The sequence below is a fragment of the Epinephelus lanceolatus genome, chromosome 7 (genome assembly GCF_041903045.1).
Source record: "Epinephelus lanceolatus isolate andai-2023 chromosome 7, ASM4190304v1, whole genome shotgun sequence".
NCBI classification, from domain to species: Eukaryota; Metazoa; Chordata; class Actinopteri; order Perciformes; family Serranidae; genus Epinephelus; species Epinephelus lanceolatus.
Window position 1 is genome coordinate 8905563 of NC_135740.1, and position 144179 is coordinate 9049741.

Genomic DNA, 144179 nt, shown 5'->3' on the forward strand with positions numbered 1-144179 from the left:
TCTGAACAAAAAAGAAGACTGTTGATTCCTTTCCCACTCTTTTTCCTAAACCAAACAAAGATGGCAGCCAGAAAAGACTGCTTGTTTATGATTCAAGACAATGTGAATGTGTTATGGGAAAATATCAAATAATGTGTTGAGAAGGAATAATTATATGCACATCATGTAGGTGTGAGGTGATGAAAAAACAGCATAGGCTACATGAGGACAATTGACAAACAATTGACGATAAATTTTGATTGTCAGTTGTTTTACCATCTTGAATTGTTTTACCACCGAAAGTGCTTTTGGTGTTTGTTTTTTTAAATTATTATACTATAGATGATGTTAGCATTCCACATTGTGCGGACGTTAAAATTATGACTTGTTGCAAACATTGGGTTTTGATCTTGTTCTCTCACCTGAATGTTGCTATTCTATGCCAAGATGATGTGACCATGAAACATTTGAAAGACTTTTGATTTTAGTTATTTAACTTTAAACAACTTAAAATTCACAAACCTTGAAAGACATTTCATGCCTTTGTTTGTAGCTTCACATGCTTTGCACAGTGCACAGCTGCCAAAAAAGGCTGTTCTAAATCAAGTTTCCTGACAGAGACTTCGGTCCAAATCATGTTTATTGATTCCACATCTGTCCCTCTTGGACAAGGTATAGCTGTGACAGGGTAATTCTACAGGAGTGCACTGCTCCTGGTACTGCAATCAAATAAATCTAATTTAGATGTCTGATCTTTTGTCACTGTCCAATTTGAAACAGTAGCTTGAAACTACCACGGATTCTCTTGCACACTTAAATTCAACAGTTGAACTCAACTGTCTTGAAATCTGCTCAGACATGCAGTCTATGACTCATTTTTAAATGCTCCAATCTGACACTTTGAATAAATTGTAAATGATCTCCAATTATGAAGATTTCCAGACATGCATGTAAGCAGTCCTGCGAGACACCTCACATCCATCAGTATTGATTTCTGTCAGGCTGCAGCCTTTGAGTGGATGAACAGGGTCGGCTGTGGATTGAGGCGATGGAGCTCAGAGAAAAGGAGACCTCACACTGGGGTCTGTGCAGCGCAGCGCTTGAGTGGTGGAAAGATCAGGCCAGAAAATGAAACTTCAGCGAGCTTTGCATTACAGCTCAGTGCCACAGGGCTTTCTGTGGGTTTTACGGACACACTCATAATGATAGTCCCTGGCAGCGTTAAAGCATTGCTTGACAGCATCCTCTCCTGCTGAAGAGGGGCTGAGCTGCCTCACTCACGGTCCCATGATCTGACTGGGCTGTTGCGAATTCATGGGGTTATTTGTATTTTAAAGCTGGAACTTTTTGAACACTGTAAGTTTCATTACACTCGTGTTTTCTTAAATATTTTTTCACAACTGATTTATTGTTACCAACATATGAGTCAGCTGATAAGTAACGCCAAAAAAGTTTGTTTAGCCAAACTGATATGTTTAAGGGTCCCATATTATCCTCATTTTCAGTTTCATACTTTTATATTGGGTTTCTACTAAAACATGTATACATGCTTTAATGTTCAAAGTAGAATTACTGCCCTAATTGTATGTCAAGTTGCAGTTACAGTTTACATCCATGTCTTTTAAAAACCTGAATGCTTCACACACATCAATTCAGTATCTGAAAAAAATGTCTCCTCTCCTGTTCCTGAGTTATTACATCGAATAATGGCCCGAAAAGTGTTTTTGCAAGGACATTATGATGTCACAGTGAGGTTGATCTTTGAACTTTGGATATGATATGTCATTACTTCATCATTTTATCCTATTAGACATATGTGTGAAATCTTGTCATAATTAGTGTTGGAATTCGGCCAAAAACATGTTTTGTGAGGTCACAATGACTTGAGTCCAAGTGGACGTTTGTCCTACATTTGAGGACACTCCTTCAAAGCCTTCTTGAGTTATTGCTTTCACAAAATTGAGATGAATGCAAGGTCACAGTGACCTTGACATTTGACTTTAAAAATTCAATTAGTTCATTGTTAAATCCAAGTGGATGTTTGTGTCAAATTTGAAAAAATCCCTCAAATTGCTCTTGAGATATCACATTAATAAGAATGAGGCAGATGAGGTTACAGTGACTTTGACCTTTGGTCATCAAAACCTGATCAGTTCATAGCTGAGTCCAATTAAACATTTGTCTCTAATTAGATAAAAATTTCTTCAAGGTGTTCTTAAGATATCACATTTGGGAGAATGACAGACAAGTCCACAGTGACCTTGACCTTTGACTTACAATCACTAAAATCTAATCAGTTCAGCCTTGAATCCGAGTGGACATTTGTGCAAAATGTGAAGAAACTCCCTCAAGGCGTTCTTGAGATATCACGTACAGATAACCCAAAAACATAATGCTTCCTCCTCTTTAAGCCCCTCTCCCCTCTGCTCTGATTGGTCAGTGTTTCTGGGTCTTCCACCTATGTGCTCTTAGCATGTCTGCATTGTCATTGCAGCTGGGGAATGACTGTAACGGCAATGTAGCAGCAGTTTCTAACTTTACACAGTATAGTTGTGACATCACAACTTTACGGAAGGCCTGACAGCTAATTCAAAGGCAACGATTTCTTTACATGGTCTGTGAGCATTTCTCTGTTGATTCGGTGTTTCAGTACTATCACAGTGTTAATATTGCACGTATACCTGCTTTATAATTCAAAAAGACAAACCTGAGTTTTTAAAACGTGGGACAATAACTGCCAATATATCATTAGTGTATTTCAAATACTCTCAAATATCAGCTTCAAAAATCACAAGTCAGGCTCTAAGTCAAAAGCATGGCACAAACTAGATATAAAGAATTGAAATGATATGTGTTTTATTAGAAACTGTGCATCGAATCAAGCATCCACCTCGTGAACAATCATTTTATCTGGAATGTTTAAGATTTTATCAGGATGTTGGAGAAATTTTGAATTAAAAATAGTTTATATCCGACAACGTAGTTAATCAAAAAAGAAAATAAAAAGGTAGATTTCATCTTCATGCAAAGTTTGATTCAACAATCAAATAAAGTGAAATAAACTTCAAATGTGGATGTGAAGCAAAATCATATCACTTCATGAAAAATAGTAACACAGTAGAGTACCATATATGGCTACTGATATGGGGCTGATAATGATTGGTCTTTTTGATAAACAACGTCATGACAGTGATATGTTAGAGCATCCCTATCTCCTTCAAAATAGGTTTATACAGCACTTTATCTTTTCTCTTTTTTCTAAGCACAGAGCCACATGCTCTTAAAATACAATCATTGGTTGTCCCTGTTATTTTGTTGCGGATGTTACTGGATTACATGATGACTGTATATGGCTTCTGAGTTAGTCCAAAGTGTAAACCACAATCAATCTGCATACAAATATGACATGAAACTGCAAATCAAACCTTGGCTGTATCCTCTCACTTTAGGCCCATTACACAAAAGAATTGCTGGCAGAGGACTGTTACTATCATCCACACATGATTCACTGGAGTTCATATTGGCACAAAGCAGTCGTGTGTTTGCAGTCCTATCCCTTTCATATCTGTAATGAGTTCAAAATAGCTTATGGGATCATGAAATGTGTTGTGGATAGCCAGACACTGGATATGAATAATCACCTAAAACTGTTTGTGGCAGACGTGCTGATTAGTCCTGCCACATGATGCTCTAGCCTACGCCAAACAAATCCACACTATCCTCCAGAGTTACTACCTCCACAGGTAAGCCAATTAAAAGCTGTAATATACACATTTTTAACAAGGTTGCACATTTTCAAATGATTTTTATCTGAGGATTGAGTTTGTGAGCATTTAAACCATGCAGTAATAATTAACGTATGAATTTATTTGGATTTTGACCCTGCTAAATTAAATAAATATACAGTTTAAATAAAACTGTACAAAATAATTTGATAATTTTTTAAAATCCCTTATCAATATGTGTACACTAAGGTGAGAGGGGGTCACCGATAATTGCACACCTACAAAAATTGATCACCCAGCTCTGCACCTCAAAGTTGTTTTTTAGCCTCTTGTAGCTCATTGTTTTGGATTTAAATACCTACATTTACTGTATGCTTCAAACTGACTTACTCTTCTCAGTGCTACATGGCAGAAAGATAATATATTAGCTTAGCTGGCTTGTGAATAAAGTCAAACATCTAAAAGGCTAAAGTCCCACATGTTTACCTCAGGAGTTGATGGAAACCAAGAAGTGAGAGAATGCTGGACCTTCCAATGAAACGATAATGTGTTTGCTAATACATTAGTCAAAAACTTTCTGAGACAATACTTGGGCAGGGCTGTGTGTCTGTCAGCTTTGTATGGTGTTTTTCTGGCCTCTAGATGTCAAAAACAGATTATTGTTAGTGATGTTCACGTGACATTTCATAAACCATTGGTTGTATTTATTGACCCCCCGAGATGACACTCTTGGTGTAGAAAAAAAGGCTCAAGGAATGGCAATTCACTGTTCTTTCAATGCTTTGAACTGATAGTGCCATCTAGGGGGCTCAGAAAATAAAGAAAATGGTTCACATAGCTAAATTAACCCTTTGCTAAGCCCCTCCCCTTTGTGATAATCTGCTGTTGGAGCTAGCATGGAGCCCACACTGTAACTAACTGCACTTCCTGAAGAAATATCAAATTTTTGGAAAAATGTAAAAGCGATTTCAGAGAGAAGGAGACAGAGGCGTCTACAACATGCGCTTGAAGGATATATCCAGGATGACAAACTCACTAGGCAGCAAAAACAGGTTAAAAAGATAAAAATAGTTAGAAGCTAAAGCCGAACTATAGGCTACAGATCACAGTGTAAAAGTGAACCACCACATCACTCGCGATTGAGGCAGAAGACAATGAATATAAAGGGAAAATTCACTGATGTTAAACCAGCTATGTGTCATCACAGTGTGTGAAGATGAACGCTGTTTGGCCAAGACCTCTGCCGCCGGATGGGTGGGGAGCTCCAGGGGAAGCCAAACACCGTTCATCTGCACACACTGCGATGACGCACAGCTGGTTCAATACTGGCAAAGTTTCCCTGCTTCCCTTCACCAGTTCCTGTACAGCAGGGTAGGTCTTTATTCAGTGTTATAATCATTAAAAAGCAGAAGTGGCATGTGTATACATTCAGTAGGCTATACCTGTAGTACTTAGCTAGCTGGCTAACCCTACACTTTTCAGGGTTGGATTTTGGTTTTGGAACAGGGAAGAAATATATATCTCCATCCGATCTCTTCAGGCAAAGAGTTTCATTAATAAACGTGCCCCAGGCACAACATTTAGCTCAAAATCAATAAAACCAGCCTGAAAATGAAGGAAATCTGAAATGATTACATGTGAGTCAATGGAGCACAGCTGTGTTGTTGTTGGACCCTGGTCAGAGCTGGCCCGATGCTACGCTATGACTGGCCAGTCTGCGTAGGGGGCAGGACTTAGCGAAGGGTCAATTTGGCCATCAATGATAAATGCATTTGCAAACATATTAAATTGTGCATTATTTTAATTTCTATTGACTATCAAATCCCTCATACATCTATTACCTTCATAGATTTCCATTCTGTTATTAAGACAGATACTGCCAATAGTATTAAGATTAAGATAAAGATAGTATTAATCAAATTAAATACATTTACAAGCTTATTTTTTTTCAATCAACGTTTAAGTATTACAAATAGATATTTTTTTTGTAAACTGTCCACGCTAACAAAACATGACAGCATACATGTTTAAATATACCTTTCAAAGCTTTGTCTAATTCAGTAAGTTAACCATTCATTATTTAAGTGCTTATCATTTAACACCTAAACACAAACTTTGTGCCTCTTTTGTAATTCTTTTTCTTGTTTCTTTCTCTACTTCTCAATGTACGTAAAATGTATTCGCATTAGTTTTTCAAAAAATATTTGACCCTTAATTGACCCTTCCTAAGTCCCGCCCTTTTTTCCACTCTGCGCTCCAACAACAGTTGAGCAAGCTGGGTACCCCGCAAAGCCGTGGTCAACTTTCCCATTTCCTGTTACTCTTCAATGTGCTATGTGTTAGTTAAAAATGTTGAAAAGAAAACCAAATCTGATGTGGTTGCAGAATCTGCACAATCTTCCTTACAATCAGTCTAGTTTACGAATAGCTACCACCATAGCTCTCCATAGCCAGCTGCAGTGGTCTCTCTACAGTAAAGAGAGACCAATGTTAGGTCAACGCCATGGTCCATATTCAGTAATAAATACATTGAGTACTTTACTGATCCCCAGAAGGGGAAGAAGGGACACATAACCGGCAGTGCAGGAGCAATGTTGGCTGATAGTCTTGTCATTCTCGGTCTTTACTTCTCCTTTTTTCAGTGAGACTAGAAGCCTCAGTTTTACCTTGTTTTGCTTTGTTTGTAAAAGTTAACATCATAAATATGTTATTCCATTGCATACTGTAGTCTTTGCTGTCAGCTTCTAGAAGCTGTATTGCCTGACTCCCAGAAAGCATCTAATAAACATTGCAGTACCTGGCTAAACAAAAAGGCTGTCACCATGTTTCTTTTTGTCAAGCTTGCCCAACCTAGCAACAGTAACTGCGGGGGGTGGGACTTAGGAATGGTGAATTCCAAATTATAGCAGTGCAGACTTGAAAGTGGCAGCAATAAACGGTAGGCTATTCCATGCACAAGAACACTAATGTTGCAGCTTTCTCTGTATTTTTGACCACCTTTTTGGCATGGTGTTTTTCAGTAACTTTGGAGGTCAGTGTTTGATTGCAGCCCCATACCTGCAGTCACAGATAATAAAACAACTTTTACACTGTAACAATATTATACAAGTGTGTTTTTGCATTGGCTTGGACAGAAAACAAAAAAGAGTCAGGCCACTCTTAGATGGCAAAAAAGTAGGAAATATGGTAAAATCAGTCCCTTTCACTCAAAACAAAAATATTTACTGTAATATCAAGAGAGTGGGCATTACCAGCAAAATTCAACACATTTAGAAGAAATCTTAAATAAAATGTATGTGTTCATGTGTTTACTCTTCATTTGATTTGTATGTACAGTGGCCACATACTGTAACTGGAAACATACTTTCAAGGAAATATGCACTCTAATTGAAGTAATCACACAATATGTCACCATGAAACCATGAATATAAATATACATACACATTTACAAAAGCCGGGCTTTTCAAAAGTGCTGCAGACGGTGTAGAAAACAGGCGGAGATAGAGGATCACACTGCAATCCAGGACTTCACTCTGCAAAGGTATGTGTACACAGTTGCTGGAGGTATTTGGTTCGTCTCTTAGTCCCCAGACCAGAACCCATTAAAAACTGGCCTCTAATTAGAGTGGACCATGTCTTTTATAATGGGTTCTCTGTTTAAGTAGGTGGCCCAGTAGACGAGGTTGAAGGTCCCAAAGAGAACTGGAAACAAAATCCTTGACATCCTGTCAATTTTGCTGACGCTGTTGAATGTCTTCTTGCTGTCCGGGGCTTTGCCATCTGCTTTGGGCTTGTTAGGATCCGAAGCTCCACCTTTGGCAATAGTTGGAAGTGTGCTGGAGTCCTTGGTGATGTTCGGTGCGTAATTGGCCACTGCTACAGCGTAGGCATTATTCTTCTTGACGACAGATGCCCTCTCTTTTTTCTGTTGAAAGAACACAAAAATTAGACATAAACACTCTAAGAGACAGAAGCAAGTCTGAAACCCGTCACTTGTCACCATCTCCGAGTTGATTTGAAACATGTAAATGAGGGAGGTGGCAATGGATATCTTGCAGGAATGGATCTGCACAAAGGCCAAATATGTCAACAATTTGACAAGCAGGCACCGTAACTGTCATAGTTTTGTGTAGTGAAGTGTTTGGGGCTACATTATCTGCTCAGATTCAACCAAATGCTTCAAAACTCATTGGACGATGCTTCACAGTGCAGTTGGACATTGACCTGAAGCATATTGCAAAAGCAACCAAAGACATTTTTAAGGCAAAGAAGTGGAATGTTCTGCAATGGCCAAGTCATATCATCTGACCTGAATCCAATTGAGCATGCGTTTCTCTTGCTGAAGCCAAAACTGAGGGCAAAACACCCAAAACACAAGCAGGAAGTGCAGACGGCTACAGTAAAGGGCTGGCAGAGCATCACCAGGGAAGAAGCCCAGCATCTGATGATGCCTATGTGTCCAACACTTCAGGCAGTCATTGACTGTAAAGGATTTGCAACCAAGTATTAAAACTGACTGTTTAATTGATGATTATGTTAGTTTGTCCAAATACTTATGAGCCCTTAAAGTTGGGGGACTGTGTGAAGAAATGGTTGTCATTCCTACACGGTTCATACTACATTTTTGAAAAAAGCCTTAAATGAAAGCTGAGAGTCTGCACTTTAAGCAGGTATTCATTGTTTCATTTAAAACCCATTGTGGTGGTGTACAGAGCCAAAATGACGACAACTGTATCAATGTCCAAATAATTATGGACCTGACTGCATTTGTATGAACTTTTCACAACGACACTGGTTCATTTAGGTTAGATATAACTATTCTCTTTGATTGGAGAAATACAAAGATTTCAAGTGTGGCCTCAGTTGCTGAAGGTCATCACAAAAAAAGATGATACGTGATTAATGATTATTCTTCATTGATACTTATAGAGGTATGGCTTTCACAAAATTTAAATTAGTTTTTCTTCGATCCAAGCAGAGTTGGACATTAGCACCAGCCACCAGCCAACTGCTGGTAATAAATACAAGTGGCTGCTTGATTTTCTTCACTCACGAGCAGTGACGTCGTTAGGCCTGGATGTCCGAGGCTTCAGCCCTGAAAGTTTTATGAACAGCCCTGGATCTAAATAGGTTGTATATTTATTTAAAAAATAAGAATAGGCCTAATAATATTAATTATTATGATGATAATATAATTAGACATCATCATTTATTAGCTAATTGTAACTTGCATCATTAATCTTAGTTTCCAAAATAACTAAAGCAGACAAAGCAATGGCAATATAATAAGTAGCTGACAGACTTTGGAATCCACCAGCCATTGTAGCAGGTGGACAAAAAAGTTCATTTCCAACCCTGGCTCCAAGCCGCTTATATTGCTTTAACTTAGCATTCAAAAGGAAATGTTGATTGCACAATGTAATGACTATGGAATAATGACACCATCTGCATTTAGATTGATTCCCTATAAAGCCTTGATTTCACTGAGCAATTCTGTCCGCCACTGTGTGCGATCTCCCGGGAAAATGATGGCTCAATTTAACAGCACAAAGGAAGTGCAACCATTGCGCAACCAAAACACAAGGAGGACAGTGCTTTCATTTTCCCCAGTAGCTGGTGGTATGAGTATCAGTGTAAGTTCTTTGGCCATTGTTGCCCCCCTGTCTGGCCTCAATGCCCTTCTGAAAATCGCATGCCCATCAGCCACTGTGGCCTCGGTGCCCCCTCTCTGCCTGTCTTCTTTTTTCCCTGCCCTGCCTCTCTGCCTCCTCCTGTCAAGTCCGCCCCAGCAATGAAATGTTAGCAGGCTACATGTACTTGATTGGTCAACAGTAACTCCTGTCACTCCTAGTGCCAGAGTGCACTCAGGGTTTCCACACATTTTCATGGACAAAATTTCAATTTTTTTCCATGACTTTTCAAGGACCTATGATACATTTTCCAGTACCATACACAGTGTATAACATTAACAGCTCTAAACACTATGCCTGTACACCAAGTGTAAATTACTGCATTGTGGAGCAGTCCAGGCACTGGAGGTCTGAGGTGGTCTGTGGATTCTGAGCAGTAGAGCTCCCACAGTAGGGGAGTGGCAGCTGAAAGCTTGGTTGGCCAATTGGATCAAACAAAGAAAGCTCTGCACCTTCGAACTATCACACTCTACTTTCAGACAAACCAGTTACAACAAACCAAAATGACCATGGGCGCTCTGAGTGACAGTAGAATGACCTAGGCTGGCCATACTACTTGCTCCATCTCAAAATGCAGTACAATCTTAAAATAGTAGTGGGGTACAGTTATGGAAACGTTAAGTCATACTGTGCATTATTTTTCATGCCCCACTTGCCTGGTGTTATTCAAATATTTGAGATCCAAACTATATTCAAACATAATTGCAGCAAGCTGGCATACATGGAGGGACAGACATAGGGAGAAAATGAAATGTACATGATGTGAACAAAATGTCGCCACACATTGACGCATATGAGCTAGCCTACAGAAAATACATTAGCTGTTATGTTACATGACATGGAAGGTAAACCATGTAAGAATAATGCAACAAGTAACTGAATTACACACAACAAAATTCCATGACTTTTCCAAAACTTTCAATGATTTTTACTATTTCCATGACTTCTCCACGCCTGGAAAAGTGTATTGTGAAATGTGCTTTGGATGTGGATGTGCATGCAATATTTTTCAAAATAAATGTACAATGTTGGTAAAATACCATGAATTTACATGTCGGTGAGGATTCTCAGTCATCCAGGTCATGGTAATCATGAAGGCTGTATCGTAGGGCGACTGGACTTGCTTGTGTTTCTTGAAGACGTTTTGCCTCTCTAGAAGCCTCTTGGATGAGAGGCTGAATGTCTTCAAGAAACTCAATTTCCCTGTGCCTCAAAAGCAGGCGGTTAGGTTGTGAAATAAACATCATGGTTTGGCTCTACAGTCATATGGGAAGCAAACACCGGGCTCCTGGGTGAAAGTCTGGTGTTTGTTGCACCCATCCACAACCATTCCCTCCCACCCTATAAGGACTTTCCAGCTCCTTGAATTCCATCGTTGTCCAGCAGCATTTCAAACTGACCCCTTCTGATGGCGTTACAAACTGATGCCACTCACTGTGAAAGAATATTTCATCAGTGTCTGACTTGGAAATCACTGACCAAGCAGTGGTATTTGACAACTTTGGAATGGTTGTAAAAAAAAATTATGTTTTTATTTCTCTAGAAGAAGAAGTGAAATCAAAATGGTGTTTTCCAACTTATGGCCTTGAAGGCATGTGGCCTTTTGTGCCCCCAAAAAACTGCCCTGCTGCAGGCCAAATGTGGGCCTGGTTGCTAGGCTCAGAGTAAAACAGAGAGCGGTCTGGTTGTCTTTACAACAGCAACACCAACAATAATACCACTTGGAAACGCATGTGGATAAATGTTTAGATCTTTGTTTTCTGCTTGGTTTCAACATTTGCATATATGCATGTCTTGTCTATATCAAGTCATTTAATTTTTATTCTTCATTGATATCTTAACCAGACTTTGTCATTTGTCAGCTAATTAGCTGTAACAAACAGTCACAACACGTTAGCTCCCCTTGTGGAGGCTTAACACAGCCATTGATGCTGCCTCCCTCTGCCTCTGACAAATGTTTTCGAAGCTCCAATCTTCTGTGTGTGCAATGACTTCTTCAACATACAGTTACACTGCTAATGAATTCTCTTTGAAAATGGAGCCTGTCAAAAAAACACTCTTCTCCTCATTACCTTGTCAGTCACAACACTCTTTCCATCCCAAGCCCAGCCACGCTTTGTGAAGTAATTGACGGTGGCAAACTCAATCAAAGCGGAGAAGACAAAAGCGTAGCAGACAGCAATGAACCAGTCCATGGCAGTGGCGTAGGCAACCTTGGGAAGGGAGTTCCTCGCACTGATACTCAGTGTTGTCATAGTGAGAACAGTGGTTACACCTGGAAATACACAAAAAGAAAATTTCTTTTGATGGTCTGTTTCTTTGAAGAATTGTTTTATATAACACACACATATATATAACACTGTAACTACTGTTTTACCCTTTTCAGAGTAAGTATTAGTCACTACTGTCCTCTGTACCTTTACAGTATAAGGTCACTATTACCCTACTCTTCCCTCAAAACCACTGACCTTCAGTAATGCTTTAACTGCTCAGCAGGTTTGCTATCTTTGGCCAAAGGACACAGTTTATTCTCGACTTCTGTATCTTGTTTCTCTTTCTTTGAGCCAACCAGTCTTAGGTCACTGTTATTAGTTCCACTTGGCTTACAAACACCAACAGTAGCCTGTCCAACTGTATTGAAAAAAACACTGAAGCCTCTCAGCAATGTCTCCTCTTTGCTCTTTATCCTGTTTTCTCCTGTTCCCACCATTTGTCAGCAACTTTCAATCATTTTCTGTATTCAGTCCCTGGTGCTGACAAAGGTGGTTTTGACAAAACTAGAGAGAAAGCCTTATGCCATCATGTGCGTAAGATCCAGAATTGACAAAGCTTAATCACAATAATGCCAGGTTGGACCGCAGCAGCAGGGCAAAAGTCTGTGACTGAGTGAATGTTGGCGCTTCCTGTTTCAAATTAAAAGCTCTAGTGTTTATGCACGATCCAGCCTTAAACTCGGTTTGACTTTTTTTTTTAGATTCTTTATGAATCACTGGGAGAGCATTTTGAGTTTTTTGAAAATCCAATATTACTCCACTATAAAGCATCTTGTTTTGGGCTGTACCTGACTCAGACTTATATCAGTGGAATCAGATTTGGTTATTATGAACGAATATTTGACTATCCGTTCCTTGTTTTTTCCAGAAAGAGTTTGAATGTGGTTTGGTGGGAGTTTTAGGCTGACAGTGATATTCATATGCTGTGGTAAACAAGTTAGCCCACCAAGCTACTGTAGGCTAACTACACTAGCCATGAATCAGAAATGTGCAACATTTTTTGCAGACACTAGATATAAAACCAAAGCCAGAGACTACATAATAAGTTGCTGTGGGCTGTAAATTCACCACCTCTAAGCAGAAGGCAGAGAATAATGTCATCCCAGAGCCTGACCAGGCAAAGCCTCTTCTCCTCAGGACAGCTCTCCATCTGTTCTGGAGAACAGAGTGAAAGTGAGGAGCGCTCACTCTGCAGCTAAATCTGTTAAACCAAACCATCACCAGAGGCTTGCTCCACATGAAGAATGTTGGCCGACCAGGGAGTCTCCAACTGATTCAAATCTTTGGCTTTACGGGGGCAGCTCTAATCTTGTTACAAAGTAACTTAAATACATACTTCAAATACAAGTAGGCTAACAGAAATATCAGCCGAATTATTGGCTACCAGCTTTTTTTTTAACCTTTAATAATCAATCATTCTCTAGTATCTTTGTTTGAAAATGATATGGTCACTGACAAAAGCAGACACTTACCAAACACAGTCCTGGCCGGCACTGATTCTCTGTTCAACCAGAATGACACTTGGGAAAGAATGACTGTCATGATGCATGGGAGGTACGTCTGGATGACAAAGTAGCCAATCTTCCTCTTCAGATGGAAATGAGCTGTCATCACCGTGTATTCACCTGTGGAGACAAGAATCAGAGTCCCTTTAAAGCACCTCCACTGCAGCTACATTTACTTTCATTTATAATATAATATTTGAGTACTTTTAATTAACCAATGAATTAAATTACTGCACTCATATACACAGCAATCTCTGCTTGTGTAGGTATCAGATGACTGAAATTCATTTTGCTTGCAATCGACACCGAGGTTACTGATGTTCATTGAGATTTTTTAATAATTGTGCGTTCCACAAGAAGCCTTCTTTTGGCCACACTTTTACATTAACACTGGTTTGTAACCTGTTCATAACACCTGAGGTGGAGGTTATCAGACCTTGTTACAGCAAATCTGCTTTTATCTTTCAAAGCTAAAAGGTCATGGCATTGGTTTAATTTGACTGGAAATATAACATTATCATGAAAATACTGTATTATGGTCCTATACTAGAGTACTAAATTAAAAAGAATAGATACAGAAAACAAAGTATTTGCTACCATGCTGAAGAGTTGCTGTGTGGCGTTCTGCACCTCAAATAAACATAAAATACAGAGTTAAAGGGTAATTTTTAACCTTGACCCCATTTTCTCATGTTTTTGTTTCTAAGTGACTAATAGGAACAACATTTTTTGAAATTGGTCCAGTATTAAGCAAGAGCAGTGGCCAGGATGCAATTTAAGCACTCAGGGCATGTTTGTACCATCACTTTACATCCATTAATAATGCTTGTTTTGCAATTGACAGGCTCAAATATTTATTTTAAATGTCCAACAAGATAATGATAATGATCCCTACAGAGACAGACCTTCTTTTTTAAGAGTAAGATCGTTTTTGTTCAACCAGAAACAGACCCAGAATTGCAATTGTCAAACCCACCAGACTCCGTTTAAATAAACAGTGATTTTATCACTGTGAAACAGACTTCAACATCAATGGAAACAAAATAAAACTCACAGAAACCATCTTAATTCATCTTTCCATTGTTGTACTAACACAATACTACAGTACTAACTCTAGTTTTGTTGAAATAAACCCCTAATTCACTCACTGAGATGTAAAAATATTCTGGCTCTATACACACTAAAGTAAGTGTTTATTTAAATGGAGTCTGGTGAGTTTGGTAATGGCTGTTTCTGGTTAAACAAAAAAGATCTCATGCTTTATCCAAACAACGTTAGACTTTTTTAGCACTGGTAAAAAAAAAAAGTTGACCTGTAGTTCATGAGGTTGCAAATCCCTGAGCGATAACATTATAGCACACTGTCAAAAATTAAGGATGCTGGCTTCAAGTACTATTAGCACAGCTAAAGGCTTGTCTCAAAACATGCATGGAATTCAAACAAGCTAATCTATTACATCATAGCATTAATCGCTGTAGGGTACTTATACTAGAGTAAGTTTGATTAAACATATCTATAGTGAATGTAAGAGTATTTCTTATGTAAGTTTGTATGTGAACATTTACAGGCCCCACCGCCGACATCCACCCTCACCATATACCCTGACTATGACTAGTAGACACCCACTGTATTTATGCACAAACATTACTTTTCCTTGGACAAGAAATTAAGCTACACACACACACACACACACACACACACACACACACACACACATATTTACTGCTCCACTGCTGTAACAAATTGTATTTCATGAGAAGAAGAGTAAAAAAACACTTTGTTAATCTAGTATTCATAAACTTAATGAGATGTTGCAAAGTGCTTATCAACCTCACTGTTGTTAAATTAACCTGAACCACACTGATTTGTTAAAATTAAAACCGAAATTATTGTACACATAATTCAGGATCCCTGTCATTTAAAACTGATCCATTGCAATAAATAAGAAATTAAAGGTAACTCCCTCTTCACAGTCAGGAAAAAAAAGTTGGCTATCAGTGATAGCTGAGTGCATGAGTAAAGTGTTGGAAATTGACATATTAAACAACACAAGTGCAACCCCACACCTCTCTCTGTGCTTCACACTGTGTGCAGAACATTATATTTTTATGTGAAGCTTGCAGAGAATGCAGCTTTAAGATGCCAAAGCAGTCTTAGACATAGATTATACAGCCTACTTTAGCTGTTAACAGTTCATATTTGATCAAATAATCCATACATACATAGAAAAGTAGGCAGTATGATTTCCTCTCCGCCAAGCAAAGCCTAATAGCTGACAAGGCCATGAAACAGTGCCAATGCTGCAGTAGCAGGCAGACCTTCCAAAAAGAAGATATCTCAAAGAGAAGCCAAGATTAGACATGAGAAGAAAAAGATGTGTTACCCATGGCAACAGAACAGAGAAACATAGCTCATTTGCTGCTATGAAGGCCTTGATACACACTGCCACTTGGCAAGAGGAAAGTCCTTTTCAGCAGTGGGAAGGGGGGAGGGGGTGTCAATTCCAAGGACTAATCCCAAAAGATTTTTTATTCCCTCTTTTTTTTTTATAGCTCTGTAGTTGTATCGCCTGCGTTTCCAGCAGTTATGGGAGGACTAATTCTCTCTCTTTCACCATACACACAAACACACACATTAAACCAGGCACTGGAATTTAGTGGAATTGAGTGCACTCTCAGTACCCTATGGAGCTCCATATCTTCCGTAATTTAATTTGCATGCCAGCCCCGATGCCTGTGTTGTGGATGGGGGAGAAGGAGGAGGAGGAGGAGGAGGATGTACAAGCAAGGAATGTGGCTGAATTTTCTCCAGAGATGCCTGTGATCGCTTCACTCAGAGGGAAGACTGTAATTATAGCATGGAGATGATAATCGCGTCATGTTTCCTACAGATGTGGAAAACATGGCTCCTGCTGACACCACGGGAATATCTCGCTCACTAAGGACACAATGCACAGTGGCAACTGTCCGACAGAGGGCACTTGACTCTCACACTGTGGAACATAAGCTTTGCAAATGGAGACTTCATGGAAATTTATCACAGAGATACCTCGAAATGTTTTAAGAGGCCTTTAAAAACTGAACTGCTATCTATATAATATAAATAACAGTGAACTAAATGGCGAGGGTTAACTTGTAAATACAGGCCTTCTTGCAAAGGCTAGATTAAAGGTGCACTACAAGCAATTTAGTATGGCACTTCCATAAAGTTGGAGACTCACAAGATACAGATCTTTTTTTTAACATGGTCAAAATCATCACAGCAGAGGCCAAGATATCCTGACTTTTAATCACAAGTATGGGTCAAGCCACTAGATCACTTCCCATAATGCAGCTCACTCACGTCTTACCTCGGACCCACCATGGTTGGTAAAAACAATGTTTTGAAACTCTCTTCCCCCATTCTCTAACTTTCTGTTACAAATGATTACTTTAATGACATTGTCAGGCTCATTTCTCAATATTTTTTTGTTTTTTAAAAGATGAAGTGCCCCTTTTACAGCCCAAAAGTTAAAGCTGCATTGATGAATTTCTGGCCACTAGAGGGCAAAATCTTAAAAACAAGCTGACAGATTTGCAGCCACCATCACATACAGGAGCAGTGTTGGGTAAGGGTTACTTTAAAAGTAATCAAAGTACGTTACTGTGTTACTTTCTAAAAAAAGTAACCAGTTACTTTACTGCGTTACTCCCTGAGTAAAGTAACTCAAGCAAGTACTTTTGAGTATTCTACATTTCCTATTGGGCAATGGACCACAGGGCGCTAAGCCTACATTTTTTGTCTCCAAAATTAAAGTTATGGACCACTTGCCCTTCACTGAGATCCAATTCTCTCATCACAGCCGTCACTCTGACCAGTAGAAACACAGAATGATCTGTTGCCTAGACAACTGTATGACAACAACACCCCAGCGTTTTTAATATTTCCTCTGGGGATGTTACCACACAGTAAAAGGGGGAAATGATGGTGTGAAACAGCAGAGGCACTTTGTCAACCCGCTGAGTTAACGTTACTGTCATTAGCATCAAGCTAGCAAACAATGTTACATCCTCACGGTCGCACATAAAGTAATAACATTAACAAATAGCGGCGGGGCTTTTACTCACCACAACTGCAGAGGCTCCCAGCTTCATTTGAAACAAACTACATTATAGATGGTCCGTTATTTATTAATCCCTCTGTGTGTTTATATATTTACTTTTTATCCGCTCCGTTGTCTTTGTAAAGTTAACATATCGCACCATCATTTCAAACTCAACACTTGTTTCAAATTAAAAGCCCCTTATAACCTCGGCTGAGAGAATCGCTCCATTTTCTAAATAGGCTTTTATTCTGAAACATTTGTCAGCACTTCCTGTGGAAGATACAGTAGCTTGACAGTTTACATATGGCACTTCAAATGTAGCTCCTGCCATCTGCTGACGCTTTTAGGTGACTACAACAACATGTCGGCTGGCACATGAACAGACACAGTGACTCAAATAATAGTGAAAGTAATAAAAATAGGACAAGAATAACCCGATGACATCACACACGCCGTGAAAGACGACCGGGATAATTGGTGAGTACCAGCGTGTAGCGTGTACCAGGCATAATGCAAGTCCTGAGTCTGAAATATGTCTGTCAGCGAGTCCTCCTCCACCTATTTAGACTCCACCATAGACAACGGCAGCATTTCTCTGACCACGTAGGGAGCCACAAGCTCAGTGGCTTCTTTCAGACTGATAGGTTTAACATTATCTCTGTTATTAGAACCAAACGACAGCCGTTGCTGTTTCGGAGCTGAAGGACCAGCGTTCTAAAAGTAACGGAAGTAACTGATGTCTTGTTTGAAAATGTACTTAAGTATTTGATTACTCAAACAGCAAACTAACGCGTTAGGTTGCTCGTTACTGCAAAAAGTAATCAAAGTACTCTAACGCGTTATACCCAACTCTGGAGTGGGCTTATTAAGGTGTAAAGTCAGACACTTTTATCAGATGCACAGCAACACTGCCATCCCAAAGTCATTAGAGCTGCAGGTAATCATTTTGTGTCACTTTGGTATTATGAGTGACTCTTTTCACATCACACAGTCATTTATATTTAATTTTAATATATCAAAATATTGGGTAATGCAGGCTGATTTAATTGGTAAGGTAGAACTTAATGGGACACTCTAACACTAATTTCTTTTGAAACAGCTATAATCTATATTTTATATTAACAATAGATAACTGGTCATTCGTATTTGAAAGCGGTCACTAGTAGTAATAAACCTATATGAATTATCGAACAACTTTAGAGTTCCCCTCAGATCTAGCGAGATTTTCAGCATCTTTCAACATGTCGTTTTGGTTTTCTACCTTAACTTTTACCGTTTTAGTTCCCTCTTTGGTTTTTGTCCACAGCAGGCAGCTGTTTTCAGCAACAAGGAAAAAAAAAGAGGTCTGAGGTCCCTGACATACAGGCTCTGTGGACAGCTTTTCGGCCAATTCAGCATGTTGAATTGGTGCCAGAGCCCGCCAGAAGTGAGGAAAGCAAAAAAATTAATTAAGTCAAGAGGGCGTCAGACTGAAACAAACTTATTATTTTAGGTACAATTATTTTTATTTAATTATTTAGTTATTTTATTTTATTTTATTTATTTAAATTTTTATTTATTTTAATTTATTTTTTATTGAGCTCTTTAGCAGAAATGGTTTGTAATTGTTTGAGTTATTGATCACTAGCACACTGTGAATATTATTTGTTCTTTCTACACTGGGTTGTTAATGTATTGAGTGGCTAACTCACATCTTGAATCTGTCCTGTCAGTCTGCTGGTTTCCTTTTTTTGAATGACAAATACAGACTACCGCCACCTGCTGGTATGGAGAGATATTTGCTCTTACCCAGGTGCAGAATGTTCGTGCTGGCTGGCCATTGGCGGTAGTCTTTGCAGTGTGTTCAAGTGCAACTTTTTGGCCAAGGCACAGACAACATTTAGCGGCCTAACAGTCTGCCTTCATTGCCTCTAGTTCCTTGATGTAGGTTTAATGTGTGTCTGGGCCCGTTAAACGCTACCTGCCCATCACCTGCTGCCCCAACATGGACAAAAAAAAATCATCAGTTGCTGCATATTAAAAAAATATATATGCTCAGTTCTTAGAGTACATTTATATTAAAGCCCCTATGACATTACTGGAACATCATACATTATACACTGTGTATGATGTTAAACATTCAGTTCAGTTCACTCATGAATTTCTATGTATAATTAATGCAGTAACACGAAACACTGTTTTTAACAGCAAACAAAACAAGTGTTTTTCATGAACACTGAAACAGTGAGTGCTTTAAAGTAACAAGTCGAACATGACTGTGCAACACATAGATGTATGGCTGAATAGCAAGACTTTTGTAACAGTGTGTTGATGTGTTCACAGGCTTATGCAAGATGTCCGTCCCTGCGAAGCCTGAGAGCACATTCGTTCGTGCCAAATGACCTAGTTTGCAAGTACGCTACACCAAACACTGACACACTAGTAATGAATGATTAATTTAAAGTCAGCCAATCAGATAATGTGGAGTGACTAGTTAAACAGGAGAAACAGGCACTGGCAGGCATTCTGCCTTCTACCGAGGCATCATACACCACTTAACCTAGATAGGAGCATTTAGTGCATGAAAGGATATTCTTACTCAATGAAAGTGAAGCAGGGATTCCCTTGAAAGTGGAATGCAGTCACTGGGGAAATACTCTATACTGGTAATTGATACCTATAGGGAACAGTGGTGGAGCACCTGATGTAGGGACACAGTTATGAAGTCTGTGGTAGAAGCATTTTCTGCAAGTATTAGTAAAAATTGGTAAACCTCTTGAATAAATCTAATATCAGGATAAATATCCCAATAATGCTACAGGGATATCTCACGCCTTGATTCTGATCTAAGAAAGCACGTCTAGCTTTTGACATGATTCCGAAGCTTTCACCCACACCGCCCTGAAATCCCTACTTCAGCATTAAAAAAGGTTCCCACAATGAAAATTGGAGCAGCTTGTGAGAAAGAGGACTCACTGTGCATGCTCAGGCACAAAAAGACGTCTAACTCCTCAGCCATGCTTTGCACACCGCCCACTCCTCCCTCGACTTTACAGCTCAAGTCTGGAGGCGCTAACCCCAAGGTCAGTATCCTCCACCAGGAACAAACTTCTCAAACTCTTTCACCATCATCACATGTAACTCATTCTTTACGTTCTCCTGAATCATGATACGCGTTATTCACATTTCCACCACAGACCCGACTCCCTTCACTCTTCTTAAAGGTCCATACCAGTGGTTTCGATGTTAACCTAACCATAACCACCATAACTTGTTTGCTACAAAAAATACATCCTTTGCATAGATGCTGGCCATTTTCCAAAACAGATTTTAAATTTCTGCATGCTGATTTTCATACATAAAATTAGTTGCAATAAAGTAGAAAAAACACATTCAGCAATCTAATAAAGATGGTTTCATTTGAAAGATGGTTTGCAGTGATGTCACGCATACACCATTTAGACACAATGGACAAAAAATGCAAAATACCCTGGTCTCCCAGTAATTATAGCACACCTACACATTTCTCACCAGTATTATGATCACTGCTGTCATCGTCCTGCAAGAACTGTATTTCAAAAGCTTCTTCCATCATGTTTTCCTCAACTAAGTAGTAATGCTAAAATTAGATCTGTTCTGTCACTCAGTGAAATAGAGGATTGTACAGATCGTCTCATCACCTTCACCCACCCATCAACACCTTTTTTTTACTTGACTTAAATGGTGGCATTGTTCCAAGCTGTGTAAGATGCTGCAGCAAGGACTTTTACCAATAATGTTTTTATTTTTTGGGTATGATTACTCAGGCCTCCTTAGCCTGGCTGGCTACCAATCAGTTTTGGAAATTATTTCTTGATTCAACTGGTCTAAAGGCTTAGCAAGGTCTTGCTCCTTGCTACAACCCAGACCTTTTTATCCATTAAAAGGCCATGTCAGACATGTTGGTTAAGGTTCACAGTCATCCAGGTCATGGTAATCTTAAGTGCTGTATTGTAGGCAACTGGATTTGCTTGAGTTTCTTGAATATGTTTCACATCTCATCCACAAGGCCTCTTCAGTTCTGAAGAGGCCTTGTGGATGAGAGGTGAAACGTCTTCAACAAATTCTTTAGAACTGAAGAAGCCTCTTGGATGAGAGGTGAAACATCTTTGAGAAACTGAAGCAAGTCAAGTTGCCTATGATACTGTTGGAGATATCGGCTGTAGAGATGTCTGCCTCCTCTCCAATATAATGGAACTAGATGGCACTCAGCTTGTGGTGCTGAAAGCGCCAAAAATACATTTGAAAAACTTAACAGCAATGTCTTTTTCTAGAAATCAAGACACTCAAGATTATCCACAAACCTTGTTGTGAGGGGTTTCTATAGGAACTATTTTCTTTCTACTGAATTACACCCACAAACCGTATTACTGTGCAGAAAGCAGCTTGAATCTACCGTTAGCTCACCCAGTACCACGGAGCTAACTAATGTTTCAGCTTAGGCGAGGAGAACGGAATGTTTACATCTCGCGCTGTCACAAAGACAAGCCTTTTGTCCTTTTGCCTTTTGTGAACTGTCCCTTTAAGTACTTTCTGACAGGTTTATGTTACCATGGCAACATGCACTGTGATACACTGTGTGTAAAGATAAATTGTCTGTTGAATTTAGCAAATATATCAGGTGTATTTTAAGGTCCTTCTGGTTCACTCACAAGTCTTCAGTTGTTCTTACTCCTTACACTCACATCATTATTATTATGATTATTATTATCCACTTTATAATGACGTAACATTTATTTTGCTGTGACCTCAGCGATGAAGCATTACATAGATTAACTACTCTCAACATGACATAGTCAGGCGTCATCCTCTGTTGTGTCAACTGACAGTTAACCAACCACAACCGCAGCAATCACATCTCGCTGCACTGCTCTGGCGGCCTATTTAAAGACCCTCACATTCACATTCACTCTGCATGCTGACGTGTGCTTGCTGCTGTTACTGCTGCTCCACTCCACCCAGTCTCCACCTGCTTTGGTTCTGCTCTGTTTGTGCGCACCCTGGAGGGTGTTTATTTCTAAGTTAATAACCACTGGGGGATTATTTGCAATGGTCCCTGCATGTTATTTATCACTGTGCTAAGTATTTCATTCTGCTACAATGTATTGCCACAGCAGGGAGCCTTACTTAGAGGAGAACCATGTTGTAGAGTCATTTCCATTTTTATTTGCTGTGTGACATGATGGTTGCTGACAGAATTAAGCTAAAAACATGAGACATGAACACAAGGTAGATGACAAATTTATTCTCCAAAGCAGTAAAAATCTAATCTAATCATGTCTAAGAATATTAGACATGTCTTTTTTAAATGCTCTAGAGACACCTCAAAGGCTCTTAACATATATCTTTAATCTAGGCTTGTTTTCCGATCTCTTTAATAATCACTATTTCCTTTTCTTTACATACAGAAAACCAGAACACATCACTCTGCAGCCTGGCCTCGTTCTCTCTCCAGTGGCTCCCTGTAAATGCATGAATTTATTTCTAACTCACAATGTATTACACAGCCTTCACCAGTGATTTGCTTCCTGTCATCATATAATCTCCAGCCACTGGGTGTCACATTCCTTGTCACTCCCAGCATGTAAAGAAAACAGCTGCCAACCATCTCTCAGCGCTCAAGAGGAAGCCTCACTGACTCAAGTCTAGACTCAATGCCCATTTATTCACCACGACTTCCATTCAATTCCTGATCTCATCTTTCAAGCTAGTCCTCCTCACTGTCTGCTGTCTACTCCCTGGACAGTGATGGCGTCCCTCTCATCTTCACACACACAGACGTGCATATAGACTCATGTGTGCACACTGAAGTTCTGGCCCTGTTTCTTGGCATCTGTGTTAGTGTGTTTGCATGAAATGTGTTAGATCTATTTTTAGCCATCATTATCTCTTTCTGTCATACTATAGGCTGCTTTTCTCTGTATATGTGCTCTTTGTCTTCACTTTGTGAACAATATGCTTTTTGAAAGTGTTTTATAAATAAATTAAACGTGACAACTTACTATCTTGGATAGTGCATATTTCCATTTCTGTACAGGGCTTTGACAGACCTAGCAAAGCTTCAAGACAACATGCTTGTGGATTTGGTTACTGCGTGTGCATTTAAAACTAGCCTAAACATCTTTTTTTCACACAACCTCTAAGAATAACTGTAACAAGGAGACTTAAGAGAGGAAGTACTGTTTGCTAAGCCCTTTCCCTTTGTGACTGTTGCTATGCCTGTCATGCTTGGACAAATGCAATATTCACTGATAATGGGGGCAGGTAATTTTATCAGTTGTAGCCACCTGGCATTAGCAGGTTAGCTCCAAGAGCTGGTTGGGTCAAAAGGCCTTATAAATGCTCTTGATGGCTTCATGCATGATATTATGCCAGACAAAAAACTCTGCATCCTCACCCAAGGGCATGGAGACATGGAAATAACAAACATCATTATTATTGTTTTGCAGTGTAGGGCTAATTAGTTTGACATAACTCTGTCTAAGGACCTACACTTCACCATAAAATATGTTGATTAAAATCCTTCAGATATCTATTATTTGTATCATTGTATGACTCCAATTCCAATTTAAACATAAAATACATGTTCTCATTAGAAATTCAAATGTGTTAGCTCAATACAACCCTTCAGTCCTCCACTCAGTCCTGAGACTTTCAAAGTTGGAAGAGTTTTGTTGACAGAACTGAGAAAAATCCAATCTTCTTCCATTTAGAAACCTTATAAAAAAAAATAAAAAAAAATAAAAAATGGCCTGAGATATTACTACATATTTTGAATAGCTAAATGTGTATTTTTAGATACAGGACTGAGAAAAGATAAGAGTTCAATTTAAGTTACAACATGCCAAATTGAATGGCCCTTATCTGCTCATCTACTCGGACCATGGACATATAAAGAGAACTGGATACAGTGTTGAAGGCAGGGCCCTGTTATTCTTATGGAAGTTGCTCAGTGGTGCATAAGGCATGAAGTTCGAAATCAGTGCTTAAAATTACCTCGATCTTTGGGCACATGGAGGATATATATGAGAAACTTTCACCAGATGAAAGGCTTATTTCCAGTTTAACTTCAGTAGGGATAAAATGGTTTAATCGTGTGGCTCATCTAGGCTTTAGAAATGTTACTGGACTGAATGGATTGTCTCCTTCCCAATGTAAGTCTATGGCATTGTGTTATCCATTTTATTAAAGAGGATGACACAAACAGCAAGCACGAATTGTTTTATTTGCGCCTGAAATATTTGAATTACATGTAAAGTCAATGTATAGATGCGATAAGTTGCTAATCCCCACTGGATGGTGCAATGGACACGATATGAATGACACAAAATATGCAAAAAAAAGTAGCACAATTTCGTGTCATACACTCATTTGCGAGACTTGAAAAGTCTGAAATTCAGTAACCAATTTGTGCAGCAACAGCCAATGAGCACTGAGATCCTCCGGAGACGTATGTTGCCAAGGACATACCCACAGAAGTTCATTCATCGATTCAGCAATTTCACATATGTATAATGAGAGTTCATTCACGCATATGAAGTGAGTCAACACAAAATATTAGAGAGAGTTCAAAAATTGAATGATTCTGCAAACCACAGATATATCACATTTGTATGTTTCTTATGTATCAGTGTTTCTGAAGTAGTATATGAGCTGACTTTATCATTGGAAGTTGGAAGGGATGGTGGATAGTGACACTATAGGCGAGGCAGCTGCCAAGCTGCAGACACTGTAGGCCACTGTTTGAGAACAACATACAACGAAATTGGCTGGTTTTAGCATTTTAGCCACCAAGCTTGGGTGCTTTTTAGTGACCCGTTACTGTTTTTATAGCGGGGGACAGTGCCATGAAAAGTAGTTGTTTTTTTACCAAAATATCCTTGCATTTACTGCAGGTAAAATACCACAAAAACAGGCATTTTATGCCAAAACACAATCCTTTCCGAACCATAACCAAATGCTTTTTGTGCCTAAACCAAACCACGTTAACCATTGCATTGTTGAAACACAAAGAAATATAAAGTTTCAAAGTATCCACCACATAAATATAATGTATCCATGGTTTGCAGGAACATACAATGCCAACATTCAGCTTTTTCTGGCGACTGAGTTGGCTGCAGCATGTTATAAAATCCAAAGCTGATCAGGTCTGCTGTGCCAACTGTAGTTCAGTTACAGTGATATAACTAGACAATCGCTGTTTGGGGGACTTATATGAAATATTTTAAAGTCTTCAGAAGGCTTTACCAGCTTTTAAACTTACCTCTTGCATTTTTCTTCATGTTTTAAAACTCTAGACTTAATTATCCTGTCTACTAATGGGTTTGTCACTGCTGGATTCACTTGCCAATGTCTCCTGCAGGTTCATTTGAGTGAAATGCCACATTTTCAATGCACACCGACTTATTCACATTCTGGGCCTAGAACATAGATTTCCTTTGTCATTTCACGCATCACTGCACTTTTGTGAGACATTCCTGTGTCTTTGGGCACCAACATAAGACACTTAAATCACTGAAGAACACAGCAGCTATTCTTTTCTCCTGGAGCTCCTCTGTTAGTGTCTCTGACAGCTACAACAGACAGGTGCACTCCCTTATGTGAAGCACTGCATCTGTCATCTATTTTTTATTTTTCATTATCCATTTAAAATCCATTCAAACACTGCACTGCATTCTAATGTCTCCACACCTTTAACCTCTAAAGGGTGGGGTGTGGTGTTGGGGTTATAAGGTGGAAAGGCTTGTCACAGCAGCAGCTCACCTGTCATGTTGCTTTCTGGACCTGCAGGCCATGCTAAATGCAGATCAACAAAATACAGAACAAGGTAGGAAATTCGAGATGCATGACTGCCAAATCCCTGTTTTGTTGAATCTTTGTCATGCAGAGGAAGCCAGAACAAATGTTTCCCTGCATTTTTCAAGCCAAATGAAGTGAGTAACAAAAAGACAAAACTTAGCGAGCGTTTCACAGCAAGCTACGGCCGCCTCCTGCAACATGTAGGAGGTGGACAAGTTCAACATCCACCCAAACAAGCACAAAATTTTCACAGCTTGATTTTCACACTCACACACGTTGGAGCTGAGGTAATAAAGATATCTGGGTTCATGGTGCCACAAAATTAAGCAGATCGAAGCTATAGATGTGATCACAGTTTTCAGATTGTGCACAGGTTTTGTTGCTAAAGGGTGTATTAGAATCTAAATTAAATACCTACATTTAGCTGCATGCCAGCTGGCAGTTATCGAGGAAAACCTGGTCTATTTCAGTAGAGTGGCCTCAAAACTTCTTAGGTATTTGAAAACAACAATTCTGGGGTTTCTTTACCATTTCTGAGACATTTTCTAAGGTAGAGGAACATTATCTGCAGAAGATGGAGGTCAGTAGGAGTCATGAGTTGAACTTCAGGGTCCCAGATTGTAAGAAAACAGATTATCATGTCTTTTTTAAATATATATATCAAGCAGGAACAGGTGCTATATAAATACAGTTTAACACACATTAGAATGCTTGTTTTGTGTCTCCACTGTGAAAAGCTATGGATGGTATAGAACCGTTCCATACAGTCACTATTTTTGGTCACCCCTCTGTTGGGGTACTGATACTAAAAGGCGGAGTTAGAAACACTGCAGTTTGTTAACTGGTCAGTGGTGAACTGCCCTTGCTCAGAGGTGATTTGTGGCTAGTTTTGAAGGCGAAGCACGATTTATACCTCTGTGTCGAATCAACGCCGTAACCTACACCATAGTCTGATGTGCACCTCCTCAGAAATATAACTACACGTCACAGTGACGCAGACCTCCTGACTATTTTTGTAAGCTACAACCATTTCCCTCAGTGGAAACAAAGCTGTAATTTACTTCTTTTTTTCACAGATAGCAAAGAATAATTTGTGAAGACAATAAAGCCTCCACAAAATAATATTTTAAGTCTTGTGAGTGATTTTTGGCTTCATCTAAGTAGAGAAAATCTCTGCTAGTCACTAGGCTAACTTATACAATGTAAAATGCCATAGGCTTGTGCTAAAAATGTTAGCATGTTGTATTTTTTTGGAAAACGTGTTTAGTATAAGACAGTTGTTTCGTGGGTGAACCTTGTGAGTTGTAATGGAGCCTGATTTTGTAACGTTATCTTTGTTAAATGTTGCTGTGGTCACTGGATTCACACGAGTAAAGGAAAAGTCCACTAGCCGCCAGGCTAATTTATACAATGTAAATTGCCATAGGCTTGTGCTAATAACGTTAGCATGTTGTATTTGTGGGGAAAATGTATCCAGTAAAAGACAAGTGTTTTGTCTATGAATCTTATTAGTTATGATGACACTGATTTTGTTCTTGTAATTGAAATTGTCATTAATGTGTGTTTAAGGTGTGTTTTATATTCAGTAAACTTTATAGCACTTCACAGAAACTTCGCCACCGACTAGTGTTTTGTAGGTGTACTGTAGCTGGAGGTGCAGAGTGACACAGACACACCATCGCACATGTATGAATGCTCACAACTTGCATAGACTGAGGTGTAGGCTCTGCATAGAGCTGACGCATAAGTATAAATCCACCTTAATGTAATCACTGTTCATACAGCGGCAAGTTTCACACAAAGGACATAAGTAAATTATAACTTTAAAGTGACAGGATGTTTTGCTTCCTCTTAATTTTTACTAGTTAGCTGCAGTTAACAGTTAAACGCTTTAACACAAACAGTTAGCAGCTATGGACTAAGAGGAAATAATTTAATTCACTGTGCCGTTTAAAGGCTACTGCCAGCAGCTACTAGCAACTTTTAAGGTGGAAAGTTTTCTTGCATTTTACTCAATGCATGACTTGACCATATGAATACGTTATAACACCTTAAATGTCAATATGACAACTTTGACAGTTACATTAGTTTTTATTGTCTCTCTTGGATGACTTACACTTAATTGATGATTGGATCTTCAAGCACTTAAAAAAATGTACATAAATTTCACCCAGATTATGCAAAGTTCATGTATTCTATTTCCTCACCAGAAGAAAAAACATAACGGTGCGTCAAGCCAGTGTGCTCCAGCAGCACTAAACCCCTGCTCTTTCTCGACAAGGACTCAATGCACAAAACTGCTATTTTTAAATATCCCATTGAGAGAGAAAGTCTCATTCCAGGCTGCTCTTTTTTGTTCTGAAAATGTCAGCGTGCAATCCCATTCCATGGATGATTAACAGGGTGCAGACGCCCCTCTGCATCAGCAGTGAAGAGGACATACAGAGAGAGCTGGACAGAGCAGTGAGTAACAATAATCCCAACTACATTTAAGTTTACTTCTACAGCGGATACACTCAACAGATCCATAGTTAAGGTACACATCCGTACGGTTCTAAAGGTACTATACCTACAGATTTTGGTGGAAACACAGCTTAAATGGGTCCCATTCCTGATTAAATTGTTTGTCATTGTCTGTGAATTACATCAGCTGACAGGAACATGGAAAGTCAACATGGACTCAAGCTGTTTCCTAGCAATGCAATCCCAGAGAAGCAGTCCATAACAGAAGAAGGTGCCGCTACACTCATTCATCATGATGGTGCAAAGATGCCAAGAGCGCAGATATGGAAAGCTCTAATACACTGACCAATCAGAGCAGGATGTACTTAAGTGGATCTTAAAGAGACAGACACTAAAACAGAATGTTTCAGGCAGAGGGCGAACACAAATATATTTAGGCAAACAGTATGAGAGAAATAATGTGTTTTTGACAATTAAATCATGTAAACATGTTATAGTAGAAACCCCCAATTCAAGTATGAACCTGAGAATGAGAATAATATGGGCCCTTTAATCCCTTTTAGACTTCTAAAAGACCTCCACAGAAGCTTACCTGTACTTGATTTGATAGTTTCTTGTCCGACTGTTTGTCCAAGCAGGTCATACTGGTTCAGGCGGGAGCTTTCTCCTTCCACCACCACAGAGTCAGAAGCATTTCGAGTCCAAGCATAAGTCACTTCGGAGATTGTGTAGGCATCTAACAAAAAAAAAAAAAAAGAGGAGAGGAGAGGAGAGGATAAACCCATAGGGGATAAATCTGGGGCAGCCACAGCTATTGATGATTTTTTGAGAAATTATTTCAGTGACCCAAATGAAAAGCCCCCTCTACATTGTGTTTGAAGCTGGGTTTCTAGAAAAATAGAGTGAATACTGTAGAGAGAAAAAAATCTCTCAGTGGCTGAAGATGGAATTCATAAAACGCCAACAAGCAATTGATGCACAGTGACATTTGCCCTTTTCAATCAGTCACAGCATACACTGAATATGAAATTTGAAAGCGAACCTGATGAAATAGAAAAACAGATTTTTTCCCTCAGTATACAGTTATTGAAATGTTCTGCCAATCATGTTATGCTACAGATTTTTGCAACAAATGAGCTTCGTGTGAAATACTGTAGGTCACAACATAAATGCATTCAAAGTAGTTAATTAATGTGAGCAGTCAAGGCATTTCAGACATGACCCACCATGTACTGATGCACTGATACTTAATAATCCCTTATTTTTAAATCAATATCTTAAGAACAGCTTAAAGCAAAAAATCTTCATCCAAATGTAAAGAAGCCATGGCAATAAAATAGTGATTAAAACAGATCTAAAACTTATAAAATAAAACATTTGGATGAGTTTAAAGTCCTTTTCACCATACTTCCCAGTGACATTTCCACTCAGTCCTTTACCTCAGTCAGTTAATCTGTTTAATTGCTGCATATTTTTGTTCATATTTGAAGGGCTACTGCCAGAGAAGTGAGCCATGCATTCCAGCTTCACTCAGTTCTTAGGCTGCTCTCTTGCCAAAGAACCAGCGAGGAGAAAAAAAGAAAAAGAAAATAGCATTTTACTTAAAGGTCCCTGAGGCGCTATCATCATCAGAGTTACTCACAGCTGCCAAATTTTAGCGGACAGGAATGAAAGTCCATGGGGAAATCCTCCAGATGCATTGGGCACTCTGCATGCACAGTTAACCTGCATCCAATTCACAGAAAATTAAGGAGACTTTGCAAATGCATGAAAAGTAAACAGCACAGATTAGGCACGGTCTCAAAAAGAAGAAAAAAAAAAAACTCACAAGCCTCATGCACTATTCAAGACACATCCCATCTGTAATGCCTTGAAACAAAAATAATTCATCTTAACTGTAATCAGCAGAGCAAAGTAAACAAGGTGCTGCAGAGACCAGCAGAAATCCAAACACTAATGTGTGTCTACATGAGATTGTAGGTTAGCTCTTTGATAAGAAACTGTATTGTTTGCAGCTTCACTATTGTACAACCACTGTGGAAACAATCTACAACTGTTTATCATTTAAATTGATTTTGTTGACAGGCACGTTGACAAAAAGTTGCTACATTGCATAAAATTGGATGCACAAAGAATACATTTGAACATGGAGTCTGTATAGCTTCTGGACATACTTCTGTCCGCACCACACATGCTTTAGTACAATATGTGTTCTGTCCAAGTTAGAGAGAATTAGCTGAGACTAAATATGAATATGAATAAATATGAGTCTACAGCCAGCAGCCTGTTAGCTTAGCTTAGCACAAAAACAAGGGGAAACAGCCAACTTTCTTTGTTTAATCTGCCAAAAACCCAAAGTGTAAAATGCCAAGTTGTGGTTTCATGTGCCAGACTACTAAAGAGATAGTTCTGATCTTTTAAAGTAGGGTTGTATGAGGTACTTATCCATAATCAGTATATTACCTACAATAGATGGCGGTTGGCACGCCCCCAGTTTGGAGAAGCAGGCAGGAGTAATGCCACAGAAGGTAAGCAATGTACTGTTGTGGATGAGAGCAGCAGCAAAACATATTTTAGCCACCTAAAAAATCCAAAATCAGTTGACATGTATGCTACATTGAGAATATTTTCACCACTTTACCTTGCCAAAGCCAGTCCCTTACAACTGGGAACGTGTTAACAGCCTAAGTTCTCCGTCTATGCTCTCATCAAAGCCACCAGACTCCATTGAGAACAACTGTAATTTTAGCTCACTGAATACGGGAGGTGTTGGTCTACATCTGCCTCAATCACTTAGTTAGTATGTGTTATTGTCGGACTTCCGTGAATCCATACTAATCCATTAAAACACCAAATTCACACAAAAACTAGAGGAGAATAGACTGAGGCAACTGACCAGCAGCTCCTGTGTTCAGCGATGTTAAATTACTGTTGGTCTGGCTTTGAAAAGAGCAATGTAACCACTTCAATTCCCCGTTGGAAAGGGTTGTCCGTAGCAAAGTAATGCTGTGAAAATATTTTAAATATAGCATACATTTAAACTGCATCTGGCTTTTTTTATGTACATTGCTAGCTTGTGGTGGTACTCCAGCCTGCCTTCTCAAACTGGGGGCGTGTCACCCACCATCTACTGCAGGTAATACACTAACTATGGATAAGTACTTCATACAACCCCACTTAAAAAAACACAAACTATCCCTTTAAAATCATGGGCTGCCAGCAGTGACTTCATATGTAGTGTACAAACATAAGAGTGGTGTCTTCTCATCTAACTTGGCAAAAAAGCAATGAAGTGTATTACCTACAATGATAAACTATTCCTATAAATCTATCTCAGCACATTAAACATGAATATAGTGAATACTTTGTGACTTTCTCTTCATACATGCTCATTGGACTTGAATTACCTCATGGTGTACAGCAGCGTCCCGTCATCTTTGATCCTCAACAGTTTATTAGGCATGGTCATGTTATGAGCCACAGACTTTTTCCCATTGTGGAAGAAGGTGTCCGGAGTCCAGATTTTACTCGCCATCAGGTTGTTGAGAGGCAGAATATTCATTGGTCCGTGAAATTTCAACCTCTCATCCTTCCAGCTTTGCCGGAAGAAAACATCTATGGTGTACTCCTGTGGGCAGAGGAGTTAAATAAGTAAATAATCAAACTGTGTTTTGACTCTTTTTTTATGCTTCAGCTTCCCGATATGAAAATGAGTCCCATATCTGCTAAAAAAAAAAATCAAATAAAACACAGGGTACTCTTCGCTACCCTGTTTCTTCGGAGCCTACAAGCAGGAGTTCTTCACGACTGACTTCACCTGCCACTTTAAAACCTGGGCATTGAATGGCTTTCTCTATTTGTCAAAGCTCCATCAAGGTGAGTCTCACGCTCTCCGTGTTCCTCTCAGCCCTCTGAGCCGGTGTTTTCCTAAGCTGGTTCTGAGGCCAAGACAACCCCTTGACCTACAATCCTCCGTTGTCAGAAGAAACTGCACACAAGGAAGGATTTAGGGCAGAAAGCCCTGCACTGCGAAATGTGTGTATGTGTGAGTGAGTGTGTGTTTGTGTGATTCACACACACACAGCAAGTTAAAGTGAGAAGGAGATAAATTCCTCCAGAGTGTTTTTTGCTGTCACAGTTGAAAGGCCTCTGACATTTAGATCACAGGGCACTGAAACTGAAAACAAAAGTAGAGACTCTCTTTTGTGGTGCAGCAGCTCTTACAGTAAATTACAGTAAAGGTTTAGTGCAATATGGGTATCAGGGTTTTTTTGTTTTGTTTTTTACCGTGTTGGGTATTGGTTACAGTAACATTTTACCCACTAAAGTACTAATCCAGCCCGAGGAGAAAATGTTGGCATTGTATGTTTCTACATACCATAAATATGTTACATTTGTTCGTTTGATATGTATGTGTCAGCCTTTCTAAAGTGACGTAGTAAATGAGCTGACTTTGTCTTCAGTAGGTGGAGGTGATGGTGGATGGCTTGTCACCTAGGCAAGATGCCTGCCAAGCCGCAGATCACTGTTCAACACCAACAAACAACAAGACTAGTTGTTCTGTAAGTCATCTCTGCCTTTCCAGCAGCTTTTTAGGCACCAAACATGCAAGTTTGTAGTGACCTGACGCTGTTTTTCAGACAGGACAGTGTCACAAAAAGCAGTTGTTTTTTACAGAGCAGTCAACAGCTTCTCCAACTGTACTGCTGAAACTGGATCTTTTCAGTTACATGTTTTTTTTCCTAATCATAACCAAGTGGTTTTTGGTTCTAAACTTAACCACATAGTAACCACAGCACTATTAAAATGTAAATTTTCAACCATCTGCTACATAATACCATACAACGCATCTATGGTTTGTGGAAACGTGCAATGCCAACATTGTTTTCTGGTGACTGGGCTGAAAGTACTTGAGATCTGGGAACACAACAATATTTCTCCAACAAATCTATTTCTAGTTCAAGTCTTGTCTGAGAAGCTAAAGTCTGATGTTGGTTATTATTCTTATTTGGTCCAGAAATGATTAAAAACACATTAATTAGCAACATAATGTTATCTATTATGAGTAAATCCTACATAACACATCGTGCTCCCATAAATAATCACTGGCCAAATGTGTATTGATCCGCAACTGAAAATAGTCCCTGAACAAATGTACCATTTCCTCCTTGTTTCCACCATATTTGCTAAAAACTACAGTGCCCAGCTCTTTTAGGGAAATTACTGAGCCTTTTTCAAAATGAAACTGTATATCTGTGACATGTTTTTAAAGATATACGTCTTCAATATTAACAAATGGGCCTCAGGCTGAGTGCCACAGGCAGGGTAGGAAAGTCATGAAGTACTTAAAGACACATTTCTATTTTTTCCCCATGTGGTTTTTTGACAAGAAGAAAAACATGGAACACCTCCAGACTTACTGTCACCTATAAAACCTTTCTGATCACCTCACTGCTTGTGATTCTTGTCCCGTTCGAATTGTTGTAAAACAGAATTATCCTTTCAGACATGGTGTTACTACACAGACCACACCTACAGTTCCAACTCATAAAGCTGCAGCCAAAGAATATGCAGCTGTTTTGCCTCTATTTTTAAAGATTACACTACGTTTTCCTCCTTTTCTTCTTCTACTTAAGATTTTCCTTTCATTTTCCAGCTTTGGCTGTCAGTAGACCTCTCATAAATCCTCTAAAGCAGACCGCCTCAGCAATCGGCTGTATTGCTCGACAGTATCTGAATAAATCAGTCAGGTCAGAGGGGAATACATTTCAGGTTGTGCAAGACTACAACCTGCAATAAATCACATATGTTCAGCCTTAGGCTTTATTCTGCTATACTGTTTTACTCATGAATGAATAATAATATATATAATTTTCAAACCTGAAAATATATTGATGTGATATTACCCCATGTTTTCTTTTTATTCTGACATATTAGTGGCTTACTTCTTGGGCTGTAAGCTCTAATGGCTGTGACTACAGTATTCAGTGATGACCTCTGCCAGTGAAATTGGAGGAGATGATGTTTTCAGCCCTGTCAGCTGTTTGTCTGTCTGTCCATCTGTTTGATTGCAAAATAAAAATTAAAAAAAAGAGAGACATGAGGGATGACTTAGCTGAAATTTAGTGGACGGATCACCCTCACATGTGGGTGGTGTCTGGGATCTGGGATTTCAACCATGAGATAATTTTTATTTTTTAGTCCAAACGACTTATTATTCTGTGTCCGAGACCTGCTTCGCCTAAGTGGTGTTTTATGTTCAGCTGAGTGCCTTCTAGTTTACATATCTTTCAGAGGCTACTGCATTGAACTCCAACATCATAACTGCTAAATCAATAGATCAATCACTTGGAAAATGGGTCTTCAACAATAGGAGGGACGCTGATGACATGATGTGAGGGTGGGCACGTGTTTCAGAATGATAAACAGGAAAGCCCAGGATAAACAAAGGAGTGACTTGAATAATAAGAGGACTTTCAATAATTTATAAGATGAAAATTGTCAGATGAATAGACATCGTGCTGTAGTGTGGAAAAAAACTCATCCCACTTCAGTATTGTGGCGTGTGTGGGGAGAAAGAGAGGGACATGCTGCAATTATAAAAGGAGGGGAAGCCGTAATGATTCTACAAATACAGCAAATGAAGCATCTTTTCCTCCTTAAAGTTATGAAGTTTGGTATGAACAGAGAGTACTCCTCCGAGTGATGTTGTTCTCTAAGTGTTTATACACCAGCAAAGATGTGGGTGGATAATTAAACTCAATAAATAAATGTCCAATATCTGCTCTCACCATGTCTGTGTCTGAAACTGGTCCAAAGCTGGTGACGTAGATGTTTGTCTTCACCTCAGTTATCCTGTCTGGATAAGAGACAACAATCAAAACAAAGTTAAAATGCTGCAAAAAAAGGTTAAAAGGTATAGAGGTGGTGAATGTTACGTTACAAGCTTTTGATTGTATTGTTTAAAGGAGAGAACAGAGGCAGTTAAGGAGTCTTTTTATGGGCTTTGAAAAAACAATTAGTTTAAAGTTTACGTAAAGCAAAAATAAATATGCGTGAAATGAGTTTGTCACAGGGCAGCATGGTGGTGCGGTGGTTAGCACTCTGGCCCCAAAGCAAGAGGCTCCTGGGTTTGAATCCACCGGCCGGCCAGGGCCCTTCTGTGTGGAGTTTGCATGTTCTCCCCGTGTCAGCATGGGTTTTCTCCGGGTACTCTGGCTTCCTGCCACAATCCAAACACATGCAGGTTGACTGGTGACTCTAAATGGCCTGTAGGTGTGAATGTGAGCGTGAATGGTTGTCTGTCTCCCACCTCTCACCCAACGACACCCAGATGGGCTCCAGCACACCTGCAACGCTTTACCAGGATAAGCAGTTACAGAAAAATGAATGAATGACTTGTCCATCCATTTTCATAACTGTTTATCCTGAGGGTCGCAGGGGGGCTGGAGCCTATCCCAGCTGGCACTGGGTGAGAGGCAGGGTACACCCTGGACAGATCGCCAGACTATCACAGGGCTGACACATAGAGACAGACAACCATTCATGCTCATATTCACAGCTATGGACAATTTAGAGTCACCAATTAACCTGCATGTCTTTGGACTGTGGGAGGAAGCCGGAGCGCCCGGAGAAAACCCACACTGACACAGGGAGAACATGCAAACTCCACACCGTGTCGCTCATGTTATGAATCACTCAGCCAAATTTGAATGATTAAAAAAATCACCATGTATACTGAATTAGAATTCAATAGCAGCTAACCCGGTACTACACATACCCTGAGCCAAAGAAAAGAAGCCTCTCTGCAGCAATAGACAACTTTTAGCAGCTAACAGCAGCTAAAGTTAGCACAAAGCACACACCAACAGCAGTGAGTAGTAACTGCCAGGCTGGGTAGCTGATTCGGGCTGAAAGACTAAAAGTTACATTAGTGACGGCTATTTTGCTTGTGTTTAAATGACTGTGGCATTTAACAGGGATGTTATTCATACTTGTATTTCACCGACAGAGCTAAGAGAGCTTGCGGAATGTAGTGAACTCACTGCACAAGCAGAGGGGGCAAACAAAATGACACTGATGGTGTGCGCTCTGACATTAATAGTAACATAGTTTTCATATAGTAGGGGAGGGGTTATGTTCTCCACCTTCAAGAAAACCCTAAAAACGCATCTCTTCAAAACTGCCTACAACCTCTGAATTCAGTTTACTTCAACCGCCCTTTTTGGACTATTTCCCTAGAGACATAGAGATGCCAGATACCCATAATGTGAATGGAGTGGTGTATAGCCATACTATCGAATGTTTTAGCGGCATCTCAGCACACTGAACTGCCAACTCTGTAAAATACACTGTGCTCAATTTTGCCACACCCAAGACTGTATGGGTTGTAGCTGCTGCTGCGGGAGTGTGAGGTCTGTGCTGCGGGCAATCGAAAGAGTCTGTTTGACTGCACATACACAGTGACAGGGCTAACTCTTAGCACAACATGACTGACGTTACCTAACAGTTATTAACGGTTTAAAGACAGAGTTGAGCTATTTCAGTGTCATTGTTGGTTAGTTGGTGCTTTTTACTGGCTCGGTGTCACGTGTTAGCTGCCGTTGCTGTGTTAGCATACACTAGGCTGACTAAACGTCCTCTTTTGCCCGGACATGTCCACTTTTCACGTCCCGTCCGGGGCGTCCAGGGGGTTTTTATAAACTGATGATAATGTCCGGTTTTCCGTGTGTTTGTGTGTGTGTGTGTGTGTGTGTTAGACTGCGGCACAGGCAGCATATTTCTGTCCGAACCTGAACCAAGCCCGACATTATTTAATGACCAAAGCACTGAGTTTGTGTCACACAGTGGTTACAGGCTATTTAACAGGCCAGGCGTGTGCCGTGGGTGCTCAGCTGCGGAGAGGGAGACCTCCGTGTTTGAGACGGGAGCGGGCGGCGGGAGCGGGCGGCGGGAGTGGGCGGCGGGAGGTCCGACGTTTCTAGCCAGAGGGAGAAATAAAACAAAATAAGATAAAAAAGGAAAAACCTGTCTCCCTCTTTTATTTTATTTTCAGCGTTTAATCAAGGCGGAGGCTGGCGGCTGGAGGTCCGAGACTTCCAGCGAGGGGAGAGGTAGAAACAAACAGCCAATGTGTGTCTGTGTGTGTTATGTTCAGGTGTTGTCACGTAAATAACAGTGCCCAAGCAGTAAACAGGACAGACAATAGGATTTTATTTGTTTTTACACTACATTTTCACTGAAAGCTGACCGAATCCGACCGGATCGCCACACTCTAGTGTGTGTATGTGTCCCCTGTAGGAGCCTATCTGAGTTTCTGTCTTTGAGAGATATTATTTTGTAATATAACTGAATTTTCTATCCGTACATATAAATTTTATATATATAAAAATTATAAGGCATCTTTGAGTAAACTGCGAGTATCATTTAAGTAGGCTTTGTCGTGGCCGGCCGAGTGTCCTCTTTTTTGGAAATCAAAAAATGGTCACCCTAGCATGCACGTACTGGGCAGATATTGACTGACCATTTGCCGGAGGAGAGGCGCTCATGCGACAGCAGCAACAGAAAGTTTACTGATCCAGCAGGTATCAGGATCAGGATTCAGGATCAGACCCCCAGTGTAAAAAGGATCAAATTCAGGTACTGTTTGACTGTAGACGTTCCGATACTGGGTCATTTCAGTCAATATTATAAAAGCACCAACACCCAGCCCTTCTCCTTAGTGAGGTAACCAACTTTACTGTGTCCTGCTGTGTGGAAAATGATTTGCTCTGTTTGATTTGTTTGGCTGCACTGTAAACAAAGATAACAGCTGATCCTGTGTTGTATTTCTGACAACGTGGCTGCTTAGTGATTGTTTGCTGTAGAATTAAATCACACTTGCTGCTACCAGCAGTGACCACAGGTGGCACCAAATCAATGTAGGTATGACATTATAAGGATCACGACTTTCAACACACACAGAAAGAAACGTTATACACCTTCCAACAACACAGGAAGAATGTCAGATTTTACTGTTGCTGATTGTCACTATAAATCAATCTTATTTATTTCTAGGGTCATTTGTATGCTAATCAAGTGGAACTATTTTCTTTTCATACTCAGTTCAGCTATACGTGCCCTGTGCGAAGTCAATTCATGGGCAACTCTTGTAAGATTATATTTAGTGAGGCACAGCGACACATAAGCTATGATTTTAAGCGTATAAAATTTGTCCTAAATGTTCACACTGATGTGACAGATAGGAAGAGCAAAGCTCTCATATGCTCCCTATTCAAGTGATAATGTGCTACTGCACCAGGGCTGCTGCATCAGGTCCATTTGCTTTCTCTACACTCTGTCTCTTTCAATAATTACTGAAGCTCCATCTCTCATGCTCGAACAATTCAAAAAGCTTTCACGTTTTACTCTACACTCTGTACTACACAGCAAACAGCATCTCACATACAATCTAAAGAGATCATTACCCCTCAGTAAAGTGCTCTCATGCATGGCAAGGCAAGCCGCCATTCAAGTCCCTCTAACAGGACATATTATGAAAATGCTGTCTTATTTATACGGTAATGTAAATCAAGGGGAAGTGGCAGGTTGCCAGGTAATAGGTGCAATCCATTTAGCAAGACATACGGTGGGGTGCATTTATTTATGTGAACCCGGCCTTTTTATGTGAATCAGGCTGATCTAAAATGATCAGGTTTTTACTGTGGCTCGTAGAGGCCTCCATTAGTTTGATTTATTTAAAGAGAACTGCTCTTCTTGGGGTCTCACATGAAACACCATCTCGGTAAAAACCATGTTTGACACTAAACGTGGTCATACTCCACTGCTTCTTCTTACATCTTATCATTGGTGTGTACTGTACCTTAAAGCTGGGGTAGGCAGTTTTATTTTGATTTCATTAGGAAAAAATCCCATGATGAACTCTGAGCAAAGTGGACTTTGAAAACTGGACTTCTGCATCTCCTCTTGGCTCTGTATTTAGGCTTTAGAAAATCTAGCCTGTGATGGGAGACTCTGGCCAATCACAGGTCACCTTTGAGAGAGGGCGTTCTTATTGGCTGTTCTACAAATGAAGATGTGAGAAAGTTGCTATTCTAGCATTGGCAACAATTGCCTACACTGCAAAGCAGCCTAAGAAGAAAGAAGATGGACTCATCAAAATGAGAGTCTAAAACAGAGTCTGACAACAAACGAAACAAAACGTGTCAATATCAGCGAAGCATGTCAGACATGGAGAGAAAATGTTGCTAATAGTTTAGCCTTCTGCTAACCAGAGCTAAAGACTCACAGCTGCATCTTCAACTTCAGGTTCATGTAACTTCTGTATTTTGTATTTCCAAAAAGTTATTGACATGTTATTATGAGCAGTTACTTTTGATTAAAGATATTTTGTGTGTTCCAGGGCACTGCTTCACTGTTTTCTATTGTTAATATAATTCTTGTATAATTATTGTTCTCTATTTATTCTGCATATTCAAATGAGAATTGACATCTTTTACTTTTATGAAGCGCTGCTTCCTCTTTCTGAATATGTATTGTTTATGTTGTTGATCATATTTTGTTCTTGTTTGAGGTTTTTGACATACCAAGATAATTATTTATACATTTTATTGGGTGTGTTACAGAGAATCCACTTGAATGATCCTTACTTGGACTCATGGATTGGTTGTTGTTCTTTGTTAAGTGTGTACATACAGTAAATGTGTATGTACCATATATATGCAGGCTTGTTGTCATTTATTAGGTTGAACACATAACTATGCCAGAAGTGTACCAGTGTGCGAGGGATGATTTTTGTTTTATTGTAGCATAAAAAATTACAACCCTGCTACAAAAGCCCACAAGAATAAACAATGAAAAGAGGTCTGTAGGGAACCAAAATCCACCACCAAATGATAGCTCCAGTCCATTTGCATTGCATTAGCGGAGCAAATTTACAGGCAAAACTAACCATATTTGACCAAATGATGCATCCTTGCAGTAGCAAACCTGGAAAAGCACAGCCCTCCGGGTAAATACGTGTCTGCTATTTAAAAATATCCAGAGTGCATTTAATGCCGGAGGACATCAGGACACTTATTTATAGGCACAAGGACAATACCTAAAGTTCATTTATTCAGCAAGAGCAGTCAGAAACATGCGCTTTTCATATAATCTGAATCATGTGGTGCAGATGGGCCTGCTGAACCATGTTTAATCGGTCAGACAAAACCTGTCTGTGTTAGGGGACAGTGCATCCCGCCGTGCAACTATCCAAATGTCAACTTAACTCTTGCCAGTTTGGACAGAGATAAATAGCATCAGCAAAAACCCAGTGTTGTACAGCTTAGAATGACATCAGTCCAGATTAAATGTATTAAACACCTGATATCTTGTAATGTAGGTGAAGGGCTGTGTTTTATGCTTCTGTTTTGTTAGCATTGCATTTTAAGCTGAGTGAGCAGATACTGTGGTTTTAATAGTTGCATGAGCAGCAGTAGACATCTTGACACCAAAATTATTACCCAAAGTATCACCCAGTCAAACCAGAATACATCACCCACAGTTCAAAAAACACAAATGTTCAACAACATCCATTTAGGCTCTGTCTATGACGATACAGATATTTTTTAGAACACACATTTTTTCCACTCTGTAAATTTGAAACAATCTGTCCACACAACTTTTGTTTTACAAAATATCTCCAGCCACAAATAAAACACAAAAATAAATACCAGTGCTCACCAGGTCAGTCTGTGGCGATAAAGGCTACCTCAACAATATGTCAAATATCTGCTTATGTGTCATGAGCTTCATTTCCTTCAGCAGTGTTAACAAATCACACAACTGTAAACAGGAAGCTAATTATTTCTTTATTTATATACCATCAATACTAATTTATCCAACATCTTTTTGGTAAGCAGTCGAAAGTGCTAAATGTGTGGACAAGGTACTGAAAACAAACTGGTAGTTCACCATTGTCTGCCATTGAATTTGCCTAAAGGGCTTCAAAACTGTTAGAACTGGTCCTGCTTTTTACAGTGATAGATGTTTGCATGGTTACATTTATGTTGTGATTTTATTTTTTACACTCCCAGGAAAACAGTGTACTTTGAAGCTGCATTAATTGGTTAGCAGCCCAAAGTGTTAAGTGTTAGCAGACTTTTGTCTTGAGACATAAAGCAACATCAGCATTCATTTGGACTTATTGACTTAGGTCTGCTTTGTGAGAAAACAGGTCTGATGAGAGCAGAGAGACTGAATCAAAAGCTGAAAGATGATGAAATGCCACGTGTAACTGCTGAGTTGAGTGATAACTACAATGAGTTCACACTATAAATGGTCATACATAATCATATTAGATCAAATGTTCATAAGCAAATACTGATCAGTGCAAATTCAAAGAATCCTTGTTTTGATTTTAACTTCTACCTCTCCTTTAAACAGATGCACAAATTGATGTTTACTAACCAAGATAGCGTGGGATGTCTCATACTGTAACCTTAGTTGCTAAACACATTATATTTTTGGGTTATTTTAGTTACTTCAGTCACCATACTAATTTATGTGTTACAAAATACTGTGGAAAGGTGATCACTATAGCAGGAATAATTCCACATTGTTATTTTGGATTTTTAGAATTATTTTGCATTATTACATACAGTAATTACTCCTTTATCATTAATAGCACTTGAACTGTTATTTTATTAGGGCCCGTCCCAATACCCCCCTTAGCCCTACCCCTTGGCCCCACCCCTAGATTTGCGCGTTCCGACGAGTAGTGGGTATGAAACTAGCCCTTCTGAGCGAGGGATTTCAGATGCTGACTTGCCAGCGAGAGGTAGACGTCGCCATGGCTACCACTGAGCAAGAGAGGGGGGAAAAAGTTCATACATGTACGTATAATTTCACAAATAAACATGAAACTTTTGTAAAAACATTTTCAAATAACTGTGTATTTGTGTAGAGAACGGTATAACAATTTTTTTTATTGCTATTCACAATGTCTAGATTGGAGTTGACAGAAAGCTAGCCAGCTAGCTAACGTTACCGTCGTCAGGTTTTTGTCGATTTTTCACATTCCGATAACAAGCCAGCGAGTATAACTATGCTGCCTTGTAATGTTAGAAGTCCCCTGTTGTACATATCTTATTACTCTAATGGCACATTAGAAGCAAGCATAATCGTAGCTCCATTGTAGATGTCAGTTGGAAATGTATGTATGAGGGCGGAAGTGGTTCAGTCCATAGGGACTTGGGTTGGGAACCAGAGGGAAGCCTGTTCGAGTCCCCGTCCGGACCAAAATATGGAGCGTGGACTGGTGGCTGGAGAGGTGCCAGTTCACCTCCTGGGCACTGCCGAGGTGCCCTTGAGCAAGGCACCGAACCCCCCAACCGCTCGGGGCGCCTCACCAAGGGCAGCCCCCTCACTCTGACATCTCTCCACTTTGTGCATGTATAGGTCCTGTTTGTGCATGTGTGTGTCTTTCGGACCTGTGTGTAATTGACAAGCAAGAGTGAAAACACTGAATTTCCCCTCAGGGGGATTAATAAAGTAAATAAACTTAAACTTAACTTAGATGGCTCGCGGCTTCCTGTTTAAAATAGTTACGTATGCGTGAATGTAACCGGCACGGTAACGTAGTGAGTGGTGTCCCAATTCCTAGGGAAAGATTTCAACCCTTCATCTTTCAACCCCCAAGGGCTAAGGGGTAGTGGACAAGGGGAGGTATTGGGATTGGGCCTAACTATAGTTCCTACCAGACATTGCTTTGCAAGGGACAGGTGTTGGTGTAACAGACTCCAGGTAACGTGCTGCAGTTAACAGTGAAGCTGGATGTACGCTGCCCTACTGTATTTTCATGTGAATTAAAGAAGATAAAACAAGAGAAACTGTAGCCTGCTTATTGCCCACAGGCCAAAAGGACTGGGGAATGCTTCTGAACAAGAAAGTAGGGTTACAATACCAAAGACATGTGAGAGGCTAACTTGTGTTTGAAAGTTGGGAGCATTTTTGTCTTAACTTTCTCCTGCTGGATAAGTAACCCAACAACATTATTTACTTCAGTTCTCATGTCAAATCGACAGATCAGCTGGAATTTGACATCAAAATCTTGCTTTTAAGCCAGAACATAATGCATAGCTCTGAGTGTGAAGTTCTAGTTAGCTGACAAATTTTTGGGGTGGAAAACAAATTAGTAGCAGAAGTGTGAATATGAACAGAAGTGAGCTGCCTCGCAGTCACACTAATGATGATGTGGGAGCAACTGTGCTTTCTGCATTCGCTCTCTGCAGCCTGGCTTGATTTCAGTGAAAGTGACAGAAACCAATTGCTGCATTTTAAAAGAGCTTGGTATTGCTTCAACACTCGAAACAGAGGACAAGTATCAAAAATAAATGCTGGATTAAACCAGTTAGGGTTACAATTTAGTCCACAGTAGCTACATTACAGTCTCTGTATTGGAGAAAAATGTTTTTGCTTGTGAAAGCAATAGGTCTGTTTAGACATCAAATGGCTGTGATTATGTTGTATTTGCTACAAATAAAGTCAAGAGAAATGTGCAGCCTAAGACCACACAGTAATTCATTCATTGTTGAAACGATTACAGTTGTTTTTTGTTCTCTCCCCTGAAACCCTCTAGTGGCCCCAAGGGGACACATGGGTTCATCTTGAAAACCTCTGCCCTAGATTAATCTTTTCCATCTTTATCATTTGATTATCAGCAGGAGCTGTAAAATGTTTCAACCTACATCTCTTGTTCACGGCAATAAGACACAGCAGCGAGCTGGGATAGAGTTAAATGTAACACACCTTAAGAAAAACAACTAAACAGTAAGTCATCATTACACCTTGATATAGGAGCATACCATTTTGTGCACAATTTAATGCAATCCATGGTAACAGCCCTGCAACTAATTTAACCTGGCTGAAACTGTGTCTGAGCAGGCTGTTCTCATGCACTGTTCGTATATATACCTGCAAAAGGTAATGTACCATAATTCATGTATAACCCACATAATCATGAGCCAGTAATTCATGTATAACCCACACAATCAGAAAGGCTGCGATCACCTGAACAATGTTCTGATGGAAGTAAAGAAAGTGGTACAAAGACTGAATATCCATGTAAGGAGGCAGGTGTGGGTGGTGGATGGGTCAAACAAACACAGGACTTTCCTTTTGGTGTGAAACCAAGTGAACTTTGAGTTATTTTGAGGTACATTGTCACCATGTTTCTATTCCTTGACCTAACCTACATAATTTTACATTAAGTACGCAAAATTACATTACACACGTGACGTGACAGTGGGTCACTAATTCATTAGATATCATACCAACCACTGCATGAGAATATATTTGTCTGAAAGGTGCTGCAGTTATTTATTTGTTTTTTTTTTAAGCTGTAGGTTGTGGTCTTATTATGGGTATAGGTTTTGGGGGGGGGGGGGGGGGGGGGGCGTGCAGAGGAAACACGCCCCTCAGTGAAACATAGCAATTAGCGGAGGATTTTATTCTGATGAAATGGAAATAAAAGACATTATTACGTTAAATTGATGCAGAAAAGGCACACATTTGTCCATAAAAATTCACAAGAATGCAGAAGATTGTTAGACTGTTAGCTGGTCAATATGCTGTCATCAGCTGAAAACAGCAGTTGGTGTTATTTGGCACTTGTCAATGTCCTATGTGACGGTTGGTCCTTGTGGTATTTGTCCTGCTCCTTCTCCACTCTTTTACCCAAAATTTGTAAATCTCATTTTTAATTGGAAAAAACAATAAATAATCACAGAAGACATTCAGATGTGTCGGATTTATCATTATGGATTATTTTAGTTAGTCTTCAAAAAGACACAGCACTTCAAGGCTGCATTATAAAGCTTCTGAAATGAAAAGGATCACACAAGAGCCCTTGTTGGAGCTGCGGAATGGCTAACATTAGCTTCTGGGCTAATAACAGTAATCTCTCGCATGCAGCATTACAGATACTATATTTATTGTTAGTACCATTATTTTGTATATGACATAGTCACATCGAGAGTAACCTTCTACAGTGTCCAGTATGTAAGAATTTTCTAATCAGTCCAACGCTTGATGGTGAGACAGACTCGTGTATGCAGCTCAGCTTGATGCTCCCAGTGATACACTGCACAGTTTATTTTCAGATAATGCATTGTATTCAGTGGACATCATATTTATTTTTCACTCGAGGCATTCCACTTGCCTGAGCACAGAGTTAACTTGCCCTGGGCAAGTGTTAATGTCGAGCCCTGTGACAGGAAAAAAGAAATGCTTTGGTGGACATAGAGCACTACTAGGTAGAGTGCACTGTGGCCGATTTACTTAACTTAGAGATAACCTGCAGAATTTTTTTCCCCATCGACCAATTGATTGGTTGAAGAGTAAGTATATTTTCAATCAACCAAGATTTTCTTTTGTCAGTGACAACCCTGCCTATTTCATATGTGTGTCCCCCAGTGATGACACAAAACCTACACCCCTAGGTCTTGTAATTTTGAATTTATTGTATTATCTCATTCAGGTGTTCCTGTTATTTTGACCACACATCTTAGCTGTCTTTGAATTATCATGTATTAAAGTAAAATACAGAGATGAGGCACAATATAGCCACAAAGTCAAATGACTATGGAGAAAAATACAGTTTGTAATGCTCTGTGTGTATTAAGGTACCTGATGTGTAATGATGCTGTAAATAAAAACCTGTATACTTGAATATTCATACTGAGAGAGATTGCATTCAGTATATTGATGCAATGGGATTCGGGCTCCTTTTTTGTGGGTGTACACCACTTAAACATGAAAACTGTCTGACTCTGTATCCCAGAATATACTGTATGTCTAAGTGAACACACTCATGCAGCTGTGATGAGGCTCTTTTTCAGCCATTAAGAACGTGTTACAAACTAAAGCTCAGTGAAGCGTTAACATGTTTTTCCACAGATGAGACATAAAGACCTAATGTGTCTACAATGTGGAAAACTCCATCTGAGGTCATTTCTCTGTTCCTAGACTGAATTCTGCTCCATGAATGTAGCCTGTGTACATTAATGGCTACAGTATAGTGCTGCATCTTGAGTGTTGGGAGTTTTACTCCCACCGGACATGAACCTGATAAAAATGTATGTTCTCATGGTACTGTGCGACTGTTTTATTTATATGTTTTATTTCAGATTGCTGTTCTCTCCTAAGACTGCCTTTAATGTGATTACTTCTCCAGAGCTGTCAGATGGAGGAAAGTCATTAGTTAATGTCGTCAAAATCAATAGCTTCATTGATTCAGTCCTATACATTTACAATGGACAACAAAAATCTTGTCAAACGTACCAGGGCCAAATATATTTTTATTATATTTAGAGATGCATTAGGTTTGGTGCATAAACCATTTTTGATGGAAGGTTTCCATGACATATGATAATTAAGTGCTTAAAAGTAAAATATTAAGCAATAGTGTTGTAATAGGCTAACATGTATGCCTTTCCTACACAGTAAATAAGCTAGCAGCACCATTACTGTAGGTCCAGTTGCACAGGCTGAGCACTGCCAAGCTAAAGGAGGTCTGTTCCCCATATGGCAGCTCCTGGACTGGGCTGATGGCCCCAGGAATTTGAATTTCAAATGGAACCAAATCCTGAGGGAGGAGCTCAGCTTTGGGGTGAGGGGCCAGCTGGAAATGAGATGCCAAACATGGAGGATGATGGGAGAGGTGAGGATGGAGAGGGAAGCACTGTGGCGCACTGAGGCCACAGACGTGACTCTCATCCACACAAAACACAGAGTGTGTCTTCTGCAGAGAGTGGAAAATACTGAAGCCTATCATACTTTTGTGGCTTGAAATTTACTGTATCAAACCTCACAGGCACCAAGGAAAATCATTTTTTAATAGCTACATTTCACTAAAACATAAAAAATATATTATATTGTATATTATACAACATATTATTATTATTATATTCTATTATTTAATTTTTCATTTTGAGATCTTTTGTTGAGCTCTTCCAACATGTAGATTTACTTGTATTGCAAAATGACATTAATCACATCACACAACCCATGTGATTATACACAAATCTGGCAACCTCTTTGTGTGTTAGCTGCCATCTTGCAGCAAGATGTCGCATGATGTGGCAAGTCGCAGTGTCCGCTGCTGCTTGCAGCAAAGGTTATCAATTTTCTAAATTAACTCAGATAACTGATGACAGATTTTAGCATAAAATGTAGTTTTCTATGTTTAAAAAAAATCCCTTCTACTAAACATAGGCCAGTGTTTGGGTTTAATGAGCATGTTAACTAGTGACTTTAAGCCAAATAACATCCATGCTTTCTCATAGTAATATACATAAATGGTTGGTGTAAATAATAAACAAATTAGTTTGTATTCAAAATTGATTAACATAGAACTGAAGGCTTAAATGAGGACACATATATGTCCTGTTTGTGTTCTCAACAGCTGCTGTAGCGACAAGCAACCACGATGCATTTGGCTTAGAGTCACAAGTTAACACTCACTCGTTAAACTGAAACACAGAACAACATCGTCCTACATGTTCTGTTTCTGATGCCAACTAAATTATGTTTACTTTGTGGTGTTACTTTAAGGCAACTAACTAAATACAATAACGCCACATAGTTGATTAACTGGTTAATTGATTGGTCTGTTGGACCAAGACAGCTCCTAGATAGTGTGACGTTAGTCAACTAATGTAAGCTACGTTAGCAAAGCCGCGTTGACTTAGCTGATGTTTCTGTTTCACAATCAGTTTTTCCCTAAAGTTGCAGTTTGCCACTACTGTTTGATCAGCTAAGAACTACATATGTTCTGATGTTGTCAGAAGTAATGTTACATAGAAAGTAAAGATAAAAGTAGAAAAACACTTTTTTAGGACAGCCTGCACCCAAGCATGCACATATTATAAGGGGATGCCACCATAGTAATGACAACTTGTTTGCCTCTGGTACTTACCCAGATTCATCAATACCCAATATATGTACATAAACACACACAATTTAGTTAACTGTAAGTACCGTAACTACCTAAATACTTAATTAGTATTTAAGTTTTTCAAGCTTGAGATATACCATAACATTCTCTGACCATTCATAGTGAAGCAGCTTGACAGATTTCCATTGAATCAACACTAACCATTGTGCCAATAATGGCAGACATGTTGTGCTTTCTGTGCACTTAAAAGTGCAAACATATCCAGGAACTACTTTAAATGTTGCAATGTCTAGGTCTAGTCATACCCGATCATAACAAAACTAACCTTTAATGCTACATTTTAGTCAAACTGCTCCTTAAAGATGACATAATCCAAGACGGAATGGATAGATTGATGTTACATCCAAATCCATACAGATTTCCAAAGTTCCAACATTTTACTTTGACATTAATTCAACCATGTCCCTACAGTAAAACTAGCATTCCAACCATGCAGCACAGCCAAACTGACGCAGCACCCACACTTAATTTCCTCCAGTATCTTAGAGATTCAGCGGGCATTTTCTGGAAAAACTCAAGCGAGAATACAGCCCTCCATGGGGTCAAATGTGGTCAGTTTGGCTGCTGTGACTTTCCAGGAAGTGGAGTGAGTGTTATATAACCTAAATGTTTTGTGCACAGAGTGTGCTTGTCAGTTTATTCTTGAGGGGATTATTGCCAAAGGTTATCAGCACTACAAATCTGATGTTAAATGCAGTGTTCGCACTCCAAATGAGCCATCAACCATTTAAAAAAGACACGTGTTGTGTCATAATAAAGGGAAGCACAAAAAATCTAATGAGAAAGTTAAATAGTACCATCTAAAAGGTACAGATATTAAATTATAAAGTTCCCTCCATCTACGGATAATAGATCATTTCCTTACCCCCGAGACCTGGCCGTAGACGGTTGTCATATCCATCCAGCAGGCTATCCAGGATCCGTGTGAACAGCGTGATGTTGGTTTTAAAGGCATCAGATGCAGCATCGGCATTCACTGACCTAGTCGACAGAAACACAATAACAACATGACCAGCTAAGGGACACTTCAACAAACAGGAATTTGTTTGATTAAATTTTAATTGTACTTAGACTCATAACTGTGTTTTCCACAGAGGCCTGATTTATGAAAAAAGGGGTCGTTATGATCTGGCAGAGACTTCATACATGCCCACACAGACACACACATACACATTGTTTCTCATCCACACGGATGACCCAGTTCAAGGCAGAACATTTGTGAGCCATCTGATCTTGGAGCCAAAACACAACTGAATATGCAAATGTAATCAGAGCTAGAGATTCATGGTAAATAAATTCAGATAAGGTCCTACATTAAAGCTTGACATATTCACCACTGTCGGCAGCTCTGGTGTAACAGCCACAGGTTATGGGCATATTTTAGGCTACTTAAAGCAGATAATATCTATACAATATTAATTATGTTTCACATCTGGTTATTATCTGTTTGGACTATGCTTCTTTAATTACCATCATTTTGATGTTTTTATTTTCAAGTGCAAAATGTTCTCTAGTGTAGCAATAGCGTGCTGCAGGAATAAGTCCTAAAACCCAGAAATAAGTGTTAGCATTTAAGCGCTCCCACTTTCCTCATGTCAAAGTCAGCTTGAATGGGTTTATGGTTAGGTTCCCTAAAATAAGGTTTGTAGTCAGCACAAGCTGAGGAGGCTTTCACGTCACATAAAATATGACAGTTAATACCCCAGTTGTGAATTTTGATACCTTTACGTGTCTTAAAAAAGATGGATGCTAACAAGCGAGAGTACAGAGCGTCACCACACCAAACATGGCTTTACAGACTTGTTATGGTGGTGAGGTTGAAGTCGTGATCATGGTGTAGTTCATTTATAGCCTAACATTAGCTTTTTTCTTCTAGCAGTTGCATTTATGGTTAAAAAAAATCCTAAAATCTTGCTGACCAAAACGTGTAGGTATCATAAACTTTTATTTGCCACTGAACTTATTTGCTGCAATAATCTAAAATTAATGGAAAAGTCCTATTGGCTTTTTGTCAGGGAACCAGGGCAATGCTAACGTCTGTGTTGGCCTACAGATAATCATCATCCCTGCAGCACTCTACAGCGCTTTGCCACAGTTTAAGTATCAGAGCAGCCAGCATTGTTAGCATTGCAGTAGAAAGAGCATCAAATCAAATCGTCATCAAACCTGCATTAGCATGTGTAAGAAAAATTAGGTGGAGGAAGTAATGAACTCTCACATGTATCCCTTAAGCAAAGTTCATTCACAACTGTTTCACTTATTTTTATTGTTTTGTGCTAATATTAGCTTCTTACGTTAGCTATCTAACCAGCTAGCTAATTTTCGAGGCTTGCTTGTTAGCTAGCAAGTAGTGTTAACTTAGTGTTAGTGGTAAAGTTGAAAATATTGGGAATTTCTAAAACATTCTAACCTTCTCACCCTTGGAGACAACAACTACAGAAGTTGAAATAAATGAGTGGCAAAATGGTGACAAGCCACAATTGCTGGCAAAAAAAATAAAAAATAAAATAAATCTAATCTTTACCAAAACAGTCAATTCAGCTTCAATAACAGCAACATACTGTATTGGTAATGTTAGGGTATTTTGTTCAACTTAATCATCCTGGCTCCTTCAACAAAAAGCCCATCTTCCAATTTATCAATTGGATTTTGGATTATTGCAGAAAATAAGCTCTGTGGCAAACACAAGTTTATAATACTTAATGTTACACATTTTGTTCACCAAGATCATCTTCAGAAATCAACACAATTTTTTCATGATTTTTGAAGCTTAGCCTAAATGTAATCATTAAAAGTGAAAGCTAATGTTAACGTTTAACGCTATTAAACAAACACCACACTGCTATTAGCCAAACACCCACACAGACAATGAAATGACAGAAAAACTGCTGCTAGAACTAGGCTATCTGTTGATTTTTAAAATTTTATATATATTATTACAGATTTGTTAACTGTATGTACACAAAGCACTTTTTATGTTTGACAGTTGTATTTTTAACTGCTATTCTGAGAGTCAGTGCAACAAAATTTCGTTCTAGTGCACTGTTATCTATTCTATTCTACTCAGCCGCGCCACAACAACAAGGCTGTAAAGCCATGTTCAGCTTGATGACGTTCTGTAGTTCTGTATTGTCATTGGAATTCCTAGCTTTGAATATTATTATATAATATTCAATACCATTTTCAATACGACAGGGGGAAATTGGCATTGGGGTATACGGGTTAAATAGCCATTAGAATATTAAAATAAACATAACAATGCCATAGCATGACAATGATCACTCTCCTTTATTCGTTGTTGAGAACAGCAGATGACTGTAGTAAACATTAACAATAAGAGAGAGTGTAAAAGTGCAGCTGGTAGCCTACTTGCATATTGATGCTGCGTAAAAAAAATAATTCAGAATCGATATTTATCGATAAATCGATAAATTGGACAGCACTAATGAGACCTTCCGCTTCCCATTATTTCACAGCAGACATTTTGACTTATCATGGTAGGAAAAGCATGTGTTAATTAATAATAGCAATGGCTCTACTCTATCAGGGGATTCCAGTTTGACAGCAAGCCAGCATTTAGGCCTATAACACCAAGACCCAAAAACCATAGCAGAATTCTGCCAAAATATTTTTTTTATTTACACCTGTGCTTTTATCACTATGACAAAAAAAGGTCTTCTTTGAAAAAGGCCTTCAGCCACTAGGCAATGGACTACTTGGCCACAGACGAGTTCTTATTGCACATTGGTGGGGGCATGGTGGATAACGGATTCAGTGGCCTTATTTAAATCGCCTCTCATGCCTCTGACATCGTCTGTTTCTTTCTTTTGCCAACTGTCCTCTAGTGTGAGCACTCAAACGACCTAAACTGTCACTCCCAATATTATAAGACACCTTTACACCTGATGTGATAATGTGAGATGTCTTGTGATAAAACAGTGGGTGCCTTGGGTGCACAGCAGGTTAGAATCATCAGGCATATCAATTTTAAGTAATAAGGGCTATAAATATACAGTATATCTAGGCTAAATACTATTTGTTGGTAGCTGTATTCTAATTGAAAAAGAGGCTAGTTGGCCACAAAATTACATTTCAAGGTTAATATTGGACATAGCTATTATCCTAATTTAGAACAGGCTGTTAAAACAAGGATTAATGTCCTGTTATATAGATTGGCTAATAAAACCCAAGCTGATCTATGGAATCTGTAATACCAAATAACCTTGGAAATCAGTATGGGTTATAAAGGCCTGCATTAGAAATTGTAGTACAGCTGCGAAAGGAGATAATTGCCCCCACACATGGCCTCTGGGTTATTTTTACGGTCAGACTGAGGATACTGAAGGCGGTGAAATGCCTCTCCTCCTGCGCACTGACTGTCCACTGATAATGACTCCAGCGTGATAAAAACTTGACAAATGGAGACCTCCATCACGTCCCCAGAGACACGGTGAGTGATCCCCGGCCTGCACCTTGTACACTATCACCGCTTCGAGGCGTCTCCCATTCAAAAAACACTCACCTGGTTTTCCAGAGAGCTGTGAGCGCCAGCAGGCAGATGAGAAGTAGAGGAGCGCTCTCTCTGCTCCACATGGCTGCTTCAACACCTACACACAGCAGGACAGCCGCTGGAATGAATGGAGGCTCAATTTAACCGGCTTGACATGCCTGTGGATTCATATGTGACCCATACAGTCATTATGTCCATCACTTATTTTTGGGGATTCCCCTCAGCACGCGAATATAAAGGGAAAAAATAGACGAAGAAGCAGCAGAGACAGCAACTGACAGCAATTAGTATTCACTGACACGTCCCACGCCTCCACTCACTGAACATTACTGTTACCAAAAATATTGGATCAAGTCAGTACACCGAGCTCTATCACCAATTCAGACGACAAAACAGCAATTACATGCAGAAAATAAGCGATAATATGAGAGAAAATGTGAGATCCAGCTCCTCTCCCACGCTTTCCACCATCTCTCCACATAATAAATAATAATACAATAAACCTTTGTGTCTAGGGTTGGGGGTTAAAAAAAAACAGACTCACCTCAAGTGCAGAAAGTACCTGCTGCAGCTGGAATCGTCGAAGATGCAAGAAAGTTAAAGACAAATCACCGCTCGCTCCTGTTTGGATGAGACTGAATGAGTGCAACTGTGTCATGAGAACAAAGCTGCGAGCATTGATAAATCATAGTCCCAGCCAGCAGCACGAATGCACCCGAAATGCATTGGCTTTCATTGTGTCCCCAATTTTTTTTTTTCCTTCAAATAAATTTATAAAAATGAGACGCAAAGAAATGAAATGAACGCGTAAAAAAAATACGTATTAAAAAACAGCAGCTGCTAGAGCTGATCCTGGCTTCCAATTGCCCTGTTCAGCACCCCCCCTCAGCTGGTTAAAAAAAAAAAAGCTCGATGTGAATCGTGATAAGCAAGAAGCACATCTCAGTCTCCCTCATCTCCACACAAAAACTACAAAGGCTGAGGAGGAGAAGCCCTGGGTCCTAGAGGTAGTTTGCTATGCACTGAGCCTCCTTCCTGCAGCCTGCAGCTCAGACCTTGGAATGTCAGCATCTTAATGAATGTTGTTTCCACTCACAGCCAATATATAGGCTGCACCGTATCGATTATGCAAAACATCCAGTCGTCTTGCATCGTTGTGATGGAAATGGCATGATTAGAAATGGAGTTCAACCATTTTGGGCGAGACAGATGTGTTTGATATGTGTGTGTGTGTGTGTGTGTGTGTGTGTGTGTGTGTGTGTGTGTGAACACTCGACATAGACTTGATTTTCTTTTAATTTTCAGGCTTACACACTAAAAAATAATCTGTTAATTTGGACCTGGATATTTACTGGACACAGCAAATAGACCATGGGACACCCCACTAAAGGGCTGATTAATGACTGTGTGTAGTGGATAAGCAGCAACCTTACAGCAGCAACATTTTTAATAATTTAAGGTGAAGTCAAACTCTGGGATACACGCCTGACTTGAAATTAAGGATTCATTAACTGATTACAAGAGGAAAAAAAGCATATGCATGGTAAACTTATGTATGTGTGGTCACTCTTGACACTGCTATACAAATATGTAAAATGTAAAAAATGTACAGTATCACGAAAGGTAAATATCAGTCTGAACATAAATTGGTTTTAATAAAAGATGTTTTTCTTTGTTGTGTGTGTGTGTGTGTGTGTGTGTGTGTGTGTGTGTGCGTGTGTGGGGGGGAGACAGAGAAAATGGATGGCCCTCTTGACACTTTGCTGTTGCTAGGACTGTGTATTGTGGTAGAAATACTCAGCCTTTTCAAACATTTATTGCGGTTGCAGTGTTTACAGCATGTAGGCTCATTTCTCTGGATTGCCTCAAATCAGAAACTGACAAATAAATCAAAACTCAAAACCACTACTATAACTCAAAATAGTTTCATATTATTGCTTTGCTTCCAAATTGTGTCCCATCCTCTGTGCAGAGCGTTGGGAGCTGTTCTTTCATCACCACATGCTGTAGACACAAGAGCATGTCTTTAGTTGGGGAAATATAACTCCATCTGACATGTCACTACTTTTGTGCAACGATACTTCTGAATGCAACACCAGTGTGCAAATCAGTGGTTGCACACATGTGGGCCCTGAAATAAGGTGCATGTTTATTTGTATTTCAAAAGGTATGTTTTCACATCCTTATGAGACACACTGGGCCTTTTAAACTCCAACTCTGTAAACATGTCTGTTGGTGGGAAGGAAGGGAGGTGAATGGGTCAAACAGAATTGGACTTTGACGTAGGAGACTGCAGTTTGCGTCCCATGTGAGATCAAAAGTGTTTGTTTTAACATAATGTTACGTCACTGACATATCCCTGTGTGACACCCGAAGTCACCATTGTTTTAACGTAATCTTACATAATTTGCAAACAGTCGTTGCACATACTGTGACATGTTTATGTCAAGTTACATAAGACACTGACTTATTTTAACCAAAAATATGATCTTTTTTCTAAACCTAGAAGTTTGCCATTGATTTGGGGAGGGCCCATTCATGAGACCTTTGCAGGGGGCCCAGACGATTTTTGGGGGGGTCTATTTGAATTAACCAATACACAGCAAACCAGTGAAGAGAGACAAAAAACATTACAAAAATCTGATTGTTGGAGACTTTATTTCCTAAATTCCATGAAACATTATTTCAGTGCCAAGTGTAAGTCTGTAGCAATTAAGAGCAAAACTGAACAGAACACACGTGAGTTCATTCTTGCAGAGAAAGTAAATAAACATCAGAATGTCTTTTGTCCAAAGATTTGAGAAAATGAAGTTGATTGTGACTTGTTTCATGACTAGATTACCAACTGGCCTGGGCCCCAGCCCCCAGGGGACCCCAGAAGAACACCAGAAGAAAATGTTGGAATTGTTCATCACAGATAACTTACATTTGTATGTTTCATATCAATGTTTATAGAGTTATGTAGGGCATAAGCTGACTTTGTTGTCAGAAGGTGGAAAGGATGATGGATGTGTAACACCTAGGTGAGACGCCTGCCCAGCTGCAGACCACTGTTTGAGACCACCAAACCACAGCGAGTCATGGCTGTTTCCAGCAGCTTTTTAGCCACCAATCCAGGCTGTCTTTTAGTAACACATCACAGTGTTCCTATTTGGGATAGTGCCACAAAAAACAGTTGATTTTAACCGAGACATCGCTGCATTTCCTGCTGGGGAAAAAAAAGTCCTTTTCCTTTTTTTTTATGACCAAAGTTTTTTATTTTCCATGTTTCAGGACATTACAGTACAGTAACAAACAAAACAATACAGACACCTAAACAGGATATCCACCTACAGTGTACAACACAGGTACCACATAACCAAATTAAAAAAAAAAAAAGAAAAAAAAAACACATAATAAAACAAAACACGTTCAAAGGCATTCAGTTGTCTAATAGTTATAGTCTTCAATGGTGGTTTTAGACAGCAGGAGTAAAGGTTACTTCACCACATCACACTAGATCTAACTTGGTAGGTGCACAGTCTAGTCAAGGGGGTTGTATCGTGGTCCTATAAAAGGCAGCTTTCTTAAAGATCATGGCCCTTTAATAAAATCAATATATTTTCCCCATTTGGCATGGTATGTGTCAAGCCGTTGTATCATCCTGTATGATAACTCTTCATATGCTGCTACTGTACCTAAATAAGTGAACCACAGGCTAGATGGCTGGAATATCTTCTGATTTCCATTCCCTAATAAGTAGCTTACGACCCAGCATCATGGCTGCATGGATCCATTTTGTATGTGATTCAGGAATGCCCTTTAAAGGGGCAGGGTTCCCCAGAACATACAAACTAGGTCGGGATGGAATGTCTTGACCCATGATTAGTTTAATGTTTTCATGAATTGCTGTCCACCACATCTGAACCTTGGGGCAGGACCATAGCAAACGCATAAGGGTGCCTGAGGCCTGCTTACATCTCCAGCATGTTGGTTCCTCCCTTAACCCCGACCTATGTAATTTTGTAGGGGACCAATAAGCCCTATTTAGGATTTTAAATTGTATTAATCTAGTCCTGATCTCTCGAGAGGATTTTTTTAAGATTTTGCAAAATGGAGCTCCACTCTTTATCACTAAATGACTGACTTAGGTCTGCCTCCCATGTCCGTCTGCTCACCTAGCCTATCCAACAGAGCAGAGTAGAATAATGAGGCCTCTTTACCCTTACCAAAGGCACCAAGTATTTCCTTAAGGATATCTGGACTTGAGAGAGTCACTTGAGGATCTGGAACAGCATGGTTACTGTAAGTAAGTGTCTAATTTGCAGGTATCTCCAAAATTGATTCTGAGGTATACCATATTCCTCTTTCAACATAGTAAAAGATTTAAGTACAGACCCATTATATATATATATATATAAAAAAAGTCCTTTTCCTAACCATAGACATGTTTTTGTGCCAAAATCTAACCACAGGGGACCTGTGTGGAAATACTGTTTTATAACATGCACTATTTTTAGTTTACATTATGCTCAGATGGTGCATATTTCTAAATATTTTTTTGTCGGTTGGAACTGGAAGAGAATCAGTAGGGGCCCAAGAGCCAATTCTTGCCCCAGAGCCTCCTATTTTAAGTTTAATCTGGTCATGGATCCTTTGAGCTTACAGCTGTGCTAAATATATATTTTTAAAAACGTGCTGTATTTCAGGTAACTGTGGCAGATGCTGAGGCAGGTTATAAAAAGGACAAGAGAGCATTAGGGAGACCTGGTGCTTGGTAACCCAGCATATACTCTGATTTAAGAGACAGCAAAGAAGGTGAGTACTTACTCTCACACACACACTCACACACGCACACAGATCAAAACAGACCACTGGACCTCAGGGGTCGGACCATTATCAAGCAGTCGCTGCCTTCCTTTGCTATACTTCAGACTAGAAGGCTGTCCCATTGATCTCTACTCTAATCCATACCTGTGACAGGTGATCGATGAGGCAGGTCATCTCAATAACAGCAACCCTCGGGCCCGTCATCAGCTCCAACAAAGCAGGCAGGTAGGAAACGGCCAGCTGGGGGAACGCAAGGGCATCGAGGACAAAAAAAAACAAAACCTCCTCCTTTGGTCTATTAAACTGTGTTTGCATGTTTAGTTTTCCTCTAAACTTGGGTTTTCCTTGCGCTCCTAGCCTCTGTTACACACTCTTACAGCACATTGTTTATTGCAAGATGTTGCATCATACTCAGCCTACTGCCAGGCCTGAGTGTGTCCCAGTTGGGCACAATGAGTGACAATGCATATTGATCAGGTCCAAGTAGTGGAAGGTAAGCAAATGACTCCAGGTTGAAAGGTAGCTGTACATATGTTATTAAAATGAACCCTTTTATCTGTCTGCCACGTTTTTAGGATCAGCAGCATCGTGAAATGATGTGCAGAAGGGAAAGATCTTAAAATCCTCCTGAGTTAACATGTTAAAACACACAATACAGAGATTTATGTCACCTTGATTAAAGTCACACACTAAATGTGAATATTGCAGTCCAAATATGCAAAGTTATTCATCATTAGTGTGATTAATGAAGGGCTGAGTAACTCCAATCTGTCCTTTTTGTTGGTAACAGACTTGTCAGTTAACCATTTGTTTGTTTTTGCAGTCATTTAGGTTCCAACAGATGGATTACCTGTAAACAGCGAGAATACCAGGGGAGCAATACAAATGCAGATTCAGACAGGCAGGGATTGACTGATGTGCTTTGAGTCAGTGGGGGAGCAGCTCAGTAATGATCTGGTCGATCAAATAAGAAAACAGGTAGCAGAAAAGTGTGTAGCTGCCTCGGTGCATTTAAACAAGCTGATTGTTTTCCTTGTCAGAATAACTATAAAATGAAAAGGTGCATCTAAATATAATCTGTGATTGCTGTCTGAACAAAAGCATCTTCTTGTTATAGAATGGAATACAACTGAATAAAATACTTAATAGACATGGGGGATGATATGATGCACATGCATGCACACATTTGTACACATAGACACACATGCATGCACATACACAGTGTCCTCTGCTGGAGACACACAGTAACTCACTCCACATAGATTTGGAAACAGATGTGGGAAAAGTGACCGCATCAGCACACAAGGACGTTTCCATGACTGGGTTCCATGATTTTCAGCTCTACGACTCGAAGCAGTGTTATCACACCCAGCTCAGTTTGCTGTATTTGTCATCATGCTGAGCAGCTAAACATAACATCAAATCTGGTGCCTTTGTTATGGTCCTGATATAAGCTTAGAGCACCAGGTGGTTTTTGACTCTGCTGACATTTTTTAGGGGGAGAAAATACCTGAGCCAGTCATGCAGCATGTTGTTGTCAGTTGCATGTCAGCATGAGTTGATTCACCAGGCAATGCTGGAAATGCTAAACCAGTCTCAGGCCTGTTACCTCGGCAACAAGCCATGCATGGCAGAAGAACGATGTTGTGAGAGAAAAAAGATGAGGAGCCCATCGAGGAGCTCTGACACTCTTAAAGTGATAGGTCACCCTCAAAAATCCTTTTGCTATATACACAGCACGCACACACACACACACACACACACACACACACACACACGTGCACAAACATGTACACAAAATATTTATATTCTGACTGTAATGTTACTTTATCTATCTCTAAAAATGTTAACCAAGTCAGTTAATATATAAATATAAAGGCTCTGTCACATTTAAATGTGCATATAAGTCAACATGCCCGAACACTCATGGATGCTATGTTCATTCTACATTCAGAGTGTTAAAGCAGGGGTAGGCAGTTTTTACTGTGGTGTCACTGGCCAAAAATCCCATAATAAACTTTGAGCATATTGTAATTCAAGTGGTCTGAGAGAACACCAGACCTCTGCACCTCCTCTTGGCTCTGTTTACAGGCTTTAGAAAATCTAGCCTGTGATGGGAGACTTTGGCAAATCACAGGTCATTTCAGAGAGGAAGCTGTTCTAAAAAATGCATGTGTACATCCCTTTAGTGAAAGCTTGATTCAATGGTGGAGAATCCTGTGGAGAAAGTTGCTATTCCAGTGTTTGCAACAACTGGCTACACTGCAAAGCAACGCAAAAAGGAAAAGGGACTTATAAAAAGAAAGACTACAAAAATAAGAACAATATGTTGCTAACAGTTTAGCCTTCTGTGCATGGCTCACATTAGTGCATGTGAGTCCCTGTGTGTGTATCCCACTGGCTGGCATATCATTGCTGCTCTGCACTTATACGGTGGTCACCGACAACGCTGTCTCAATTATGGTGACACAATGGTGTTGTTTGTACCCCTCCCAGGTTAACACTGTTAGCTCTGTCAGCACTGTTGATGCTGCTAACACTGTCCACGCTGTTAGCACCATTAGCTGCTAGCACCATTAGCTGCTAGCACTATTAGCTGTTAGCACCGTTAGCCGCTAGCCACTGGCTCAGCCACCTCCATGTTGAGAGCCATGTGCAGGTATTCCCGGCCCAGGCTCTGAATCATAGCTATGCTCTGAATGTCACACAGCTCCTTTAAGAGAAGTGGATAACATGTTTCAAGATGGCGCCATATTTATTCCAGTAGAATTTACTCACAAGTTTTAAAGGTCTCTGCAGGTTTCTGTGGCGTGTGTCTTGGCCTTTTTAGATTTCGTTAGACTGAATGGATCAATTTCTGGTAATACAAAAGTTATGTTTTTTAAGTCTTTTTTGGGTAGTTGTGACAAATGTATTTATTTATTAATTGGTTTATTGTATTACAGTCATTTCCTTTGTAATGACTGTGTATGAGAAAACGTTTTTTGGATGGGTGTGTGTCATGTGGTTTTGCAATTGTAAGCACCATGCCATGAGGGCCTGGAGGGCTGATCCTGGGAACTTGCACTGACACAACTTAAAAGGACTGTAGCCATTAAAAATAGGGTTCACATTTTTTCAAGTTTATTCAAAAATAATAGTCAGATGCCCAAAACAGATTTTGCTAGTTGTGACAATACTTCCTGTTTATACGGGCTATTAAAAGATCCCTCTTTAATGCACTTTAATGTAACCTGAGAACCAGACGAATATGTAAGTTTATGTTTTATCTGCTCTAGCAGATTTGCATTTGCAAGTAGAAATAAAAATAACTTTCAAGGTTAAATAAAGTAAAAATCTAAAAAAAAAGTTCATAAATTGCTTGATGACTTCACATTTTTTAGTTGTTTTTTTTTTGTTCCTTGACCTCTTAAGGACCACGATATAGAAACTGACAAAATGTCAGATAAATTATACAAGCATCAACACAGAAACGTAAAACATCTCAAGTGTATGGGTGCACCAAAACCGGAATATAATAAATCATTTGAGTATGTTCAAACAAAGTGTGTACTGTACACTGGAGTAAATGGGTAAAACAAAGAACATGCACGCACGGTGTATTTGTTTACCCAAAACAAATTCAGGGAAAAAAAGAAGAAAAAGAATAGCCTTGTACAGAAACTTGAAATTCATCAGGAGGAATTAAAAGGCCTGAGTGTTTGATTGACAGGTGTGGAGCAGAAACACCTCAGAGCTCAGAGCCCTGAGCACCACAGATGGAGACAGATAAAAGTTCACTTAGAGTTCATGCCATTGGCTGCCAGATGATCTCACTGTTACACAGTGGTAAGGCTACAACTCTTATTTTTGACCTCTTGTTGTATCTAATATAACTCAATAGATGAATCACAGGCACATTTAGCTTCTAAAAATTAAAAGGTCACTTTCATGACCTTGCCAATGCTATTTATGTGGCGGGAGTATCCTGCACTCACTGTTGCTAATTTCCCTCAGGTTACCAAGGAAACTAAACCAAGTGCAATTCGACAGTCCTCTGTGTTTTGCTGGTCATATTGCGTCTGCCATCTTCAGCTCCAGAGTTTCTACAATAATTCCCTTTTTATCCACGGCTAAATTTAACTGCCGAGCCAGTGTACAAACAGCAGAGAGCTAAACTGTGGGCTCTCACACCTGGTTCCTGCTGCACGCGGTCACATGCTGAACAACAGCTCAGTATCAGTCACGATACAGAAGAGCGAGACAAACACAGAAATTACAGGGATTTTAGATCTGGGACCTGTAGTGGGCAGTTTTATATTGTGCCATTAAAACAGTACAAAGCTGGTGAAGCATGATTGTTTGGCATGTTTACAAGAATAGGTGTGCACAGTTTTTTTCCTTTATGAATGGTGTTAAAAGATGAGTGCCAGCACATCTTTCAGTTGACCAAAATGACAGAACTATATTCCTGTTGTAAGACGTAACACAGTGCATAAGGATTCATCCTTCAACAGAAATATACTGTGGAATAAGCCTGAAATTGTGGCAGTTTAAAAATGTACTCTCTGTGTGTCCCTTCCTGATCAGACGTTTGCATGAGTAAAATTCATGTAAACTTAAGAATTTAGAAAATCTAATGTTATGAACAGGACTGTAGTTCAGATGATGCGTAACAATGAGGACACTGAAGTAATATCCCCTTTATTATTTATGAAAAGTGTAGTTTTCTATTACACTTTTCTATCAAAATTAGCGGGTATATGTGGGTTTTCTTAAACACAGGAAAAAGTGTGCCAAAATCAATGTCACAAACATGATGAAAAACAGCGTAGTAAACAGTAGAAAGTAACAGTCCAATTTGGAATGATGTTCTTGAGCTGCTAGTGGAGATGGACAGAATCTTTTGCTGAGATGACAAAGAGCCTGTTTACACCTGGTACTAACATGCGTTGTGGTGATCTTAACACAAGCGGACAGCAGAGACACATCACCGTTCACACCTGTGTCTATCATGCATATCTAGCTGACCACTTGTGTTCTGTCAAAGGGTGTTATGCAGTCCACATTCTCACTACCATGCTCACTAGTCACGTTAGCAGCTGATATTGCTTTCAGCAGCTTTCAACACATTTGCTTCCATAGGGCAAAACAATGGATGGTCATGTAACACTTCATTCAACTCATCATAAAATGGGTAAGTTATACAGCATTAACATGCTGTTACTGAAACAACCACCATAGTCCCTGCCAGGTTTGCATTAGGATGCATTAGAGTTTGAACTAACAAAGATATGTGGTCAAATGTTCCCCAGACCACCTCGGCCAATGGTGTAAATGATCAGATCACAATGCGTCTTGGTGGTTGTTTACAACTGTGTTTAGCACTGTATGATTCTGATTAGATCACTCAAACTGCAGGTCAATACTGGTTATAAGAAGGCTCAAAGAGTTGGGGAAGCTATCGACAGAGTTGACATAGCATTGCGCCAGAAACGGGGGAAAAATGAGCGTGTCCATCCAGGTGTCATGTTTCCATCAATGCCGATCGGAGCTGAAGCCGATAAATACCCGTGACTACTGCAGAGTCATTTGTCCTGGAAATGAGTACTGATTGTAATCTTTCCCACAAAGACAAAAGCCAGATGTTAGTGGGTGTTCTGTCCTGTGGGAAAGTAGTGTAGAGGCAAAAATCGGCGCCTGGAAGTGGGCCTGTAGGCTCCCGACCTTGTCCTCCACTTGACTTTTCTGTTTCCCTTTGATGTCAATCTGGCACCTTGGATTCAACTAAGTAATACTCAAAGAAACACTGGAGACAGGCAGAGTCCGATGCAATCGAGTTTAATGTGTTCACAAGCTTCAACACATACAACTCTTCGAGTCACGCTCCGGAGCAGGACTAAAATCTCACTTTCTGAGGTGCTCCTTTTATGCTGGTGGAGGTTCAGAAGAATCTCCACCTTTTTTCTTTAGCCCTTCCTACCTGAGTCCAAACCTATTGGTGGTCGGCCTTTTTGCCTTTGTCCAGACTTGCCCGAACATGCCCAGGCATGTTTTAATGGTGTATCATTTTTCCATTGGCCTGTGAATCCCCAGATTCTCCCACCATTAGGTTAGAACTCAGGTTTACACTATTTTTAAAAAACATATGGAACTCAGGGACTATTTCTATAAGTCCCTTGTGCCTTTATGTAATATAATCTTTTAATGTGCATCAGGTAATACAAACACTTGGGTGTATGTGTGATAGGTTATGTGTGTTCTTTTTAGCATGGATACAATGTGAACTTATATTATGAATACTTTGTTATGTATGACAATGTTTTAACACATATGTATATATATATGCATCTATATGTGTTTTAACACATATAGATGCATTTCACTCAGTGTTATAAGAACTTATGCATAAAACATAGTTATATCATGGTGATATGACTTTTTCTTGATCAATTTATGCAGTCTATCACTTTTACTGGATTAGGGATTAATTCTTACACTACAGTAGCTTTACAGTTAAAAACTTGCACACACTGGGAAATTCACAGGTTTTTTCCAGTGTTTTAACATGTACTCAATAAACCAAATTTGTCTACCTTTAGTCCTATAAAAAAAAAATTAATAAAGAACTAGGCCTGGGTGTCAATATTATTGCGTACATGAAACCTTACCTTGTGAATATAAATAAATATTTTGACCTTTTTCTTTATAAAATATTCAAAGAATAATTTGGGTGTGAACTGGGGGACTCATGACTTTGATGATGTTGACGAATGATGATTAGTAATAGGAGAAATAGCAGCAGTAGTAATAGTATGCAAGGTGAAGTTGTCTGCTGTGTGGTTCAGTCCATCAGTACAGAGGTGCACTGTGGATACTTCTAGTTGCTGCTGGAAAATCCAAACAGCCACTAGATGGCACAGAAGGTTTAATACTCTTTCATTTTATTCTGCACTTCTATACCAGTGAGTAAATTCCCAGGATAAGTGTATTTTAATCAAGAAAATCTTAATGTTTTGTGTGTGTGGTCTTCATCATCCATCTCTGATTTCATTCTGGGGGGATCAGTTCTTCATTATATGCCACCTGTGACATCCTTATTGATGTCTTTTCGCTCTTTGCAGCTTCTCACATTTCTATCTGTCAGCTGTATAATTGTTTTTCTCTCTCTAATGCAATAAAAAAGAATGATTAGTGTCTTATGAATATTAATTTGTATTTGTACATCCCTTATCATCATTAAATGGTTAAAATTAAAACAAGCAAATACTGTGTGTATAAAACTTTTAATATAAAATGCTGAAAAGGAAAAAAAACCTATCAGTGTTTTACACTGTAATTATGCTATGTGCTATTTATCAGTGAGCGATATTTCCATTATTTAAGAATCCCAACTTATGGGGCATGATTATTATTTACCAGATTTTAATCACTGCTTTCACGGGTCCGCTTCAATTTCTCTCAACAAGAAAACACATATGTATTTGCATACAGATGTTATGTTTTGTAGTAAATAGTATGAAAGGCGATCAGACAGACAAGGACAGTCAGTTTCTAACTGTTTAGTTTCCACATCTGTGCTGGTAGAGAAACCATCTGCATCTGCATATCCTTATGTATATGAGCTCCTGTGAAAATCACTTGACTGTATTATTTCAAAATACAAACATATTCATACGTGATTCATACTTTAACAAAAAAGCTAAATGCTCCAGCTATAAGGTTCAAATAAAAGCATCTAAGACTGCATCAATTTTAAACAAATTATTCAAACTCACTGCCATTTAAATTGGACAGACTAGGACATTAAAGATGCAAAGGGTAACATTTTCACCTGTTTTGGGCTGTGTCGTACTCATTCATCAACATTGTGAAAAGTTCACTTGAAGCAACCAAAATAGATTTATTTGCCTCTTGGGGTGGACGAACAAGCTGTAAACACAAAAAATGTAGGCTACATATTATCACTCTGTAAAGTTTTATTGTTGCTAATGTGTTAGCAACAACAACAACTAATGAATGCCGATGAAGACATTTATTAACGTTCACTTAGCTGTATTTCTGTCCGCCTGATGAATGTGAGTCAAACATTCACTCCCCCTTAGCTCTGTTTTGGTTTTCATCTTCTCCTGATGGAAATATCTGACTCTGTAGCCGCTAAATGCTCCTCTCCATTTACCATGTGCACGACAATCTTTGTCAAAGAGCCTATAGGATTTTTTTCACTGGATTTTGGATTACTGCAGAAAAAAGCTATGTGGATAATAAAGGTTTATGATACTAACATGTTTTGTTCATCAAGATAATTCTCACAAATGAACATCACTCTCGTGATTATTGAAGACTAATGCAGATGCCAGAAGTTAAAGGCTAGTTAGGCTATAAATGAACTACACCATGGATGCATGACTTAACATCTCCATCACAACAAGACTGTACAGCCACGTTCGGCCCAATTCTTCAGCCCGTTCTTATTAGCATTTTTACGATGCAGAAAAAGGCTTTAAAATTCATGTTTGTTGTAGAACAAAACATGAAAGTCTCTTAAGTTTGTGTTCAGCACAAGCTTTTTATCAAGCATCTAGCCAAAATCCCATTCAAAAAACAACACGTTCTCACTCCGAACTTGTCACATATGGACGTTTGGTCATGGACATTCCACGTCGACATATGACATTCAAGGTACCCTGGGTGAGTTGGTTGTTAACGTTCTGGGACGCAATGTCAACTCCAGCCTGTTACACGCATTGTCTGTTTTCAAAATACACTTGTGTACTGTGTCTTTCAAAATAATCACACCACATTGGTACAACACTGCAAATTGAGGTTTTTTTCCTTCAACAACAAACGCTTGTGGTTACATTTAGCAACACACACACACGTTCTTGGGTTAAGGCAGCAAATGCATGTGATTGGGTTTAGGAAATAAGAAGTGGGTTTGGCTTTATATTCAAACGGGAAGCAAACATTGGTCTACCAGGTGAAAGTTGGTGGTTGTTGGAGCCATCCACATCCTCCAGCCTATTTGGACTTTTCGCTCCCTTAACTATGGTTGTTGTCCCATAAACACCAGCCACGTATCATGCCGACATGAAAGGATGGCTTTTTTTGTCAGTGTCTGACGCCGGAAATCACTGCCCAAGTGCCAGTATTCGTTGACTGTGGAGTGAAATGTTGCAAAAACTCAGTGACTTTTAGATGAGGGAATCGGGAGTGCTAAAATGGTAACTCATTCCCAGGTTTTAAGTATCATTTTTAAGAGCACTCCAGAGATTTATTTTTTTCCACTTGGGGGCAGCAGAACAACCTAAACACAATATTATTATACTATACTATAACCTTATAAAGATGACATGGCTAACGTGCTAGGCTACACATTCAGCAGACAAGGAGCAACATTAACATTTGTGTGTCTGTTGAACTGGCAAATGTACGTCCAGTATTCATTCTCCTTTTATCTCTGTTTTGGTCTCTTCCAATGCTAAATGCTAAATGCTCCACTATATTCTCCAGCTAGTCACTAACTGTGTCTGTCTGCTGTTTGGTGTGTAGCAGGTAAAGACCAGTGGGTTTAGAGATTTTGCACTAAGAACTGCTGCCATAAGTTATTTAGAGGAGTCAGAGTGAACCAAAACAGTAAAGTTGTGTGCCAAAACAATAGGCTGAAGGAAGCTAAAATGCTGTGAGCTGAGGGAGACTGCAGTCTTAACAATTCTCCTCTTCAGTACATTACATACATACATTTGCAGAGTAAAAGGAAATAAGGACCTCACTTTTCCATCTTTTTACCTGTCAGGACAAGTGCTCCCTACTTGCTCTAAAACTAAATATCTGGGACACATCATCACTGATGATATGACGGATGATGATCATATGAACAGACAGCGTCGTATTTTATATATGCAGGCAAATTTGTTGACCAGAAGATTTTCCTGGTGTTCAGAGAAGGTTAAAGTGAGTCTTTTCAGGGCTTACTGCACCCCTTTTTATATTGCGCTCTCGAGGTTAAGTTTAAAAAGGCCAGCATCCGCAAACTTCAGTTTGCGTATAATGATTGTCTGCGAATTTTGCTTGGAAAACCAAGATGGTATAGTGCAAGTGAACTTTTTTGTAAAGTTCAAGTTATCACATTTCATGCTCTTTTGAGACGACTGATATTCAAATTTATATGTCGACTTAACAGTTCTTGTAATGCCATTATAATGATGTTGACTAACCCTGTCCTCAGTACAGTACGATACCAGTCTGCTATGTGGAAACACTGGTATGTTTGTCTGTCTTTTTTAATGGACCTGGAGTCTAAATAAAAAGGTTGATTGATTGATTGATTGACATAGTTGTCAATTTTATATATATTAATTAGTGCAGCTTTAATGGTCTGAATCAAACAGTGGAGAAAGTGATGGAACTGCATTTTGAGTCTAGTATTTATTGCCCCTGTAAGTAGATCTATAATTAACATAACCATTTGTCAAGAGACAGATATTAAAGCATGGTTTCTCATTATGCAGTTTTCTTTTTTCCCTCAGTTTTTACCGGCGGGATGCCAACAGTAGTCACCAGCCTCACATGTGATGAGCAGTGACACAAAACTGGCAGGCTAACCTACCAGCTGCTCTTGTCCATGGACACAGGGAAGGGATGGGGAAGGAGAGGCTTTCAGCTTTGTCTCATCTGCTGATCTTGTTATCCACTTTAGAGGTTTGTAGTGACATTTTTTTTACCTCCATTTTGAACATCTTGATACTAAAGGAAACTGTTATTGTTTAGACCACAGCTGATAAACTCTAACACTGAAGAACAGTAAAAAGGCCTCTAAATTGTTAGTGGCCATGTTGGTTGTGTAAAATGATATTTTACATACATAGCCCCTTTAATGTCCAACCTTTCAGAATATATCTTGCTTGCGGGCTCAAGCCCAGTGCTACCTCCCATGTTAACATTAACAAGACCTGAGTCAGGCAATCAATTTTTTAAAATGTATTTCCTGTTAACTCAGTAAACATCTGCACTTGGTCTTCTCAGTGCACACTTATCAGATTAGCCCTCTATCTTGCTGGCATGCTTTTAGCTAAATGTACCAAGCAGCTTATCCGACGTTCTTGGCCAGCAAATAGTTTAATGTAATCACTATATCATAACACGGAGCTTCCAGCTGTTTCAGTTATATTGCTGGCACATTAACATACAGCATTGCTTCTTCTCTGCTGACAAACTTGTGAAAGCAGCAGAGGAGAGATTTACATGGTGAATATTTGGTGCTGTATTTCTGTCAAGCTAACTGAAAAAGAGTTTTTCAGAGATGATATGATGTGACACTAGCTCAAGTGTCAATTTTAAAAACAAATCAATAAATGTATAGAAACAATTTGTCACATCACTATGCAGGCCTAGTAATGAAACCTCAGAGAAGAAGGCTGCCCTCAAATGCGGTTGTGTTTACTGTATTCGTGAAAGTGTGTTTCATTGTGTTTAGAAAGGGTTAATCAGTTATGAAAAGTCATAGAATTTTGTAGTGTGTAATGAAATTGTTGCAGATAACCTTCTACCCAATGTAACATAACCACAAATTAATTTTCTGTAGCAGCTGACATAGCTTAGCTCTAATATGCATCGATCACATTTCTTCACACATTTTTAGAAATGACTGAGGCCATGAAACTTCATCTCTTCAGTGATATATTTTGATGTTGGTCATACAGAGTTTTTCTTCGTAATTATATAGTTTTAGGAAAATACTGTACTGTACTGTCATTATAACTTTGCTTTTCCTGCGGTAGCCTATGTTATCCATTGGCTAGCTTGCTAAATTGTTAGCTTCAGTGTCTTCTAGATGTCTACAGTGGCGTCCATGTTGCTATTGCCCTTCCAGCGGTGTTCTCATAATACACAAATTGAACTGTCATTTTCACTTATTGTTCACAAGTTCAATCAATGAACAAACCATAAATGTTAGCACTGACATTGACTTTTGACAACAAGCTTACTGTGGGCTAGATGCTTTGCACCAAAAACCAGATAGACAAAGTTAGTGACTGGCTGGTAGAGCATTTAGCATTGGTGGAGACCAAAACAGAGGTTAAAAGATGAATGAATATTGGACATACATTTACCAGTTCAACAAACACATGAATGCTTATGTCGCTCCATGTTTGCCATTTAACATTATAAGGTGAGGTTGTGTTTAGGTTGTTCTGCTGCCCCCAAGTGGCAAAAAAATGAACACTGCTTGTCTAAGATTGTCATACACATGGTAAATGTCCACCAGTGCAATTGTGATCTTAACTAATCCATCAACAGACTGACACAACAGCAATTTGACATAGACTACACACAAATGGTCTATGTCTCCTGGTTGTGTCATATAGTCGGCTGTTCAGCAGTATATTTCTTACCAAATGAATTTACAACGTAAGGCAAGGATTTGTCTAACATGTTTAATCATGTTTCCTCAAAACAGAGCATTGGATAAGGACTAATAAATGAAACATTAGTTCAAAAAATACTTTTATCAGCATATTGACTTCAACAACTTGAGAGGACAAACAATTCAAGTTGGAACGATGTACAGTTAGTACCATAGTTTGTTGTCACCCTTTAGATAAATTCAACGTGGCATCAATACGAAGTTACACAATACACAATTTTAATTGTCACAAGTCTGTTTCATTCAGGCAACGTTGCAGAAAATCACCAGCAAACCTGTGCATTCAAAGTTCTGCACTTCTTTTCAAATATTATTACAGCTCGAGGGTCTGTTAGTGTTTGATTATGAGTTGAATCAATTAAAGTGTTTATCTTAAATCCTTACATATTGAAAAAGCATTGTAATGAGTCCTTTGGTGCAGTTTAGTTTATGTAAGGAAGCAAGTTAAGGTTGTGTACATACTGTATGTTGTGTTCTATGCACTTGTTTACATTATTGCTGTCTTTGTGTGGCTTATCTAATACTCTACATATTGCTGTAATTGGTGCTCCTACTATTGAGTAATATTGTTGAGGGATTCATAAAAATCACAATGCCACAAATCATTGTTCTGTGTCACCAGTGCAAACATGCACCTGCAGGTTATGTAAGTAAATATTGTGACACTACGACAAACAATGGGAATCATGTCGTCCTGCTTCACTGGTAAGGTCATTAACCCCCAAAATGATTTGCACATGTGCTAGAGAGTGTAATACAAATTAGAATGTATTATCCCATTAACTACCAAGGGCCTACACATTAATTATCTTGGCCTATGGCATTCCAGAAACTGGGTTAAGTGAGGTCTTATTACACGTCAAACCATTCAGATACACAAGCTGCATGAAAAGTGTGTCAAAAAGAATGTTAAAAAAAGATTAATGGGAACTTTAGAAAATGCCTCCAAATATTTTTTTACATGTAACGCATAAAGTATCAGACACAACAAGTAACAGTAGGATTGGGATGAATCCTTAATTGCAAAATTGTAGTCAAAACATAACCAAAATACACCCTGGTATGTCTCTTAGCTGGAGCCCAAATAGGTTATAAGACACTGGACTGAGCCCAAAACACCAAAATACAGTACATAAAAAATATGATCAAATTTGGGAATAAAGTTGAGGCCTTTTCCTGTCTAAAGCTTCTGTGTTTACATCATGAAATCCCAGATACTCACCCTACATTAGTGACCCCCTCTCTCTAACAGGCGAAATTTAGCCTGAAGGATTCTCATCTCTGAAGACAGATGAGTGATGAGAATAATAATATGGAGGGGAGACCTACATTGTTACTGTGCTAATCTCTTGAGAGTGGCTGGTGAAATGAAATCATTCCTCATGTTGCTTGAGCCCGTGAATCCCCCACTCTCAGAGCACAAGCCTAAAACAATAAAATACCATCTATAGATCTTTCACCCTAAAACAAGGAAATTACACATTAACCTATGTGCAAAATCAGCCTGTATTAACACATTGTGCTGAGAGCCATCTGATTGTGATCATCTGAAGTCATTTGGATAAGGAAATTACAGTATGTTGCGCCCTCTAGTGGTTCATGCCACTCAGGATGTTAGAACTGAAATGCTCTGCGCAGTGTGATCACACAATTTTGCCAAATTTCTTGTTTCTACCATTAAGAGTGTGAACAGATCTCATCTCTGACATCAAGGACTTAATTTTACACTCAGTTTGACTCTGTACATAATGTTTCAGGTTGATACCTTCCTCTGTGGCCATGCTTGACTAAGACAAAGATTTAAAAAGAGAGGCCGGGAGAGGAAGACACCTCTGCAGATAATTGAGCTCCCACAAAAAAACCCTCCTCAGCAATGAACACTGAAGGCATTCTAACCAGGAGAAGTTTCAGATGGTTGCAATCAGCAATCCTCACTGCTAGATGCCACTAAATCCCCCTTAAATCTCACACACTGCTTCTTAATGATCATTTTTTTCCCACTTTGAACAAGTACTGTATTGACTGGCTATGGGCACATTATTACACTATATCACTGTCTTGATCACACTTACATTATTTCATGATATTTAAAATGCTTTCTTGCCACTGTGCATAACAATATACAAGTTTCAAAGTCACTCTGTTATGAGGATAAACTGTATATTTTTATATAAAACAAGGTGAGTGCGATCACCCTTACAGCCAGTACGTTTTGTGTTTTTAAGTCCCATATGAATTAAAGACATAACATAAAGGTAGCCTTGCTTTGTCAGCACAAAACACTGGACTTAAACAAAGTGAAACACACTTTTGGGCCTCAAATAAAAGAAGCAAAAAAAAGGTTAGTTTAGGGGTCTGTTTCAAAATTCTGAACACACTTCTGCCAGTTTCACTAGCTCATGTGAAGTCAATAGGGTCAGTGATCAGTGACGTTAATGAAAGACTCCCATTCTGTGCTTTACTGTCGGTTCACTGTTATAATTTGGAGCCAGTCATGACCAGTAGAATCCCAAATGTAATAGTGTCCTGAGCCTGTAATGTTCTTTTTTCAGTGCCTCAGTCTTCAGTGAAAATCAGTTGTGTGACCAGTCATCCATACAAGACAAGCAGATGCTGAATTACACTCTCGTCGTCATGTTAATTAATAAACCTGACTGGCAATAAGCTGGATTGCTTTCTCCACTGTGCCATTCAACTCCTGCCTGCTCAAAATGAATAGAAGAGCACGTCCTCAAATAGGATTGTGTTGGAAATAAAAAAGGGGTCAGTTGAGCCACTAGAGGGAGCGTTACGCCACAATTTACTTCCAAAGTGCTCTAAAACTACAATGAATGCCCCATTTTACCCAGCCATCTGCACTCTGTAGCTTGTGAAAAAGCTATTTTGATGCCATTGAACTATTTAAACAGCTGAGATGACAATGATTAATTGAGAGCTTGATCCCAGGATGCCGTTGAACTTTTCCACAAACGTGCAACTTGTCAGCTTTCAAAATGGCAGCGTGAGCGTGTGGAGCATCTTTAACTATCTGTCTGTCATCTAGAACAGCATGTTTGTCAAGAAAAAAAGAAAACCCACAACCTGGCGTTGGCAGCTCCATCAATCATGCGCACATTTAGAGGCGCAGAATCGCGCCACATAAACACTGAACATCAATCTGTTGTTGACAGGGTCCTCATTAGCACATGGATGTTCTGTGTTTTTTATGATGAGATGTATTTTGTACACTGTTGTGAGAGACAGAGGGAGAGAGCGAGGGGGAGTGAGGCCAACAGGGAGGTAATAACGGCAAAATCAATTTCACACATGACTGCGTTTAGGAGAGGTGAGTGGCGGTGGGCATCTTGATCTGTCCATCAGCCTGCGTGTTTATCGCCACTGTGGCTGCATCATAACTCCTGTTAGACTAACCGATCGACGAGGGCCAACAACCATGACTGCATGGATGATGTGGCTATTAGAGCAAGGAACCAGGCACCCGCTGCATCATGAATCCCCACACGCGCCCTGTCCATATGACATCTCTGTCTGCAGAGGTGTACAGTAGAGCTGAGCTCATCCACTGACTCTTTAACCTTCAACTTTTACACAACCTCCGGTGAATAATAAATTAGGCCATGAGGAAAAATACTCTATCAGTCAAGCAAGACTTTTGTGATTCCTTTATCAAAACATACTGAGGACAATATCATGTTAATTATCTTCTAACCAGATGTTTCAGGACCTCTGTTCCTGATTAATGTACAAAGAACTTTATATGTAACATACATCTGTTGAAGTCGTCTTTGCACTTACACACAGCAGGTAATCACTGAATATGTCACTTTGTCCAGAGGACGGACACAATGACAATAAATCCCCTGCTTCACCTCTACCAGTCAGTGACACAGAACAAGAGACAGCAGAGAGGACGGTGTCCTGACGTCATGTTTGTGATATTTAGATAATGATGCCCTTCACACATTCAAAGATTCAATTATCAGCAGTCTCTTTCATTACCCCTGAGGGTCACCCAAGTGCGAAACTGCACACGGCCCTGATCACACAGGAGGCTATTTTCAGTGACTTTTTGGCCATTTTCAATACGATTCTAGGTTTTCTGGGCTATTTCTACATTACCTGGAGGACAAGTAGAAATGTGACTTATTTTGTGTCCACAGAGATCAATAGGATTTTTAAAAAGCACAAATTTCCAACACCTGTAACCACATACGCACATACATCCACGCATTACCCCTTTTTGCCAGTTGGCACAAACAATTAATCAGCTGTGCTTTGGCTCATGACGACCAGTCTTTCCACAACATCTTGGGCAAGTCTGCAAACCATATACAAATTATTTTTGCTGTAGACCACTCCCACCATGCAAACACACTTGAACTCAATGCTAAATTTCAGCCTCTTAGGGCAAAACCCTTGGGTGCCAAAGGGTGGGGAAATGTTCATGGACTGACCAACTAACCAACAGAGTGAGCTATAGAGCTAGCCAAAAATGTTGTTAAACAAAAAAGTTTGACATGTTGGGGAAATATGCTGATTCGCTTTCCTGCCAAGTGTTAGATGAAAAGATTGATACCACTCTCATGTCTGTACCCTGAAGATGAAGCTACAGCAAGAAGCCAGTTAGCTTAGCTTAGCATACAGACTGGAAACAGGCCTGCTAGCTGGCTTCCTGGAGTCTACTTATTGAAGTTAGTGAGCTTTAAGATGCTGGTAGACAGATTTTGCAACCAGATTTCACAGAAATACGTGAAATGACCACAACCTCTTAACACCACATTATACGGTGGCAGCAAGTAATGTTTTAAATTACAAGTTGGCAGGAGCGTAAAAATAGACATAAAATTGAAAAATAATTAAAACTATTCAGTTAAGTGATTGATTTCTTACTTACAGTGCTATTTTTGTCAGATATGCAATGATGAATGCTGGGTAATATGTATGTTGATGTTGTCTAATGTCAAGCCTCTATTTGTTCCAAGACAATACGTGCACGATAGCGCACACTAGGGTCCGTCATAACGTCCTTACACCACTGCAAGGTGGTGGTCAGAGTTGGGTATAATGCGTTACAAAGTAACGCGTTAGAGTATTTTGATTACTTTTTGCAGTAACGAGTAACCTAAAGCGTTAGTTTGCTGTTTGAGTAATCAAATACTTAAATACATTTTCAAACAAGACATCAGTTACTTCCGTTACTTTTAGAACGCTGGTCCTTCAGCTCCGAAACAGCAAAGGCTGTCGTTTGGTTCTAATAACGGAGATAACGTTAAACCTATCAGTCTGAAAGAAGCCACGGAGCTTGTGGCTCGCTAAGTGGTCGGAGAAATGCTGCCATTGTCTATGGTGGAGTCTAAATAGGTGGAGGAGGACTCGCTGACAGACATATTTCAGACTCAGGACTTGCATTATGCCTGGTACACGCTACACGCTGGTACTCACCAATTATCCCGGTCGTCTTTCACGGCGTGTGTGATGTCATCGGGTTATTCTTGTCCTATTTTTATTACTTTCACTATTATTTGAGTCACTGTGTCTGTTCATGTGCCAGCCGACATGTTGTTGTAGTCACCTAAAAGCGTCAGCAGATGGCAGGAGCTACATTTGAAGCGCCATATGTAAACTATCAAGCTACTGTATCTTCCACAGGAAGTTCTGACAAATGTTTCAGAATAAAAGTTTATTTAGAAAATGGAGGGATTCTCTAGCCGAGGTTATAAGGGGCTTTTAATTTGAAACAAGTGTTGAGTTTGAAATGACGGTGCAAAATGTTAACTTTACAAAGACAACAGAGCGGATAAAAAGTAAATATATAAACACACAGAGGGATTAATAAATAACGGACCATCTATAATGTAGTTTGTTTCAAATGAAGCTGGGAGCCTCTGCAGTTGTGGTGAGTAAAAGCCCCGCCGCTATTTGTTAATGTTATTACTTTATGTCCGACCGTGAGGATGTACCATTGTTTGCTAGCTTGATGCTAATGACAGTAACGTTAACTCAGCGGGTTGACAAAGTGCCTCTGCTGTTTCACACCATCATTTCCCCCTTTTACTCTGTGTGGTAACATCCCCAGAGGAAATATTAAAAACGCTGGGGTGTTGTTGTCATACAGTTGTCTACTGCAGCAGATCGTTCTGTGTTTCTACTGGTCAAAGTGACGGCTGTGATGGGAGAATTGGATCTCAGTGAAGGGCAAGTGGTCCATAACTTTAATTTTGGAGACAAAAAAATGTAGGCTTAGCGCCCTGTGGTCCATTGCCCAAAAGGAAATGTAGAATACTCAAAAGTACTTTAAAAGTGCTTGAGTTACTTTTCTCAGGGAGTAATGTTGGAAGTACTTTTAAAGTGATTGAGTTACTTTACTCAGGGAGTAAGGCAGTAAAGTAACTGGTTACTTTTTTAAAAGTAACGCAGTTAATGTACTTTGATTACTTTTAAAGTAACCCTTACCCAACACCGGTGGTGGTACAGTTGGGTTAGGCACCAAAGCTGCTTGGTGAGGTTTCGAAAAAGGTTGTGGATTCCATTAAAAGAAGTACATTTGTTAGCTACGTATGGGACGTTACATAATTATGTAAAGTGCCTAAGTCCGTTAAGTTGAAATAACTCATTTGCTTGATTTGACATTGACTTTTGGTTTCACACAGGACACAATCCTCCTGGGTGAAAGTCCCTTGTTTGTTTAACCCATCAACCACCCGACCGCTTCCAGATTTTTTTGTTCTTTACAGTACGTATGGGGTTGTAACATCAACCACCGCCCATTGCATGATGTTGGGAATTGGTGTGTCTACCAGAACCACGCGTTGTTAAGAGGATGTGGTCATTTCACATATGTCTGTGTGACCAGGTTGGGATTTTGTTACCTTTAAACCCATTAAGGCTACCACTTTCCCCCATTTCCAGTCTTATTGCTAAGCTAAGCCAATACAAGTGGTATCAACCTTCTCATCTAACACTCAGCAAAAATGAAAAAAATGAAAAAAAAAAAAAAAATCAAAAATGACATGCTAAACAACCCTACCCCTACCCCTAAACAGAAAGACTGCACTTAGACTTCTATTAGGGGTTTTTCTTGCTGGTAATGTAGTGTGACTACAGTAAATCCCATTACCCTGACTGGAACTGCCACAATTAACAGTAGCTGAATGAATAATTGAAAAATTCTTCTACTTTACTGTCCTTTCCTTTTTTTTCAACCTTGAAAATGTGGCGTGTTTCAGCTCCACTGCAGCTTTGATAACAACACTGTTTAGGCTCTGCTCCACAGACCTTATCCACTTACATGAAACATTTCCCAAGATTAACACCGTGAAATGCGGTGAAATAATGTAATACGTGTTCAAACTGAAAGGGTATAGAAACACCTAAAGCAGGTCACATCTGTTAGACACAATTTAAGAAGGCGGATGACAGCAGTGAGCTCCTGAGTCTCTCCCCTGGAGCAGTTGTTGAACCATTCGGTCACATTCCTCTTTGTACATGCCAAAATGTCCCTAAACAAACAACCAACTCACTGTTTTTTATTGCTGCAGTTACCTGCTGGCGAATAGCTTTCGTTTCTGTTCCCTCATGCTAGGACTGTATTTTAATCACTTGCACAATCTTTGTCTACTATTTGGCAACCCATTGTGGCTGGAAAGAAGCTTAAATCCTACTGTTACATGAATTAATAACTTGTCTTTACTACTTTCTGCTCGACTGATCCCCAAATTTCATCTTCAGTATTTCAGTATTTCCAGATTAGTGAATCCATCTTGTATAAGAAAGATGCTTTGCAAGTAGGTACTATACAAGAGAGGCTTTTCAGGGCTGATGTAGTCCCAGCCAAAGCTCCACTCAGCCTGGCTTGAGGACTTTGATTCTGATCAAAACCTATCTATGTTGTTTAGTTATCTGGCCTGTATTCAGGAAATAATGTTTTTTTGTCTAAAGTGAAAATCCAAGAACATCACTACTGCCAGAGTCCATTTGTTTTCTCAGGTAATTCAACTTTGCATCATCTAGCCTGCTGGCACCAAAGCAACAAGTCTTATTATTCAAATGAAAGTACACTGTATTCATTAAATATAAATCAGTTTATCCTATTAAATTCATATATTTACATAGCGTAGGTGTAGTTCATTTGAGGACGGTGGTGTATACATCTGAACTTCTTGCCAGGTGCAGGGTACAAAAATAGGAAAATGAAAAAATCCCAATGCTTTATCTTGACTGCAGGCCAAAAGGGATCATGAGGCAGTTGAAGCCAATGATGCAGACCTTTACAGTCAGACGTAGCACGATATAAAGAGGACAGTAGCATATTCCAGTGTGCAGGTGTTCTTTCTTATGTTGAGTCAGATATTTCTAATTTGGTTGATTTGTTCCCATGCTTGCTCTTCGAGGACCTTAGGAAGAAACGAATAAATATGCTCTCCAGGATACGGAAGTGCTTGGCGAGCACATTTTGTTTATCTGTTTGGCAAGAACGATAGTTTCCTCTTATTGTTTGCAAACTCCCATAATCCTTATTTGATTTCCATCTGTTGAAAGAAATAGATCTTTGCTCTCATTGCCAGAGCAAAGTCTAGCCACCTTTAGCCACCATCGTGTCCTTTGATAAGTAAACCACCCAGTAGACCATATTAAAAGCCCCGAAAGACACTGGGAACAGGATCCGTGCATACTTGTCAATTTTGCTGGTTCCACCCATACCAGCAGTGGTGGGCTGGGAGCATGGCGTCTGCTTTAGCTCCAGTTTGTTCCCCATCATCTGGATGCGCTCCAGCTTAGGCCCCAGCAGATGCTGCAGAGACGAGGAGCTGGCGTTCTGCTTGCACGGCGTCCCCGCCATCACGTCTGGTGTGGAAGCAGCAGCCTGGGGCATACTCTTCACCAGCTGGGCAGAAGATGAGGCCACACTGAGGAGGCTCTCAGACTTGGGGCTGGAGCGGGACAGGGTGGACGAGCTGCCGTTGGCTCCGCTGGCTAAAGGTCGCAGCGGTCTCGCTCTCCCCACTCCTGAGATGTTGGTGGTGGACTGAGCTCTCTGGTGACTGCTGGACTCTTGGTGGGAGATATAATTCATCCGTTTTCTCAGGTTACCGTTGCTATCAGGATTCTGCAGAGACAGAGGAAAAAAACAACAATAAATTATCTGTGTATTGGAGGTGCACTGATGTAGAAGTTTACAGATATTGGTATTTAAAAAGTGTTCCTTGTGTTTAAGCTCATTAACAACTGGGGTGTGAATGTTCAACAGTAGAACCTGATCAGTAAACCTCCAGCCAATATTATCGGCCATTTCAGCTAATCACGGCTGTATTGGTATTGGAACATATGTTGGCCAATAAGTAAGAAACTGACTGCTCAGCTTGGCAACTGTAACTAGGCACAGCAGATCTGTAAAGCTTTGGAATGAACACAACATGTAATTGGTGTGCATGCATAGGGCTGCAGTAATCAGTATAGAGTGAATCACCATGACGTTGCACCATTAACAACAGTCACTTCTGGGTAGACAACTGGCAATTGATTTCAACTGCAGACATAAGTCAAATGAGCAAATTTGTTAATTTCTGTTGCCATTTTCAGCTGTAACTGTAATGTTTAAAGATATTTATTAGAACATGGTGCTCCAACCTATCTGATGTTTCTGTTGTGGTTATTTTATGTATTGTGTTGCTTTGCTAGCATCTTTGACAATCCAAATCTATGAACATGAAAGCTAAGCAATGTACTGCAGTGGATGGGTGCACTGAATAAATATCAGTTTAAATGTACATTATATTTGGAATATTTTCTCTACTTCACCTTACACGCTAACCAGTCGAGGCAGCAGGAAGACCTGCAACTCCTGTGTTCTGCAAAGTAAAATTACTGTTTTTGTTAGTGGAGTCTGGTGGCTTTGAGATAACGGTTTCAGTTCCCTGTTGGACAAGGTGACAGCAACAGTGGCAGGAAGTTACGATGAGCCCCAGTGTACACTATTTTGATGGGTCCTAATGCATGCTATTGTGCATGTGTTGTCAAAGTAAGTAGGAAAAGAATCATTTAATTGAATAGTTTTTTATGGTACATAAATAGATTTTATAGTTCACTTCACTTGCATAATTTTGTTTTAGATAACTACTGACTATTTAAAAAGAATAAAAAAGGAAGAGAAAAAAGAAAACCATGATGCAGTTGGGTTTGCCCTTTTGGGGGCATACATAAAATAAACATGGCACCCTTTTCATATATGTATACAGTATATATACATATATGAAAAGGGTGCCTATGTGTGTGTGTGTGTGTGTCTTGCTCTGTATGTTATTTTATGCTCTGTACAGTGACCTTGGGTGTTTTGAAAGCCACCTTTTTAAATAAAATGTATTATTATTATTATTATTATTATTATTATCATTATTATTATATTTATGCCCCTGGACAGTGAGGTAAAGTGGTTAGAATATCCTTAATTGAGCATACCCTTAAACTGATAGTGAATTTTTAGGTGGGACTTTTTTTGGTGGCTATAAACTAACCAGTCTGGGCAGCGTTTACTCAGAACCATTTCCTTTTATGCACGTGATGCAGGGAATTTCTACCTGGAAGTTATTATAAACTAGGGATGAGCAAGTACATGATTATCTGTACCTGTGTCTGTATCTGTTTAATTTACAAAATTATCGGGATCTGTACTCAGATGTGTGAAGTTGTTATTTTAAGCCTGAAATTGATATGGGTTGATTATAAGTTGCTGCATACTTATTAGAAAACTATTTGTAGAACAGTCTCAGAATTAAGCTTCATATCGATTTGATCACTAGGGAAAGAGATTAAACACAGTTACCCAAATGAGTGTTTCCCTTTATCACAAGTACTGATATTCATACATTTTATTTGTTTGGTACTCACATTTGTAAGAAGGACATTATCTGTACTTGTTTAATCCGAGTATTCTGCTCAACCTTATTATAAACAAACACTATGATTCAGTTTATGTCTAGCTTATTAGCTTTATTACCTATAGTACCCTGTATCAAGGGTTAGCACATCATTAACAAACTACATTTAGTAAGTTAACAGTTTGAATGTGAGGGAGTTGGGGGTTCATGATAGCAGTAATATTTCCCCACAATGTGGAGACTAGTCATGAATGCTGCTATTTCAGAGTTGAAGCCAATGTTAACAGCTTTCTCTTTGATGAACGCATTGTTTTATAAAATTACTATGAATGGTATGTCATAGATGTGCCAGAGCTGCATATGTGCTCTGTGGGAATGCAGCCCAGTCACTAGAAGAAAATGTTGGCATCGTATGTTTCTGCAATTCAAGGATATGTTACATTTGTACGTTTCATACTTATGACATAGTTCAGATTACATGCATATGAGATTTAATTCACATCAGGGGGAGGATGGGAGATTGGGTGGCATGACACCAAGGCAAGACAGCTGCCAACCAGCAGACAACAGCAAACCCCTGTTCAAGACCAACAAAAGTGAGTTCGGGGACATTTCCAGCTGTGTTACTAGTGACAAAAGTGGGTATTTTAGGCCATAACAAGACCTATTTTTCTAATCCTAACCAGGTGTTATGTTTAAACATAATCACAGCACAGTATTGTCACAACATAAAATTGAAAATTGAAATGTAAAGAAACGCAAAGCTTCAACATTTCTGCAACATATGAGATGTACAAAATTAACATATCTGTGGCTTACAGTGACGTACAATGACAACATTTACTCCGGCATTCAGGTTGGACAATGAAAAGCTTGACAGGCATAGCAACAGTAACTAAGCGGAGTAGAGCTGAGTGAACAGTCAGCTGCATTACAGAACTGACACTGTTACAAAAGTTTGCCAACAAAAGAGCACTGGCAGGTTTATTTTTCTATTGTAAAGTGTCCTGTTCAGTATCTTGTTAACACACTTTATTTAGCAAATTTAAAGTATCCTTTTTATAAATGATTGTTTATGTTGTGTTACATGTTATGTGTATAAAATGAATGTTGGTCAATACAGAGTTATCAGATATTTAACATGTCAAATATTAATATCGTTATCAGTCTCAAAATCCAGTATCAGCCAGGCTCTATATTATAGTCCACCTAATTCAAAATAAGCTGTCGACTTGACTAAGTTTGGAGTGTGACATCATGGTCTGAAGGATGTTTCAGAGGCATTTATCTCTTGTTTAATTAAAAATCAAAGATACTAAAATATCTGCCAAGAATATGTAACAAACTGATAAATATGCCTATTTAATACGTGATAATAATGTGTGTATCAAGTTGAAGTTCTGTTCTGAGTGAGTTATAAAATAAATAAAGCTGTTTTGTTAAAATGTGGACCCACATATGGGGGGAAACAGTATGAGGATTTGTAGTGTGAATAATCACATTCCTCCTGTCTGCCTCACGTTTGAAGTAGTTTGCAGGCAAGGTAAAGCTCACATGCTTTTTCCTCTCTGGGAAGCGGGCTGGGCATCGTAAACCTCATCATATTGATCTGATTACATCCCCCTGACACAGATGGCCTTCATCTGGAAACAGACGATAGAGTGTGTGCAATACAGATGTCACTTACCACGGATTTCACTCATTTCACACAAGCTTAAGACAGAAAGTAGGTAGCACTTCATCGGGGCGGTAATGCAGTGTAGCGTCAAAGGAGCTTATCCTTTGAGAGTTGATGTTTTCAAGCAGGGAGAGTGTGATGCTGGTACTAAGGCATTTGCAGCAGTAATCCACCCCCCCGAAACTGAATGGATCCAGTGTTATTGTGTCCTGCGTGCAGCAGAGGAAGTGTGTGTGTGGATAGCGGAGTTTGCTTTTCATCATGGAGGAGGTCAAGGGCTTAGGAGCTGGAACCATCAACACACCCTGCCCCTCGTGCCAAGCCCTTTGCCTGGCGCCAACAGGACCCGCTCTCGAGGAAAAGAGTATTAATTCTTTCCCCCAGTGCCAGAGCCTTTCTGAAACCTATACAGATGTACCCGGGCTGCGTTGCCGTGGCAACCTACTAATCCACTGAAGTGCCGTTGTCACTATACTGCATTCAGGCATGATTACGCCACACTGGGATTTGGACTGGAGGGGGCAACTTAAAGTAGTTAGTGTAAAACTGACATATGCATTGCTGAGTTGTGTCAGCTTCAGTGATCAGTTAACAGTAGGTCTATATATTCACTGTTATCTCTTTAGAAGAACATGAAGTCTAAGAAATATGCACTTCCTTCCTTCTTTTCCCATCCCATCTTTAATACAGTGTTTAAACAGCACCATAAATACATTGCTATACTTACATGGACACTGATTTGTAACACATTCATCATATCTGACTCTGAGCTCTAAAATAGCTTCATGGCATATTCATGAATTCTGATTCAATCCATATGTCAGCTGCCATGGTGTCAATGTAATTTGTTTCAACTAGTGAGACAGAAATAGGAGATTATGCCAATTTATTCATGTAAGATTTCAAAATAAAGGTTCCGCAGCAAACACCGTGATTGAGAAACACCTCACATTTGGCCATAAAAATCTGTGCTGTGAAAATGCTTCAGATCCTGCTTTTTTTTCTCACACATTTTTCTGTCTTCTCTAAATCAGTCGGCAAATCAATTGCTAAATTTAAGGCTGAATAAAAGCTTAATCAGTCCAGGCTGATCTTTGGGGAAACACGTGTATGGGATATTTTAAGTGTGCCATTTTATTGTCCACCTCATTTACCACATTTAACAAGCAGTTGTTTCAACATGGCGAGCCGTGGTTGACAGAGCAATTATCTGTGTAATCGGGTGAAAGAAGCAGGTTGAATTCATGTTCTGACCTTTTCAGGAACAGTGACAGTCCCAGAGAAACTTAAATAACCTTCCACATAATCGAACATAATTAGTGGGCGATATGAGAAACACTGTGAATGAACATAAAGATAGTGGTTGTGTGTGTCACCACCAGTTTATTAAACAAATACTTCATCCCCTAACTCATCGTTTGTATGTTATTTCCTCACCCTGTGTTATGTTGGATTCTTAAATATTTTTTTACATGCCTCCACAGTGAACAAAGAATTCTAAGGCAGAGAAAATTCTTGATGACTTGATGAAGTCATAGGGGTCCGCATTTAACAACAGCAAAACTATATCAAAACACCTGTTTATCCAATCATATGCTTAGTACTTCACAAACAGACAGCCTTTTCTGACTGGGGACTGAACTGAAAGTGAGACTTATCTATGCCCTCCTCAAAGCCAGACTCCACTGAAAAAAACTAATTTTACCTCACTGAACACGGGTCCTGTTGGTCTACCTCTGCCTCAACTGGTGGTATATTTGTTATTGTGTGACTTTAGTGAATCCAAAATAACCCTTTAAAACATTAAAGTCAAACAAAAAAAAATACAAACTGACTGAGGCAGAGGTAGACCAGCATCGCCCATGTTCAGCAACATAAAATTACTGTTTTTGTCAATGAAGTCTGGCTTGGAAGAGCATACAACTGGGTAAAATTGGATTACACTGCATGAGTTTTGTGAGAGTTTGTTAACAGTTGTTTTGATTAAGTTTTGCTGTTGTTTAATGCGGACCCCTATGACTTAAATTCATTAAGAAATCTCTCAATTTTCATTTATTCTTTGTTCACTTGAAGCATGCAAGAAAAAATGTTTTCCCCTCAAATTCAGTGTAACATGGGATGAGCATTTGATATACAAATGCATGTTGATGGGGGTGAGGTATTCCTTTAAAGTCTAGTGCTCTTTTTGTTGATTGACGTGGAACCACCTGAGCTACATTTTCAGTTATAAAACAGAAACCTAGGATTCATTATGTTCAGATTTGTGGAGTGAAAAGTGATAAAACTTTCATAATCTTTTATCTCAGTTCAATTTAACAGCCAGATACAGACTGGTTCTGGTGATATATGGGAGTCTAAACTCATATCCTGGGATCAGATTTCTCCTGTTTTCTCTACAGTTCAGCTCCTCTCAGCTCTTATGAGCAGGAGCACAGCTGACGATCCTCAGGCAGGCCCACTCCTGGCCGTTCAACAGTCTAGGCTAAAGGCCAGATACAGTAAGCACATAATAAGGGACATGCTGTGTAAGTACTCCTTCAAGTTAAGTGCTATCAGACTATTTACCACGGCCACTTTGAGGGAAAGAAAAAATCACCTGCAGCACTTCCTCTGTGTCCTTGACCTTGACAGGCGTGGTTTGGGGCACCGGGGGACATTTGGCCGGCTTCTTTTTGGCCCGCTCGATCTGCGCGTTGGTGAAGTAGTTTACGGCGGCAAACTCAATGAGGGCAGAGAAGACGAAGGCGAAACAGACAGCGATGAACCAGTCCATCGCAGTGGCGTACGACACCTTGGGAAGGGAGTGGCGAGCGCTGATGCTGAGTGTTGTCATGGTCAGGACGGTGGTGATGCCTTTAAGGGTAACAAAAACAGAACAATTTCAAACATATGACCTCGAAACCCAAATGAGAGTTTGAGGTCACTGCAGTTCAACTTAATTAAAAAAAATAAAATAAAAAAAAGATTTACATGTAAGACTAAATATCTTTCTGCCTATGAAACTGCTGTTTCCCCCACAGATCAGTATGTTTAGCTGAGGCTGTGCATCAGTACTCGAAAGCTTTAAGGTAACAACCAAAACAAAGCAGTGCCACGTAATATTGAAACTTTTACAGTAAAACAATTACTGCATTTGATTCTTCTTGTACCCAGATCCAGAAAAAAAGTATGATTGTATGGTTTTGCTCGCAGCCAATCACAGCAAGCATTCTTGGATTTAAAGGGAAACTTCAGTATTTTTCAACTTGGATCCTTTCTTCCCATGTTTTCGTGCCTAAGTGAATATTGAAGACAACATTTTTTGAAATTGGTCCTGTACTGAGAGAGGCTGCTCTAGCTGCAGCAACAAAACAGGCTATCAATCATCAATCAATCAATCAATTTTATTTATAAAGCCCAATATCACAAATCACAATTTGCCTCACAGGGCTTTACAGCATACGACATCCCTCTGTCCTTATGACCCTCACAGCGGATAAGGAAAAACTCCCCCCAAAAAAAACCCCTTTAACGGGGAAAAAAAATGGTAGAAACCTCAGGAAGAGCAACTGAGGAGGGATCCCTCTTCCAGGACGGACAGACGTGCAATAGATGTCGTACAGAACAGATCAGCATAATAAATTAACAGTAATCCATATGACACAATGAGACAGAGAGAGAGAGAGAGAGAGAGAGAGAGAGAGAGAGAGAGAGATGCAGGTAATGACAGTAGCTTACAACAACATTAATGAAAGTAATAATATTATAGTTATAGTTCTGGCTACTGTGGTACAATATGTTGAAAGTATGTATTAATATCTGACAGTATACTTGTGTGACAATAGTCATATGTGTATAATAACAGTAGAAGTATGACTAATGACTAATGATGGCAGCAGCAGCAGGAGGCATCTGGCAGGACCACGGCAGCAGCACAACCACACACGTCACGCTGTCCAGGCACCGCTGCAATATGAGTTAATCTGAGAGACAGTGGAGCACAAAGGCTCCGGAGAAGAAGCCGAATTAGTGACATCCATACAATGTAATCCCTATGGGCAATCGTGCACTGTCAATGTACATCCACTAAAAGTGCTTGTTCATGTTCAGGCTCAGATTATTATTAGAAGTGTCTGACAACATCAGGAAAAGGATCCTGCAGCGAAATGAAACATTTTTCCTTACTCTTAGTGTGTCTGTTTGTTATTTTGACCAAGTCTCACTTAAGGAGAGGTCTCGTTCTGAAATCTCAGGTAAGGTAATTTGTTGCAGGAAGAGAGTAGTGGAAATGGTTGTAAGAACTGGGGGAAGAAGTGTCAGGAAGAGTTTGTTGTGTTATCTAAAAGTTGAGCATGGAATCTTTTAGAAACCACGCTAAATACTTTGCCGATTTCGACAATGTGGAAAAGTTTAAGAGATATCAGAACAAGACTTCTCCTTGAGTGAGACCTGGTTGCACACACTTACAAGCAGACCAGATCCGTGAAATCAAACAGCGAAATCGGTTTAATTTCTCTGTAGCACTTTTAATGGATGTAAATTGACGGTGAGCAATTGTCGGTAGGGATCACATTGGAGCCTGTTTCGCCACTGCAGTGGTAGTGGTCTCACAACTGAACCAGTTTCAAAAACTGTTGTCTCCAATAGTCACTTGGACACAAAACGTGTGAAAATAGGGTCCAGGTTCAAAAATACACAAGTTTCCCTTTAATGCCATGTGTGATTGGCCCAATGCCGCAGCAACTAAAACTAAGTCTGGGGTGTGGTGAAGTCAAGCTCAGTGTATTTGTCAGAGTTGGCAGTTAAGCATGCTGAGATGCCATGAAAACGCAAGAATGTATGGCTGTACTACACACCTGTGGCATCTAGCGGCATTTTACACAACTGAATGCTTCTATTTACATGATGGGCATCATATGAAGTAGAAAAAACAAATGAAATGAAGTATTCTATTGGTATCAGTATCACTTTAAAGGTACTGGTATTGTATAATTTCTTTAAACAATAGCCAGGCCCAGCACTATGTTCAGCATCAAACACAATGGGTACCAATTTCCAATTTCCACTATTATTCAGAATATGAAGTGAATTTGATGTGGGTCATGTAAACAGCATCTTCCCTTTAAATATTCTGAATTAGGCCTTTTTACAAACACAGCATTTTCCGATTAAGACGTGGGATATGCCAGTGTTATTTGGGTTTTAATAGCATTATTTGGACATGTATACAGCTCATTCAGAATATGTGTCTCAGTTGGGGTATTTACCGCAGTTTGCAACACACAGCCTCTTGCCTGTTTACAGTCGGCTCTGTGCGTTTGTCATGGATACATTGTCCACAGACTAACTTGCCAACAGTTTCTAAGGCTGAGTAGAAATGTGGTGCCCACATTTCTGGTCAGAGGAAGAAACACACCTACTTTTAAACATTGTGAAAGACTTGTATATCAACAAGTATTTATATATCTGCAAATGTCACAACGCTAACATTTTCAAGAAGGTGGTTGAAGGAATGAAAGAGACAGGCTGTGCTCACACGGTCCAACAAGTCAACTACCCATATTAAACTTTGAAAAAAAATATTTTTTGATGCAAAGAAGCAAAATGAGATGCGGCTCCAGTTGTTTCACTTCTCTACATTTTGATATACAATAAACAACATGTTGGGGCATGTTAATCAGAGTATGCATGGCTGCCTGTAAACAGGAGTATTAGTGGAGCACTCATTTTCATTAGCCATTACACAGCTTAGTTGGTATATTGTCTTTTTTGGATTAAGGGCAAAAAAATGAATATTTTGTGCATGTGAACCGAGTCATTCTCATTGTAGAACAGAATGAAGCACCCTAAAAGAGATTTTTTTCATATCATTGCCAAATAAATGGTTAAGATCATTTGCACAGTGTTCAATAACCCATGTATATTATGCTGCTCTCCATCTGCATATTTCATTAACTGAATGCAGAGGATAATGAACCAAAATTGGCTCTCTGAAATGGGAGCCATGTATCGAAAGAAGGAACCACAGTATTTACACCTGCATGAATTGATTTTTTTCGGTTACTTAGGAGCAGCGCAACCAGCTGTAAACACAACCTGAACATATTGTCACTTTATAACTACCTCCTTTCTCCGTTTTTTTCCCGTTCTCACTGGGATTTAGCCAAATGTACTTCATGGAGAGAGAAAAAAATATCTCCACCCAGTGAGGTTTAACTTGACCAATAGGATTATCTCTCCCTTCAGACAAGCTCCAAATAATGTTTGTACAACTACAAGTCTGATGTGTATCAAAAGATATTACACCACCGAGAGCTTACAGTTGCTTAAACTATATCCTATCCCACAGCAGCAGCTGCAGACTCTCTCACTTCACCCTTTGCGGTACCAAAAGATATAACATGAAAAAAAAAACGGACGCCAATCTGGCCAGCACGCAAGGTCACACGTGGCTCCCACAATAACAGAAGGTTACAGTATAAGCCTGTAGCTCATAGCTCGTCCTTGGTGTTATTAACCAATAGCAATAATGTGATTTGGAGAAAATCCCCTTTACGTTGGAGACCTGGAACAATCTGTGCTGCAGAGTCCTTGCCCAACATAAATTCATCCCCTGCGCCCGGACGTGACCGCCATATAATTACCTGTCAATCAAAACCAGCTGGATGACATTGATAGGTGAACTGCAGCTTGAGGCCACAGACTGAGGATATTAACCTCTAATATAAAGCTGTTCTCAACAAAAGCAAGAACTGAGATGGTTGATAGATATTCTGGATATGTAACAGCTTTCATGTCTTTTTTTTTCTTGTTCCCAACCATCTAAACATAGACTGTAAAAAAGAACTGGAAGTAGACACTGTGACGTCAGCCACTGGTTTGTGATTGTGAAGCCTCAAGTTTTGTGTTTTGGCCATCTTGGTTTTTTGGAGCCAAAAGTGACAATATTTGGATGAGAGGGAGGAGCTGTGGAGGAGTGAGGGGTGTGTCTGAAAACCTGAGGACACTACTGATAACTCACCATGGTAGCGACTTGTCAGTCACAAGCTAGCCACACCCTAAAGCATATCCTGTTTCATCATCTATTTTTCAATAAACAGAACCATAATTTACTAAATGAACATCATGCTACATCAAAGAAGACTTAAAACTAGAAAATGACACCATAAACTCACAAAGTAAATGTTTACTGAGGTAAAAAATAAAGTTAGAAGTAGGGTAATTTTCTCATAGACTAAAACTTCTTTTTGCAACCAGTGGAGTCGCCCCTGCTGGCCATTAGACAGAATGCAGATTTAAAGGGAAATTTCGGTTTATTTCAACCCGTCTCCTATCGTCCTAAATTTGTTTCAAGTGACTAGTGACATAGAAATAATTAGTAGTTAGCATGTTAGCCGTTAGCCTAGATACAGCCAGGGCGCATAGTAGCATCAGACCTGGTAAAACGTAAGTGAATGGGCATACCTTCAAGTGCAAAGTTAGTCCACTAAACAAGCTTTTTTCCACAAAGACCGCCTCATATCGTTAGGATAAATGTCAGAGAACATATAGAAAACGACATGTAAACGTGTTGTCTTACTTTACGGGTGTGCTGCCATGTTTGTTTACCATCTAGCTCTGCTTTCCAAAGCGCTGCCGAAATATCGCGAGAACAAGCAGCGATCTCATAGCGTGCCTGAACAAGCAGCAACAGCTGGAAGGCAGAACCGGACAGTAGCCTGAAAAGTTCATTTGTTTATTTTATGAAAGATTTATAGAATAATGGCTGACTTTTTGCCAGACTTTGACTTTGTGGAGGAGGAATTTGATTTTGCAGAGTTTGATGGCCGCCCTTATTTATTTGAGCCAGAATACACTGACGAAGAGCTTCGTGAAATTGAAGAACAGAGGAGGAGAGAGAGAGAGAGGGAGGGAGAGGAGGAGGAATGGCTGCTGCAAGGCTGCGTAGCTCTGGAGATTGGTGGTGTAGAACTTAGATCGGGCCCAAAAAATCCAGCCCGACCTGGCCCGAGCCTGTACACGTTATGTCCGGGACCAGCCCGGCCCATCCAATTAACTGTAATTATGGGCCCAAGCCCGATTTAAACCCGACATTTTTCAATAAGTTGGCTGTTATAATTAAGAGTATTAAACCACAAGTCTTGTTATTTGAAACATAGGATCTTAATGAATGGCGCAACACGGAAGCATGATTATGTAATAAAACAGGTGTTTATTTTAGGATCCAGGTGGTGAAGGGCTTTGCGTGCACAATGTTGCAACATTGTAACTGAGGGCCGAATTCACAAAAGGATTGCGTGGCTTTTGCGGCCAAGCACGCGCAGAGGGTGAAATTCTTCACTAACTGCGCTGCCAAGCAGATTTCTATGCAAATGAGCCTCATTGATAAACAACGTCTAATTCACTAACACCAGCACTAATAGCCACACGCAGTTTGAGTGAAGTAAATAACATCTTTAGAACGCTGGTGCAAACTGGGCGCTCCTCTGTGGAAGCCTCTCGCCCAGACTTTCCAGTGATCGTGGCAGCAGTGATTGTCTGTTAAATCAGTCTGTAAATAATATTTTGACATTATTATTATAATCATTATTACTTTAATGACATCTGAAGATATTGATGCGTTGAACAGGTGACAGTGTGCGGTCGTTCTCAAAACGCACTTCTGTCACGCACTTCAAAAGCAACTTTCAGTTATTTATTTTACGAAACGGGGGAAACAAACGTGAACAAAAACGTTTCCATAATTCATATTAAATTCAAAAGATAACGAAAAAACAGAGAGGGAGTAGTGATAAAGTGTGGTCAAATCCACAGCCTCAACCCATCTGACACTATTAGACTGACTCACCAGCAGACATCACTACATGAGGGTATACAGTATTCAGTACTTTGCCAAACAAAGTCTGCCATTGTTCTGCCACGGTGTTCTTGGTGCAAAGCCAGCATTTATACTTTGCCATGTGGCTAATTGCAATCAGGGGCAAATCAGGGGCAAACTGCACTCAGCTGCCAAACTTTGTGGGCGTGTTTGCGCTGGTATATCATTAGCGCAATATCCTTTGTGAATAGGACGTTAAGACAGAGCAAACTTAGGGTGCAAGTGAAGTGCAATTCAAGGTGCTATCAGCGACCACAGTTCATTCTTTGTGAATTCGGCCCAAAGTTTGTTGTAACTGTAGGCTATGTGTCATACAAAGTGTGGGTTAATTTTATTTTTTATAATACTGTAGGTGGACGTGTGGAAAGGATATTCTGCAATTAAACCACGGTTTATTACTGAACAGTACAGGTTACTGTTGGCCGTAACCACGCCAAGACAACCAACAAACAATAACTTAGCTGTAACTCCATCTGTGCACTCCTGCTCTCTCCTCCAGCTCGCTCATACACACACCAGCACGCGCACTCACACAGCCCTCCTCATCCCCGTCACACTCGCACCCCGCACCTCATTCAATCCCAAATATGCCATTAACTCACAGAACATTGAGATTATAACAGAACATTTACTGCAGGGTCGCTACAATACATAGCCTATAACATTATCAAATCATAGCTTAAAAAAAATAAAAACGTCATATCTGACCAGGCCCGGCCTGGGCCCGTCAGAGGGAGGGGGGCTGAAGAATTGGGCAGAGAATCTAAGCTCTATGGTGGTGTACCTGTGAATGCTGTGCCCCAGTGCCCACAGAAGAGGAATGCCTCTGTTGCAAGGAATGGGACCGGTTGCAGCCTTATTTTCAAGGTCTGGATGTGACCGAGGACGAGACACCTCCACCTGGAGTAGTATCCAGCTGGGCTTTATCTAGAGCTGGCGAGATATATTTCGGCTGCGCTTTGGAAAGCAGAGCTAGATGGTAAACAAACATGGCAGCACACCCGTAAGGTAAGACAACACGTTTACATGTCATTTTCTATATGTTCTCTGACATTTATCCTAACGATATGAGGCGGTCTTTGTGGAAAAAAGCTTGTTTAGTGGACTAACTTTGCACTTGAAGGTATGCCCATTCACTTACGTTTCAACAGGTCTGACGCTACTATGCGCCCCGGCTGTATCTAGGCTAACGGCTAACATGCTAACTATTATTTCTATGTCACTAGTCACTTGAAACAAATTTAGGACGATAGGAGACGGGTTGAAATAAACCGAAATTTCCCTTTAAGGCACTTCTGCACTGGTCTCACCTTTTAGACCCAGAGATAATGCCTTGCATCTGAATACACATTGAATTTCATGTGAAACTAATGGTGTCTATACGTGAATAGTTCTTATTGCATTTAAGATTGAGCTATGTATTTTTTTTAAAACCTTTTTACAAGGATCTTTTATTCAGTCATCTTTTTTACTTTAGTGCTACAGTTGAGTTTCCCTTCACAAAATTAGCTCTTTACAACAACTGTTTCATTTTCACCTCTCTGCAATGACAGGATTGCAGCCTGCAGGGGATATTTTGGTTCTGTAGCTTCCTCTGGAAACAGAAAAACAGATACCAAACACCAGTTACAGTTTAAAGGTTGCACAGAAATCAGACTCTTCTCTGAAATAAATAGCTCAATATTTGGTAAAATACATAGTAATTTTCTTACCAAGACTTAGATGAGGAGATTGATGTGAATCTCATGTCTGTACATTAGTACGGACCTACAGCCAGGAGGGGATTAGCTAAGCTTAGCATAAAGACCAGACACAGCATGAAACAGCTCGCCTTATGACTGGCACCTCTAAACAGCACTTGTCTAATATAATACTCTTTTCTTGGCAACCTCACTGTGACAACACAAACCTGGGAAGTCAATGGGCTTGGCTTTTGTTGGCAAAAATCCCAAATTGACATTATTATTGTATATCCTTCTTTGTGTAGCAACTAAACAAACTAGATGCATTGTATTAATTAGCATTCTTCAGAAGAAAGCAAGGGTAAGGCTAAGCTACAATAATCACTTTCCTGCTCCATGTATGTACTTAAAGGGACAGTTTACTTCAAAATCAAAAATACACATTTTTCCATTTACCTGTCGTGCTTTTTATCAATCTAGATTGTTTTGGTGTGAGTTGCCAAGTGTTGGAGATATCGACCATAGAGATGTCTGCCTTCTCTCTACAGTGGAACTAGATGGAGCTCGGCATGTGGTGCTCAAAGCGCCAAACAAATACACTTGAAAAACTCAACAGCAATGTCTCTTTCCAGGAGTCATGACCATCTAATCATGGACGAGAGGCTCAAGCTCATGACAGCGAAAGATGTAAACATTAATGGCGTCCTCCTCAGCTGACTTTTAACTGGGGATTTCCCAGTCAAGTTTTTTTGCCCTACATCCCAATCCAAGTTATTTAATATTGAGAATCTGCTGATACTGAATCTCAAACCAATGCTCCTTTCTCCTAGATAATACAGTTGCACAGTTCAAGTACTTGAAAGTTATTAAAACCAATCCAACGTAGGGCTATATGCTTGACAATTAAATAGGTCTGCAGAAAATAATCCCTGCATCCAAGCTGCTCCTTAACTTTTTTTATTATTATTATTTTGAGTATATAGTATGAAGTATAAAATAACAGACCCTCCCTTTAATGTTTTTGGCCTTGTTGCTGTCTAGGGAATGTCTCTTTCCCTTTGAGAGAGTATTCTCCAGTGTTTGGTGCTTTGGTGCAGCCTATGTCATCATATGAACTTCTTTTACACAGATTAATTAAGAAATTCCTCTAATTGGCTTTTTGCTTGTGTGGCTTTCGTTGAGTTTGCAGTGCCGTGGTGAGCGCGGTTGTCATTGGCTCTACACTGTCTGTCTCTTCCGTCTCTCCACAGAGCAGTGTGGTGAAACACCATGTGCCATGGATGACAAACAAGCAGTTTCTCACACTGAGCTGAAATGAAACGAGTGCTCATAACTCCAGTAAATACCATAGATAAACAGCCTCATTCTGTATTTTTTCTTTCTTTCATGGCATGTAGTATTGTGCCGCGTGCGGTGCGCAGCCCCTGCTTGCACACAGGAGCTTAACAAAGCAGAGCAGAGAGAGAAAGGAGAGGAGCGGCGGAGAGTTGAGGAGTTAATGATGTTTGCACTCATTGGGTTGCTGTGCATGAAAGCTTCATGAGTGAAAAAAAAACAAAAAACGCTGATGTAAAATGAAGGATTAGACATAGCTCAATATAGCCGATCCTGATCAGTTAAAAATATTTTAATCTGCCCTGATCCAAATCTATGTGAACTGTCCCTTTAACATTCCTGTAAAATGTTAAACTATTCCTTTTACTGCCATGAGCTTATGCATCTCTACAATGGGCATTTGGTAATTCAGCTTTGTGACCTCCTCTACCATTCATGGCCACACCTGCACACTCAACAGACAAACATTGCCGTGAAAAACAGTCTCGTCATATGTCAGAGGCATCGAAACCAATGACTTGCTTTAAATGAGCTTGTTAAAAAAATGTGTGACTCCTCTATCTGAAGCCAAGACGCTCCAACTCCAAACCTCCTTCCACTCCTGTTTGTCTTCCTGACAAATTGCCTCTTTCACGCTCATAGCAGGACACTGTTGTTGGAAGTGAAAACAGAGTGTGGCTGCAGGGTGGAAGAGGAGAAATCCAAACACCAACCTCCCTCCTCTCCCTCCCCACCCTGACTTCACCCACGGCCGCCACACACGCACATTTAAACACAGTGGATAACAGCAGAAATCCGCTGCCTCAGAGGCTCGACTGATACAACAATAGCTGTGCTGCTGTGATGCCTCTGTCGTGTTGGACAGTTTGGAGCAGGGAGGCGGGGGCAGTGCAGCTGGACTGTCAGATCCATTGGTCACTGCAGGAGAGCAGCATTGATCCCCCAGTGCTTTATTACACTGCTCGACAGCGAGAGACATTTCTACTGAGGGTCAAACGGTGTTTTTTCTGCTCAGCTGACTCAAAACATAAACTGCACAGTCAACAGAAACACACACTGTGTCAAATGCCCACTGAATGCATACAGGTGACACTGCAGTGTGTGTGTGTGTGTGTGTGTGTCACCATTCGTGATTCAGTATGCTGTCATACTTTGACTAAATGCTGCTGCCAGCCAACAACAGGCCCGATGTCATAATTAAAGTGGAGGTGCTCCAGTTATACACATCACAGTCTGTTTACAGGTGATGAGGAGTACATGTGGAAAAAGTGCTGTAAAAATAATTTTGTGTCTCCAGAGGGAGCTGCACAAAATCTAATAAACTACCTTAAATGATGTCACTTGAGTCAGCATCGGTTGGGAAGCTTACAGACCTCTGTTGCTGTGTTCACACAATGAGAAACAACGCAACAGCATAACCAGCTACGTTATTGCCATTGAAGAGTTGCTCAAGCGCTTATTAACATAGTTACATGATCACAGTCTTGTGCGTGTCTGCTATTTGCCACAAAGCACCTAAACTGAACGTCATCTTAAGTTTGTATTTGGTAAAAAAAAAATAAAAATCTATGCTTATTGCCCATTTAGCCGCCCCATTGCCTCCCTGTGTGCACGTAAAGCTAGAATAGTGTCAGCTAACTAAGCAAAATAACACAGTGTCATATCTAGAAACAAAAACATGATTTGTTGTCGTTCATAGTGTGAACGCAGCATAGGGCCTGCTCCTCATCTCTGCTAGCAGCTTCAGCCACTACTAGCATATCGCACAACTGGCAGCAGTTGTTGCATCGTGGGTAACCAGATTTTGACAAGGAAAAAGAATGTGTGGATTAAAAACAGACAATATCTCCAATATTAGATTCTTTTTGGGGGGTTTCATCTGTCCATCCATCCATGAGTTTTAGGAGTGAAATGTGGTGGAGTTTTATGCTCCACAATGGAAATAAAATGACCTAATTTTTTATCCATGACACCTCTACTGGAGAATACAAAAAATGCATCCATTATAAATGGTTTATAAGCTGTAAATGACTGATCCTCCGTCCTGCTCCCTTTATTTACTGTTGCTAAATTGGACAAGCTTGACAAAAAGAGACATGGCGACATTGGCTCCATTCAGCCAGGCACTGCAGTGTTGATTACATAGTTTCTGGGCAATACAACTTAAAGAAGCCAACTGCAAGGACAAAGGGTGCAGTATGAACAAGGCAAAACAACGTAAATTAAGGTTTCTGGTCTCAACAAAAAAGGGAGGATAGAAACCAAGGATGATGAGACTATAAGTCAACCCTGCTCCCCCATGCGTCTCCATTTCCCCCTCTGGGGATCAGAAAAGTACTCTATGTAATTATTACTGAATACAGCATGGTGCTGACCTAACATTAGTTTCTCTTTACCGTGCAACATTTTGTTCATTACTATAATCTGATCAAAGGATGTTAGCCATGAACTTTTATAGCCAACAAAAATTCATGCAATGTAAAAACCAACCAACCAACTTGTCTTTATCCAAATCTCTTTAACATTACCACAGAAATAAGGAGGCAGCAAACCTAGCTGATATTATTGATCTGACATTAGCCCATTTGCTCTTGATGCAGGTATAGGCCTACATTAGCTAGCTAGTTAGCCAGTATTTTGCTTATATACAATGTGGTGACACAGTGGTGCAGTGGTCATTTGATTGTTGCCTCAAGAGCAGCAAGAAGTTTCCTGGTACAAACCTCAGGGTGGAGTTTGTATGTTCTCCCTGTGTCAGTGTGGGTTTTCTCCAGGTACAGTTTTCCACAGTTTTCCTGTGGGATCCTCCCACAGTCCATAGACATGCAGGTTAGGTTAATTGGTGACTCTAAATTAGCCATAGGTGTAAATGTGAGTGTGAATGGTTGTCTGTCTCTATGTGTCAGCCCTGTGATAGTCTGGTGACCTGTCCAGGGTGTATCCCACCTTTCGCCCAATGTCAGCTGAGATAGGCTCCAGCGCCCTGCGACCCCCAACAGGATAAGCGGTTGTGGAAAATTAATGAATGAATGTATGCAATGTAAAGTGTCCATGGAGATTGTAACAGTCCGCCAGACAATTTTTGTTAATCATCTTTAAAAGCTGTTTCTTTTCAGCACAGATAAATCTTGCACATCATATCTAACTATAACAGGAAGGAGGAAACTTGACAGATGTTCTGCTGTGTTCCAAACTTGCTCAACTGTTACTGGAGCACAGAGCGAAAAGGGGCGGGACTTAGGAAGGGATAATTCTTTAATACTCTACATTAATGCTAAGTGATATATCATAGGCAGATGGACTTGCTTGAGTTTCTTTGTCACCTCTCATCTAAGAGGCTTCTTCAGTTTGCAGGCCCCTGCAACTCCACACCAGTCAGTAAGAACTGAAGAAGCCTCTTGGATGGGAGGTGAAATGTCACTCAGGCAAGTCAAGTTGCCTACGATATGGCACTTAGCATTACCATGATCTGGATGACTGAGAATCACCACCAACTTCTTATTAATAGTTTGTAAGTCATTTATTAATGCTTTACAAATCAGATAAAGGCCAGTAATAAAAAGTAATTTTGAGCTGTAATAATGCAGTTACACATGTTAGTTAGCCACTAATAAATAATTAATAAGTTAACTGATAGAATTTGGTGCAGATCCTCTACAGCCCATTACATTCTTATATAAAGGGTACCTTATTAGAAAGTGATGTGTTTAAACTTTAAATAAACTAATTTAACACTACATTCAAACTAAACAACAAAAGATTATGTTTCACTAAGAGTCCACTTTCATGCTGTAACTCCACTTCTAGCATCAAAACTGTCACAACACTCATGTTTTTCTTTCTCCCTCATTACTCAAGTTAAAATTACCTCTTGAAAATGATGCTCCAAAACATAATCTATCAGAACTACTTTCAAAATGGAGGACAAGAGTCAGCGCCATTATCATTGAATGACTTTCCATCAACATAAGTGGAGGAACGTGGTCGACAAACTACCAGACTGAGACGTCCCTTAATAATAAAACAACAACACCCAGCAACAATGGTCTACTTTTAGCAGCTCTGTTTGTCGTCGTGCCTCTCTATCGACACACACTAATCAGTCTATTCTAGGACAGGGACCCAAACTCTGTACCATGGGAATCAGGGAGAGTGCAACTGGGTCACAGGCCAAAAACTGAAAGTTACTGATGATGTAGGAATGATGGCTCCTGCAATAACATTTACAAATGAATGATAAAATGATAAAATGGCAAATAATGTAACATGTGACATCATACTCGTCATTTGTATTGTAACAACAGTATAGAGTAGCACTGCAATGACTATAAAGATCAGTTGGAGACTAGAAATCCCTGGTTTGAAAAGTCAATGTCTACGAGTTGCCTACATCAATTATTAATGTCCATTTTACCTGCCTTTGTTTTGAATCTCTGTACAACAGATTTTGAGGTAAGGAACAGTTTGTCATTTATAAGGGGGAGGGGGTGGTGCAAGAGGAGAGGCATGTCAAATAATTTTATAAGCACTGGGGAGGGACTTGTGCTTTATATTTTGGCTTAGGTGAGGGGCATAAAAATTGAAATGTCTGTAATTTGCAGTTATTTTACCAACGGTTTTTACAGAAAGCATGCCTTCTAAACCCATTGGCAGTTTTGGATAGACATGTTTTCTTTAAAAATCACCAAAATTACACATTTTTTATCACAGCCAGAAACTGTAAAACCAGGAATTATCGTTGGAATTTTGAATATCCAACAGTCCTTGAACACATTTTGTGGGACGAACACTTCCGTCATAAAAAAACACATATCCTAATCTGAGCTCAAAATAGTAATATTTCACCAAAATCACTTTATTCTACATGTGTCATTTAAGATTTAACTAAACACGTACCAACTAAGTAATCTTTTAGATTAATTCACAATCAAACACTTCACCTTGTACTAAAAAAATGACTTTTTCCTAAATTTGAATTTATCTCAAAACATCGCATTGCAAACTAAAAGCCCATCTTGTGGTGGAATCACACCAGCCGCAACACAGCAATCCGCGATTTAAAGCGAATTTCAGCCAGGGGTGTAAAATGGGTGTGCAATGATCCCTTCCCTACTTTCTACTCCTCTGCTTGCTGTGCCCTTGCTTGACCGCACCCATCTTAAAACTCAGCCTTCATTGTGATCTCCACTACACGCTCGTAAAGTTTCCTAAGCCAGGGGCATAAAGTTGAGGGGACAGTGGCCTTTTCTCTTCCTCCTATGCTCCGACTTCTAGCCTTCTAGCCCCCAAGCTCAGACCGTGCCCATCTTCAATCTCTGCCTTCATTTTGATCTCGTCTAAACATCTGTACAGTTTTGTGACTCTTGGGTGGCTGTAACGTTATTGCGTTTGCAAAATCTGTCCACAGGCAGAGAGACAAAAAGACAGACATATGAACACCTGGCAAAATGCTCAAAACAGCCTTTGTGGTAGTTGGTGCTACATCTGGTGTCACCAGGATCACACACACACACACACACACACACATGCATTGTAAACAATAGCAGCCGTGGTGACGTTGTCCCAGCTGGTAATAAAATGCATTTTGCATTCAGCATTTATATTTGGTCAAATCGAATAACCCTTACAAAAACAGTACTGGCACTATAACAAATTTACCGTATGTGTTCTACAACACCTTGTATGTCAGACATGTTTTTCATGAGTTAATAGAGCTTTGGTTATAATGAAAAAAAGTTTTGTCATTTTAAAATTGCCATATTTCAAAGATGTAATCAAAATGTTTTCCAACTATAGGTACTTATTATTCTAAATATGAAATCCAGATTACATGTTATCTGTTACAACCCAGCCCTGCTTAAACTACTGGTTCCTGAAAAAAATCACATCATTGTAATGCATTATTTCCCAATGCTGCTGTTAACTACATTTGGTATTCAAATCAGAAAGAAAAGAGTAGTGAAGAATAAACCATTATTTTTCAGCAGGCCTCTCTTTAAATTGTAGAGATGGTAATAGAAATGAAATGTCACATTTAATTTTTGTTTTTTTTTTGAGGCCTAAACCCTTTAAAGCTGAACCTCATTAAAGTAGCAGAAAGCTTTTTCAATTAACTGCTCCTGATGAGATGGTATTCTTAATGTAAAATTATAAATCTGTAGATACCTAAAATCTAAATTACCTCCTGGGGCATCTTGCCTATAACAAATACTTTTAATACTCTCACAGGGAATCTCTCCCCATAATGTTTATAACAGTCTCAACCCATTTAGATGGGTATTTATTTTACATCCTGAGAAGATTTTGTATCATCCACTGTTTTAGCCAGAACCATTTTCGAAGACTCACATTGCTGGTCTTTGCTTGAGGCATCTTTGCTTGGAAGATGCAGCAAAATGATTTCTCCTAATGCTGTCAGCTGTTCATTCTAGCATTTCAAACCAGTCTTTAAACTAATAGCAGTGAATTTGCATTTCATGAGGCAATCTAAGGATAAAAAAAAAACAGTAGCTCTTTATATTCCTCATAGTCACCTCACATTGTAACATCACCTTGTTGTACAGAGTAGAGAGAGACACATGCAGGCATTGAGTAAATAAACAGTGAGCAGAGAGGCTGTGCGGGATGAGGGATGTGTGAGGTTTACATACCGAAGACTGTGCGTGCCGGGACTGATTCTTTATTTATCCAGAAGGACACTTGGGAGAGGATTACTGTCATTATGCAGGGGATATACGTCTGAATCATGAAGTAGCCCATTTTACGTTTCAAGTGGAAGTAGACCGTCATCACCACATATTCACCTGAAGGATGAACAGAAATGAATTAGTTTGATTAACAAAGAATTAAAAGTCGCAGGCTGACAGATTTCACTTAATGCAGCTTTAGACAGATGTCACATTTGATTCTATTTGATCATTTTGTCGTTGTCCTCTATATTGTAACAGAATTGACACATGAAACTCAACTTCCTGCTTCTATCATCTTTTTCAGAACCCTATTGAAGTGAACTGAGAGGCCCTCTGAAATGCCTCAACTCATGATGTTTACAGGGTTTGATTCCAAGAGGCTGCTGTCTGCTGATCACGTTCCAATGGAGTGACAAAGCTCCAAATATCAATATCTACCAACTGTGCAGCATTTGTACAGTATTAGTCCTGTCAGTCATGTGGAAAATACAGTGTAGATCTACCAGGTTTGACAGAGTACAATACACACAGATGGCTGAGCATCTTTCAATAAAAGATTTGACACTGTATTTTTTAACAATCAATTTGTAAAAGAAAGAAACATCAACCCCTGCAGTCACTTTACTCAAAACACTGAAAGGACAAGCAAGTCTCACCTGTGATGGATTTAATGGTTTCACTGGAGACCGTCTGGCCGATGAGATCATACTGAACGAGGCTGGAGGACTCAGGAGGGACCTCGACTGAATGCTGAGGCCCTTTGGTCCAAGTATAGATCATTTCTGTTTTAGGATAGGCATCTGTGGGCAGACAGCAAAGCAACCTCAACGTGACTCACTAAACTGTAAGTTGTGAACGGTGCAGTATGAAAAAGTAAGACGTACAGTAGAGGGAAAAAATCAGTTTATGTAATGCATTTGTTTACTGTAAACTGTCTTTGCCTCTATACATACATATAAGTGTGTATACATACACATTTATTGTCTATGTAGTTACATTAGTAGACCTTCTTGACACCACGAAAGTAGCTGATGAGTTCACAGATAACACTTCCTGCCTCACCATCTGTCCCTGATCTGCCATAAGTGATACTGCAGCCTTTTTAAGTCTCCACAATGGATTAATTTATTTTTTTAAAGGTTCTGTATGTGACTTTCAGAACATTAATGCAGCAGCAAACCACTATTTGCTATGTAAACATGTAGTGAAGTAATGGCGTCCTGAGCAGAGAGTAACATCACTCTAGCTCTGTGTGTGTTGTAATCTGAGCTTCTCCCCAGCTGGAACCCAACGTTGGCATGACATCAGGAAGATGTTGGTCTGTTACGTCAGACAGACACAACATTTTGCTTGGAATGAAAATCGGGTTGACTATATTTTAAATGTCTAACAATGTTAGAAATTTGTGTTGTGTGGATGTTAACATTATGAAATTTTGAAGATACTAAATGTTACATCAAGACGATGTTTGGAGGAGATGTTTGGGGATGTTGGATTTTGGTTACTTAACATCACAACTTAAAACCAACAAAATAACAACATCATCTGTCATCAGTATTTTATGTCAAATTGACACTGGCATTGTCCTGACTTTAAATTTTGGTCCCCCGAAGTCACAAACTAAATTCAACCAAATATCAACACCTAATGATGTTGGTAGACAGTTGGGTCTGTGGTTTGTTTTGGTAATCCGGTTCGATGCACTCTACATTGCACTCATAAGGTGGTTACCACTGAGCTCTGTCAGCACTTGTTATTCAGTGCTGTTTTTAGGAGTTAGCACCGTAAGCTGCTAGCCCCCTTCTCAGCAGAAGAACCACAGTCTTTTTTGCAAGAGTCCTCATGGACTCCATGACTGGAAACAGGGGGCAGAGATGGATGGGAATCACATATATCAAAGATCTCAAAGCTGGAATTAAACCCAGGAAGTTGCGATAATGTGGCACATGCCTCAACCAGTCGAACACCAAGGCAACCCAAATGAATTAATTTCTAAGTTGTGCTGATGATAGTCCTGTGACCGAAAACTTTTTGTTTTTATTCCAATTCTTTTATACTTTTTGCTTATGAAATAAACATTTCTACTTTTGCTACTGAAGAGCATCTGCTACTTTTTGTTTTGCCAGAGTTTTTATATGATGGGACCATAGAAATAGAATGAGAGTAGAACAGACTTTACCATTCAACATTGCAGGAAGGTGAGAGTGGTAACCATTTTTATGTGCACCATTGCCACTGCAAATGTGCTACTCCATAAAACTTCCAAATAAACAAAGGAGGTGAGGTGAGGTTTTGCCAACCCGGTCTTCTCCCAACTTGTCAAATACCAACACTTGGTCAGTGGCCCTCAGCATCAAATGCCAGTGTACTGAGGCACCCTTTATCAGCGGTATGAGACGCACCGATTAGCACCATATTCAACGCTCCAAGCAACTGCCATAGTATAAAGAGCATGAAAATCAGAATACGGTAGATGTGAGGAGAGGCAGATGGGCCAAACAAACTCTGGACTTTCACACAGGAGATCACTGTTATCTCCTGTGTGAAATCAAAAGTCCACTGAGTTAATTTAATAACAACATAATGTGCTAGCAGGCTATGTGTAGCATTCTACCCTGGTGACATATGTTACATGACATATGTATATGCATCTTTTGTATGCACCTCCATTGCCTTGCAGCTGAAGAGGAATTGTGGATTTAATTGCTTCATATTTCTATTTGTAAGTCATCAAATTCTTTTCATTATGTGAAAAGGCTGTCTTAGTGTGTATAGTAGGCTAAAACACGTTCTCAGACTAGTGAGTGTGTGACACACTTTACAGCTCCACTGAAATGTTGTCACCATAACAACTAACAACAATCATTTTCTGTTAAACTAATCACACGATCACTGCAAACACTCCAGTGTCCTTTCTATTCATTTTATTTCTATGGACGGGACTGTTCATGCTGGCTATACAGTACTAACCCAACACTACTTCTTTGTAGGCTTAGACTCAAATGCAAGCACAAACTTTTCTTATTATTAATACTGTAAAAGTACAATAAACCAGGAACTATAGAGACTGAAACAAACATTTGTCATTTTTGATTTGAAGGTTTTTAATCTCAATTATTACTGTACATTGTCTCTCTGAGAACTGCATTCATGGCAAGGGGAAAAGCCTCTGAAGCAGCATCATGGGATACTAAAACTCTCCACTGACTAATTAAATTTTTCAGACTACCAGCCCTTTGAGGCAGATTGACCCTTCACTTGTATTCAAATGCAGGAAAACTCTAGAGTCATTTATTAAGTATTCTGCAACAAAAAAATAAGATTGCATAGCGGTTTTTTTTTTTCCTAGCTGACTGCCTAAGGGATCTTTTATCATATATGGCACTGAACTGGCAGTGATCTAATAGGCCTGTTTGCTAATACAAATGCATGACATCCAATCCACTCTGGCAGACCCACTGAAAACAGTACAATGTGGTCGGAGTCAAAGTTAGCAGAGGTCCCATTTGACTCACTGATGCATTGTGCTGACATCTCATCCCCAAGAAAAGTTGTAACATTCAGATAAATTCTCCACTGTGTCTGACTTAGGGATACTTTAAATCCCAACAAGTCTTTTACTCTCCAGTGTTCTGCTGTATGTATGCTGGCGAGGGTGGCCAGTCTGTGGATGCACAGCAAAATGCCAGTTATCTTTGCCTGCCACTCCCTATGGGACTCAACATCGGCAGGATACCAACTGTGCTGCCAAAATGAAATGACTCTGGTGTGTCATGGAGTGGAACGCAATGCCTGTGCACACAAGTCCAGATGGAGAAAAAGGAGACGGAGAGAGGGAGAGAAAAAGAGTGATGGAGAAAAAATGAAGGCAGGACAGACAGAGAGAAAATTAGCGTGCGCGCGCACACACACACACACACACACACACACACACACAGAGCAGCTATGGAAAATAGCTGCATAGGTCTGTGCTATCCTGAGGCAGAGGAAGGGATTCTGACCTTTCCTTTGCTTCAGGCCACATCAGATCCATGGTCGCTTCCTCCTGACTGGAGGCTAGCAGCAGCAGAGCAGGATGGTGGAAGGAGGAGGACAAGGAGGAGGAGACGGAGGACAATAACTGAGAAATGTGAATTTGTCCTCTGCAATGTCACCACACTGGGTAATTGACGGCGGATTGGGCGAGTGTAAAGGCAAACTCGTTGTCTTTTCCTTTCCCTTCTCTTGCAGATGTAATCTTCAAATTGCTGCTCCTCTGCGATAAGACAGAGCTGAGAAACTCCTTTATTTCAGATAAGTCATTTCTGCTGACCAGTAGACCCACTATAAACACTGATGCTGAGCTAGGGCTTCATTGTCCACAATGAAGAATGAAATACTTCATTATTTAGTATTAGCATTCAGTCGCTTTGTGTCTCACAAAGGGCTCAGCTCCCCTTTTTACCACAGAATCCATTTCAGCGCAGAGCAGAGAAAAGTCATGTGAACAGGCTTTTATTCACACCAAAGCTGTGTTCAAAATCACATACTAACATCCTATTCATACTGAGTATGATGGAAAATTGAGTATGTAGTGCATTCACATTGCATATGATGTGGATTTTGTGTAAGCAAGAAATGCTCCTATATACTGCATTAGCAAGAATTCCTGAGTGTGAGACATGAGCTTACCGGGCATACACAAGTTTCTTCAGATGGCGCAACAGCCGGCAGCAGAGGAGATGTAAAACCAGGCTTACCCTATTAATATGTCACTTTATAATGTTTTCATATTTTTTTGAATGCAAAAGTAACTTTAGATTCCCAATACATAGTGAGCTTATTGGCGTAACCAGCCTTGTCTCAAAGAAATACATGAAATGGACACAAAATCTTAACAATGCATTACATGGTGGTGGGCACAAAATATGTTAAAATTCACTGCTAGCAACAAAAAGCGATGCCAATGCAAAGTCAGTGAGGATTTTTTGTAGTGGACACACAAATTAAGTATAAAGAGCAAGAAAGTCCAGGCAGGGCAGGTAGGAGTGTATGGATCAAACAAACAGGGACTTTCAACCAGGAGTCCCCAGTACATGTCCCATGTGAAAACAGGAGTCAGTGTAGTTAGGTGGCTTTAGGTAACTATGCCAAGTACTTTACGTAGGTACTTTATGTAACCACACAAAGTACAAAATTTACATCGCTTACGTCTTGTACGTAATTATTCTAACCGAAACCATGATCTTTTCCTAACTATTATTTTTTGTTCTCTAAACCTAACTCAACTGCAACTGTTTCACAACGAAACTGCGACTTTGACTTTCCACTGGCATTGCTCTCATGTTGCCAGCATGTAATTTTAACACATCTTATGCCCACAACCACGTAATGTGCTGTTAAGAGTTAATCTCCATTTAATTAATTCCTGTTAGGCTTTGTTGAAATAACACCTGTTTGAAAATTGGCTGCAATGTTTTTGGAGATGTCACACCAGGTCACATCAGCCGTCAGTCATCTGATATAGTCATATTGCTTGAGTATACTACAGTGTGAGCAGTCCGTTGTTGATGACATACTTAATCTTTAATTTAGTAGGCAGTATATGTTACATACATATTGAGTGTGTAGTAAGCAGCACATTAGTATGATTCCAACACAGCCTGGTGGCAGACTTCTTTACCCCCCAAACTCTTGCATGTAGCATGTATAAATATAAATACATCTCTCTCATATAAACCTGGTGTAACAGCGAGAAACAACTGAATCTATGAATGAGATGAATGACTATTGCTTTCAACTGTATTTAGGAAATAGGACAACATTTGCTTTCTTGCAAGAATTAGAAGAGGAGACCGCTAGTACTCTCATCTGTCTATTAAATATGAAGCTACCACCAGTTAGCTTAGCTTAGCACAAAGTCTGGAAACAGGTGGAAACAGCGAGATGCTTGTTGTTTTTACATTTCAGTTTGTGTTGAAATTAAACAAACAAGATTCAACATGGTAATTAATGAGTGTTAGACATGCTGGTAGGTGGATTTTATTAACTTTGAAAAGATCAGCCTTCAGAGCGGACTGGAAAAAGCGGCGACAGATGCTCAGCTAAGCTAACCAGCTGCTGGCTGTAGCCTGACATTTACCTTACAGACTCAAGAGTGGTATACATCTCTCAGTAAGAAAGTGTATGCCAAAGTATTCCTATTAGAATACTGTTGTTTATCTTTGCTCCCTCTCACTGAAGTTGCTCTATTTGCATGACATGGATAAAAACATAGAAACTACGGAGGCCCTGAGAGGCAAGGTGAAAAATGTTTTGGATATATCTGCTTACATAAAAGATAAAATCAAGATAAATGCAGAAAATGTTTCTTTCATCTTGCCTCTCGGGGCTTCCGTAGAAAACAGCTTTTGGGAACCAAAAACAAACAAACAGACAAAAACACACTCTGAGTAAACTAAACTGAAGTCAAAACTCTACTGAAACTACCTGCGGTGTATTACTTGCAAATTGCATTGCCTCTGGTTTAGTAATGGAAAGTAATCTGGTGGGTCTCGTGTGAAACAACACCCGGGGGCACAAAATGCTAAATGCAATGTAGAGGCCAGGAGAGGCTTCTCAGGAATGGGTTTATGTGTTTACAGCTACTATCATCATAACTCAGGTACAAAGTGGTGGATGAGGTAATGATTCATTGATGAAATGCCATTTACACGCTGTAAACACCATCTTTTCCAACATGAAAATGAAAACATGCATGACTGCTACATTTATGGGATTCTGTTGAGGGGTCAGAGGTCAGGCTGCAACTATTTATGTGTTCTTGGGTCTTTATTTTACTTTTTCAGAAGCACTGTGGTAGTATTTGGGGCAACATACTGTAGATGTGTTAGTGGCCACCAGTTAGTTGCCGGCGCATAGCTGGTTAACTGCATATTGTCCTGTCAGAGCAAATCAGCAAACATCTGGTTGGTGGTTACCTAACCTGCCATGTAGAGACCCAGCTCACAATGAAAGGAGTAAAACACACACACACACACACACACACACACACATACACACATAAAGGACTTACAGCTTCCAAACTTGAGAGGACACGCATGTCCATCCATGGGGAAGTCCACAAGCTTCATGGGACATTCAGCACTGATAGTCAACCTGTTGCAGAGAAGAGTTGCTCAATAAAGGACCAAATAGACATACTCTCTCAAACACAGACATGCATCAAGAATGTGTGCAAGAATCACACTTAATCAACACTTAAAGTTACTATCCACTTAGCGCTGAAGGTGGGAAAATCATGGAGATTGGTTGAAGAGCCTACGGTTGACTCATCTGATTTCAATACATATCGGTGGAGAAACAGGTAGGTTAACACTTGAAAAGGCCAGTGATTTATTTACACCAAATCATTTTCACTAAAAGGCGAAGGAGCAGTTATGTGACTGTTATACTGAAGTTAAGATGTAGAAGTTTGGCAGCCTCTGCACTGCCTCCACACAGCTCTGCACTGTTTACACATTATGAGCCACTGAGTCTGATTTCACAGCAAATCTGTTTAATTGCTTTAAATCAAACAAAGTCTGTCATCTCTCTTCTCCAACTATATTTTTTAAATTAGCACAAACACCAAAATATAGAATACAAATTATGTGAAGAGTCTATCCTCCCATCATAAACTGACATATGTATAAGTGGAAATAGACTTCTCATGCACTGTTCATATACACTTCTACAAAACGTAATACAGTAGAATTTGTGTATAACTCATGCACTGGGAAGACTGCAGTCACATGACCAATGTGCTGGCGAGACTTAAGAGAGAAGTCGTATAAAGACCAAAAGTCTGTGTAAGAAGGCCGGTTTGGGTGATGGACAGGTCAAACAAACACAGGACTTTCCCCAGTTTGGGGATCGGTGTATGGGGACCATGTAAAACCAACTGAACCTTTTTACCGTTATTTCAAGGTATGTCGTCACCATGATTCTTTTCCTAAACTAAATCCCCGTAAATTTACTTGCCTAAACCTAACCTACATAACTTTATGTTGAGTGGGCTACCTAACATGAAGGCATCCTACCATATTTCTTTTCCTAAACTTGCCTGAACCTAACTTACATAACTTCACGTTAAATACGCAAATTAATAGTAAGTAGCTGAAGTACATGAAGTGACAATGCCATTTCTGGGCTGCTGATTCACAATGTATGGACTATTGTATTATGATATGTTGCACTGTGAAGTAAACATTGATTGCATGATGTAATGTCTATAGAATAATGACATCATCTGCATTTCAGTTGTTTCCCTTTAAGTCTTGTTTTCACAGTTCAATTCTGTCTGTCACTGGGTATGATCTCCAAAAATGAAGGCTCGATTTATTGCACTAAGGAAGTGTGTCAACCAGTGTGCAACCAAAATAGGCAGAGGATAGCGCTTTTATTTTCCCCGGTAGCTATCGGTAGCTATCCTCAGTAAAGAATGAGAGTAAGTTATTTGCAGTTACTATCCCCAGAGGCTGAAATGGTGGCTGGCGGAACAACCAAAGCAAAACCGATCTGGTTGTCTTTGCGACAGCAGTGCCAACAATACCACTTGGAAACTTTAGGGGGAGGTGAAAAATTGTCTGTCTCCATTTTTGATATAGTAGGAAACAGACACATGGTTTGTAGATAAAATCATTTGATCAAGGTTTGGCTAGAGTTTTGGCTTTATCATTTTTGTGTTGAATGTTAATAGATTGTGGTAATGGAGCATGCATAAATACCTCATGGTGTACAGAATGGTGCCATTCTTCATGATGCGGAAAAGCTTGTTGGGGGCCGTCATGTTGTGAGCGACTGACTTTTTGCCATTCCTGAAGAAGGTGTCTGGGGTCCACACTTTAGTCACCATCAGGTTGTTCAGCCTCAAAATCTCTATCGGGCCCTCATACATTAACCTGCGGTCCACCCACGTCTGCCGGAAGAACACGTCCATTGTGTACTCCTAAGACAGGGATATTGGCAAATTCAAGACAAACATCTGAGGTCAGGTAGGTAGGCAGGTGGGATGATGTTGCTTCATGATTATCTACATTCATCTGGAAGAAAGTCTGCAAAGTAAAACATCTTGTTTTCCACCCACGTATAAAGTAGCGAGGCTTTGCCTGTGCTGTCCTGAAATGACCAGATTCGGAACAAAGTTGTGTAAATTTAGTATTAACACAACAAACACATCAATCAACATGTTTTTAAATGTTTTCAGCATTTTAAGTGTGGGTACATACCATTTCAACATCTGAGACAGGCCCAAAACTTGTTACATATATGTCGGTCTTGACCTCAGTCACGGGACCTATTGAGTCAACGAAACAGACAACAAGTGTTGCGTTTAGTTTCCTGTTTTAAATCCTTCCATGTCACAATCCAGCCCATGGGCGGATTATGAGACAATAGGCCCCTGGGCTAAGATACGCATACCCACTACCTCTCCTCCGAGACCCACAGATTTTTTTTTTTTGTTGTTGTTGCTTTGCATGTCTTTGTAGTTGTGCATCTTTTGTGGTCTTGTGTCCTTACGTAGTCATTTTGTGTCTTTGAGGCAAGAGCATAACTTTGATTTGAGGGGGGGCACTTAAAAATTTGTGATTTGAATCCAATTTCCTGCAGCTCTACATACATTTAGGCACTACAGTAACAAAATCCAGAAAATAATACTAAATATTCTTCTCTGTATATCGGAGTAAAATGAACAGCTCAATTAGAATCTTGCCAAACAGTAATGTATTAAGCATGATTTTTGTAGCTAAAATAATATGTTTTTTTAAAGTGGGCGGCACACAAATTCTGAAAAGAGACATGTCCCCCTGTCCCCAGTGGAATTTACACCTTAGCTTTGAGGTAAATTTGTGTCTTCTTTGGTGGTTTTGTCTCTCTTTGTAGTTATTTTATGTCTCTTTGCAGTTCCTTATATCTCTTTGTGACCTTTTTGTGTCTCTTTGTGGTCATTTTGAGTCTCTTCCTGGTTGTGTCATTTTGAGTGACATTTTGCAGGTGAAGGCCAAGGTGGGCCCTGACACTTTGGGCCCCTGGGTTCAATAATCCATCCATGGTCCAGCCTCAGAGAGACACCAGTCTTGTTCACATTTACACACATTTACATCAGGCAGCCCAAAAGACACGCAATAGCTTATCCAGAGCTAGTGCCTTATGCATAATGGAAGTGAAAAAAAAGCTTAAAAGATGTAAAAACATAATCCTGTTTGATTTTTTTCCCTCAGTGAATGAATGTAGAGGCTGACGGTACAGGCATTGTTTATAAGTGCAGGGATAAGCAAATCTACAGTGTGCATGGCTATCTGTCTGCTTTGCCCTGTAAACCAAATAACGCTGCTTCTTAACCGTGGTTTGAGACACGATGTACAGAAAAACACCAAATCCGTACTTTTAGCACTTGAACTTGTGCATTAAGCGTTTGTCCCGCAACATACACACGGTTATATAACTACAGTCGCTTTATCATGCGAGCTTATACAGGCCCCTCTTCTGGCGGCCGAAGTGCCAGGCTTACAGGGGGAAGTCTGAAACATTGCGTGTGTTGTGACACACTGGACCATGGAGCAACATGTTCCATATAATACAGGTCTCCTACACGGAGGGAGGTAAAGAGAAATAGGACATTGTAGCTGCAATGTTCCCACTTATATGCTATGTCTCCACTGTCAAGTTTCTTCATCTTTTCTCCTGTTTAAGCGTGCCAAAAATCATAAAACAATTTGAGGCATATTTGTGTTTTAAGGCTACACAAAGAGACCTACAGGGCTCAATAATGGCTTTATGGTTAGGCTATCCTATTGCACTTTATGGTGGTGTCTATTATGGCACAAAAAAGTCAAATAAAAAACTCCCTTTTTATTAGGAGGATTTAGTGTATTTCAGATGTGACATAATTACTGTGGGTGAAACTGACTTGACAGATACGGTGTATGTGGTACTTAATGGTGGGTCTGCAGCTACCTTATTACACTTGTAACACCCAAATTTGTGACCCAGCACCAGACTCCCTTAAAAATCGTTGAGTTTTGTGAGTTGTTAAGTGGTTAGGGTTTCACCTCTGGCACAAAAAAATAGCATCCTCCTACTTTTAATTGGAAGATGTTAACTGTGTCACTGTGATGACTGTCCTACTCTTTTGCCTTAATAATGAATAAAAATGGTATTTTGTTCTACATACCTCCAAATCCGGGTCGTAGCCTGTTGTCATAGCCGTCCAGAAGTCGGTCTAAAATGCGCGTAAAATTCTCCGGGTATATCCTTTCATCCTTCTTTGTCTGTCCAGAGATTTTCTTTACACTAGAAAGAAATAAAAAGAATCAGGGTAGCATAACTTGAGCGCTAGAGACACCTCGTTAGTGTGAGCCGAGCAGGTTTTCAGCACCGCGGACAGAGACACTGTGGGACTCACCAAGTCGCCAAACAGAAAAAGTAGAAGAGGGTCCGAATAAAAGCGGGGCACATCGCTGTCACCGTCTCCTTCGTCTTGGCAGAAACCATCTTTGCATGCCATACTTCAAGCCTCTTCACATCTCACCACGCCAGATGCCTGCCCGTGTCCCGGAGAACAGGAGGAGAGGAGCCGCGGCGCACACAGAGAGGGCAGAGCGGCGGCGGAGAGGGGAGCAAGTTGAGCCTCTCCCGCTCCTGCAGTCTCTCCACACGCGCAACACACACACGCACGCACACACACACCTTCACCCCCAGCCCCGGTCACCTCTAGTCCGGATGAGGTGCTGCTGCTGCTGTTGCTGCTGCTGGCATCCAGAGAAAGAAACAATCCTCCCTCTCTCTCCTCTCTGTTTGCTTCTCTGTCTCACCCTCTGTATCTCCCTCCCTCTCTCCACTCCCCCCCCCCCCCCCCCCCTCTGTCTCTGTTTGCTTTCTCCTTCTCCCTCTCACACACACCTGCTTTGGTCAGGACACAGATTAGACGTGCACTGCTTTGAAATGACTTCAACACGGACTTCTTCCCCTCTCTGTCAAAACTGGAAAAAGGCAGGACGCAGAATGTGTAGGCCTGTTCATCTCCTCAGCACCCATCTGAGCATTTGGTGTTTCCTGACAGCATGACCTCCCCCGCCGTTCAGAATCACACATAAAACAACACTTTTTTCCATTCAACTTTTTTTTTTTTTTTGCTTTAAAATCTCATTTTCCTGGATGTGCTCCCCCCGTGCCCTTTGACCCCTCCGCATCAATCAGTGTCCGTCACTCCAGCTGCTTTGTGACAAGGCTGCCTAGCCTACATGTTGAACTAGTTTCAGGAATGCATTGGTGAGCGCCTGTATTAAGATTCAAATGGGTCAGTCTTGTCGCAATACGCAATCACACACACACACACGCACGCACACACACACACACACACACACACAAAGGCACACAGGTACTGTAGAGGAACTGGGACAAGCCACATGCTGCTTCACAGATTTCTCTGCACCTGGGACAAGCACAAGACCTTCACTCGGTATGTGTGTGTGTGTGTGTGTGTGTGGCTCTGAAGGTGAAGTGCGGGTAAATCTCGCAGGATAAACAAACAAGATGTCTGGGTTCCACCACACTGGCTTTCCTGATTAGTTTTGAAGTGCATACAGTATAAACACACACACACACACATATACAGACTGGGCTGAAACAGGAGCCACATAAAGCGAAGGGACGGCGAGGAAACATTATGTTGATACCTTCCATGCAAGCTGAAGTCATGTAGAGTAGTCTTATAACGCGGCTCCCAATCCCCTGCACAGCCGCCCACCCCAGTCCTCCCACAATACACTAGAGCAAGGCGGCTCTGTGGGGGATGAGTAATATGCGTGTGCTCTTTGTGGGGGCAGGCTTTCGTCCAAGTGATTCTTTTTTTTCTTCTAGTTTCTTTTCTTTTTTAAGACATTTGATTACAATTTGCTCTTTTAATGGAAGCACTTTCAGCATACTGTACAAAGAGGCTGTAATAATATTCATTCAAGAGCAGTCAAATGCCTGGAAATGTCAGAAGTACAGTTTTAGGAAAAAGTCATGTTGGCCTTATTATGCCACATTGACCTTTCCATGTAAGACTGTCCTGTGTTTAAATTACAGTACATGATGTATTATTGTGTTAACATTTGTGGCCTGAAGACACACACTGTGCGCGGAGCACTAAAGAACTGTTTGAGGTTTCTAATTTAATTTCTGTTATTGTGCTCTTTATTGTGTGTGTGCGTTTGTCTCAGTTTGTCCTGAGATTCCTTGAAACAGGTTCTTCTGCTTTGTAAGCTATATGCCCTGCAGCAGAAATAACTGCTATGATAACCTAGTTTTTTATCAGTGTGAGCGTGTGTGTGTGTGTGTGTGTGTGTGTGTGTGTGTGTGTGTGTGTGTGAAGGAGGAAGGTAGACGAGGTGAGGCATAGCTCTGTGATGGCTGGTGTGTGTCTTGAGTTGGGAAGAGGGGCACGGCAGCAGAGGGTCATTACATTACCTCCTGTAGGATCCACGCGGGGCCTGATGACAGCCCTCACACAGTCCCAACCTGACGACACACACACACACACACCTACAGGTGCTGCAGCAGAGCTTGTTAGCTGGAGCTCAGCACACATGAAAGACTGCTGTCTTTACTGTGTGGGAGCTACAGCAAGATCTCATTAACTTTGTGAATACTGGTTTCGAGAGACCAGCATATAGTTCTCATTACCATTATTTTGTTCACTGGTAAACAGAGGTAGAAAGTAACGTTTACTTGAGTACAGTTTTAGGTACTCATACAGGCTGTTCTCATGCACTCTTCATTTGTATACCTACAAAAAGTAATGCACCAGAATTCCTATTTAGCCTGCATAATCAGGAAGGCTGTGATTATGACCAATGTGCCGACGGGAATAAAAAAAAGTCATCAGTTTTAACAGTGAAAGTCTGTGTTAGGAGGCATGTTGAGGCGGTTGATGGGTTGAAAAAAAAAAACAGGCAACCTTCCCAGAGAAGATCAATGTTCATTTCTGGTGTGAGACCAAGTGAACTTTGACAGTTAATTGTGAAGACAGTAAAGACTCCACAAAATAGCATTTTAAGTCTTGTGTGTGATTTATCCTGGCTTCATACGAGTAGAGGAAATCTCCAGTAAAAGCTAGGCTAATTTATACAATGTAAAATGCCATAGGCTTTTGCTAATAACATTAGCATGTTGTATTTGTCTGGAAAAGGTGTTTAGTATAAGACAGTTGTTTTGTCAGTGACCCATGTGAGTTGTAATGTAGCCGAATTTTGTAACATTAGTTTGTTAAATGTTGCTGGCTTCATATGAATAGAGGAAAAGTCCGCTAGCCACTAAGCTAATTTATACAATGTGAAAGCCAATTTGTGTTCTTGTAATTGAAATTGTCGCTATTAAGCCATGTTTAATGTGTGTTTTGAATCAACTAAACTTTACAGCACTTCACAGAAACCCCACCGCCAACTAGTGTTTTGTTGATGTAACTGCAGAGTGACACAGACACACCACCGCACAAGGGTAAATGCTCATAATGGTGTAGGCCACATGTGTAGGCCATGTGTGTTGGCTCTGCATAGAGCTGACGAACAAGTATAAATCCACCTTTATGATGTGTTTCACCCAGTAGTTGATTGTAAGTTACATACAGATGCTGAAGGGTGGCCTGTGTGTCAGTATGAGATGCTGAGGGGGCATGACAAAGCATCGGTATATGATGATCTAGGAATGAGAAAGTTAGATCATATCAGTTGTTACCAGAACTCAGGAGAGTGTGTTGCTGAGACAGAGACAGGTCTGGAGCAAAGCTAATGTTCCCGTGATTTGTTCATCTAAAAAATGTTATTTAGTGTCAGAAAGTTCAGAAGATATGTGTGTTAAAAATAGGTCCTGTATTCACTGAAATGACTCTGTAGCAAAAGAATCGGTCTTAATCTATGCTTACTTTCACTTCTCCCATTAAAGTAAATAGACTCAGGACCTGCTGCTAGTCTCCTAAGGGGAGGGGCAGTGGTGAAACATCTGTGACAGAAATACAGGAAATGACTCTAAAGTATGCCATCTATTTTCTGAGGGCTGCATAGCAATGAAGCATTGTATCTCTTTGTGGCTGTGTAAAATTAATAACTGTAAAATGATGATGGTAAAACAAGTCAACTTTTTAGTACCGGGTCCACTTTTTAGTACCGGGTCCACAGTGAGGTCCACCGTGACCTATGCTTCAATGGACACAGCCGGTTGCATTATATGCTGAGATGCAAGTAGCCATAGGCACAGGGGTTCCGCTTTATTTTCATTAATTCATTTCAACCTTACAAACTATTAGCTATCAATTATCTGCTGTTATTTCACAGAACATCTCAGACACAGACTCTAGCAGAATCATATCCACAAAATATTATGTCAAAAAATAAAATTCTCTAAAGGCTAGCTAATCGCCGTCATTCTGCACTGTGCTCATAGAGCAATTACCACTGATAATGCCATCCAGACCTATAGTGGCAGGATGGGTTCGTCGTGAGCATAATGCACACCTTCCTGTTGCCCCCTGGCTAACGTCAACAGCTCTGTCAGCACTGTAGCCGTTGTCAGCACTGTTTGGGCTGTTAGCACCATAAGCTGTTAGCAGCTGGTTCAGCCACTTCCATATTGAGAGCTCTGTGCAAGAAGAAAATAGACTTAAATACGCTTCAGGTTGCATTTACGTGTATATGGTGTGAGTCATTGCATGAACTGTTTAAATTTTATTAAGGCTTAAAGTTGCGCATAATTAAGGGCGTGGTCACTTTGAGTGACAGGTGGCGCTCTCACGGGTGGCTAACTAGCCCCTGGCTGTCTAGTAGGCTTCATCTCAGCTAATTCGCAAGTCATTGAACCTGACCTCTCAGCCATGTTTGTGCCTTTTGGATATTTTGTTTCGTGAGGGAGCTGGCACCAAGCGGGAGCATGAGCGGGAGCAGCCAACACCACAGGGCTAGCCAAAGTAGCATAGCTTGTTAGCCTAGCTTGTTAGCCTTAGCTACCTTAGCAGCTTCGAGCGAGGTGGGCGTGTTTAAGCAACCAGACATCATTTGGCCCGCCTCTTTGCCCATTCTTGATTGGCCGGGAGTTAGCGGAGTCAGGCACTGCCAAGATGGCAACAGCCAGAGCCACCTACTTTGAGTTTCAAACCTGCTCCTCATAAACCAATGGGTTTATGAGGAGCAGGTGACTACGTCCATATTTTTATACAGTCTACGGTTTGTCACTTCAAGTGACATTTTTTTACTTTACACATGGTCATTTGATCAGTTGTTAAGTTGATTTAACATTGCAGTTTAACATTAAGTTATGCTAAGTTACAGTTAAGCTAAGTTAAGTTAAGTTTCGGCAGGAGGAGGCTGCAGGCAGGTTAGTGGAGCAGGTAAAGCCAACCTGTAAAGTAAGTTCCTTCTTGCTCAGTATCGCAATAAAAGCCTCTGGCGACTGATCAACAGGTCACTGCATCTCTCGTCTTGGTGTGTTGGATCTGTGTAAAACCACACAGCTCAAATCTGCAGCCCACACTGTTTGTGCATGTAACATGTGCCTACATGAGACCAGAGATGGGTAGTAACTAGTTACATTTACTCAGTTACATTTACTTGAGTAACTTTTTGGATAAATTGTACTTTTCAGAGTAGTATTAATGCAAAATACTTTTTACTTTTACGTGAGTTATATTGTTTTAAAGCAACAATACTCTTACCTGAGTACAATATTTGGCTACTTTACCCACCTGAGTACATAATTACACACACACACACATATATATATATATATATATGTACAGTATATATAAGAATATATTTGTGTTTCTTGTGCCTTGATTTATGTTATGTTTGTAAAGATTTAATCTATTTTTGTTTTAGTTAAAGGGGTATCATTTAAAATACATGAATTTGCAGATTATTATTTTTGATTGATTGATTACATTCATGTTCTTATTTTACAAATAAATCAGATGTTACTCAACAGTTACTCAGTACTTGAGTAGTTTTTTCACCAAATACTCTTTTACTCTTACTCAAGTAATTATTTGGATGACTACTTTTTACTTTTACTTGAGTAATATTGTTCTAAAGTATCAGTACTCTTACTTGAGTACAATATTTGGCTACTCTACCCACCTCTGCATGAGACACCAAAATTAGTTCTCCTGTGTGAGCCTGAATAGCTTAAATGAGAAAATCTCTGTCAAAATGCTCACTTTTGATTGTAGTGAAAAAGTTTGTGTTATTTATTTCCCTGCATTGAGTCGAGCCACACTGTTTCCAGGCTGTGTTATTGAGGAAAGAGAGCCATAATGGCCAGGTAGGGAGCAAGCAGCTCTTTTGCGCTGGGGGTTACGATTGATGAGGCTCATTGTGGCAGTGCAGGAAGCTAATGAGTCAGAACCACGAGTCAAGCTGTCGGGAAATCACACCGCCCCCCAAAAAAAGCCCAACGTGACATCTTCAACACCAAACAAATGCAGAGGGAGAGACACAGACTGAATATGAGACGCCAGAGAGCAGAGCTTATGCCACCACCTTACTTCAACTGTAATTCATTTTTTTTACATGCATTTCAGCTTAACTGTGCACAAACTACAATCTGAAAGTTAGTGTCAGCACATTTTCACACAGACAATAAGAATATGTAGCTTTTTAAAACAGAACAGGGAGGAACACCTGATGGCAAAAGATGCAAACAAAAGCACAAAAAGAGTTCCTCTTTCTCAATTTACTTTAACAGTTAAGGTAGAAATGAACACCGTCCTCTTCAATCCTCTTTTCCACTTCTAATAGCGAACAGTTCTTAACACATCAGGGACCAGACTAATGGACTTCCCTTTGCAGTACCACATTAGACCACCTTTGGTCCTGGTAACAGCTACCACAAAGCATGGCATCGACTCAGAAATGTAGACCTGCAGCATTCCACTGTTAAAGTTCATTATATAGACATCAGTGCTTTGTGCAACTTTGATTGTTAGGTGCTCCATGTTTAAAGATGTGTGATTTTTATTTATTTTTTTGTCATTGGGAACAGCAAAACCAGCTGATCCAGCACTATTATCAAATCATAATTTCTTTTAATACAGTACTTTGGTTTGTGACCAAATACATGCAACACTAATAACATGTCATACTGTTTTAAAACCTGGGTTACTCTGTTTAGTCATACACTTGTAAAAGTAGAGCTGCTGATGCATTCAACTCTCAGCTCAGTCGCCAGAAGACAATGTTGGCATTGTTCTTTTCTGCAAACCGCGTATATGTTACATTTGTACGATGTATGTCATATATCTATGTTTCTAAAGTGACGTATATTGCTGACTTTTTCACGGGGAAGTGGAGTGGGATGGCGTGTCACCTCTGCCAGACATCTGCCAAGCTGCAGACCACTGTTCAAAAACAAACAACATGTTCTCATCCCAACTCCTCAAACATCCCTGCTTTGTTAGTGTGACTAAAAATGTAAAAATGTGATGCACTGTTGCCTCTTGTGTCGGTTTTGGACGTTCACAGACAGCATCTCAATTGATACTTGGTTTTTGGTAGTTGTTTTTTTTCAAATAACTATGGTTTTTACTAATGTAATGTCTAATAGTCACATCACACGAGTCATGTGACATACTAGTGTGGCATGCTACACATACTAGTACACTACGTTATTATTAAAATAACTCATTGACTTTTGGTTTTACACGGGAAATGAACAACAGCCTCCCAGGTTAAAGTCCAGTGTTTGTTTGACCTGTCTACTTCTACTCCCACCCCCCCTGACAGACTTTCTCATCCTGTATACTACAATTGTTTCCAGCAGCATCAGAAAAAGCTGCCACCTGGTGCGCATCATATGACTGCAAAGAGTGTCTCTGTGTGTCGGTGTCTGACAGCAACATCCACTGACAAAACAGCAGTATTAGACAAGTACAGTTGTGGCTGGCAGCAGCAGAAATAGCTGTCACGACAGGTGCCTCTGTACATCTGTACCTGACATCAAAATCACTGACAAAGTGGCGAACAAGCTGGACCAACAAACAACAAAACCAGTTGTTTTTTATCAAGTCATTGCTGCATTTCCAGCAGCTTCTTAGCCACCAAATGTGGGTATTTTGTAGCAACCTGAAGCTGTTTATCCACCAGGGACAATGCTATGAAAAGCAGTTTTTTTTTGCCAAGACAAAGCTACGTTTCCTGCCGAGATAGTACCATGATTGTGTTTTGTTTTTTTTACAGAATCATTGTGGTTTCTTGCTGAGATTGTGCCAAGAAAAACAATTGTGTTTTATCGAGACACTGCTGTAATCCAGCCATTATGGTGCCATCATAAGTGGGTATTTTAAGCTAAAACATGATCTTATCCACAACCATAACCAAATGGCTTTGGTGCATAAATCTAAACACATAGATGTTGAAATGTAAAGTTTCAACCTCTCTGCTACATAACATACAAATGTAACATATCCATAGTTTGCAGAAACATACAATGCCAACATTTATTGTGGTGACTGGGTTGAAACTCTTCATGTCGCAGCATCCATATATGCAAATCTTCCTCTTCGGGGGCATGGTTTCTATTTTTCTTCAATTCATTACGACTTACACTGCATAGTCACACTGTCTTTGAATAATACTAATGCTGTAGTGGGCAATGAAATGTCTTTTTTGGAAATTAACAACAGAAGTGGTTCTTTTACTCTGCCTACTGCAGTTCCACTCATCCAATAAGATGATTTCTGCCTTTAGAGAAGCACTGCCTCTGCAAAATATTTGTCAAACCAAACCTCCAAATTGCTAGTTAATCCATTTGGCCCATGTTAAACTTGGCTCACGTCCACCAAGGGTGTATTTATCCACCGAGGCTGCACTCCCATGCCTCACTCAGCAGCTGGAGAACCCAGCTTGGTTTAATACGTGCTGAGGCAAACATGAGCAGGAAGATCGTCTTCAGCTGGGAGACAAGGATGTTGTTTTCTGTAGCTGACCGTGACCTCTGACCTCCCTGTGGAGGTGGAGGTGGAGCCAAAAGGAGAAATCTCCCTGCAGGGTTAAAACAGCATGAAAAAAAGATACTCCTTCGCTGACATACAAGTCTGTAAAAATAACATCAAATCTACTCATCCATGTTCAGAAGAAAAAATATTGACATGAATCCTTTCCTTCAGGGGTTCTAGTTACCGCCTCAGCCCACATCACTGTTGGCCAGTTCTTACCATTATTATGACTTTATGGAAACAATGGGAAGATGTTACTACAACAGATGAAAGTCTTGACATAGAGGCTAAAACCAAAGTATGATTGACAAATGAACACTTGGGAGCTCCTGTTCCAAATTTGTCTCTGGTCTGAAGGCTCTCCAATTGCCGAAAGGATTAAAAGTACAATCTTAAGGCACCAAGGACTCCTACAAGAAGATGATATTTTTAGAGCAGCATTCAGAAAACAGTGGCTTAATATCTTAAGTCTTATGAAGCACTTTTTCTGCAGCTCTACCGCTGCCCACAATCATTGTAAATGAAGTCGTTCCATCCAAAGAAAGCATCATCCTGAGCCATTATCCACTTGTAAATCTGATTGGGAGTCATTTACGCTCTGCAGCACCCTATCGGCCTCTCATCTACCTTGGTACGCCTGCCCACCCATTACATGCAAGTACTTGACAACACTTAAGTGCCCTGAAATGTACAGATGACAAATTTCCCTCTTTCTAGACAATTATGTCACTCTTAAATGAAGTTTAGCTTTGAGCTATTAGCTACTGGAAACCAACCAAAGAGGTGGACACTGAGCTCATCTTCATTTATAAGTGCACTGCATCGATCCCCTCAAAATGCTTCATGGAAGCCAGACCTTTACCTTTATTTTATTTTCCCTTCTGTCATCAGTTAATAAAGTGTCCATAATAAGAAGCTTTCACTGGATTACCTTAATGTCCCACAGCCCTGTTTTGTCTGACGTCCTGGCTTCTAAGTATAGGCACTTGTCCTAATTTAAAGGGATAGTTTGGTTTTGGGGGAACTGTACTATTTTTTTCATCTGGAGTGAAAGTCATGCATACCTCCTTTACATTTCTGTGTGAAGGTACAGTGCGCTGAAGCAGCTTATCTCAGCTCAGTTACTGACAGTAGATACACCTTTTACAGTGCAAAGAAGCTGGTTCTCATTACCAATAGAGTGCCGAAGTCACGCCCCTTCCGGTAGAGCTCATGGGACCTTAGATCGGAAAAAACATGAATGGCAGTGAATGGGGAGAGCAATATTATCTTTTGTTCCCGTTTCAGTTGTGACATGAAATCTAAATATGTTGTTAATGAATTTAAAACATAAATTTTAAGGTCAAGAAAGTCATACTTTGTGGTAAGTTGCAGGAAGCGAGCGAAAGCTATGACGTCACATACGCGACCGCCTCCTGTGTAGTTTTTCTAATTATGTCTTTTTTCAAAAGCTTATATCTCAACAGTTTTACCACAAAGTATGACTTTCTTTCATTAACGACATATTTGGATTTCATGTCACAACTCAAACGAGACCAAAAGATAATATTTCTCTCCTCATTCACTGCCATTCATATTTTTTCCGATCTAAGGTCCCATGAGCTTCACCGGAAGGGGCGTGACTTTGGCACTCTATAGTCAAATACTCACGCTTTGACACGCCCCTCGGTGTGTCATTTGAATGCCAAAGGCAACCTTATTAGACATACCAGGCTTTCAGGTAACTCCAGTGTAAACCCACCCACAACAATACTTGACACTGAGAGCAATTGGTGTAGTATAAAGAGCAAGAAAGGTGAGTGTAGGCAGATGGGTCAAACAAAACTTAAATATCACCCAGGTGATCTTGTTTGTTTGTGTCATGTGAAACCAAAAGTCCCCGTTGTTTCAACAAATTCTCACTCCGACCTCGTCACATATTGACATTTAGTCATAGACTTTCCACATCCAGATAAGACATGAAAGGTACCCTGGGTGCATGGGTTGTTGACGTTCTGGGACACTGCTTCAAGTTCTTCCTGTTACATGCATTGTCTTCTTTCAAGATACACTTCAGTTTTCACAGGAAATTTAACATTTGCATACAGTCTCTTTCAAAATAAACACATTACATCAGTACAACACCGTAAATTGACTTTTTTTTTTTTTTTTCCCCTTCAACAACTAACGCACGTGGTTGGGTTTAGGAAAAAGGGTTTGGCTTTATAATCTTACGGGAGGCGAACAATGGTCTCCCAGGGGAAAATGGGTGGTTGTTGGATCTATCCACCACCCCTCCTGTCTGCCCCACTCGGATTTTCACCATAACTTTTGTTCTTGTCCTGCCGTGTTTCCCCCCGACACTGCCGAACACCTTTAAACAACAACAAACACCATCTGTGTATCATGCCGATGTGACAGGACAGCTTTGTTTGTTGGTGTCTGACAATGCAAGTCCCTGCCTAAGCACCAGATTTGGACAACTTTGGAATGAGATCAAATTGGCTGTTTAGTTTATGTATCGTCGTCACGCACCAACATCACTTACGTGACATATTTACAGTATATCATGTCATGTCATGTTACATCACAAACTTACTTATTTTAAACCAAATTCTGATCCTTTTTCTAAACCTAACCAGGTAATATTGTTGCCTAGACCTGTTACAATCTTACGATGTGTTTTAGCAGTGCATCACATTGAGACACTAAAGGGTGTCCTGTCCATCGCTAAGCATCTGTATTTTTTTCTTAATGGAGTAAAACTAGCCTACTATTTGTAGCATTTGATATCATTACATTTCTTTGTTAATGGTGAAATTTCATTAACACTTAAAGTCCAGGTGAAGCAAAATCAGTGATTTCCTTCTGAACACATTATACGTCAGAAAATATTTGTTCAAAAGACTGGGAACTGTGTAATATAAATTGTGGAATTAGACTATTTTTCACCATGTCTGTGTCCATAATTTTGTGGGCTTTAGACAGCTGTAGTGTAGTTTCATTCACCCCCTGTGTCTAAGTGGGGAGTTTGCTACAGTCCACAAGCTCTACTTGCTCTCTCAGTCTAATGAATATATGAATAAAAGACTCTGTTAAAAGCCACAATCACAGCCATGGCCAGCAAAATAGCCATCACTAACGTACCTTTAAGTCTTTCAGCCCCCATCAGCCCCTGGCCCGGCAGTAAGGTTACTGAAAGTAACGTTAGCTGCTGTTAGCTGCTGAACTGTCTGTCGCTGTGAAGCAGCACTTGTTCTTCGGCTCAGTGTGTGTGTGTGTGTGTGTGTGTGTGTGTGTGTGTGCTACAATAGACTGTGTGTGCTACTGGGTTAACCATATCACAGAGCAGAGGGAAGAGTGCATCTAGTCATGGACAAGCCTTCTGCGCTAGGGGGGATAAAATTTTGAACATTTGACATCTAAATGAATTAATCTGGTTGGGGCCGGGCAATTTTAGGCAATTCTGAGCAACAAGAGGCAGAATAGGAAGACAACAAAAACGTCTGCATTAAAATGTACATTTTACATCAGTTGAGGCTTGAACTCACGACCTTTGACATCAAGGAGCATCTTCTATCTCTCTGAATTGCAGCCCTCAACCTGTAGCCATTTCTCTCTCTCTCTCTCTCTCTCTCTTTCTCTGTGTGTGTGTGTGTGTGTTTTCATCTCTCTCGTGTCTAGACCAAACTGAACAAATATTTATAGACGGACAAGCAACATCATAATTAAACAGGCTTTTATTTTTAAAATTTATTTTATTTTGAAAATTGGTCGGATTCTCTCGTCTTTTCTGTGTCTGACTTCCTGTTTGGTATGATCCGTTCTATCCAACTTAACAGAAGCGCTCGCAGCTCGCGTGAAAAATAGACCAGACGCCGAACTGAAGCACTGCAGTGCGCGAGCCTCTGTGGGCGCTCCGCTTTGCTCAGCGGCCTGTGTGGACAGTCAGTCAGATAGGTTAACATGGATGCCGATTGAAAACTGCCTCCACTGCTGGGCGCTGCGCTTCGAATATTTCTGTGCCGGAAATCCAGCACCGTGCCAGAGAACTTCAAGCCCTGCAATAAAGTCTAGGTCGAGTAGACAAGTCATTTGATGACGTCATCACATTGACACAGCAGAAGAAAGTGAAGTATCTCCACACATGTGATGTGTGTCTGTCACTCTCAAGGCCGGAACATACTCGGGCGTACTATTAGTGGAGCAGACTCCGCGAGGAATGTCCGCAGTCATTCGGGCTTTCATAGTCGAGCGCACTTCCGCGTTGTAGTTTCCTGTAAAAATGTCCGTGAAAAATCTCCGCGATGTGAAAAATACATGCCAAGCAGTCACTGAAGTGACTATGACTATTGGTTAAGTCAAGGATAAAGTATCAGTGTAAGCCAATCAGAGGCAGCGACTGCATTCCATACACAAGCACACAGAGAGAGGGAAAAAAACACACGACTTGTCGATTCCTCCCGGGGGGTGTCAACTTGTGCCACTGACGTCGACATGTCGACTTTCCTGTTAATGCCCTACTATGGATTATCTTGAATAGCCAGGTCAGGATTACAGGAGAAATGACTGACATTTTTTTTTAAATGTATATGTTTTGGCGATTTGAGCACCACAAGCTGAGTGCCATCTAGTTCCATTATACTGGAGAGAAGGCAAACATCTCTACACCTGTTATCTCCAACACTCTGCAACTCACACTGAAACAATCTAGACTGATAAATATAGCACTTAAGGTAAGAGAAAATGTAATTCAATTTATTCTCTCTTTTTTTGTGTGTAAACTGTCCCTTTAAGCAAGGTGATTTACCTCCTGGCTGCGGCTCTTTACTTAACACGGACAGTGAGAGTGGTATTGATCTTCTCATCTCACTCAGAAAAGAATGTAAAACTATTCCTTTAAATCAAATACATAAATTCTTCTGTGAGCCATCTAACAAATATGTAGTGATTCAAACTAATTTCAGAATCAGAACAATTTGTGGTTAAGTTTGAACAAACATCACCTTCTCCTCCTCAGCATGTGTGAGTATCTCAGCCCTCTCTGCTTTTCAGCTTCAGCTCTCTCAGTGTCTTTTAATCTTCCAAAATGTTTTGCCCAATTTTTTTGACGAAGGGACCCCAGTGAGAAAGGATGACTCTAGAGATTGTTTATCACTGTGAGTGAGAATCTAAAATCTAAATCTAAATCTCAAATCTAAACCTTAAAGGAATCTAATTTTTCTAAGTCTCATGCATTTGGAGGGAGGCAGAGTAAAAACATGCACAAAAATGCATAAATATGTTCTTGTTTTAATCTGCAATATTCTTTTAAAAACTTTTATGAAAATAACTTTATAAATCATTGATTTATTTAATCTTAGCACCAAAACAGACACGTGAGTACACAGTATCCAGCATGCAGGGGAGCACAGCTGTTGTAGGCGGTAGGCTTTTTTTTCCTTAAACACAGGCAGAAATGAGGCGTTCACGCATTTATAGATCATTTCTGGTGATGATTTTGAATCCATCTGTAGGGGACGTGGCCAGTGGGAGATACAAGAAGAGGCGTAAATGTTGGTGGGAGAATGTTTGCCCTGCAGCAAATGGTGTGTGAGTGTGTGTGTTTCTGTGCATATGTGCATGTGCAAACGTGGTTTTCATAAATATGTGACTGCACTGGAAATAGTCTTTGCATCAAGGTTTTAAAGTTAATTCATTAAGGTGGAGAAACAACAAAGGCTACCAGATGTGACGGGGGAACATGGAAAACATCCTAAAATGGATAATAATATTTATCTATTTATCTATGAAGATAAAAGTGAAACAAGTCAGAGTAAACTTACATGGAAACCATTTTCTTTTATTCATTTTTGGTTGATGTTTGCTGAAAATCAACCAACTAATTATTGCTTTGAATCCCTTTATTGACATCTACTCTCTGTGCAGCCAAAACTGAACAGATCTTTCTCTCGGGATGAGGCTCACAGCGTTTCCTGGTGGAAGACATGTTGGAAAGACAGTCCCAGTTTGCTCCTGCTCCGCTTCCTCAGCCTTCTCCACAGCAGCCTGGGCCCCCCCACCGGCAGCAGCAGATGTAAGCCACAACACTTTGCTGAGCCGTTTTGCTGAGCTATGACAATTGTGACACAAACAGGGTGACACCAGATAACCTTGGCATCACTGACACACAATACGGTTGCACACAAGGACAGACTTGGCATGTCATCATTTTAATATCTGCAGGCTGCACTAAGTCATGGGGCCCACTTTGGATGCCAATTTTGGGGGGTGTTTCGATTGATTGTGATGTTATGGGTTCATCCAAAAATCTAAAAACACTATATATATGATACAATTTGTCCTTGCAGAATGCTCCTTTTAAAGGACATTTATACCTGAGCAGATATTGTGATTAGAAACACAAAGCAGACTGTTCCAGCGTCCTCCAGGCATTGTAGCAGCAGTAGCCTGGAGCACACATATTATCGAGCCGTTAGAGACTTCAGCACAGAAAAAAAAACACTCCCATGTCAGAAGATTAGGCTAATGAATTCAGTTGCTGTAAAGGGATCCTTCCTCTAATGTGCAAGTTTCAACTTTAAGCCAGCACCTGTTCCTGTGAAGTTTTCCTTAATAAGGGGATGACAACAACTTTACATTGTTATTGTTACTTAACTAAATTTATGTGACAGAAGTCAACAAGCCTCAAAGCTTCATTCTATAAAGACGGTGTGAGATTTCAGAGGCAACAATTTCGTTTTGATTGTGCATGATTTAAATTCACTTGTGTACCTGCCTCTGAGGGTGACAGATATGAATAAATATGCATATGATGTATATTTGCATGCCCAGGGGTGCCCTTTTTGCAAAGTGCCTCTGTGCCAAAAGTAAAACAAAAATTACATATGATAGCATTTGATGTTTATAATAACAAAAGTGACTAAAAAAAGGGATCTATATCTTGTGATACAGTATCTGTCTGTCTGGCAAGTCGTTTAAAGGTTTTGTACGCAACATTCATGCTACCTCTGTGCCACATGCTCATGTTAGTGCATGTGTGTATCCCACTGGCTGGCTCACTGCTGATGCTTTGCACTTTGATCATGCGGTGGTTACCACTGATATTGGGACAGCAGTGGCACAGAAGTGTAGCGCCAACCCTTCAGCTCCCACCTAGTTAACACTGTTGGCTCTGTCAGCACCTGTTGCTGTTGTTCATCGCTGTTTATGGAGTTAGTTGGTCAAAACCATAGATTGTATAAAATAATGTACATAGCCGCTGTGTGGGCACCCACTGGTTTGTGGACTCAATTTTGGATTTTTGTAGCCAGAAGTGGTCATAATTGGACCAGAGGGTAGAGTACACCCTAGCAGTAGCTGCTAGCTTGGTTAGCATGGTGCATTTATAGCTATGGTTAAGTGTGATTATGCTAAAGCTAATTTCGCTGGTGAGAAACAGGCTTAGAAACATTGAAACAAAACGTTAAAAAATTCAATTTAAAAAAAATAATTAAAAAAAATATGATTATTAGACTATTTAGAGGGTCTTTTAGTACAACCAAATGCTGAACAAAACTTTTTTTTTAAGCTGAAAACAAAAGTTGTCAAGAAGGAGGAAATTAACTTTAGAGCCCAAATCCCTTTTTGTACCAGGCTGTAAACATGCTTATTTTTGCTGTAAAGTTGGGCATTATAACATAGGGTTCTGTGGGGACTGACTCGCTCTTGGAGCCAGCCTCATGTGGCCTTTAGAGGAATTGCAGTTTTTGGCAATTCCGCATCGGCTGAATTCCAAAAAACAAAATCAGAGCTAAAAGAATGAATATTGAACTTACTTTAATCAGGTTGCCAGAAACACAACTCAGAATGCATGCTATGCTGCGTGTTTCTGATGTGTAAATAGGTTTGCTATTAGCTTTAGCTATAATAAATCAAAAGATAATAATATGTAAATGTTGTGTTTACAACATTCACTTCAGAGGAGCTGTAGTTGTTTTGACAATGCAAAAAATTATCATTGTTTCACTGTCACAAATGGTTTAATTTCTACTTAGACAATTGGTAATAGGTACTTATTTATGTTAGAATATAGATGGCAGTAGTTTCACTTTTTCAGAGCAACCCTGAGTGAGACACTTTGTTACAGAAGCTGGTGGAACAATGGCAAGCCCTCAAGTGACGTCAGATATTTTCCTCTAATATGGGACACCTCTCTGCTTTATTGTTGCCCTAGTTGGGCCCATAAGCTGTGCAAGTGTAATTCTGGCAAAACCTTCAGGCCAAAATGTACCCTTACCCTGTGTGAAAGAGGTGTCCCTTTTTTATTTGCGCCCCTGCTCCTCAGAGAGAGAGTGAAACTTTACTTATATACAAGATGAGCACCCCCTATTTAACATCCCATAATCAGGATATTCTTTCTATCAGAAAATATGCCGCAACATATCTGATTTCAGTTTTCTCATGATACATGTTATGATTTATCATAGCATTTACTGTATGTATCCTGGTTATAATGAACAGGCTTCACAATGACCCCTCACCAGATAAAATATGGATTACCTGCACCACTACCAAGGTGTGCATGCTAACAAGCAATAAGCACAGTCAGCACTGAATGCATCATTACCTATAATAACACTGGCAAGCTGATGCAAAGATGGGTTTTTTTAGTCCACCGCACACTTTCATACAAGACCTGTAATGTTCAGAGTTGGGTATAACGCATTACAAAGTAATGCGTTACAAAGTAACGCGTTAGAGTACTTTGATTAGTTTTTGCAGTAACGAGTAACCTAACACATTAGTTTGCTGTTTGAGTAATCAAATACTTAAATACATTTTCAAACAAGACATCAGTTACTTCCGTTAGTTTTAGAACGCTGGTCCTTCAGCTCTGTAACAGCAATGGTTGTCGTTTGGTTCTAATAACGGAGATAACGTTAAACCTATCAGTCTGAAAGAAGCCACGGAGCTTGTGGCTCGCTACGTGGTCAGAGAAATGCTGCCCTTGTTCATGGTGGAGTCTAAATAGGTGGAGGAGGACTCGCTGACAGACATATTTCAGACTCAGGACTTGCATTATGCCTGGTACACGCTACACGCTGGTACTCACCAATTATCCCCGGTCGTCTTTCATGGCGTGTGTGATGTCATCAGGTTATTCTTGTCCTGTTTTTATTACTTTCACTATTATTTGAGTCACTGTGTCTGTTCATGTGCCAGCCGACATGTTGTTGTGGTCACCTAAAAGCGTCAGCAGATGGCAGAAGCTACATTTGAAGCGCCACATGTAAACTGTCAAGTTAATGTATCTTCCACAGGAAGTTCTGACAAATGTTTCAGAATAAAAGTTTATTTAGAAAATGGAGGGATTCTCTCAGCCGAGGTTATAAGGGACTTTTAATTTGAAACAAGTGTTGAGTTTGAAATGACGGTGCGATATGTTAACTTTACAAAGACAACGGAGCGGATAAAAAGTAAATATATAAACACACAGAGGGATTAATAAATAACAGACCATCTATAATGTAGTTTGTTTCAAATGAAGCTGGGAGCCTCTGCAGTTGTGGTGAGTAAAAGCCCCGCCGCTATTTGTTAATGTTATTACTTTATGTCCCACTGTGAGGATGTACCATTGTTTGCTAGCTTGATGCTAATGACAGTAACATTAACTCAGCGGGTTGACAAAGTGCCTCTGCTGTTTCACACCATCATTTCCCCCTTTTACTCTGTGTGGTAACATCCCCAGAGGAAATATTAAAAACGCTGGGGTGTTGTTGTCATACAGTTGTCTAGGCAACAGATCGTTCTGTGTTTCTACTGGTCAAAGTGACGGCTGTGATGGGAGAATTGGATCTCAGTGAAGGGCAAGTGGTCCATAACTTTAATTTTGGAGACAAAAAAATGTAGGCTTAGCGCCCTGTGGTCCATCGCCCAATAGGAAATGTAGAATACTCAAAAGTACTTTAAAAGTGCTTGAGTTACTTTTCTCAGGGAGTAATGTTGGAAGTACTTTTAAAGTAATTGAGTTACTTTACTCAGGGTGTAACGCAGTAAAGTAACTGGCTACTTTTTTAAAAAAGTAACGCAGTAACGTACTTTGATTACTTTTAAAGTAACCCTTACCCAACACTGGTAATGTTGCATTGATTATATTGATTTTGGGGACTGTTGCAATGGTGGGATACATTCACATGACTCACAATGAAAATGGGATTTTGATCCATCGAAGCCCTCAGTTTCCTGGCCTGATTGCTGGGAAGATCTTGCTTCATTTCGCCTCTCTATTGAGGCAGGCACTGTATAAATAGGCACACTGGAAATAGACCCTCACTCTCAGAGGAGCCTCTCAAGAGAGGGCCTGGACCAATGGCCAGATTTCCAACACTGAGATATAGGCCATACATTACAGACATCTGGACTGCACTGATGTTTTGTGGAATCCCTCCAGTAGTTGTAAACAGCAGTTTGAAATCTTTACAATCTGTATATCTGCCGGATATTTAACGACTTAACAGTCGTCTTTCATACAGGAAACTTTGACGCACTGAAGTTGTTTCAAAAATAAATTTTTCCTCCTGCAGCCAAAAACATTTATTCATTTAGTATCCATTTACTCTTCTCTGCCTCATTGACTGTGTGCCATGACGTCCACAGCAGTTATCCTCAACAGTGTGTGCAGGTCTGTGTGCTTGTTCCTTTCAGAGTAATATTGTTGCAATTATGTTGTACATGAACAGATGTGTTTTCCCCAAAGACTTTCATGTTCCTCACAAGGTGCTAATGAATGATGATCTCACAATCTCTTTCCATATCTGTCAGATATCTGATGACTAGGTAACTCCTATGTAAAACTTGTTTAAAAATATTTTTGACAGTCTGAGAAACATCACTTGTCACCTCAAAGACATTTTAGAGGATAAATCTAGCTGCAACACAGACATTGGCTCAATAATTAGCGAATAACTCGTTCCTTGTTACTGTACTTTGTGAAATGTTATTGTTAAAATTTTACTTTTGCTATGTTACATTTCAATTCAATTCAATTTTATTTATAAAGCCCAATACCACAAATCACAGTTTGCCTCACAGGGCTTTACAGCATACGACATCCCTCTGTCCTTAGGACCCTCGCAGCGGATAAGGAAAAACTCCCCAAAAGAAAACCTTTAACGGGGGAAAAAATGGTAGAAACCTCAGGAAGAGCAACTGAGGAGGGATCCCTCTTCCAGGATGGAAAAGTATATTAGATAAATCCTAAATTTAGTAATAATATATTTAATATTTAATAAAATAAGCAAAACGAGCTGTAAACACAACACTGACATCAATGTAATTTCATAAAGTGGTGAATGGCAGACATATTAGCAAACACAATGCAAAACTTTTTATATATTCAGCAGAAATGGAGCAAACTTTGCATTCATTGGGAGTCATGAGTACAATATTCAGTTTCCTTTTAGTTCTATTCTTGGTCTCCATCAGTTCTCTAGGGAACTATTTTGCTCATTAACTGGTAAATGTTAACTGCTATTACCAGCTCATTAGTTTATCCATGTATGATTGGTGCTTGGGGTAGCATGCAATTAGTTTATCAGAACTTAAAATCTTCAAATCAAACAAACCCCAGACTCTGACCTGGGAGACTGTTGTTCATGTCCTCTGTGAAACCAGAAGTTAATCCAGTTATTTTAATAACAGCATAGTGGGCTGATACGTGTAACATACTATTCTAGTGAAGTATGTAGATATGTTACATCACAAACCTACTTATTTTAAGCCAACTGTGATGAATTTTTTTAACCTAGATATGTGCTTTTGTTTCCTTAACAAAAGGAAGTAAACCTAAAAGCAAAGTTTTTTTAGCTATGTTCCAAGTTTATTATAAAAAGGGACTGTATTCATTTAACAAGCAGAAACTGTACATTTCTTGTGAAAATGGAAGTTTACTTTGAAAGGACACAATGCACCTAAGGAGCAGACACTGACCCTGATGCCGGAGGTGTACGTAGAACATCAAAGTTGGACGTGTGGAGCCACTGACCAGGCGTGTTGGTATTTGACAAGTGAGTATGTGTTGGGAAACAATGCTCATGAAAGCGGTGAGCAACAACTAAAACAGTAAAGCTGTAGGTCATAAAACCAAAACAATGAGCTAAAAGATGCTAAACTGCTCTGTAGAGCTGAGGGGACATGCAGAGTCTGATGATAATTCTCTGTGGACTTGTCTCTGCAAGAAGTGCTTTCATATTGCACATAACCATTGATCCATTGTTAATATAAAAATAGAAATGAATACACCTTTATGAAATTATTTTGTCGAAGTAACCTCAGTCAAATCCTAAAGGCATTTAATATAATTCAGTACTTTGGCAGCATCAGACTCTTTTATGGATCTAGGAGAAAAAAGGCAGCCCAAATTAGATCCTCAACTGTCACTGATTTTCACAACAGGATGTTTCATTTAGTGCCAGGCTGGCTATCATTTTTGATTAATCATGTTCCACTCAGACCGTATGGATATTTTGACTGCAGAAATGTATTGGCAGATGGGTCTGGAAATGTCTAAATGTGCTCATGTTTCCAGTATTTCCCAATTAAGGTCCCTACTTGAAAGATGTCCAATACTTGATGAGTCCAAAAATGTGATGAGCATTTGACAGGGTTTGGACATATCTGCTCTGAGTTATCATCTCATATTTGCACTAGGATTTTTGCCACTGTTAGATCATGGCATGGGGACTGATCGTCATGTCAGATTCATTTAGGACGGTCCAGTTACACTGCCCACACACACACAGTGCACCTTACAAAGCACTGACATTGATACTGGTGGAGGACCTTCAGATGTGGCCTCTGACTTTACAAAATGGGGCTTTAATGCTGTATTTGACAAATAATAAAATGTTTTTAATGATGAATGGGGCAGTTTTAGCAGTGAATGGTAGTGTCATGCTGACAGAAAGATATAGAGGCGGAGACGGAGAGAAAAAACACAGGAAAGTCTCAGAGGAGTCAAACGGCTGCCGAAAGGAATCTAACCCAAATCTCCTTCATTTTCCGTCCCCTGAGTGGCACAGCACTTCAAGGGAAACTGATTTGCATGCAATTGTCTTCTGATTAAATACCTAATCTATTTTTACACCTCAGTGATGAGACAGTCTTTGTTATGAGTCCTCTTCTAAACTGAGGACTTTGAGCACTAGTCCATACGTAGGTGAGGGCCAGTAGCCATAGACGCCCGTGAACCATTCAGCCATTACAAACTAGAGGTTAGCACAGCTTCTTCGAAAAATTGGGGCTTTAGCCATAGATGAATTACTGAATGGGCCTACTAGACAAAGGCCCAGGGGCCCAAAGTGCCGGGGGCCTTCACTCACAAAATATCGCTCAGATTAACAAATACCGACGAAGAGACTCAAAATGACCACAAAGAGACACAAAAACACCAGAAACAGAAACAAAGAAACTGAAAGAGAAACAAAATAACTACAAAAGGGACAAAAAACACACAAAGAGAGACAAAATGACCAAAAAAGACACGAGATTACCTCAGAGAGACATACAAAAAGTACAAAGAGACACATAACCCCAAAGAGATGCATAACGATAACAAAGAGACACAAATCAGCCACAACGACAAACAAAGGAACTGCAAAGAGACTCAAAATAACTACAAAGGGGGCAAACAACCGCAAAGAGAAACAAAAGGACTAGTGAGAGACACAAAAAGACCAGAAAAAGAAATAAAGAAACTGAAAGAGACAACTTATAACTACAAAAATGGACAAAGCAACCACAAGAGACACACAAAATGACTACAAAGACAGACAAAATGACAAAATTATCTTAAAGAGACACATAACGATTACAAAATGACACAAAACCACAAAAGATGCATAACAACTACAAAAAGACCTCAAAGAGAAACAAAGGAACTGCAAAGAAACACAAAAAAATACAAAAAGGGACACAAAGGGACGCAAAATGACTACAGTGAGGGACAAAATGACCCTCACAGATACACAAAACCACAAAGAGATGCATAACAGCAACAAAGAGACACAAACACAGACCACAACAACATACAAAGGAACTGCAAGAGACTCAAAATAACGACACAAAGGGGGTAAAACAACCACAAAGAGATACAAAAGGACTACAAAGAGAGAGAAAATGACCAAAAAAGACAGAAAATGACTTCTAAGAGACAGGTACCGACCAGGGAGAGACTCAAAATGATCACAGAGACACAAAAATACCACAAAGAAAAACACAGAAACTGCTAAGAGACACAAAATAACTGCAAAAAGGGCAAAACCACAAAGAGACACAAAACCACAAAAAGATGCATAAAGACTACAAAGACACGTGAAACAAAACAAAAAACAGAGGCTAAACCACCACAAAGTCTGTGTGTCTTGTTCCGTTGGAGAGGTGGTGGAACTTTTTCCATATCTGTACCCAGGGGCCAGTTGTCTTACAATCCGCCCATGGCTTTAGCTCAAGTGTTAGATTGGGTCGGCTATTAATTGTAGTGTTGGTGGTTTGATCCCCATCTCAACGTGTCGAGGCGTCCTTGAGCAAGACACTGAACCCCACAGGATTGAACAGGTCACAGGACTGTTATCCTGCTTTTTACTGTCCTGTGGTGACAGATCTTAAATCTGGATACAAGCAATGGAGACAGCAGGTGGTAAATTAAGTTGAATGTCCAGAGGAGCGCTATTTACAACACCACATTATCAAAGTCAATCACATTATCTCTTAAATCCCATCGGAAAGAAAACAAATATCGAAGTGTTGATGAAAGCATTAAAGACTATTATTATCCTCCCACGATAAATTAATTCAGATTCAGGACGATTACTGGGTTTAAATGAAGTAAATTTGTGGGCCAAGGTGAAAGAGCTCATTATCCTTCGTCATTAGTGGTTTAGTCCAAGAGGTGGATCCCATAATTCTCAGCAGGCTCAATGGCAATTAAATTTCCAGGGGTACAATCCATGTACTAGGCTTGTAGTTAAAGTACTTCCTACTGTGGTAAAGTCGGGATGTTAATAGGAAAGAACTATTGATCAGGCAGAGACAATAACTGACAGTATAGTATAGGCATACCGTAGAGTAAAATAGCCTCACATGTGTCAAGAGGAATGGCTCCTCAATTCTGCCAGATGGAATACAAAAACTTTAATTTCACCAGTTAAATCTTTTCCCCTTAAAACATCCTTTGGCTGCCAAATAGTCACCCGAGTATCCAAGTACAGGCAGCATTTTCTCCAGACAAGACCAGGCGTCTGTCTGCTAACGAGTTTTTAATTATATGAGGATTAATTCTGCTGGGATCAAAGCTGACAGGCATGGACGGGTCCCCCCCAAAATATTGTACATTCCCACAGCCAGAGGAACACATCTTTCACAAGAACCTCAATTTGCAAATGGAAATGTAAACAGGAAAGTATTAATTCATTAGGGCTTATGGGACTAACAAGAAATGCAATATTCTTCTAAGGACTGAAATAAGTTGAAGGTGTAGCATTTGTATGTCTTCAGCATCACGTTAGATTGATAATCTGTGACTTTTCTCTGTGTAACATGACTCAGTAATGATTCATCCCACAGCCAGTTTAAAGCTTTTACCTTTCTTACACATCTCTGGACAGATGTCTTGGCTAGAGTGCAGGTCGGGCTGCATATTCCTATCTGAACCAGACCCAAGTCTGAGAGAGTGGTAACTGAGGCCGACCCTAACCTAACACATATTCTGTTGTATTTGTCCGAACTGACCTGAGCCAGATGCAGTTAATGTAAACTGAGGATAAGAAAAGCTGAAATAGCCTCAGCGTTGTGTTCATACATTGTCACATAGGTAACAAACCCTAACACTGAACAAGAAGTATCTCAACACAGACAGTAGGCCCATCAATTTTATTAATTTCTACACTACATTTTCACCCAAAAGAACTTAAAGCACCATGTCAAGCAGGCAGAACCCAAACCTGAACACCATTCGAAAATATTTGTCCTAACCCGGCCTGGTTAGTCCCACAAGGTCCCTTTAAGTCCCATCAGGATCAGGTCAGGTATCCACACTCTACTCCTAGCACACAAGAAGGAGGTGTTTTGGTTTTTGGTTTGTTTTAAAGTGTAGATTTATTTAGCCACTGGGCGCAGAGTGACTCCAAAACAAGTTGACGGACTCACAGCCCTGACATACTCTCGCCTTTTATAGAGTGCTACAGCAATGAGTCCTGAAACCTGGAAACGAGTTAGCATTTTAGCACTGCCAGTTCCCTCGTCATGAATTCAGTGGGTTTTTTGACTGAGTTTTTGGTGCAATGCCAGAAATAAGGTCTGGGGTTAGCACAAGCTTGAGACACTCACATTTTGTTGAATACCCCACTCATAAATTTTAAAGCCTTTATGTGTCTTAAAAAAGGCAGGTGCTAACAAGTAGCTAAATGAGACTACAGAACATCACGCCAAACATGACTTTTCAGCCCTGTTGTGGTGGCGACGTTCAGTCATACAACTGTGGTGTCGTTTGTTTATAGCCTAATTTTAGCTTCTTACTTCTGGCGACTGCATTTAGGCTTCAGTTATCATAAATGTGGTGTTCATTTGTGAAGATTAGCTTGCTGAACAAAACATGTAAGTATCATAAACTTTTGTTTGCCACAGATCTTATTTTCTAAAAAAAAATCCAATTGAAAAGCCCTGTTGGCATTTTGATGAGGGAACCAGAGCAATATTCACTTCCACATACCAGTGTTGGGCAACTTACTTGAAAGATTTAATCAATTCTTCATCACTGAAAATGTGCACGTCTTTACCAAGTACTCATAGATAAAAGTAATTAGTCACATTAAACTTTGTTGTCAGGAAACACATTTCTCTTTTGGCAGAGGATAACATGTCCTGGACTAGTCTGTCTAACGAAGGTATAGAATTGAAACTTATATCAACTCCCCATCAAACTCCCTGTGAGACAGTGAACAAGCCGACATTACTAAGTAACGTGTTAACCCAGCGCTGGTCAAGTTTGAGTGAGCCTTGGTTTCAACCCAGTCTCACTCCAGAGTCGTCAACATCCGGCGCTTGGGCAGTGACTTTCAGCATCAGACACAGACAATAAAAGCCATCCTTGAATATTGGCATGATACACAGCCAGTCGCTGTTATAGTTTAGCAATGCCCAGCGGTGTTAATGGGAAATGTGGCAGGACAAAAACAAAAGTTAAGGCGGTGAAAGTCCTACCAGGCCGGGCAGGAGGAATGGCGGATGGGTCAAACACCGACTTATGTCCTGTAAGATTATAAAGCCAAACCCTGTTAATTTTCCCTAAACCCAACCACGTATTTTTGTTGCCTAAACGTATCTATGCATGTTTGTTGTTGAAGGACAAAAAACCCATCAGTTTGTGGTGTTGAACTGACATCTGCATCTAAACATTATATTTCCTGTGAAAACAGAAGTGTATTTTGAAAGAAGACAATGCATGTAACAGGCTGAACTTGACACTGCGTCCCTGAACATCAACAGCCAACACACCCAGGGTACCTTGCACGTCGTATCTAGACGTGGAAAGTCCATGTACAAACGTCAATGTATGATGAGGTTGGAGTGAGAATGTGTTGTTTTTCATCCTCTCTGGATAATTTCACAACCTTGAGTTACATTTTGATTTAAGAATATTGAGAACAACATGTCATGTGGTTACTATGAAGGCCTTTCTGGTGATATGAGAGAAAACTCACCCTGACCGACCTTGAATTGTGCCATACGTTGACGCTAAACGCCTCACCAGGCGGACTTTTGCTCACAGCACAAGCAAGGGGTTCTGGGCAAAGCCAGCCCAGGGGGAAGCCATCTTCACCTGTTGATTTACACACACTGTCCACACTGCGGTGACACAGAGCTGGTTGAAAAGCAGCAAAGTATCTCATTAAAGGAAAGATTACTACACTTGCTCTATGGGCCCGTGGATACAGAAGATCCAGATAATTTTAGAAATGTCAAACTTTTTTTTTTTTTTTTGGCCTCATGCACCACTGACCAACTTTTACAGAAATGAAAGAGGTCCTGCGTCCAATAGGGTAAAACCCAGCATTGCTTCACTCACTTTACACCTGATTAGAGGTCTAATCAGCCAGGGTGACTGGAAACACCTGTCTGTCTGTGCAGAGCCTTTAATTTGCAAAATAACTAGTAACTATATCAGTCAAAGCAACAAGGTGGATTGATTTTTAATGCAGCACAATGGTCTGACTGCAGAGAAAATGTTGCTTAGGCAAATTTTCAGTTGAAATTCCCATCCAGGTTTAGTGCACTGAGCATGTGTGTAAAAATGTGTGTTGTTCATTTTGATTTAAATTTAGACTATGTCCCCTTTAAAGTCTTCTCATCAAATATTTTTTAAGCAGAGGAAAATGAAAATGTTAATACTCTTAGACCTTTCACAGGACCCCCTTTGCATGAAAAACAAGTATGAACTGAGCTGGCTCTGCTGATAGACAGACATTTGGAGGATTTGAATAATGTCTCAATTTCTGCGCTTTATGTCAAGCTGAAGATTCACTCATTTCCCCAGTAAATAATTATTCTGTGTAAACTGGCATTAGACATGCTTCTGAGTGTCCTATATTTAGAGAATGTCTTTCCAAATTCCCAATTCACAGCGCAATAATTCATTCAATTAAACAGATTGTCTTTGAGTACAGGAAAGGATCATCACAATACCAAATATAATCAATTGAGCATATTCATTACATTTCAAGGCTTTGCCAATCACGGCCCTCCAATATTAATTTCATATTTATAACTGACATGATTATTATTTCAAATACTTCACAAAAATACATGTACGAGTCAGAAAGTGAAGACAAAGTGTTCTCCCGCTGCGAGGAAGTGATGTCACAAATGAAAGGTACTGGTCAGGCTACATGCTATTAGAGATATTTGTTATTGTTGTCTGCTGGCTGTGCAGAGACATGAAGTCACACAGGTTATTCAGTTACCGCAATATTTTGTAAATCTAATGTTACTGGTTTGGGGTCATGTACGTGTTCACCTCAGGACATTAACAACATGACAGTGGTTCATATTTACTGACAATTCTGCACTCATGAGTTGGAGCTGTGCGGTTTGACCACTTAGACACTTATTTAAAATACTACAACTGAACCATTAATTATTCAATGCCCACTCAAAATCCAACCTTATCATTATCTCATAATCAACTCAATCACCAGATAAAATTGTAATACAGTTGTAGAGATATCTGGGTCAGTGAAGCCTTCCTAAAGAAAAAGAAATCATGTCTGCAGCCTTTGCTCAAATGTGCTTAGTATGAGGGAAACTCGTTGAATTTAACTGGGATTCACATAATAAAAGTAATCCTGACATGGTTCACTTCGAGCCAGTTTTCTTTGTCAAAATATGGCAAAGATCAGCAAATCAAACTTAACTTCAAAACTGTTGTTACAGCAATAAAAAAGGCAAAAACAAAGCAAAAAAAATCAGAACAGAAACACTGACCTCTGATACCTTTAATCCTGTAAAAAGGAAAGAGCTTTTCTGTCAATGTGCTAAGACTTTCTGTTGGGTTCTTCCTATGCTTGTTTCTTTGTTTTTATGCTCGCCAATTTCTGTAAAGTACTGGCATTTTTATTTGCGACATTTGAGCTGATTACATGTCACAGCCATTTGTATCCAGAAAGCTGATTTCTGTCGAGATTACTATTTAGACTTAGTTTACAGCTCAGAATAATGTTTTTTTTTAACACTGTAAACAAATCATTGGCAAACTGTGGTAAATTATTCCCCTTATGTGCCCTTTTCTCCCCCCTTCATCAGTGATCCTGCCAGGTGTTATTATTTGGCCTCAATATGGAACTTCGGAGATGCAATTACAGAAAGTTAAATACTTTTCATACCCAAGTCACTTAACATATGTTTTAAAGTTCTGCAGTATAAGCTAGTGAGTCAGCCTTGAGTTCTGAATATTAACTGAATATCACTCTGTAAAAACCTTTGACTTTAACATAAGTCATTACACAAAGTGAAACAAGAATTTTAAATTTAGCTTTATCCAGTGTTCAGATTTTTGTTGTGGAAATGTACACAAATTATCACATATTCAGTTAGGTAATGCCTCATCTGTGTACGTAAATATAAAATTTTAGAACACTTGTAATATTGAAAATAAATATCTTTATGTCAGCAATCTACTGGGAAATTTCATGGTGGTATTTATTAATTAAACTCTGATAAATGAAATGATAAATTATTTTATTCATCTTTGTTTTAGCCATTTTCAACACCTTTTAATAGACCCGTTGTCTGTCTCCACTTATTTGGTTTTGTTTTCAATTAGTTGGAATAATTAAAGCAGCTGTTTAAAATAAAAAAACTATTTCATATCTGACCACACATACAGCAGGACTGATGGCATGAAGGACATCACCTGTGCTGTCTAGTATATCATATAAAAATGATTCTATTTTTCTGAAGTGTTTCCCATAATGTAGTCTGACTCACAGGATGTAGACTGGAGCTGTAATCCTGCCATTGGACAGCTGATTTCAGCCGGCATGCTCCTTTCCTTTCACTATCTGCATGTTACAGTTTCCAAATCACCTTCGCTACAAGAAATAAAAACACAACTTGTCAATGCGCATCAAAAAATTCCAAACTCCGTAACGCAGGACTCTTGTGATTGATGTTGATCCAATGTCTGACACGGCCAGTTGGAGTTATTTTGCCATATTTTTTAACTCTAGCAGCAGCATGCGCCAGTGATAGTGACTCCACCAATGTACTGATCTGTCACACTTTATTCAGCCTTTTGTGATATCATCGTAATAATGTTCTGTTAGAGCCACCTATAGCCAGTAAATCCACTGTGGTTTTTAGAGGTCCAGTGAGCTACTCCAGAGCTAAAATACACTTAGGCTTCACGTCAAGGGCACCGATTATCAAATTCTGTTTGTCTTTTTTTATTACTAAAAGGTAAATCACACAGTGACATACAACTGTTAATGTTTTTTGAAGCTTTTCCTTTATGAAGCCATTTTAATGACAGTGTTCACCTCCCCACATGCAAATGTTCCACATTCAACCTGACACTATTTTGCAAGAGCACTGTTGCTCCATCCTGGGCTCACTGCGGCCCATGATTACTGTGATTGGTTTAAAGAAGCAAAAACAAACCACAGCGTTTTTTCCCCCCCATGTAGCAGAAAGATAATAAGTGATTCCAGACCTTTCTCTGTGGAGATAGGCCTGGCTATGCAAGACTATAACTTATGATTAATATCTTCTTCAGTTCATCATTGCGTGCATTTGTTCCTTTTCAAGGTGTTGTATACATTAGCTTGAAATGATTCTGGGAAGACACTAACATAGTTTAGTGAAGTGAGTTGCAGCAGACATGTAGAACAGCCTAACTTAATAAAATTCTGTTTCAGTTTGGAGCCCTGCAGCACAGTCACATGGACCTGAGCAGCTCAGTCTGCAGCTCACAGCCGCCTCAACAGCTGCCTGACAGTGTGGAAGCTCCAACTCTGCTCTAATGTGTTTCATGTTTCATGACAGAATGTCAATGCTCCTTTTTGACTCCGCCACCTAAATTCACTACATGACATGAGGGAGAGAATTAACTTTTAAGAACCTGTCCATCTCGCATTTATTATTAGCAGACTCAAAATTAATATGTTGCTTTCTGTTCTGACTTTTTTTTCTCCTATGAGTATCTGGTCATAAAATGATGTGCATCTGTTTTTGTGTTTACTGAGGGTGGTGATTTTAATTATGTTTAAAGAAAAGCTGTCGATGTCATTATGCATAGAAGGCTGACTGTTCACCTCTTATATAATAGCAAATATCCACTGTCTTTGGGCTACAAAGCGGAGGAGGCGGAGGCAATCTGTAATGCTCAAACAACCCATGCAATGCTGCAAGAAACCAGCTGCTTACCAGCTTATCTACATTGTAAGACAGTGATACTGTATGCAGGGCAACTTTCTGGGAAACTGAACGATAGGACTGGCTTCAGGAACATTGTTTTTGTTAAAACTGAGAATAGTTGTGCCTGTGCCACAAATCTTGTGAAGACATGACAAACATTTATGGAAAGTTGGAATTGCAAAACAATTTGCTCTGGATTTCCAACTTTCCATAAATGTTTGTCATGTTCTTGCTTTAGGTTTCCTTTCCATCCACAACAAGCGTCAAACTGTTCCTCCAAATCTGAATTAAACATCATTCCTCTCTCCTTACACAACATGCCCTCTTCTGCTGTGAGAACCAACACTCCTCCATGTGTTTGCATTACTTTAGCCTGACAATCTGACACTGGGATTTCCTACAAGCAAGTGTAGTGTGTGGGCTGCTTTGTTGAGCTGAGATGTGCAGGGTCATGTGTGGATGCGTGGGAGGGAATGTACAGTGTCAGGTTCTAAGTATATTCACTGGTACACAAACTGAACTACCAGAAGTGTTGGCACGGCAGCTAAGTCAACTTAACTTAAGAAGAAATTATCACTCATATAAATGCACTACTCACTATTATTACAAACATGAATGTCTTTCTACAGCATCTCTTATAGTCCTGAGATCTGGGTTTCTCCACCTAGGAGGGCAACCCAGCACAGGAAATATGACGTTCTGCCTAAACTGCATGATCTGTCTCTGCCATCTAGTGGAGGATTAATATGACCGGCCCACAGGATTGATGAGACCTCCCTCCTGTTACTCTGTAACTGTTAGTTAGACAGCCAACAAACCATAGCAAAATAAACACATAATGTTATTTTAAAAGCTTTCAGTTTATCTTGTTTGATGTATTTTTCAATCATTATTTT

At 39.9% G+C, this 144179-nt stretch overlaps 2 protein-coding genes across 4 annotated transcripts; both read right to left on the minus strand.

Moving 5' to 3' along the window:
- Positions 1 to 5828: 5828 nt before the first annotated feature.
- On the minus strand, positions 5829 to 53950 carry gabra2b (gamma-aminobutyric acid type A receptor subunit alpha2b). 3 transcript variants are annotated; one of them, XM_033633644.2, is made up of 10 exons: positions 53587 to 53950; positions 53055 to 53200; positions 49398 to 49513; positions 35328 to 35395; positions 31944 to 32164; positions 30179 to 30261; positions 29129 to 29272; positions 13140 to 13292; positions 11467 to 11669; positions 5829 to 7629 (listed from the first exon to the last, which is right to left on the minus strand). In XM_033633644.2, exons 2-10 carry the CDS (start codon positions 53123 to 53125, stop codon positions 7321 to 7323), a joined length of 1368 nt encoding a protein of 455 aa, XP_033489535.2. In that variant the 5' UTR covers positions 53126 to 53200; positions 53587 to 53950; the 3' UTR covers positions 5829 to 7320. The 3 variants fall into 3 exon arrangements, with proteins under 3 accessions (XP_033489535.2, XP_033489534.2, XP_033489536.2); XM_033633643.2 differs by having other exon boundaries at positions 53055 to 53160; positions 53587 to 53949; XM_033633645.2 differs by having other exon boundaries at positions 53055 to 53139; positions 53587 to 53722.
- A 23361-nt stretch (positions 53951 to 77311) lies between these two features.
- Positions 77312 to 113210, minus strand: gabra4 (gamma-aminobutyric acid type A receptor subunit alpha4). The gene is made up of 9 exons (XM_033632547.2): positions 112798 to 113210; positions 112567 to 112685; positions 110621 to 110688; positions 110120 to 110340; positions 108427 to 108509; positions 102029 to 102172; positions 101334 to 101486; positions 85406 to 85662; positions 77312 to 79363 (listed from the first exon to the last, which is right to left on the minus strand). The coding sequence occupies exons 1-9, from the start codon at positions 112884 to 112886 to the stop codon at positions 78830 to 78832; spliced, it is 1668 nt and encodes a 555-aa protein (XP_033488438.1). The 5' UTR covers positions 112887 to 113210; the 3' UTR covers positions 77312 to 78829.
- Between the last annotated feature and the right edge of the window lie 30969 nt (positions 113211 to 144179).

Coding starts and splice junctions, on each gene's coding strand:
- gabra4 (XM_033632547.2), bottom strand. CDS start 112,886: ATGGTTTCTGCCAAGACGAAGGAGACGGTGACAGCGATGTGCCCCGCT. Junction 108,510..110,119: donor ACCATTCTGTACACCATGAG/GTATTTATGCAT, acceptor TCTCTGCAACAG/GTTGACTATCAGTGCTGAAT. Junction 85,663..101,333: donor CCCGGCACGCACAGTCTTCG/GTATGTAAACCT, acceptor TTACCCTTAAAG/GCATCACCACCGTCCTGACC.
- gabra2b (XM_033633644.2), bottom strand. CDS start 53,125: ATGTGGAGCAGAGAGAGCGCTCCTCTACTTCTCATCTGCCTGCTGGCG. Junction 11,670..13,139: donor GCCGGCCAGGACTGTGTTTG/GTAAGTGTCTGC, acceptor GTGTATTTCCAG/GTGTAACCACTGTTCTCACT. Junction 7,630..11,466: donor AGAGTGTTGTGACTGACAAG/GTAATGAGGAGA, acceptor TTCTTTCAACAG/AAAAAAGAGAGGGCATCTGT.